General features: G+C 52.5%; 5 protein-coding genes and 1 long non-coding RNA gene across 41 annotated transcripts; 2 read left to right on the forward strand and 4 right to left on the reverse strand.

Moving 5' to 3' along the window:
• Positions 1–3,482: 3,482 nt before the first annotated feature.
• HNRNPM (heterogeneous nuclear ribonucleoprotein M) lies at positions 3,483–58,025 on the forward strand. Of its 12 annotated transcripts, XM_045863171.3 has the most exons (17): positions 3,483–3,641; positions 12,196–12,365; positions 19,887–19,939; positions 20,852–20,859; positions 20,945–21,038; positions 22,119–22,157; positions 22,275–22,310; positions 23,769–23,922; positions 24,732–24,781; positions 25,664–25,724; positions 29,387–29,488; positions 30,772–30,816; positions 31,282–31,359; positions 38,537–38,590; positions 40,610–41,412; positions 42,047–42,098; positions 43,738–44,163. In XM_045863171.3, the coding sequence occupies exons 1-17, from the start codon at positions 3,529–3,531 to the stop codon at positions 43,899–43,901; spliced, it is 2,076 nt and encodes a 691-aa protein (XP_045719127.1). In that variant the 5' UTR covers positions 3,483–3,528; the 3' UTR covers positions 43,902–44,163. The 12 variants fall into 12 exon arrangements, with proteins under 12 accessions (XP_045719127.1, XP_045719122.1, XP_064428228.1 ...); XM_045863166.3 differs by having other exon boundaries at positions 22,119–22,310; XM_054504967.2 differs by lacking the exons at positions 3,483–3,641; positions 12,196–12,365; positions 19,887–19,939 and adding an exon at positions 34,775–34,873 and having other exon boundaries at positions 20,769–21,038.
• PRAM1 (PML-RARA regulated adaptor molecule 1) lies at positions 45,226–55,773 on the reverse strand. Of its 7 annotated transcripts, XM_045863173.3 has the most exons (10): positions 52,101–55,773; positions 49,120–50,269; positions 48,969–49,035; positions 48,822–48,892; positions 46,306–46,360; positions 46,092–46,200; positions 45,793–45,955; positions 45,678–45,711; positions 45,551–45,585; positions 45,226–45,411 (listed from the first exon to the last, which is right to left on the reverse strand). In XM_045863173.3, exons 1-10 carry the CDS (start codon positions 52,101–52,103, stop codon positions 45,374–45,376), a joined length of 1,725 nt encoding a protein of 574 aa, XP_045719129.2. In that variant the 5' UTR covers positions 52,104–55,773; the 3' UTR covers positions 45,226–45,373. The 7 variants fall into 7 exon arrangements, 6 of the variants coding, with proteins under 6 accessions (XP_045719129.2, XP_054360949.2, XP_064428264.1 ...); XM_054504974.2 differs by having other exon boundaries at positions 48,969–50,269; XM_064572194.1 differs by having other exon boundaries at positions 45,513–45,585; positions 48,969–50,269.
• ZNF414 (zinc finger protein 414) lies at positions 55,909–60,593 on the reverse strand. 6 transcript variants are annotated; one of them, XM_064572223.1, is made up of 10 exons: positions 60,466–60,583; positions 59,870–59,993; positions 59,443–59,755; positions 59,021–59,128; positions 58,804–58,909; positions 57,907–58,250; positions 57,776–57,826; positions 57,425–57,472; positions 57,146–57,319; positions 55,909–57,052 (listed from the first exon to the last, which is right to left on the reverse strand). In XM_064572223.1, the coding sequence occupies exons 2-10, from the start codon at positions 59,882–59,884 to the stop codon at positions 56,979–56,981; spliced, it is 1,233 nt and encodes a 410-aa protein (XP_064428293.1). In that variant the 5' UTR covers positions 59,885–59,993; positions 60,466–60,583; the 3' UTR covers positions 55,909–56,978. The 6 variants fall into 6 exon arrangements, with proteins under 6 accessions (XP_064428293.1, XP_054360961.1, XP_064428283.1 ...); XM_054504986.2 differs by lacking the exon at positions 57,425–57,472; XM_064572213.1 differs by having other exon boundaries at positions 55,909–57,319.
• A 2,912-nt stretch (positions 60,594–63,505) lies between these two features.
• Positions 63,506–96,659, reverse strand: MYO1F (myosin IF). Its single transcript, XM_045863163.3, has 28 exons — positions 96,542–96,659; positions 88,328–88,465; positions 87,764–87,853; positions 87,587–87,681; positions 87,090–87,177; positions 86,888–86,977; positions 84,358–84,489; positions 84,065–84,196; positions 83,738–83,870; positions 83,352–83,548; positions 82,350–82,430; positions 82,141–82,227; positions 81,088–81,174; positions 80,497–80,664; positions 79,328–79,413; positions 76,139–76,220; positions 74,628–74,734; positions 74,044–74,142; positions 73,805–73,949; positions 68,032–68,146; positions 67,769–67,938; positions 66,763–66,908; positions 66,272–66,418; positions 66,007–66,155; positions 65,434–65,517; positions 64,713–64,908; positions 64,457–64,626; positions 63,506–63,941 (listed from the first exon to the last, which is right to left on the reverse strand). The coding sequence occupies exons 1-28, from the start codon at positions 96,542–96,544 to the stop codon at positions 63,865–63,867; spliced, it is 3,294 nt and encodes a 1,097-aa protein (XP_045719119.1). The 5' UTR covers positions 96,545–96,659; the 3' UTR covers positions 63,506–63,864.
• Positions 88,497–114,627, forward strand: LOC135361746 (uncharacterized). Its single transcript, XR_010405559.1, has 2 exons — positions 88,497–89,273; positions 114,388–114,627. It is a non-coding gene; the product is annotated as an uncharacterized LOC135361746 (long non-coding RNA).
• On the reverse strand, positions 98,105–117,025 carry ADAMTS10 (ADAM metallopeptidase with thrombospondin type 1 motif 10). 14 transcript variants are annotated; one of them, XM_045863157.3, is made up of 26 exons: positions 116,968–117,025; positions 114,603–114,684; positions 113,190–113,376; positions 112,655–113,001; positions 112,140–112,296; positions 111,046–111,263; positions 109,803–109,886; positions 109,569–109,714; positions 109,108–109,151; positions 108,855–108,960; positions 108,625–108,771; positions 108,282–108,423; positions 105,499–105,606; positions 104,955–105,100; positions 104,792–104,855; positions 103,665–103,767; positions 103,251–103,384; positions 103,026–103,149; positions 102,015–102,095; positions 101,766–101,929; positions 101,545–101,671; positions 101,322–101,451; positions 100,743–100,947; positions 100,287–100,463; positions 100,054–100,213; positions 98,105–98,880 (listed from the first exon to the last, which is right to left on the reverse strand). In XM_045863157.3, exons 3-26 carry the CDS (start codon positions 113,275–113,277, stop codon positions 98,771–98,773), a joined length of 3,312 nt encoding a protein of 1,103 aa, XP_045719113.1. In that variant the 5' UTR covers positions 113,278–113,376; positions 114,603–114,684; positions 116,968–117,025; the 3' UTR covers positions 98,105–98,770. The 14 variants fall into 14 exon arrangements, 11 of the variants coding, with proteins under 11 accessions (XP_045719113.1, XP_045719114.1, XP_064428146.1 ...); XR_010405530.1 differs by having other exon boundaries at positions 98,778–98,880; positions 101,540–101,671; XM_045863158.3 differs by lacking the exon at positions 101,545–101,671 and having other exon boundaries at positions 101,672–101,929.
• Positions 117,026–137,645: the final 20,620 nt, after the last annotated feature.

A 137,645-nucleotide genomic window follows, 5' to 3' on the forward strand; every position in this document is an offset into this window, starting at 1 on the left:
TGCATCTAGAGTGGGCCAGGTATCATGCTGGGCCCTTTATACTCCTAGTCACTATACTTAGCGAGGGTTCCCTGATTCTGAGCCTTCGCAGGTGCCCTCCTTCTGCCCATCCTCAGTGGCAGGAATGGCTGTTACCTCCAATTTACAGAGAAGATTGAGGCTCAGAGCAGGAAAGCCTTTGTCTGAAGCCCCACGGCTCCAGGAGGCAGAGATAGGGTTGACCCCCTGGTCCACATGGCTCCAGTGTGGAGCGTTCTGTGTCCCCTTCCGGGAGGACTCAGGAAACGAAGCAGAATATGGTCATGCTAGTAACAGCATCTACTTCTTGAGCTCTTTCTGAGCTTTGTACATTTGAGGGTTTCCTGCATTGAGCCACATTTATTACTCAGAGCAGATCCAAAAGGTGGGTTCCAGGGTTCTCTTATGAATCCCATTTGCAGATGAGCAAACAGAGGCTCAGAGCACTGAGGTTACTCACCCAAGATTTCACATCCTGGATGGGTCTAGCACAGTGTCTGCCATGTTCTCTTGTTTACCGCATGAATGCGCGTCTGCTGTGTGGCTCACCCAGAGAGGGAGAAAAACCCTTTCTGCCCTAGATGAAGAACATGGGGGAAGCCAGCCCGGCCACAGCAGGGCCGGGGGCGGGGGGGGGGGGGGCGCGGAGAGCAAAGGGCAAAGGCCTGGAGGCTGGAAACTACGTGGCCTGTGGGAGGAGCAGCAGGGCAGCTGAGCCATGCTTGGAACCCTGAGATTCAGGGGCAGAGGGGCAGGAGAGAGGCAGCTGAAGAGATGAGCAGGCGTCTGCAGAACAGGATCATACCCAGTGCCCTAGCTCAGCTGGCACTCAGGGCCCTTCTCATGCTTGTGGCTTTTTACGCTATACAGGCCTGGCACCCACCTCTCCAGGCCAACTTTGGAATATGCTGTCCCTGGAGAGAGTGCAGAGGCCCCAGGATCATGAAAAGAGAAAGCTTTTTCCTTTGCATATCTCTTCTAACACTTTTATTTTATTTATTTATTTTTAAAGATTTTATCTATTTATTTGACAGAGAGAGATACAGCGAGAGAGGGAACACAAGCAGGGGGAGTGGGAGAGGGAGAAGCAGGCTTCCCGCTGAGCAGGGAGCCCGATGTGGGGTTTGATCCCAGCATCCCAGGATCATGACCTGAGCCGAAGGCGGACGCTTTACCACTGAGCCACCCAGGCGCCCCCAACACTTTTATTTTTTAAAGATTTATTTATTTGAGAAAGAATGCATGTGCATGCAAGCTGGGGAGAAGCAGAATGAGGGAATCCTCCTGCAGACTCCCCTCTGAGTGGGGAGCCCTGATGCAGGGCTGGATCCCAGGACCCTGAGATCATGACCTGAGCCAAAACCAAGGGCTGGACACTTAACCACTTAACCGACTGAGCCACACAGGTGCCCCTCTTCTGACACTTTCAATTACAGTGAGGAGAAAATTGTAGGTTGGTGCTAGGCAGTCTTTAATGACCCTTTACCCTAGCAAAAGAGAGAGCAAGTCTTGGGTTCAGAGCTGTTGGCTGTGTACACAACTGAATGGCATCACCCTCATTTTTTACAAGAAACTATTTACAGCAAGTTTTTGATATGTAGTGTTATGTAAGGCAAAATTTAAAAACCTATTTCTTTTTTTTTTTTTTTTTAAAGATCTATTTATTTATTTGAGAGAGTGAGAATGAGAGAGAGTACATGAGAGGGGGGAGGGTCAGAGGGAGAAGCAGGCTCCTCGCTGAGCAGGGAGCCCGATGCGGGACTCGATCCTGGGACTCCAGGATCATGACCTGAGCCGAAGGCAGTTGCTTAACCAACTGAGCCACCCAGGCACCCCTAAAAACCTATTTCTTTAAAGGAAAAAAAAATGTGTGTCAAAGGAGAGTATGAAGAAAATCAGAGTTCAGGAGATGGCAAAACCCAGGAATGTGGGCAGTGTTGGGTTAAGTCAACCAGCCCATAGGAACCTAGCCTGGAAGTTTGTCTCCTCAACCAGGGCCTGGCTTGTTCCTGATTTCCAGTCACACTCACTGCAGGGGAAGGGAGTGGAGAGACAGGTGGCTTCATGTCTCCACTGCTTTGCATTTGGACTCTTTTCCCTCATTCTGACAGACTGTTGTGGCCTCTTCCATCATCTCTGAGCCTTGCTGAGCAAGGGGATTCAGAGGTTTGGTGAGGCTCCTTCTGCCCCAGGGATCCCTCCAGTCTAGGAGAGGTCTAAGGGAGAGGAAAGTAAGCTTAGATACCAGTGCAGCCCCAGGAGAAGAGCTGGTGTGGACAGGGGAGGGGTTGTGGGAGGAGGAGGGCCTTGGAAATGGTTGATAGAAGGAAATTCTATGAGACAGAGGAGTTTGGGGAGTATGTGGGAATGGGGGCCTAGCCCCCGTGTCAGGCTGGGCTACTGGATTTCTTCTCTGGGCCTGGAATTCTCAGCCTGGGTCAGAATCGCCAGGCTGAATTAAGCAGCTAGGACAGTGTGGCAGATGAGATATTCCCCCAGAGCCTGATGATATGCAGCCATTCTGTGGGAGAGGGGGTAAAGAAAACTTTCCCTTTGTAAACCTAGAGGGAGTTCAGTGGTTGGATGGGAACTTCTCCAAGATTCAGTGAAGCCTTTCAAAGTTCCAGAGACACTGGGGAGGGGGGTGCTGTGGGGAAAGGGAGCTGGAGGCCTCTGAAGGCTTTCCTGGGCTCTGGCTTCTTCCCAAGGTCAACCTGGTTGTCCCAGGACGCAACCTGTAACAGCCCTTGAAAACCTGTTTCTGGACAGAGCCAGTTCTTCAGGACAAAGGGATCCAGGGGCAGACAGAAAGGAGCCCCCGTTAAGGTTAATGGGCTCTCTTGGCCTGTGACTCATTTCTTCTATCCTGTTGGGATTATTGCTTGTTCATTCACTCAAGAAACATCCGTGAGCACATACTAAGTCCCCAGCTTCATGTTTCGGTTGTTGGTTAATGGGTTCAGTGAGAGGAACTTGGGCCATGAGCTCTGCACTCAGGAGCTCCCAAACTGGTGGGGAGACAGGCCAGACGGAGCCCAGGTATTCTTGGTGCAGGATGATACTTGCTTAGGGAGACAGCATTTTGTACAGCAGCCCTGTCGAGCCCGGCCAGTGTCCTGCCTTCCTTGTCTAGCTAATTCCTTTATATCCTAGTAAACAAAACTTTCGCAGCCTCTCTGCGCCGGCTCTGAGTACAGGAAGCTGGGAGTGAGTAGGTCCGTGTAGGGAGGTGGGGAGGTGCGTCCCCTCCCCGACTTCGAGAGTGGGTGGAGAATCCAGTAGGTGCCTAACGCAAATTGGTTGCGGTAATGAATGAATAACAGCTGCGGGTCCGCGCTTGCGCGCGACGGGGGCGTGGCCCCGAGCAGGGGCGTGGCCCGTGGCGGGAGGGGACGAGGCGGGAGCGGGCCGCGGCGCGCGCAGGCGTTACTGGTCGCGCCGAGTCACGTGAGCGCGCAGGCGCAGCGGCTCGCATCCCGCTCCCTCACACAAAGCCCAGACGCGGAGAAAATGGCGGCAGGGGTCGAAGCGGCGGCCGAGGTGGCGACGACGGAGACCAAAATGGAGGAGGAGAGCGGCGCGCCCGGCGTGCCAAGCGGCAACGGGGCTCCGGGCCCGAAGGGGTGAGTATTCCACGGCTCCTTGTCCCGGGTCGGGCACCTTCGCGGCGGCCGCCTGCGGCTCCGTTAGGTCTGTTGGCGGCCTCCCACCGGCGCGGCCTCGGCCTGGGCCTTCCCCGCCGGTCCTGCCGAGGGTGGGGGCGGCCGAAGCCGTGAGGAGTGAAGCCGGGTGGCCCCTCGAGCGCCTCAAGGATCGCCGCCTCCTCCCAGGCCGCGGACCTCCGCCCCGCCGGCAGGCCGGGCCCGACGCCGAGGCCTGAGGCCGGGCCCTTGCGCACGGGGATGATGGCGCGGGCCCGGGAGCCGGGGAGTCGTCGAGTCCGCCGCCCGCCAGCCTGCCGGGTGACCTTCGGTTGAGTGGTTTCACAACCCCCCTCCCCTACCGCCCGGGGTCTCAGTTTCGCGATCCGTAAAGTGGGGGGAGGGGAGAGAGTGCGCGCGCAGAGGTTCGCGCGCGGTGAGCCCCGGTAAACGGCAGCCGAGGCAGGCGGGTAGGTTTCGGCGGGGACCGCGAGGCCCGCTCGGGGCGCCTCCTCTTCCTTTTCCCCTTCCCCCGCCTCGCGGGGAGTGCCTCGGTCGGAACCGCCGCTAGCCCTGCGCTCTGGCCCCGGCTCGAGTCCCTCGCGGCGTCCCTCGCTCCTCCCAGGTGCGCAGTACGTAACCGTAGAGAGTTCGGATCTGCTGCTCAGTGTTCACCCTTAGAAACAAGCAAACAAAGAGGGCGGGTGGTGGGGGGAGAAAGCTCCTCTTCCGTGTTCCAGGGGAAGATTTTTCCTTCCTTAGGCGGGCTCGCCGACTTGCGAACTTCGTCACCTATTCTAGTCCAGCCTGGGGCTCTGTCTTGGGGTTCTTGGTTTTTCAAGTTTAAAGCTTTAACGCATCATCTTGTGTCCCCATGAAACCCAGCCATTCTGATAGCAGTCACTTGAAAAAGACGCGGGGAGACGTTGTGTCTACAACCAACAGCTGGGAGGAGAGGGGACTTCTGGGCGCACATTTGATTTCCTACAAATTTTTTAAAAATTGTGGTAACCTACATAACCTACGATTTTACAGTTTTAACCATTTTTGAGTGTGCGATTCAGTGACATTAAGCGCATTCACAGTGTTGTGCTACTACATCCTATGTTCACGTCCAGAACTTTATCACCTTCCCAAACTGGAGCGATTACACAGGAATTTACTCTTAAGCCACATTCCTCAGCTGCTGGTTACCTCTGTTACAGGTTTCTGTCTCTTACGAATTTGCCTTCCCACAAATTTTTTAATATGCATAACTAGAGTTTGTGGAGATTGAAAATGAGTGCAGTTAAATTGGCTTTATGTGAATGAGCATTCAATAAATACTGGCTTTGTTAAACTTTCTCTCCTTAGGTGGGGAGGAACAAAATACCATGGTTACTGGTCCTGAGAAATCAACAGAAAGGCATCCTGGAAGTATTCCCAACACTTTGCTATTGAAAACTGGAAAGAGATGTGCTCATTTGGACTTTTTTCATCATCTTTTGGGGAGCCTCGTAGGATTTCTAAGGGCCATATTTGGGGGCGTTTAAGACACATTTCCTTTTTTCTTTTTTTTTATTTTGAAGCATTTATCACAGGATGAAATGCTGCTAGAACTGTTAGGTGAGAAGTTTGGTTATAGATTATAGCAGCTGGGGTACATTTTTCAAATTTCCCATTTTCCACTGTTCATTTTAAGTAGTAATTTTGTGACTGATTTATTTAACATGTGGACTGTTAGGAAGAACCTGAAGGTTTTAGAGATAAAACAGCCCTTGTTGGAATAAACCCAGAGTCTAGGACTGCTTAATCGTGGATATTTTGGGGAGATAGCAAAAGATCTATTTTGTAGGGCCTGTGGAAATTTTTTTCTTTTCTTTCCTTCATTCCTTTTTTCTTTTCTTTTCTTTCGTATGAGGAAGCTCTTGAAACAGAGCTCTTTAGAATAAAGCCCTTGCCCAGAGGAGGAAGCACTTTACATTTCTGTAGTAGGGTAATTAGGCTGTGTTAGAAGTAAAAGGAGTTACCTGGTGGGGAACTTGCAGGGGCCACCCTCCCTCCAACCTAACCTGCTGGGGGCAGGGAGATGTAGCTTTGGTTGGAGAGGGAAAGATGATGATTGGGGAGAGGCTGAGAGGAGAGTGTCCAAAGACTAGGGATTTGGGTGTATGCTTTGCATATTTGTAAAAAATTGAAGCTGCTGTGGCACTTACTGCTAAAACACTGGGGGCCAGCTGGTGGGGCAATGAATTCCAGGCTAAGGAATCTAGATTTTTATCTTGAAAGCCTTTGAAGGATGGGAATTGAGTGAAACTTCATTCTTCTGACCTGTCTGTACCAGGAGTGGAGTGTGCTGTAAACCAAAAAGGCAATGAGCAAGCAAGCTTGATTGAGGACCCCAGATAGGAAAGCTTATTTTTCAGTTCCTTTTCTTCTGGGTGTGGGAGGAGGATTTGTTTTATTTTGATGCAAAATCTTCCATCTAAAGGCGATCAAGATTCAGAGTTAAGAGTATATTTAGTCAGGGAAGAAGTGTTTATTTTAGAGGACTATATAAGGGTTTAGGTGTGTGTCCGTCCCCCCCCCCCTTAAGTAAAGGTTGTACCATATATTTAAAATCAGTGACTTAACCTATTCCTTTTCTAAATCTTGTGGCTGAATCAGAAAATTGAGAGATGGAGATTATTTAAAAATAAAAAATTATACTTAGTATAGATTGGCAGGGAGGTAAAATAGTGATAACTCTTTTTAGAACTGAGAAAAAAAATTTTTTAAGCAATTGAGGAAACTCCAGTTAAGGAAATTGACCCAGAGACTAGGGATGACCATCTAGACTCCAAGGCCCTATTTGCTTCCACAGTACTACCCTGGTAACCTCTCTAAACACAGTCATTGAAAGTGTTTTATTTAAACCACATTCTCTGGTTTGCAATGATTTGAGTTTTTGCTGTACTTTAAAAAGTGACTGTATACTTGATAAAAAGGATGTTTTGAGGCACATTAGATTGTGAGCTCAACTTTAGAGGGGGTTCTGGATTATTTGAGTGCATGCTGCCAGCTCTTGACTTTCACTTTGCTCTTTGGTTTTATTCATGGCTAGGCAAAGAGATACTAGTCTGCAAAGAATAGGTTGTTTCTTTTTGGGGTTCTCAGATGGACTCTCCCATGATCATGTTTTACAGTCATGGAGTTGAAAGCTGAATCACTCTTTGGGTAGTCTGTAATGAGTACAGTGCCTAGGCATCCTCAGCCACCACCCTGGTGGGCTTGTTTTAATCACTATGTAACGGTAGAAGGCTAGGAGTGAATCAGTCCCTCTCAAGAAAATTATTGGTACAGAAATATATCAGTGCGACAGTTATTGTGTGCCAAATCTTCTTTAAACCTGTAAGTGTGGATGGTAATCTCCTTTTACAAAGGAAGGAGCTGAGGCCTAGCAAAGACCCTGGCGTTGTGGTTCAGACCTAGATGTGTGGTGCTTAGTCACCTGTAGTGCTGCTCCTTTGGATATTGTACTGGACATTTACCAAGCTGCTTTTTGTTAGGTTGTTTGTTGATTCTCACAGCATCCCTGTGGCCTACTCTGGATACAGGTTATGCTGGTTTTGCTGGTAAAGAAACAGAGGTAGAGAGCTTGAGTTGCGAGGATAGTTGACAGGTGGATCTGGAGCTAGAGTAGTGCTATGAGTAGTGCTCTGTGCACTAAATATATTAGAGGAGCTCAGGCCCTGACATAAGGGATGATTCTCAAGGGGCTTGTGGGGGGAGGAGGAGTCTTCTCCCTCAGAGACGTGATCAGGATTTCAGGGTGTTGGAGTTGCCATTTCAAACTACACTCTGAAAAACTGAAAGTAATGAGGGTCTTGAATGCTGTGAAGCGTAAGAGAGGGTAGGGATTCGGCAAATGGAGCAGTTTTTTGTGGAGCAGGCTCTGTCTTCTAGTTGTGGTGTTTAGGTACAGTATAATTCTCATTTGGTGGAGCAGTGACGTGAAAAATGTAATTCTCAAAGAATACAGTGAGTGAAACAGTTCCCAAGCCATATTAGACATACTTCATTTTCATGACTCAGAAGGTACTTAGAGATATTTTAGGCTTGTTTTTTGATGTATCGTGAAGTAGGTTGATAGAATGTTAGAAAAAATTTTTATTTATATTGGGTCTATTTAGACCGTAAGGTGGTTGATTGGGTGCCAGAATAGACAGTGTTCATTGGCAACCTCAGCACTACCTGGGAATTGAGAGCCAGTTAGCAAGGAGAATATTTTTTTTTTTTTAAAGATTTTATTTATTTATTTGACAGAGAGAGACACAGTGAGAGAGGGAACACAAGCAGGGGGAGCGGGAGAGGGAGAAGCAGGCTTCCCGCAGAGCAGGGAGCCCGATGTGGGGCTCGATCCCAGGACCCTGGGATCATGACCTGAGCCGAAGGCAGACGCTTAACAACTGAGCCACCCAGGCGCCCCAGCAAGGAGAATATTAGTAAGACATTTAGCTGGCCTAAGTAGGTCTCTTATTGTGGTTTCCATTTCTTTGAAAGATTCCATATTTGATACTTCATGTTGGAGTTACTAGTAAGTTATGGGAGTTAGATTTGAAATTTAACAAACGTAAGTAGGAACTTAATTATATTGCATTATTGGCACAGTAAGCTGCACATATTAGAAATACGCAGCATAAGTGTCAGTATTATGAATCCCTCACTGAGTCAAGGTAACAAATACGTCCATGACCCCCAGCAATTTTTTTCTCACCTCTGTAATCTTCTAAGTCCTCCCTTTCTCCACCCCCAGGCAACATTTCTGTCCAGGGGACATTTGGAAGTGTCTTGAAGATATTTTTGATTTTTACATTCAAGACTGAGGGATTGGGTTGCTGCTGAGATCTTTTGGGGAGAGGTCAGGGATGCATGTGGAAGCCCCACATAACAGAGCTTTTGTCCCAGAATGTCACTAGTGCTGAGGTTGAGAAACCCTGCTATGGATTAGTTTGCCAGATTAGATTTTCTCAAATATAAAATTTTGTATGATGGAATCATACTGTATTGTAACTCTTTGGTTTCTTCGAGTGTTTCTTGTTGCATGTAGTTCATTACTTTTTGTTGCTGAGTACTATTTCAATTTATGGATCTACTACAGTTTGGTTTTTCATTTACCTGTTAGATAAATTTCCGGTTTTGGGACATTACAAATAGTGTTGCTGTGAACACTTAGGTACAGATTTTTATATGGATATATGCTTTACTTTCTCTTGGAAAAGTATTGGCTGTGGACGATTGGGTCATATGGTAGATGTGTGTTTAACATTTTTAACGTCTATAAATTTGGGGTATTTGGGATTAAGCAGTTTTGTCAGTGTTGTCAAAATACAATCCATTTATAAAAACGTACTTCTAAAAAGTTTTTGAAAGTAAGTGTTTACAAATATCTTAGGGCTAGAGAAGACTACTCCCTTAATTTTATCCTGAAGATAAGTGAAAAAATGGGATTGGACATTTTAAAAATGAACTTTTCAGGATACCACTCTTAAAACTCTCACATTAGCTATACCTGAATATGTACCTTGAGTGAGATTTCTTTGAGGGTGGTCTACAATTCTTTTAAGAGGCGTTGATGGTGTAGAGATTATTTAAGAAAAAATAAAATTTTAGAAGGGGGCCCTGGCTGGCTCAGTCGGTAGAGCATGTGATTCTTGATCTCAGGGTTGTGAGTTCAAGCCCCACGTTGGGCATAGAGATTACTTAAAAAAATAAAAAAAGGGTTGCTGGTGATCATTGGATTTATGAAAATGTCAATTTTTAAAGTGACGAGATCGTTCTAAGTCTATTCACTTAGGATGAAACTTCTCAGAGTGGAAATGATTAGCCAGAGAAGGATTTGGGTAGAGTGTTGTGCTCACATCTTGGACATAATCCATATGAGCTGCTTTCTTGATGGTGAGCCATGTGATGTGGATTAACCCCAAACCAAATACCCGGTAGCTTCTGTGGTTCGACTGGGTAGCTAGCCTATTCTTAGCCATAATCATCTGCAGAATATGGGCTGGACACTTGTTACCTGCTTTGACTGTAATTAGTTATTTATATATCTTGTAACTAATAAGATGAGCTAAGCAGGTCTGTGAAAACACAGACTGGAACTATTACTGTGTCATGGACCTTGTGTCAGAATAATGTTTTTTAATGTAAATTATAGAGTGTGGGTTTCAAAAGAAACCATTTATATTAAAATACGTTTCTTTCCGCAGACCCTGTCTGGAGGTCCATGAATGGTGCCCTACATTTTATGAAGTTTTACTAACATTTGCCTTCTTAACTGCCAGGAGCAAGAGACACGTTGGCAAATACGCTGTTCGGCAGACTGGTGTGGGACTTTCATATGGAGTAGACAGGTGGCCTCTGTGATGGTTGAGGGTTTCCTTTGAGATCTGCTTGTGGTGTGCAGCCAGCTTCTGGAGCATCTGTTATTAACTTGGGGTAGACAGTAGAATTCTAGGAATTTTGCAGATTAGAGTGGCTATACTCCTCCATATCTGCTAGCCTCTGTGAAGGAAGTCTATTTATTGCCTGTTGGTATATGTGAAATCATGGAGGAAACTGCTTTTCTTACTTTTGCCGAGGAGGATACCTTCACTGGGTTACCACTCGGCACCTTGTGTTTGGATAGGAGGGACCAGCAGGGAAAAAAAAGAAACAACTTTGGGGCTTCAAAAAGTTGCTAAAATTTTCCAAGTGGAGTGGCTGGCTGACTCAGTTGGTAGAGCATGTGACTCTTGATCTCAGGGTCGTGGGGTAAAGCCCCACATTAGGTGTACAGCTTGCTTAAAAAAATTATTTTTTAATTCCAAGTAAATATGTTACAAGAACAAAGTCCTGTAGCTGTCATCTGGTATTTGAACCTTACATCTTCCACAGAAGGAAGACCTATCCTAGAATAAATATCAGCCCTTTAATTAAATGTAGGTTTATAAATCATTAATACCATAATCTTGGCTTTTTGTTTTTTCCATTTTTGTCATGGATCACAAAGTCTCTGCTAGACCGTGTGGTTTGGGAGTTGCTGGATTTTCACTGGTGGGAAGCATAGGGCTCGGTAAGCAGAAAGTGCGGGACACAGTACAGGAAGTAGAAGAACTTCTGTCTGCCGGATCCCAGTTGTTCATGGTCACCTCTCTCAGGTGTCTGCCTGTGGTCACAGGGGGCTGATATTTGATATATGAGTGGGCAGCTCATGGAGTAGTTTCACTTGGCCAATGCATGGCGTCCTGGCACACACCGGTCTGTTTCTCTTTGCTGTGGCCAAGGCTTCCAGCCTGATGTCTGGTTCTGTGCTTTTGGAAGTTTGCTTTTCTTCTGAAACTTATGTCATGTCCTAATCTAAGCCGAATTTGTATCTGTAGAGTTTAGAAATGAAGTGTTACAGTGTGGAGATGCCTGACACACAAAGGTAAAGAATATTATAGGAAAAGCCTTCACCCTTTGCTGAAGGTGGGATCTTTTCCTATATTGTCTTTTACCTACCTGGGTTGCTCAGACTTCGGTTTTCCTAGGGTTGTATAGAAAATGGCTTTTTTCCGGTTTAAAAAAAAAAATTTTTTTTTAAATTGTGAAATATATGTAAAATTTGTCATTTTAACCATTTTAAGTGTATAGTTTAGTGGCATTAAGTGCTATGTTGTGCATTATACCACTATCCATTTTCAGAACTTTATCATCCCAAACAGAAACTCGCATCCATGAAACAATAACTCCCCATTGCCACCTCCCCCCAGCTTCTGGTAACCTCTCTTCTGTCTCTATGCCTGGCTTATTTTGCTTAGCATGATGTTTTCAGACTTCATCTGTGTTGCAGCATCTATCAGCATTTCATGCCTTTTATGGCTGAATAATATTCCATTGTATGGCTATACCACATTTTCTGTTGGTGGACACTTGGGTTGTTCTACCTCTTGGTTATTATGAATAATGCTGCTATTTGGTGTACAAGTATCTGCTCCTTCCTTTCACTTCTTTTGGATCTGTACCCAGGAGTGGAATTGTTGGGTCATATGGTAATTACGTGTTTTAACTTTTTGAATGACTACCAAAATTTTCTATAGTGGCTGCACCATTTTATATTCCTACTTAAAAAAATTTTTTTTCCCGCACAACAAAAAGATAGTTTTCTTTATGAAGTTAAAGTTAATTGGGCCTACGTGCACCAGCTCATTTCTGTTCCATGAAGTCTTGCAAATCTTCTCTTTTCCTGTTTCTGGCGAAATTGAAGCACCTTAGGCAGGGAGTTTGGCCTCTTGCTCCCATCTCTGTTAAAGCTCCTAGGAATGTATGAAGGCATAGGAGAGCACAGTTTCTTGGGAATGGCTTCTTGATAGGTGGGTTTAAGGAGGGCACTACTGTACCTTTCTGTTCTACGAGCACTTAAGTTTGAATGTGTCAGATCAAAGTCAGTATTAGTCTTGTGTTAGATGTAACTGTGTGGAATTGTAAACCTGGCAAATCAAATACTGTCTTTCATATTGTGCTAACATATGGACCCTTTTTTTCCCTTCGAATTCAGTGAAGGAGAGCGACCTACTCAGAATGAGAAGAGGAAGGAGAAAAACATAAAAAGAGGAGGCAATCGCTTTGAGCCATATGCCAATCCAACTAAAAGATACAGAGCCTTCATTACAAACATACCTTTTGATGTGAAATGGCAGTCACTTAAAGACCTGGTTAAAGAAAAAGGTAATGGTACTGGTGGTCGAGTAGGGTAAGAAGGTTGATGTGTCATCTTTTCTGTGGCTAATTCCTTGGTTATTTTTTTGTCAGTGGAAGTTGATCTGGGTAGAGCATGTATTCTGTCCAGGCTTGAGAGTTAAGCCGCTTTACCCACCCTACTTTTTTGTGTGGTCATGCACCTGTGTGTCAAACAGGGTGGTTTATATGGTCTTTTGGCCTACAAATGATTTTACTGGCTTAATATGGTTAATAGGGCTTTGATTAAGCTTGAGGGGAGCCTCTTTGTGTTGAGGAAATTTTTTGATTTCTTCATACTAGGTGGGAGAGGTTTTTCCTTTTCTTTAAAAAAAATTTTTCAAGCTTTTTAATTCTGGAGGGAAGGTAGTTTGTTTAAATTTTGTGGATGTCTTCCTGGGATCAAAATTTGGTAGTTGGAACTTGTGCTGCTCAGATTCTAAATTCTAAAACTTTAGCTTGGTTATTTAAACTGTTAGGCTTTTTTCCCCCTGGGAAGAAACCGGGATTAGATTGGCAATCGGAGAGCTCACAATAAGGCATCTGCTACATAATGCTGTGCTTTCAGGCGCCCTTCAGTGGCGCCCAGTGTCCAGATTCTGGCCTAGGGCAGGGGAAGCAACTGAAGCTCTGCTGCCACCAGGAGGTCCTAGGAGGTTGGTTGTCCCCATGGTCCTCTGCCTCACCCCCCTGTGCACACCATATGTATCCTCTTTCTTTCCACATTCTTGTTCTGTGCTTTTGTCTTCCTTTCTTTTCTGATTCTTGGCCCTGCTGGTGGCACTCAGGGCTAAAGAGATTGCTCAGCCCTGGTTTAGACAAAACTACTGATAGAGAACAATGTGTCTGATGCCTTGAGGTCTCCCCCAAGGGAAACCTAGAATCAAATTACCCTTAAATGGAGTCTCTTTGAAGGACTGAAAGGTATTGGTTTTCTGGAGCATTCATAATGAAAAGAGATTCAAGCTTGAATTGTCAAATGATAAACATTTCAGTGGCAGAGATGCCACTTGGGTAGGCCATTTTGGTATGTGTACTGGTGCTCCCAGCATTGGGTTTTGAAATTACGACTGGCCCACTGCCATCATCGTCCCATCACTTAATTTGACCATGACATGCCAGAAGCACTAGGCACCGTGAACTTCTCGGTACATTCATGTAGGCTGCTCCCATGTAGTAGTTCTCCAGATAACATGGATGGAAAAACGTTCGGTGTGAGATTTGTTTTCCTGCCTTGATCAGCCAAATCATTCCTGCCAATGCTCCTAGGGCAAGAGTGAAGTTTCTTCTTTTTGTCTGAAGGGCGTGTCACGTGGCATCCCAGATGCAGTGTTCTTGGTTTTTGGGACTGCTGCTTCCATACAAGCTTAGAATTTCTGTACAGTACAGTTGGGTCTCATTCGAATTAGTTTTTGGAATAACCCCCAAATTTGTGTTCTCGTGATTTGGTTGAACCGCTGAATTGATACTTCCATTGATAATAAGGTATAGTAGTTCCAAGAACCAGGAATGTGGCTTTGAAAACGCAATTGTTAGAATTTTGTAAGAGATTGCAGGCCAAATTATTTTTTTATTTTTAGGAGTGTGTGAACCAGTTTTGGGACATGATGGATAAAGTCGGTGACATTTTTACTGCTTTACCATTCAGTAATTCAGTTTTGGAAGCCTTAAAGCTGGTAGCAGCAGCAGCCATGACGTTTCTGGATGTAGAAGCAGTTCACCTCAATTTACTATTTTGCACTGTATTAAGTGTGGGGCCAGCCTGGTGGTTTATTTGGATACTTCCAAACTGGTTCTCATATTCCCCTGGCATACTGCTACGAATGCCCTGGCTCAGCCCTTTCAGTGTATTTTTTTGGTGGTGTAATTTAGAATTACAGGTGTGCAGTAAATAAGTTATTTTAAACAAATCTTAAAATGTTCTTGTTTAGAGCTCCCCTGTATAGGTTAAATTAATTATTTTTCTGTTTAAATTACTTGTATTGTGGGTGAAAGGGTTTCATAAGAGGAAGGTAATTTTTTTTATGGTAATGCTTCTGTTCAGCATGTGAGGTCTGAAGAAATTTACTGTTCACATATATAGGTCTCAAAAATGTTATTTTTATTATGAGGTTTAAAATTGCGTTTTTATTCATGTCTTGGTATACTGATAATATGTTTAGGTGGTTATTTGAAATCTGAAGTATTGACTTGAAACCTGTTGCGAGTAAGTTTTCGTTTTTTGAAGACTTGTTACTGCAGCTAGGGGCACTTAACACCCTAAAAGCATCAGTCTTGAGGTCACCTCCAGAGTGGGCCAACTGGAGACCTGGCTTATTACAACTCTGCCACTCTTTACTGGTCTGCATTTAAAGAGTTTTGTTGTTTCAGGAAACCAACGGAATAAGCTAGAATTAGTTGTCTTCAACTTAAAGGTCTGGAAAATGTCCTGTCACTGCCACCCTGTCTAACTGCCGCCTCTCAGAAGTGGACTAGTAACTTGGAAGTGGCAAGACAGGAGCTTTTCTAAGGCTAATCATGCGTCCGATGCTTCAGGTACCCCTCCCTAATTCCTGATCTTTCCCCCCCTTCTTGGCCACCAAGTGTATATACTCTGTCTTAAATTTGAGCATTTAGCAGCATTCTAGGAGATCCTGTTAATGATACATATATTATGTGAATTGGTCACTTTGCTTTTTTCCCCTGGATGGGATCCCAAAGCTTGTTTGGTGCCCAGCTGTTTGGTGGCACTATCATGAAATCGGCATTGCTGAATTTAAAGAAAATGTATTGAGAGCTTTGCTTTATTCTGAGCCAGGCTGCCCCCCCCCCCCTTTTTTTTGCTCCCCCCCACCAAGTTTGGGATGTGGATTAAACAGTTTTCACAGCCTGTAGAATCGTCTGGTGAACTTTCCCCTTTCTGCTCTAAGTGTCCTGATGGAACAGAGGAGAGGTTTCTGTTGTCCTTTTGATCATGCTGATTTTTTAACGGCGATAGTACATGGAACAAAATGGCTTCTATGAACACCAAAGAGTTGCTGAATTGGAAAAAAAAAAATTGAGAGCCAGTGTAATAGGAGATCAGAATCGGAGATTATCACATAAGTTCGCAGATGCTTTCACAGTCTCACAACCTACCTGATTTTCATCACTGGGGACAGATTGGGATCACATGAAAAGTGTTTTGACCATAAGGACTGGGTGAAAAAGGTGACCTTGGGAATTTTAAACTTAAATAGCGTTGTGCTACATTACTGTGAAGTCCTGTGTGGATGAAGAAAGCTCGTTATTGGGCTGCTTGTTCTCCTGGCCTAACCAGGGAGTTGGCACCATTGAGGTGGGGCATTTGTAAAGAGACAGGCCTGAGCTGAACCTGCAGTGAGTAAACATGGAGCACAGTTTGAGCAATAAAAGAACGTCAGTGATGGAGTTTACTCTCAATCAATCCCAAGTTTACCAACAGTCAGTTTAATTTGTGTAAGCAAAGATTTCTTTAAGCACTTAATCCTCTGTCTTCATTTAATGGATCGCTTTTTTTTTTTTTTTAAGATATATTTATTTTGAGAGAGTGCGCTCGCTGGGGCAGAGGTAGTGGGAGAGAGAATTTCAAGTGGACTACACATGCTGAGTGTGGAATACTAATGTGGGGCTTGGTCCCACGACCCTGAGATCATGACCTGAGCTAAAATCAAGAGTTGGATAGATACTTAACCGTCTGGAGCCACCCAGGTGCTCCTGATGGATTGTTTTAAGTAAATTTCAAATTCCAGCTGACTGAAAACTGAGGCCCGGAGGGCAAGCGTAGTCCAAAAGAGTCTCCGTTGGCTCTTGAACACAACCTACATTGTGGGTTTTATGGAGCCAAACTTTATTTTCAATTTAAGTAAAAATCCATATCCAGTGTATTTGTTCCTTCGTATTTTCCTTTTTTGGGGAAATTCAGCCTGCTTTTTGTGAAGACCCGTTACGCTAATGCATTTGTGTCTGTGGGCAAATTGGGTTGAACCCTGACAGTGTAGCCTGCTTTCACTTTATGTTTGCCAGTTTTTGGTTCAGTTAGAGAAGGTAGTGATCTCTCGCTCTTTTTTTTTTTTTTTTTTAAGATTTTTTAAATTTATTTGAGAGAGAGAGAGTACAGAGGGAGAGTGTGAGGAAGGAGCAGGCTCCCTGCTGAGCAGAGAGCCCGATGCAGGACTCGATCCCGGGACCCTGGGATCATGACCTGAGCCAAAGGCAGATGCTTACCTGACTGAGCCACCCAGGTTCCCCGAGAAGTAGTGATCTGTTGCTGTGGAAGTAGGAGCAAGAATGGGCTCAATAATTTTCTAACTCGTCCATAAATCAAGTCTTTCTTCTGTAGAATAATTATTTTGCCAGGTTTCAAGTTGTCTGTATATTAAAGGCACAAGCTTTCCAAATTAAAATACGCATCTGTTCTCTGTAAGAGTGGCCACCTGCGGGGTGAGTGTGTTTGATAACGTGCCTGCTCTTTGGAGCCTTCCCCTTCCACCCTCGCCTTTAAATTACAGGCCTTTTCACATATGAATTCTCTTCAGTGAAGCTTTGGCCTCTGTCGTCCCCGCCCCCCCCCCCCCCCTTTTTGGTCCATTTCAAAGTAAATGAGAATACAGACAGAAGTACTGTTTGATAGAAAAAAATACGTGCAGGTGTGCCTGACTTCTTTTTGGGTTGCTTGTTCATTCTGCTTATCCTCTTGATGTGTTTTATGCTTGAGGCAATGTTTATCATGTAAAAGTTGGTTAAAGGTGATTTGTTGAAGCATTTTAAAATAAAGGTAGGTGAAAACGTTGGGCATTAGATGTTTCAGTCTTAGTTTTTTCATTTAGATGTTCTGATATTTAAAGCTGCAGTAGAATTTCCTAGCACCTCCTTTTGGGATTCCATGGATCCCATCCATGTTCAGGAAGGGAGAGGAGCAGCAGTGTTTTCCATCAATAACCTGCGAGTTCCATTTGGGCAAGACTGTTGAAGCTGCCAATTTATTAACTCTGCCTCTCAGTCCTAACTCATCTGCTCTGGTTGATTTGGTCTTTTAAACTTCATTTCTTTGGATGTGACCAGACTATGCATAGGTGGCAAATTTTACCTTCAATGTTTTGTTGCTAGTTGTACTGACTACACTAAACGGATCTTTGTTTTAATATGTAGAACTAAAAGAGAGGTGGTCTACTATTATCTTCCTATAGGGAAGTATGAACTAGCACCTCTTTCAGATCCTGTAATCCTGATTTGCTTACATCTTTGAATTGATGTGGAATCTCAGGGTAGAGGTTGGGAATGTATGAGGGATGTGGTGTATTATTGATGCTCCCTTGGGAACAACACTACTCATGCTAGAGCCACAGCGGCTGCCTAACCTCTGGCTAAACTGATAGGATGGAGGGGTTTTTTAATGTAATTTTTTTGTTTTTACTAAACAACTATACCATTTGGGGAAAAACAAAAAGGGATATTTTAAGCAAAGTTTTGATGCTTAAGGATTGAAGTTGGATGTGTGCCATCACTAGAATGTTTACATGGAAAAAGTCCTAAATTTTAAACCTAGCTTTTTGGGAAAAAAGTTTGGTTTGGACTTGCTTGGTTTCTAGGTTGCAATGACAGCTTTTTGATAAAGTGTCTTTATGGACACAGACTAGAAACTTACTAAATGCAACAGTATTTGAATTCCAACAACATAGTTGCAGTTGTCTTGAGTTAGATATTGTGATTTATTTTTAAGGTTACTAGATGGTAGTTAAAGCTTGTAGAAAATAAATTTGAGGTCTCTTCACTGTCTTGACACTATCTGGCATTTTTATCAAAGTGGAGATAAGGCTGTTGGTCCTCAAATGGCTGCTGCTGTTGAAATGAATGGCTTTTTAAAAACATGGCCTCAGGAATGGCCACACCTTTTTTGGAATTGCTTTACTTTTGTAAGGGTAAAATAAAGCCAAATTGTTTGACTGTACCTTGGCTGTGATCATTTTCAGTTTGCCCCACTGGAGTGCATACTCCAAAAGTTAAATTATACCAGTCCCTATTTCTTCATTTCTTTGCACTGATTCTCTCGCCTTCCTGTTTTGTGCAAAGTGCTGGTTTGGTTCTCTTTAACATTCCAAGAAAAGACAAGGGGAGGTGACTTTGAACACTTGGCCTTCTTGTTGTCAACTGCTATGCAAATACATTACTAATAAGTTTGCCCTTCAAATCGTTAATTTTTATTTTAAAAAGTTACTTTATCTTCTATTTAAATCTTTCTTTGCTATTATTTTAAAATCCTTATAATTTGAATATCCTTTGAGCAAAGGAATTAGCATAGGCAGGACTTGTTGAGGCCAGGAAGAGGTTTACTTTTACCCTTGTACTGTTAAACCAAACTTGATCACAGAATTGGAGAAGGCTTTACTATCATAAAAATAATCCTTTAAAAAAAAAAAAAAGGATATTCCTGAGGACAAAAGCACTTTGACTGGAGAGCCTGCTTAAGAGATTGTTTTCTCCAATTTTAAATTCCTGTTCTCCTTGTGCCATCTTCAAGTTCAGCAGCCATTTTGGTGGTTGTCTTCCTGATGGGTTCTAACATCTGGTCATGGTGGTCATGAATTGGCAATCCAAACCTTGAGGAAAATCTGCGGAATCTTTTGAAATGCTTTGTTTTCTGTCCCCCTTTGTGTAGTTCAGAATCACGTGAGTCTTCTGAGCTTGTTTAGTTGCAAACTGAGCTCTCAGTTTTTCATTTATCTGTGTCTTTCAATGGGAAGGTTGAGAAAGCAGGAAGAATAAAGCTTGGCTTAATTCACTGAAGAGAATCCAGATGCTCTGGTTCATGATGGGATACTCGAACATCCTACTTCTGACAATTCTGGAGCCTAGTGCCATGTGCAGGACCAGCTACAGATTTTGTGGGGCCCCGTGCAAAATGGAAACAGGAGGCCTCTTGTTAAAATATTAAGAATTTCAAGATTAACATCAGAGCATTAAACTAAGCGCGCGGCCCTCCTGAGTGCAGGGCCTTGTGCGATTGCGCAGGTTGCACCTATGTGGCCGGCCACACCGTGTATGTGCCTTTGAGCATATACACACTTGCACGTCCTTGTACTTAGCATTTGAGCTCAGTTCAGTGGCATTGCAGCTTGTGCGCTGTTTACCTGCTTTCACCTGTGAGAGTGTATTATGTAAAACTGTTTGCCTCCCTTCCCCAAAAAAGTGAAGCACGCAGACTTCTTTCCTATAGATTTGGATTGCCTCTAGTCATGAGTGAGTATTCCAGACAGGGAAATTGATATGGAAATCTGTGGAAATAGTTTGTTTGTGGTGGGAGGAAAATCAAGGACATAATTGTTAACGAGTCTCACCTACTTTTACTGCACACCTGTAATGCCTAGTTTTGGTGGTTTAGAGAATATGGAGTGTTTCTGGGCTTTCTTATAAGGCAGAGGCTCCATACAAGGTTGCTGATGATTGTTCTAAATTCCCATTGTTTTCTTGGCTTTTCTCCCTTGGTTTATGTGTCGTCTGGAAACTGATTTGTAGTTGGTGAGGTAACATACGTGGAGCTCTTAATGGACGCTGAAGGAAAGTCAAGGGTAAGTGTCTGAGAGAATTTCTTCTGTGGATTTACTACTTGAAAAATGTAACTGTATGGTGGCGTGGAATCGAATGAAATCAGGAAGGCAGTGAGTGCTCATGTTATAGTAGCTATGTTTGATTTTGCCAAACATTTGAGTGGGGTGGGAGGGGATTTGCAAACGGGAGTCCCGCTTTTCCAAATGGCTGGCCAAAGAGCTTTTTGGTATTCTGTTTGGATGCCCAATTTGGATAACTGGGGACCAATAGCAGCATTGTCTCTTTGTTAACAGAGGAATTGGCTGTGTGTGAATTATGCATGGAATTTTAGCGGTGGTATATTAATGTAAAACGTGTGTTCTTGTCTAGAAAATGTTACTCTTGGTCGTTTGCTGAATTTGAAAGTTGTGTGAACCAAAGATTCCGCAAAGTTGCCTTTGTGCCAGTAAATTGTAAAACAAATATTAAAACCTGAACGTTTAAAATTGGCCTAGTTTAAAGAGAAAATAAATTATTTTGTTGTGCAATAGAATGGCTTAGAATAATCAAAGGATGAGCTTTAATTTATGGAAGGGATGGATTTAGGAGGAGTATGATAAGGAATTGACTTGAGTACAGAGAGAAGCAGATCTAAAGTTTGTGTGATTTCTTGGAGAACCTGAATTTAGGTCTGCTTATTATAACTTCAGTAACTATAGTGCAATGCTGGAAATGCGCAGGCAGAGGAGATAATAAGGAGCCCAGCTTTTAATAAGGAAGGCTAGGCAAGACATTCCTGTGAGCTTCCCCTTAGAAGGGTTAATTTAAAAACTAACTTTGTTACATAAATCATATTTGTAATTTATATAACTGTCATTGATATTTACTATGTTTTTCTTTTCTTTTTTCCCCCTTTCCTTGCTCTTCTGACTGGTCTGTGGCTTCCTTCAAAGGGATGTGCGTAAGTATTGTCTAGTTACTTATTGGCAATTGAGCCTTCTAAATTGTAGGACTGGTTTCACTCATCTCCTTTTGACTCTTCATAGCGTTGTTGAATTCAAGATGGAAGAAAGCATGAAAAAAGCTGCCGAAGTTCTAAACAAGCATAGTCTGAGTGGAAGACCACTGAAAGTCAAAGAAGTAAGCTCTTGAAACAATGTGGATACCATTTATAATTGTCGAGTTGTCCCTGTTTGGAATTAGGAAAAGACAGATATAGTCCTTGGCTACATTTTACGGAGCAGACCAACCTGTTGTTTGGTTGAAGAGGGTCGGTCACAGGCTTCAGTAGTCACTTCTGTAAGAACTTTGGAATAGTGGCTGAGCACATCCTGAGCAACTGCTGACTGCCTTCCTAACATCTGTGATTTGTCTTAGAGCAGCCTGCCTTGTTTTTTTCAGGGGTACTCAGACCGAACCCATGGGGTGTGCGCATGTGTGTTAAGGGAATCCACGCCTACAGTCTTACCCATCCTGAACCCTATTCTTAGCCCACCTTTTTTCTTTTATAAAGTGAATTTATCATTAATCTACTTTCAAATCTAATCCAAACCAGATATCTTTTCTCCCTTGAGGAAGAGGGAAGTTTTTGTTGATTAGACTTCTCCCTGACTTATTTTGACTTCTTAGAGGAAGATCAATATATTCAGAACTCAGGAGAGCATGGTAGGGTTTAAGGTTTCTGTGTGTTGAAGAGACACATGAAAGGGCAAAGAGTTCAAGACTAGTGTCAATGCCAGAGTTTCACAAACCTCTCCAGACCTTAACACGAGTCAAACGCCTGAATAACGTGAAGGACCGGAGTACCTCGGTGATCTAGAACTGCGTTTTCAAACTTTCGGAAAAAATCACTGATGGGGTTATCAGAAATTACAAAACCCCATTGAAAATTAGTGAGATTCAACTATACCAAGCCTGTGAAGATCTTATTTCCGTCTGGAAGTGTTCTATGTTATATCAACTAATTCTGTCATCAACCCCCCCCCTTTTTTTTTTAGTTGAGAGCTAAATTTTACGCTGTTTCTTTCTTCCTCATTCCTTTGGCTGGAATTCTTCCTAGCCTGATGGTTGCGTTCATTTGAATTTCTTGTTATAGATTTCGAGACATGCTTTCCAAACAACCTCTCAATCTCTGGAGTTTTGGGAATATCACTTTTTGTGAGATCATGGTTTTAGTTGTCACTGGGTCAGTTAAATGTAACACTTCTGTGCTTGTTTTAGGATCCTGATGGTGAACATGCCAGGAGAGCAATGCAAAAGGTGATGGCTACGACCGGTGGGATGGGTATGGGACCAGGTGGCCCAGGAATGATTAATATCCCACCCAGTATCCTAAATAATCCTAACATCCCAAATGAGATTATCCATGCATTACAGGCTGGAAGACTTGGAAGCACAGTATTTGTAGCAAATGTAAGTAAGCGGAAACATTGTCTAAAGTAGAAAATCAGAACTTTATGAAATAGTCTTGTTAATATGTCATAAAAGTAATTCTGATGTTTGAGAAGAAAAAATTTTAAAAAGAGGGTTATGCTTGGGGCTCCTGGGTGGTTCAGTTGGTTAAGCATCTGACTTTTGATTTTGGCTCAGGTCATGATCTCCGGGTCCTGGGATCAAGCCCCGTGTCGGGCTCCCTGCTTAGCGGGGAGTCTGCTTTTCCCTCTCCCCCTCTCTCTCCCCCTTTGTGCTCTCCCTCCCCCCCACTCTCTTAAATAAATAAATAAAATAAAATAAAATAAAAGGTTATGTTCTCTTCTTGATCTGTTTAAAAAAATAACTTTGGGCACCTGGGTGGCTCAGATGGTTAAGCGTCTGCTTTCGGCTCAGGTCATGATCCCATGGTCCTGGGACCGAGTCCCACATCAGGCTCCCTGCTCCTTGGGAGCCTGCTTCTCCCTCTGCCTATCTCTCTCTGTCTCTCATGAATAAATAAATAAAATCTTAAAAAAAAAAAAATAAAAAAAAAAATAACTTTGAAGTTGGACTTTGTTCCATGGTGACCACTGCAATGATAAATCATAGGCCTGACCATAGTCTTATGGGGACCACATTTACTGACTTTGCTGGTTACAGAAGTGGCAGCTGAGTCTGCATTCCCTGTGGGTTTATTTAGGTGCAGGTCAAAAAAGTCTATGAACAGGGCTGACATTGCCCTCCATCTTGTTGTGTCTGGGATGAAAGATAATACCCTTGCCATTTGCAAGGGGAGATATTTTTAAAGGAAAGTGAGTTGGGGAGGATGATGGTAAACCAAGGAACAAAAAGTTTTGTTTTTTTTTTTAATGTTCACAAAGAAAGCATTAATTTGAAATGTATGAGGTGACTTAACCTGTTGTTTCAGAGAAAAGAATGAATAGCAGTTAAGGCCAGGCTTTGTAATCCTATCTGAAAAATTCTGCAGGTGATAAATTTTTGTGACATATTTATTTATTTATATTTTATTTATTTGCAAGAGCGTGATTGGGGGAAGGGAGGGACAGAAAGAAGCAGACTCCCCGCTGAGCAGAGAGCCTTACGAGGGCCTTAGATCCCAGGATTCTGAGACCATGACCTGAGTGGAAGGCAGATGCTTAACTGAGCCACTGAGGCACCCCTATTTATTTATTTATATTTATTATATATTATTATTTTTTTAGATTTTTATTTTTATTAACTACACTCTACACCCAGCATGGGGCTTGAACTCACCACCCCAAGATTAAGAGCTGCATGCTCTGTTGACTGAGCCTGCTGGGTGCCTAGTACAATAAAAATAACCTGACGTTATTTTTAAATGTTTGTTTCCAACCAAAGCATATTGCACTCATATAGTGAAAATGTTTTTTATAAAGATGTCTGCATTGAGATTTTTCTCTACTTTCTCTTGATTAGCTGGATTATAAAGTTGGCTGGAAGAAACTGAAGGAAGTTTTTAGTATGGCTGGTGTGGTGGTCCGAGCAGACATTCTTGAGGATAAAGATGGAAAAAGTCGTGGAATAGGCACTGTTACTTTTGAACAGTCCATTGAAGCTGTGCAAGCTATATGTATCCTTTTATCAGAATTCAACTCTTGGTGAACAATTTGGCCTAAATGTTGTATTAATAATACAGGTTTTTTGGGGGAAGTGGTAATTTTGTGTGTTAATATTTCCTAAATGACTGGAGGGAATGTGTTATTGTGGAGTTTAAAAGTTGGTTCTCTGTGATGGAATTGATTCAGTGGCTGCATAGAGAGAGAAGAGGCATACGCCCATGCGTGGTCTTTTCCAGCCTTCTCTCTCAGAGAAGTTTGGTCTGAAGGGAGAAGTCTGTAAAGAATGTGCTTCTGGAGAGAAAATCCATTGTTATTTCATATATAATCTTTGGCCCTATTTCTCCAATGGGTTGACCTCATTCTAGAATAAGCACTTCTCTCTGACCGTAGAGTAGTATCTTTGTAGTCACAGTGGAGAATGCCACACATGAACACGGTGACTAAACTCAGATAAGGCTGTTACTGTGCCTCTTATGCAGAAAACATAGTACTTCAAAAAATGGTGGGATACCTGGCCCAATGGACTCCTACAGAAAACTCATGCCAGTACTTAGGAGGATGGTCTGGTGAGAAGTTAGGGTTATACGAAGCTCTACACCTGAGGAATAAGCTGACATTTACTCCCCTGCCTACCCTTGAGTTCTATTGTTGCTTTTATGCTTATTGTAGAAACAAATATTTTAAAAGTAGAATGAAAAATCAAAATGGTTCATAAGTTCACTAGGGGCCCTGGTAGTAGTTGGAGTATTTTTCTTCTGTATTTCTCTCCTGCTGTGCGTGTTTTTAGAATTGCAAGAAATAACCTTAATTGTAATATCAGCTATGTTTAATGGTCAACTGCTATTTGATAGACCAATGCATGTGAAAATGGTAAGTTAATAGGATCTCTTTCTGCATAATATATTCAAATAAGTCTGGCAAAAACATAGGATTATTAAAAGTATACTTTTAATAGGCACTCTATTATATTTATGGATCAGTCTACATTAAATGGGGTGTAGTATGTTGAGCAAATTTATGACAGAAACAACTTTTTGCTCACATGTGCAGCTCTTCAGATATTTATCCTTTACGCAGTTGCCTCTTTCTGGCATGGTCTGGTGGTCAGTTGAGTATCCTGCTTTAAGCAAATGATCAGTTTCAAAGATGGTTATATACATGGGTTTCCACTTTTCATAGTATTGCATTAGAATGTTTAGCCAGTGTCATATCTGTTGTGAACATGCGAAGTCTGATTCAGACAGCCTTTAAACTTCTTCTGAAGCACTTCAGTGATGAACTTTAGCCCTGCTGTGGCTCTGCCATGGGTAATAATGAATTAATACAAGCATGACTGTAACATGCTGAGGACAATCTAGGTAGGGCTCAGATTCGCAAAGAAAATAAAAGGAACTGTAAAAGGGGGTATCATAGTTACCTTAAACATTCAGTTCGTTTTTTTGAGTAGATAATTGCTTACGTGACTTAAAAGTCAAAAAGCATGAAAAAGATACAGTGTGAGAGTCTTGCCCTTACTTCATATCCAGGTCCCATTCATTCCCCATAGCAACATGGATGTATATTTTTATCCTTCCCTCCTTTACACAAAAGGTGTTTCTCCGTAATTTTTTTTTACACTTGTGTGTTATTCCGTGGCATAGGTGGGTCGTAATTTTCTAGCCAGTCCTCCGTTGGGAGTTGTTTCCATCTTTTGCTGTTGCAAAGCTGCGCTTCAAGGAAAGAATACTGAGATGTAGTCACTTTCTTTTTCAGGATGAAAGGGCCTTACCAAAGGGAGATTTTTTCCCTCCTGAGCGTCCACAGCAACTTCCCCGTGAGTATTCTCAATTTGGCTTAGGTTTTGAATTTGATCAGTACTAACCAGAAAGGGACACCTGGGTGGCTCATTCGCTCGAGCCTTGCTTTTGGCTCAGGTCATGGTCCCAGGGTCCTGGGATCGAGCCCCGCATCCGGCTCCCTGCTCTGCGGGGAGCCTGCTTCTCCCTCTCTTCCCTGCTTGTGCTCTCTTTCGCTCTCTCTCAAATAAATAAAATCTTAAAAAAAAAAAAAAATCTAACCAGAAAACTACACTTACCCTTGAGCTTGTGCTATGTTATTCTGCAGTTCCCTTGATCGTTCTTAAGGGAAAGCTTCAGAAAGGGTTTGGTCTTTGTTTGTTTTTCTATAGATTTTTCAGGGTGAAAAATGAACAGAGATTCACAACTTAGGAGAGGTTGTTAGGATTACTTTGCGGTGAGGCAGACTACATGCTAGAGGATGTAGTTGGGCGTTTTGAAAGTATCCTGTGGAAGGAAGAACCAGAAACTGCAAAGGAAATTAAAACCAGGTTGCACTTGGGTTCAGAAGAGATTGGTTAGTACTGTATGGCCCAACAGTGCCACTCTTAGGTATACCGCAAAGACCTGAAAACAACGTCCACAGAGAAACTTACATACGGATGTTCCTAGTAGCATGATTTCAGTTGATAAATGAATAAATGTGGTAAATTTATAGAATGGGGTATTACTCATATAAAGGGACGAAGTACTGATAATTGCCACAGCATGGATGAACCTTGATTCCATCTGTAGGTAATGTCCAGAGTAGGTGAATCCCGTAGACAGAAAGTAGATTAGTGGTTGCTTGGGGAGAGGGGTAAGTGGAGAATTGTTCTTTTTTTTTTTTTTTTTTTTTTTTAAAGATTTTATTTATTCATTTGACAGACAGAGACACAGCGAGAGAGGGAACACAAGCAGGGGGAGTGGGAGAGGGAGAAGCAGGCTTCCCGCGGAGCAGGGAGCCCGATGCGGGGCTTGATCCCAGGACCCTGGGATCATGACCTGAGCCGAAGGCAGACGCTTAACGGCTGAGCCACCCAGGCGCCCCTGGAGAATTGTTCTTGAGGTGATGACAGTGTTTCGGAATTAGATGGTGGAGATAGTTGTAATGCAACTCAAGCTAAGCTAAAAGTCAGTGAACTATACACTTTGGATGCATCTTATGGTATGTGAAGTACAACAATCCAAATTTTTATATAGGGTCTCTTGAAACATCCAGGTGAAAGTCTGTCCGACAGGGAAGGCTAAGTGACTGGTCACCTCACAGATGGAAATGGTGCATATCAGTGAAGCCCTAGGCACATTTTCCGGCAAGTGCACAGGGCTGAGTGAAGCCTGAGCATAGGCAGCGGTGAGAGTGAGGGCTTCTAGCAGCGGGAGGGCGGGGAGTCAGAAGGAAGACTGGGGGTTGGGTGGCAGGAGAGGAGGGCTTGCTTGTGCTGTGTTGGGAGAACTGCCTACCAGGTGGGGCAGTTGGGGAGGGTCTGTTCGGAGGACCAGGGCCGGTCTCTGCTCTGGAGAGGGACTCAGGCTTAAGGCCCATTAGATTGAATTGAATGGGAGCCTAGACTAGAACAGAAACAGAGATGCCTTTGTGGTTTAATATTACGAACGCATAACGGAGGCAGGTTTTGAGGGGAGGTCAGTGGCTTCAGGAGTAGAAGACGGCTTATCTGTTGAAAATACACGTTTTTAGAGAAGAACCACGTTTCTTTGTCCTAGTCAGTGTGGCCACTTGGCAGCGATCACTCAGGATCAGGGCGATGGCTCTTGTTGACTTCTGTGCCTAGAGGAGGTGGGACGGGGCTGTTTGGGAGCCTTTGCTGGCACACGCTAGGCCCTAGGGATCCCATTATCCATGACTTTGGTCTCCTGGCACATTTCAGAGACTGCTTTGGGGAGTAAGTAACCTTGGTGATCTCTTGCTGCTGTTCCTGTCAATTTAAAACACAGGGCTGTTAAATAGATAAAATATTTGGGAACTGGTATCGGGGGTTGTTGTTGTTGTTGTTGTTGTTGTTGTTGTTTTTAATGAGCTTCGTTCCCATTTAAAAAGGTCTCACCCTCAGACCAGGGTCACTCAGAGCATCACAGGTGTCTTACACTATCAGGTTTTGTTGGCTGTTTTGAGACTAGTCTGTATTCTTACATCCCTGCTTGTTTGTGGAGCATGGAGTTGAGAGTGGACTGGGTATTGATCCACAGGTTAGGAAGATTTCTGGGCAGAAGATACCCTAGGTTCACTGTTAGGAAAATGGCCCACAGTGGAGTCACAGAATAGTGTATGCCCAGTGTGTTAATTGGCTGTTTTATGGCATTGTTTTTTCTTGGGGAAAGTCCTTTGGGCTACCAGGTTGGGAGGTGGAGGTTGGGCATATTTGCGCTGCTGGCCACCCAATGTCCTTCATTGGCTATTTTATATTATTTTATTTTATTTATTTATTTATTTTTAAAATATTTTTTTTTTAATTTTTTTTTTTAAGATTTTATTTATTTATTTGAGACAGAATGAGAGAGCGAGCGAGCACATGAGAGGGGGGAGGGTCAGAGGGAGAAGCAGACTCTCCCTGCCGAGCAGGGAGCCCGATGCGGGACTCGATCCCGGGACTCCAGGATCATGACCTGAACTGAAGGCAGTCGCTTAACTAACTGAGCCACCCAGGCGCCCTAAATAAAATCTTAAAAAAAAAAAAAATTAAAAAAAAAATTTTAGGGCGCCTGGGTGGCTCAGTTAGTTAAGCGACTGCCTTCAGTTCAGGTCATGATCCTGGAGTCCCGGGATCGAGTCCCGCATCGGGCTCCCTGCTCGGCAGGGAGAGTCTGCTTCTTCCTCTTATGCTCTCTGTCTCTCATTCTCAAATAAATAAATAAAATCTTAAAAAAAAAGATTTTATTTATTTATTTGACAGAGAGAGACACAGCGAGAGAGGGAACACAAGCAGGGGGAGTGGGAGAGGGAGAGGGAGAAGCAGGCTTCCCACAGAGTCAGGGAGCCTGATGCGGGGCTCGATCCCAGGATCCTGGGATCATGTCCTGAGCTGAAGGCAGACGCTTAACAACTGAGCCACCCAGGCGCCCCTCTTTTATTTTATTTTATTTTATTTTATTTTATTTTATTTTATTTTTTTAAAGATTTTATTTATTTGTGAGAGTGAGAGAGCCGTGAGCACAAGCAGGGGGAGAAGCAGGCTGTTTACAAAGCAAGGAGCCCGAAACGGGACTCAATCCCAGGACTCTGGGATCATGACCTGAGCCGAAGGCAGACGCTTAACTCACTGAGCCATCCAGGCTCCCCTTAATTGCCTTTTTTAATCAAGCGTTTCTCAATTCGAGATTTAGGGAAACATATCTGTGATTCTTACATGTGAGTTCATAATTCTTCTCTGTAATTTTCAAGTAACTGATTTTCACTTGTGCTTGTTTTATATATACCCCAAACTCCAATCTGTAATTGCATATGAAAAGTTATGCCTTGAAAGGAATAGCTCCCAAATGTACCAGTGTCGAGTTATGAATTAGGCCCTGGGTTTGCCCATGGAGGTGGGTGGATGGGCATGGAGTGTGACTTACAGCACAGTAAACAAAGACTCTTTTTCCCTTGGAAGGTTATGGTTTTCTAAGTGGACTCTACACTTACAACTTTCTCTTTTCTTTTCAGATGGACTTGGTGGTATTGGCATGGGGTTAGGCCCAGGAGGACAGCCTATTGATGCCAATCACCTGAATAAAGGCATTGGCATGGGAAACATAGGACCCGCAGGTGAGAACTACAGTGTACTTTGACTGGAGATGTCTGGGGAAGTTAGTTACTCAAGTGAACTATTGGGATAATTGGACATTGAGTACTTCAAATGGAATAAAGATTTAACGGGGGCAAAATTCCCTCCTTACTCATCTCTGATTCATTTTGATAAAAATAATATTTTGTGTTTTTACTGAATTGAATCCTTTTTTCAAAAATTGTTATACTTTGCATTTTATCCTTTCATGACCTTCCATGTTGAGGTAGTTAAGCTGTTTGATAAAAGGAGGCAAGTCGGAGAGTTGGTCTTGCTCAAGGTCACACTATCAGTTAGTGACAGAGACTATAGGTCTCCTGACCATGGGACCACAGCACTGCCACAGTCTATTACCCAGACACCCGTTGGGCTCTCGCCTGGTGTTGATATGGCGTATAGACTATGGTAGGGGCATTGATGGATACAGAAAGGCATGGAGGGCCTCATTACATGACAACATCGCCATCATGGGCCTCAGAGACACTGTGTTCAGTGTTGTCTTTGTTCAAGAAGATAAGAAATAGCTGCTGAATGAAAGCTTTGTGAAGAATATGTTTTAAACTCTGTTTAGCATTTTCATTCTGTGCGATGAGGCATTTACATACTATTAAGAACTATTTCATTTTTATGACCACAGTCTTAGGTCTCTCTTGAAATCCTTTGAATTGCAGGATGGATGTCCCTTCACCCTGCTACTGTTAGTTCTGCATATCCCTTGTCTCCCTCCCAGATTAAACTCTGGGCTTCATCTCAACGCCCTGGACGATCACCTCACATGGCCCTATCAGTTTGACCGCCACCGCCCCCCCCCCTTGCCCCCCGACTAATGCCTAAGAAGAAAGGGGTGGCGGGGAGGGAAGCCTCAGTGTTTTTAGGAACTGCTATTTAGAGAATTTTATCTTTTTAAACCTGTGTTCCCTGAAATAAGCTTCTAAAAAAGTGAGCTCCAGTTTGTACTGGCTAATTATATATCATGTTTAAAATGGTCTTAGTTATTTATTAAAACTGTATGTGTAAAGAATTTTGAGTCATGTGGTGATTATTTTGTTAAAGACTTGTGAAAGACATAGTTTCCTGGAATGTGATAGTTTGACAGGTGAGATGGTAGAGCCCCCTCTGTCCTCCTTTTCCTTGACAATTAAAATATATTCATAACCAGGGATATTTTTTGTTCATTTGCTGGTTTGGAATTACTTGTGCTTTTTAAGTTCAAACATTACTGCTTTGACATAATTTTAGTTTGCATTGACTTTTTCTTTTTAAGGAATGGGAATGGAAGGCATAGGATTTGGAATAAATAAAATGGGAGGTAAGAGATTTAAAATGAAGTACAAATGTAATCACTTTTAGGTATGGTTTTCTCTCACCTTTCCTCTTTCTTTTCCCTCAAGCCTTGCATGAATTCTCACTTTGGTTTCCAAAAACTCTGAATCTAGAAATTAATTTTTCCCATCAGTCTTTCCAGTGGGTATCTTGGCTTTTGGTTCTGGCTTTCTCACTAACTAGCTCTGTGACCTTGGGCAAATCACTCCATCTCTCTGGGCCTCTCTTTGCTTGTCTGTTAAGGGGGTTGGATCAGATTAGCTTTTTGAAGATGGTGATTTTTACTCGAGGGCACTAGCATTTTTTCCCCAAAAGCCCTTACACTTGGTAAGGAAGTTCTTGGCAGAAAATGCCCAGGGTGAAACTTGTGAAAAAATCTTTCTTTTCCTGATGAGTATAAGCAGTCTCGTTGGAATGATGCTCAAATGGGAATGTCGAATGTCTCTTGCAGGCATGGAGGGACCTTTTGGTGGTGGTATGGAAAACATGGGTCGATTTGGATCTGGGATGAACATGGGCAGAATAAATGGTAAGACTCATGCTTCCTTCCTGCTTCCACCTGCCCCCTGCTAGCTGTTGGCTCTTGGGTGACCTTGAGGCAGCACACCCATTTTTAGTGAATAATTGCCCCTTCCACTTTTCTATTGAATTCGATGTTTTTGAATTGCCTTAAATGTTAGTCAGTCACAAGTTTGTATTCCAGAAGGTAGACTTCCTATTCCTAGTAGGTGTTAATCCTGTTAGTCACTAAACTGTGTGTTGTGTTCTGAATCTCCCTGATAATTACCCAATAAAAATAGTAAAGCTTTTTATTGTCTCCAGCACTAGCAAGCATCCTGTAGATACCTGTGGTTATGCTTTGCTCATTTTAAAATTGTCTTCAAGTGTAAGGGATTAGTTTTAGTTTCTTTGGAGTTTTTGATCAAATTTATATCTTCCCTGGAGTGCTGGAGTGCATCAGTTCTTGATCATCTGCTCTGATAAAACTCTGAGTTGTGAACAGAGACATTGATTTAATTTAGCATTTACATAGTGCAAATTTTGGTGTATTATCACTCGAGGCTTTCATCCCCTTAGTAGAAATATACTATCATAGTAACAGTGTGTTTTTTCGTTTAGTCCTTGCAAGAACCACATGATTTGTAGGTACTTTTATCACCATTTCGTCAGAAACTGAGGCCCAGAGAGTGACTTGCCTAAGGTCACATGGCTAGTAATAATGGGATATATATGGATCCTGGCTATCTGGCTCCAGAGCCTGGCTCTTAGTCACACTGTGATCCTACTTTTCAGAACTGACTCCAGCATGGGCATCATCCCCTTCTCAGTGGGCCTGTAGAGTGTGCTTTGAGAAACCCTGCAGACTGTATTTCTGAAATCCTTTGGGGGTTGGTTGACTCTTTGAACCCCACCTGTGGGGATGTTGCTTCCCTTAAACACATAAACTTTCCTGGGATGGAAAGTCATTAAAGATTTGCATTTAAATGTTTCTTTGCTGACCTGCAGTATCCTTTAACGTGAAGATAGACTAGAGCAAGTGAGTATCTTCCTAGGATAACTGTCAGACTGGAAAGAAAGAAAATTCTGATGAATAAACTGCCCTTCTTCATGGGTTTGCCTTGTTCTAGATGATGATAAAAAGATATAAGGAAGTCCTCACTGTTAGGAATGATGGGACAAAGGTCTGCATTTCCAGTGTACTTTCAGGCTAGCCTGTAGCTCATAATGTGTATAGGAATTCTAATAAAAGGTGAGGAGTCTGGCTTGGTAAAGTGTTTGCTCAAAACAGATGAGTCATTAGGAAATGGGGTTTTTGCTCTGAGGAGTGGAGTGATGTCATTTAGAAGTGGATGGAGAGGGGTGGGGCTGTGCTGAGGAGTGTGAGCAAAGTCCTTGGTAATCTGGCAGGTGGAATGCCGCAGTCACAGTTCTGGGCCTGGTGATCAAAGGTTCGCAGTGCTGATTCTCCTGGAGAGCAACAGTGGGAGGATGTGTTCTGATGGAGTGTTCTTAGATGTTCTGAGATAAAGGTACTTCAGGTCCTCCCTCATCATCCTCTGCAGTAGACAACAGAGAATGCTTTACTTCCACTTGAGCTGTGTTCTGAGCTTTGAGTGCAGTCAACTTTATCAGGGGAAAAGTTGATAAAGATGTTTTGGATTTAATTTAATGTTTAGTTGGTGACCGTAATGCATCTACCAAGGTCGTGGGTGCTGACATCAGACTGAGAAGTCAGTCTCATCCAGTCAGTCAGCAATACAGGTCAAGTCCTGATAGAGTGGGTATTAAAAATTACAAATTAAAAAATCATCAAATGCCAAACAATGATATGGTACAATATTTGGCAAGGAAAACTCTTTGGGTAGTTCATTGGAATTCACAGAGGGTGTCCTGAACTGTAGAGCCTGTTGACAGTTGGGAAGATGAGTTCTGTTTGGTTTTCTTTTTGTTTTTGTTTGGGAAGATGAGTTCTGAGGCCTTTGCTGACAAATTAATACCTACATATGACTTCCTTATCTCAAGGGGGCACAGTGCTGCCTTTTTTATGCCTTTATGATAGGGATTAAAGGAGTACAGCAGAGCATTGTCCATTACAGTGCCGCTCTGGGATTTCCCTTCTGCCTACCACATGCAAGCTTGCGCAAGTTAGTTATATTTTCAGCAGATGGCATGCCACCAACCTATGAGATTCAGTTGGGTCGATTCAAACTATGAATAGCAAGTTCACCATTGCTAAAATCTGTTTTCTTTTTTTTTTTTTTAATTAGAGTGAGCGTGAAGGGGGTTGGTGCAGAGGCAGACAGGGAGAAACAGATTACCCGCTGAGCAGGGAGCCTGATCTGATGTAGGGCTTGATCCCCCGGACCCCGAGATCATGACCTGAGCCGAAGGCAGACACTTAAGAAACTGAACCACCAGGGCGCCCCTCTGCTGCATTTTCTAATTAATTCATAATGGCTAGCCTGCTTCCATCCCTTTGGTAGGCTTGTTCACTTCATTGAAAGTATAGGGACTTGAGCTGCATATAACTATTTTCGGTAGTTATGCGATAAAAGGTGATCACTATATAGCACCTGATTTTTAAGGAGCAACATTAACTAGATTTTTCAAGGACCTCTCAGTATGGGAGGGAGACACAGTGTGATACACATCTTACGTCTTGCTTTAGAGGAAAGAAGTAGCCAATGATGGGATCATCAAAGGCTTTCTCCAGCAGTTGACAGCTGTGGTAAGGCTTTCCCCAAAGAAGCTAAGACCTTTGTTTTTAAAAGATTGTTGCAAAACATAAGTCTTGGCTGTCAGCATAGAAAAAAATAATGAAGTTACCAACATCCTTGTGTAGATGAAACTACCTGTGTTAGTAGAGACGTCCCGTTACATACAGGCATGTTCCTATATTGTGTGTAGATGTGCTTTTGTTAGTAGAGCATGGATTTTTGCATCGGGTTTAGGTTCCAGCCTTTGCTCACCCCTTAACTGGGCATGTGACCTTGGTCAAGTTACTAAGGCATTGGAGCCTCTTTCTTGGTAAAGGGGCAGTGATGTTGCAGGCTGTTGTGAGGATTCCATGAGCTGCCAGCACACGTAGAGCCCGGGGTGGGGCGGGGCACGTGGGAAGTACCCGGCAGGTGGTAGCTGCTGCCGCAGGCTCCTTTGGCTCAGCGAGTGCCCACGCCGGTTGCTGTAGGAGCAGGTGCTTGGTGTACCTTACGGGGGGCTTTACTGAAAGTTGTCAATTAGTCCTTAATGGATTAAAGGTAGGTAGTTTTTACGGTTTCACTTGAGGTGACTTTTTTAAGGAAAAAAGGACTAATGATGGTTTCTCTGTAGAAAGAGTGGACATGCTGACTTGGTGGCGGCTGTTGTGTGCCTGTAGTGAATTTGTCATGTCTAAAACACAGTGGTATTCCTGGAAAGGCCTAGGGTAATATTTTTCTCCACAGAGATGGAGCGTGGCATGGGTGGAGGATTTGAGAGAGACTTTGCCAGAAACAAGATGGGAATGTCTCGAAGCTTTGGCGAGCCCCTTGGCAGAGGAATGGGTAAGAAGGCCCCACATGGGCGGGGGCTCACCCCCTGGGGTGCAGGCTCATCCTCAGGTCCGAGGTTCTTTCTTAGGCAAAGTCAGCTGTTTTCCCATAGTCTTAAAAAACTGAACATTTTCTAGACCTAGGTAAAAACTTTCGGTCCTTGAATTTTTTATTGGTATCAATAGAACCATCTTTCTTTAGTCTTTTCAGGTGGCTTCTTTGGTTGCACTGGTATAAGATGTTGGCTTGCTGTGGCAGTTAGAACTGCTGCGTTACCGAGCACTGGCTCTCTGGAGTGGTAGAGGTTTCAGAGACCCTGCTGAGAGAGGTGTGAGTTCCCTTGTCCAGGGCGCTGTGGTGGTCTAGTTAACGGATGGCAGGGTGTGCTTGCTGGTACCTTTAAAAGAGGCCTCAGGACCTGGAGTTTTCTGATGCTGGAAGGCCTGGCTTATTGGGCCGAAGTGCAGAGAAACGCTTGTTTCAGTTTTGGTTAGATTGCAAACAAAGTTTCTTTACTTCTCGGTGAGTGTTTCTCCCCTCTCCCGTTTTCAGTTTAGATGTTTCTGAGAATCCACCAGCTTAATTCTTCATTAGTATGGTGCAAAAGAGATTGTCCAGTTTGGGGCTCTTAAGTTTGTGTCTGTCAAAGGTGATTTGGAGCGTGGATCTGTACTCTCCCCGCATCTTCACCTGCTTCTCATTCTGTGCAGATGTGAGGCTTCTAGGTGACCGCCTCAGAGTGCTCAGCATCTGTCTTTGGGGGACCCATTGAGTTAGGTGTGAGGATTTTAAGCCCTTTTGTGTAAGTTTGTATTAGATACGTTCTTAGAATTTATGAAGGTCCTAGAAAGATTCATCATCCAGCTCATCAGTGAGACCAGATTCTTCTGCAGATTATTTCTAGGACTCCCATCCTCTTCGTGTTGTGTCCTCCATGAAAACCAGGAACTATTAGAAACTGTTTCCCTCAGAGTGGAGGGAAACAGTTGTTTGGTGGAGACTTGTTTCTCTTTTTCCCTACTGGCAGTTAAGTAGCTGGAAGGACTTTCTTGTGTCTTACTAGGCTGGTAGTGAAGATAGTGAAGATTTCATTTTTTTTTTCCCTTGTACTTGTCTGATATGACTGTAGTAGTTTTATTGTAGTTAATTCCAAAGCTTTAGGATTTTGGGGATGAGTTCATAATCTTTATGTGACTAGGTTAGCTAAAAGTTTCTCATTATCTATGACTGATTGTGTTTTTGTGTCCTGGAACAGCAGGATTTTTTTTTTTTTTTAAAGATTTTTTATTTTTTTATTAGAGAGTACAAGCAGGGGGAGCGTCAGGCAGAGGGAGAGGGAGAAGCAGGCTTCCCGCTCAGCAGGGAGCTCTATGTGGGGCTCGATCCCAGGACCCTGGAATCATGACCTGGGTCGAAGGCAGACGCTTAACCGACTGAGCCACCCAGGCACCGCAGCAGCAGGATATTTTTTTAAATACTTAAAAACTTTTCATTTGGTTGCAAACAGCAATTTGAGGGTGAGAAGAGAACAAGATGGCACATGACTTCGCTTCCATAGGCTCTTCTTCCTGCCTTAGGCCTTTAATTCTTTGCTACACTGTGGTGCCTCTCAACCTCTGTGATGAGGCTGGTGGCCTTGTCCTGGTTCGTGGAGAAGGGGTAGAGCTAGTGAGGTCATTATTTTTCATGGCAACAGGAAACTCCTCCAGTCCCGACCTGAATAGAAATGTCATCTAACTCCTGCTGCTTTGCCACCTTCTCTCTGATTGAGACTCTCTTGTCTCTTTGTCCTGAGACCTCCCAGAGTGACATGAGCAAGAGCAAAGGGCTTTGTTCTGGAATTCCCTGCTGCTACTTGTGATCAGACCCAATTTAGTAAAAGGTGTCTAAGTTTAAGTTGGGATTTCAGACTAGTTGGCCTGGGTGGGTTTTTTGTTTTGTTCTGTTTATTCAGTTCTTGATTTCTCTCTCCTTTCTGGTTTTCACTTGGAAGTTGAATTGTTTTCGGTGCTACTTTCTGTTGTATCTCCCCATTCAGTGTCCCTTCTCTACTATCAAGGCAGTAGATCTTTGCCCTTGTTTCTGCAAACCACTGTACTTGGTGGTGCAGGGATGTAGACATGTGGTCCTTGATCTTGAAGGAGGTGGTGCAGCTGAGGAGACGATGCGCAGTGACTCAGGGCAGCACCAGAGGTCCGTACATAGAAGTGGCCTAGTGAGGGTGCCAGTGAAGATCTTGGTTCCTAGGCCCTTGGCAGATGGGTGAGCAACACACAAAAGTGATCATTTCCTACGTGGCTGATAGAAGTTTCCTGCTGAGAGCACTGGATCTGAGCAGAAGTGCAAGACTGTGCAGGAGATGCAGTTTAAGCTGGAGGGGCTGGGTGTCTGAGAGAGTTCAGTGTAACTAGAGGGCGTACTGGCAGGATAGAGAGGGCTGACAGCATCAGGTGCAGAGGCTTGGAGGTGAGGGTCTACCTGGGGTCGGAAGAACAGATTCAAGTTCAGAGTTAGAGCAGGGAGGTCTGTGAATGCCCATGAAAAGAATTTTTCCTTTTTCTTCAAATCAGTGGTGTGCCGATTGTGAAGCTTTTGCAAGGAATATTTTGATCTAAGTGCCGATTTAGGAAAGTGAAGCTAGGCCTGTGTATGCTGAGTAGGATCGCAGGTGTCACGGAATAAGTAAGCCCTACTTGTTTGCAGGCTGGATGTCTGTTGTTTCTTGGTATGCTTTCCCACGTCCTTCCTGTAGCAGGTAGTTATAGTACCAGAAACAGCTGTGTGGTTAGGGATAATCTCTGTGGTCTCAGTCATAAAATGAGATATGCTCTGTGGCTATTGGTCCACATTGCTGAGCACACTTTGTGACCAGAGAAGGGGGGTGGGTACAAATCTCTTTACAGGGTGAAGAGCTGAGAAGAAACTTTTAAAAGCTAGTACTAACCCTGTAGCATTAGACAAACTTTAAAGAGGTTTGGATGAATCGTTGGCAAACAAGCAGCAGTGTTTTCTGTTTTCGACAGGGTGTTGGATGTGGTTTGGATGTGTTGGGGTTTTTATTTTCCTGAATCTTTGTCTGTCACTTAATCATCATCACACCCAGCTCCTTCCAGGTGGGGCTGGTGGGCTTAGCTTGCTGGAGTCTTTCCATGCACGACTTGTTAATGAGGTCATACTTCAGCACGGCATGCCGTTGCTGCTGGTTTTCAGGGTTTTGGCAGTAAGTATAGCCACAGCTTTAGTTTGCTAAAGGATAACTGTGAGGTGTTGATTGGATCTGGTGGGTGAGTGCAGGCTTCAGCCAGAGTGCTGAGGCTCTGGACCAGCTTTAGGAAACTGTGCCACTGGCCCCGTTCTTGCTCTGATTTTCTAAGTTCACTTCATTGGTGCACACTGGCTCTTACTTAGCTCTGCTGGGCACATTCCCAGATGGTCTTGCCAACTGGGCTCAGACTCTGGAGCTACATGGGATCCTAGTATCATGACCCATCATCAAGGACTCTTACAGTTTTCTAGTAAAATGATCCTGTCTGTGTGTGTATTTCTTAACCCCTCCCCCCCTTTCCTTGTTTTATTTTTAAATTAGTAATATTCTTATTCTGGAATCTGTAATAAACAAATTTCTGTTATCATAGAGAAATTTGGCTAATTTTTTTTTCTTCCTGATTTCCTTAGAAATCCTAAGTAATGCACTGAAGAGAGGAGAGATCATTGCAAAGCAGGGAGGAGGTAGGAAACGCTTAGTTTTGATGTTTTGATTTTTAGAATAGGCTGTTATTACTGGGGATAGTAGAGTGTAGTGGTGGAAAGTATGGGCTCTAAAATAGACTGCCTGGGTGGGAACCAGCTCTGTCTCTTCCTAGCTGTGTGACATTTGGCAAGTTACTGAACCTCTCTGTTTTCCATACTATAAATGGGGATATAATGGTATCTACCTCATAGGGTTGTTGTGCAGAGTACCTGAGTTAATGCATAGAAGAGAATACATACGTAAGTGCTATGTAAGCGTTAGCCATTGTCATTATTATAATATCCATGTAATTTGGGGACTTTGTTGTTTTAAATACCATAAAATTGTGAATTCCTGAAAGTAAATAACCTGATTATAAAAGTATACTAGCTCCATTCCTAACAAATGCTTACTCAACTGTACATTTGTACTGATAAATATTCAGAAAATTATTTTTAAAAAAATTAAATATCTGCAATCTCACTGCCCAGTGATGAGTGCTGTAAACATTTTGGACTATATCCTTCCATTAATATACACTTTTTTTTATGGGTACTTAAAACTAAATGAACTTCTTTTGTCAGCTTGATCTCCCCTCCGTGCCCAATGGCTCTGAGTGCCTTGGCATTTCCTTGGTAACTCCACTTGCTGATTATTTCTGTGGTGCGCTGATTCTAAAACTCCACATGGGCACCGTTTTTCCCTTGTTCTCTGCTGCTTTTGGCATCTGGGGGGTCAGCCTGATTTCTGATGTTCTTGAGCTTGCTACCTGCCCTTTTCTATTTATCTTGCTTTTTTTTTTTTTTTTTTTTTTAAGTAGTTTCTGAGAAATTTCTGCTCTCAGAGCAGAACTTGTGTTTCTTAAATTGTGTTTATATTTTGCCACTTGGTGTGCTATTACTCAGCATGACTAAGGAAATAGTCCTGGAGAAGTGGAGTGATATGTGAGGTCAGAGACTCACAGAAACTTCTGAGTCTCCTTTTCTTGAATTTACATCTTGGACTGGGCCTCTTGGGTCAGGAATGGGCTGGCTGTGGGCTCAGCTGACCTTTTTCAGAGGCAGGTGGTGGCGGTGGTGGTGGTGAAGCTTAAGTGAGAGGGACCTTGATGCTCTGCATGGTGGAAAAGTGGTGGGCGGTGGCCTTGCAGGTGGAGCCAGACCCTTCTTGTCCAGAGTTACCAGGTTCACAGGGTCCCTGCATTGCTGACATGCCAGCATGTGTTGAGAACTGATCTGAGACCTCTTCTAGGATCTACTCTGCAAGTGCCATCGACTTCTTTTCCTCCAAAGCCAGCAGAGTTATGCACAGCTCATTTGGGGGTTTTCCTCACAGAGTAAGGCTCCCTGGAAGTAGCTGTCTATCTAGATATAGAGGATCTATATTGGTGTTTGTTTTCTTTATCTCCTCTTAATTGCGTGGCTGTATACTAGCTGCTTTTTGCCTGGGGTGCTAAGGAAATGCAGCCATACTGGCCGTCAGCAGGGCATCTGAGAGGGACAAGCTGAGAGAAGGGTAAAGGTTGTGAGTGATTGGAATTGCCACATATAATCCATGTAATCCATCACACAGACTGACCAACTGAGGGTGGGGTTTCCGAGCTTCCTTCATTGAAAGCATTTCTCAGTTAAATTTGGTGGGGAGACCTCAGAGTTCTCAGGAACTGACAACCATGGCTCACAAAGCTAGTTACAAGTACTAGCGCTTCTGAAATAACATGGAGAACATTGCTGACACAAGTCCTCCAGGGTGGATTTTCTCCCTTTTAAAATTTTACTATGGAAATTTTAGCTGTTGCACAGATATAGGAAGAATGATGTCCTCACTACCCCGCCTTAACAATTGTCTGTCGACATTTGAGGGATGTCTAATGATAAATTGTTGTGGGATTTAATTCCTGAACTGGGGTTGAGCTTGTGAAGTGCCCAAGCCTCTGCACCCAGGTCACCCTCTGGCATGGTGTGCACACAGGTGTGCAAGTCCCTGATATCTGCCTGTGTTTTGTGTCCCTGTTCCAGGTGGAGGTGGAGGCAGTGTCCCTGGGATCGAGAGGATGGGCCCTGGCATTGACCGCATTGGGGGTGCCGGCATGGAGCGCATGGGCGCAGGCCTGGGCCATGGCATGGATCGTGTGGGCTCCGAGATTGAGCGCATGGGCCTGGTCATGGACCGCATGGGCTCAGTTGAGCGCATGGGCTCCGGCATCGAGCGCATGGGCCCACTGGGCCTCGACCACATGGCCTCCAGCATCGAGCGAATGGGCCAGACCATGGAGCGCATCGGCTCTGGCGTGGAGCGCATGGGTGCCGGCATGGGCTTTGGCCTTGAGCGCATGGCCGCGCCCATCGACCGCGTAGGCCAGACCATTGAGCGTATGGGCTCTGGTGTGGAGCGAATGGGCCCTGCCATCGAGCGCATGGGCCTGAGCATGGAGCGCATGGTGCCCGCAGGCATGGGGGCTGGCCTGGAGCGCATGGGCCCCGTGATGGATCGCATGGCCACCGGCCTGGAGCGCATGGGCGCCAACAACCTGGAGCGCATGGGCCTGGAGCGAATGGGCGCCAACAGTCTCGAGCGCATGGGCCTGGAGCGCATGGGCGCCAACAGCCTGGAGCGCATGGGTCCTGCCATGGGTCCAGCCCTAGGCGCCGGCATTGAGCGCATGGGCCTGGCCATGGGTGGCGGTGGCGGTGCCAGCTTTGACCGCGCCATCGAGATGGAGCGTGGCAACTTTGGAGGAAGCTTCGCAGGTTCCTTTGGCGGAGCTGGAGGCCATGCTCCTGGGGTGGCCAGGAAGGCCTGCCAGATATTTGTGAGAAATGTAAGTGGTTCTTCAGCAACTTGGTGGTGGTGGTGGTAGGCACAAAGGGAGGAGGGGGCAGGTTGGCGTCAGAGTTGGTGCCCTCAGTAGGGAGGCAGAGTAGCAGCACTTAAGGCCACCTTGCTACTGTCCCCAAAGTCTGGTGCTGTTAGGATAAGGAGGGAATGGGAGAGCAAAACGAACTCTGTGCAACAGGAGCCCCAGGTTTTTGTACTGCTAGGCGGAAACCAACACTGAGCTCAGGAACCCAGCTTCTTGATTCCCTTGGCTTGAAGAACCACTACACTTGGGCATGACAGAGACAAAGGGCTATATCTGCCTTATCTTTATACCAAGTTGACCACCTTCAGTTACTGTTGAATGGTCTGTGGGCTGCTTACCATAGGCTATTGTCGTCTGCATGATTCTCCCTTAGACAGTTAATGCCACAAAGGGAGTGCGCTTGGTGTGCCGTTTTCGAACCTCATTCCAGGCCGGTGTGTTTTGTTCTCTGCTGGTATCTCAGTTTGAAGGGTACCCTATTTCTCAGTGTACAAGAAGTCCTGAAAGTTCCTCTCAGAGAGACCCTGGTGTTTATGCATTAGGACATTAGGATTTGGCTGTATCACTCATCAGTTTCTCCTTTTCCATTTAGCTCCCATTTGATTTTACATGGAAGATGCTAAAAGACAAATTCAACGAATGTGGTAAGTGTTTGGGAAAGGCTTTCTAGGTGCTTCCATGTGTTGTGGCTTCAGAAGTCTTAGCTTGTTAGTGATGCATTTGAGGGGTGCAGTGAAGCTCCCATCCTGGTCTTCACAGCCACTTGCCGTGACTCGAGGACCAATGGGACTTGCCATTTTTCTGCCTGTGCAAGTATTCAAGCCAGTTGTTGAGTTTCCTCTTATGTGTCAGACACTTCTCACCTGTGTTCTCATTTCAACCCCATCCTTCTCCTTTTACGGTTTTTGAAAGGAGGTGATGTCCCCATTTTGCAGATGAGTCCGGCAAAGTCACGTTGCCAAGGTCACATGGCTTCTACGTGACAAAGCTGAATAAAAACATCTGCGATGAGGTTGCTTTCTACCACCGCACTGTTGGTTCATGCCTCAGAGAGCACTTTCTCGGAAGTTCCCAGGGGTGAGCTTCTATGTGAATGAGGCTGAGCGGCTCTGGTTGTGGTGGTTTCCTGGCACACCAGGCCACCTTTCTGAAAGGCTCATTGTGTGGCTGAAAGGAAGTGAAGTTGTCCCTGGGTGAATCCCTGCCCCTCACTCCCACCACCTCTGTTCTTTTAACCATGTCAAGTGGGAGCCCGGGACCTAAGCCAGAAGTCTGGGTGGCTTGCTGGGTCAAGGCCTCCTCACTGTTTCTCATTTCCTGTTTCACTGGTAGTTCAGATTGCGCCACTTTGCTGCTTCTCCTGGTTCTTCTCTTGGGGCAGCTGTTGAGCCATAGTGTGCCTTCTTGCCCTCGCCCCACTCCTTAGTTTCCACATTGTAGTAGGTATTCTGAAAAGTCAAGTTGGATCAGGCTGCTCCCCTGCCTCAGGTGCCTGGAGGTGCCCCTCTGCCAACAAGAGAAACTCACTAGCCCCTTTGTAACTTAGTCCCTCCTCTTTCATCTCCCTCCTGTCCCTGAATCCTGAGTTGCAAGTGTCATTCTCCAGAAGTGCTTTATTTCATGTTATTATCGTAAGAGTTTACCTTCTGGTGGACTTTTATTTCAGAACTGTCCCATGAGAAGCCCTCTAGATGTTGCCCTTCCCTTGGGCTGAGTTAATGGCTTTAGAAACGAGGGCCCCTTAGCATAGGCTACACGGTCATGTCCTTAGCTCTTCCCCTATAGACTTGTTTCATGGTGGTGCTTGACACATACCTGGATGCTTAACCAGTACTTGAATGAATATGTGAAACCCACTTGTGAGATAGGACGCAGCCTGTGTGTGGACAGTACAGAAGTGTCCATTATATCACGATGGCCTCGTAAATGCTGTGGTGTGGGGTCTGGAAGATGAAGCCTCTGCACAACTCACCTATAAGGTTGGCTTCACACAGTCCCCTGTATAACTTTCTTGAGTGTATGAGTGTGCATTTGAAACTGCCAGGAAGGCTTATCATGGGTCGATTGTTGTCCTCTTGGCAGAAGAATGGCAACATGGCTGAGGGCCATAGTCGCTGGATTCCGGCTGTTGTGTTCTGAGCATTCGTGTGCCAGGGCCGCTCTCCCTTTTGACTCTGTCCACCGAAATCCAACAGGTGATCTGGACTGAGTGGAGCCCAGACTGAGGCTGAGCTCTGGGTTTGCCTGATGAGTTGTGGTCTCTTCTTCCCTCCCTGTGCCCAGGCCACGTGCTGTATGCCGACATCAAGATGGAGAACGGGAAGTCCAAGGGGTGCGGTGTGGTTAAGTTTGAGTCGCCAGAGGTGGCTGAGAGAGCCTGCCGGATGATGAATGGGATGAAGCTGAGTGGCCGAGAGATTGATGTTCGAATCGATAGAAATGCTTAAGCAGTTGCCTTTTTTAAACATCGATACCAGACCTCTGAATTTGTATTTTTTCTTGTTAACCATTTTAATTTGTTGGCTGGATGTATAAAGATGTTTAAAAAATTCAGTTGCTTTTTGGGGTAATTTGAATTACTTTTTTAATGACTGGGGTTCCATTTGACTGTTTGCATTGAGATTGCAATGTGCGCAATTTTTTTTGTAGTTGTGGCATCTTGTTGACATCGAATATGACTTTGATAATAAATACCAGTTCCTGAAAAGATGCTTGCTTTTTGCCTGTGTGTTGTGGGGCACCCACCTCCGGTTTGGGGAGCTAGAGCCAGTTTTCTTTCTCCCCTTGGAGCTGTGACCACTGGAGGTCTCATCCCTATTCTTGCTTTGTCTGTGGACCCCGAGGGTGGAGGGCATGGACCCTGGCCACTTCAGGAGAACTCTTTATGGAAACTGAGTCCTGAGTGGACTTGAATTCTCCAGTGCTGGTGATAAAGCACTTGGATATTAGCGGTCCTGAGAGCCGTTCTCTCTCCCTCCTGTGCTGTTGCTCTTCGGGGCACAGACATTGTGTCAGGCTCATTTCCAGTTTGGCTTTTGTCATAGTCCACTTTGGCTGCTATAACAAAATACCATAAGCTGGGCAGCTTATAAACAACAGACATGTATTTCTCACGGTTTTGGAGGCTGGGACGTCCAAGATCAAAACACTGGCTGATTCCATGTCTGGTGAGGGAACCTGATCTTGGTTTATAGATGGTACTTCCTAGCTGTGATCTCACATGGTGGGAGTGGCAGGGGAACTTTCTTGGGCCTCTTTTTTTATAAAGGCAGTAATCACCCCCCAGACAGCATCACATTGGGCGTTAGGCTTTCAACAGAGGAATTGTGTGTGCTTGTGGGGGGTGGGGGGCATATACTTTCAGTCCATAGCAGCTTTTCTTTGCTACAGTAACAGACTGAGGAGGGTGCGAGTTTCTGAGCATATTTAGAACTCTAGCGGTTTAGGCTGACCGTGCGTGATACCTGGGCTCTGTCAGAACTGGGTCACCCCTCCCTTTTCTCTCCCAAGATGTGATCTCATTCATACGTAGGTCCGCTTGGGCTACACAGCTATTTGCAGCTTGTGCGGAGCTGCCGCCACTGCTTGTCACGTTTGGTTGTGGGGTCCTAGCCTTGCCACCTTCTCCCTGCCACACTTTCCTCCTCCTCGTGTTTCTCCCTGAGGGGTGAGACCGTGGAGGGATGGGGTCGACCTCGCAGACCCCCAAGTGTTTGATCATGACTCCACTGTGTGCCAATCAGGAGGGAGAGAAAAGACAAGAAGCAGGAATCACTTTCAGTAGGAGCTTTATGTGGTTCATGTATGTAGGCAGGCATGAGCCTGGGTGGTTCTGTGACTGCCAATCTGGGATCCAAGACTCCTGGATTAGTGGGTGGCTGGGCTGGCCGGTTGTCCTGGGTACCCACACCTGTGGGCCTTACCGTTCCCGGGGGGATGGTCGGCTCTCCAGAGGGTCTGCCGAGGAAGGGTGATTTGCAGTGACTCCTCTCCCCGTAAGCGGATAATGAGCAGCCCTCAGGGAAACGGGGTGAGGGGTTTACCTCCTTCCAGCCTACCTCTGGTCCCTTCCAGCCTACCCAGAGCATCTACATACCCCAGAAGCCAACATCGTCATACACCTCCGTTTCCCTGGCAGAGAGCACAGTTGGGTCAGTAAGAGTCACCTTGGCCCACTGACCACCCCGCCCTCCCCATCACCCCTAGTCAGGGCCAGCACTCACAGGGGCAGTAGAGCTGTTCTGGGCACGTAGCCATCTGCAAAGAAAGTAGGATAGGTAAGCTCCCAGCCTTGGTGGTAGCCTGTTTCCCTAGGACTTCCTGGTTTGTCTGACTTACATTTGCCCTTGGTGTCCCGGCACAGCATCTCATCCTTGTTGGTGAACTCGATCACCTCCAGGATCTCCCCACGCCGGATCCCCAGGTGCTTGCCACCCCCACGACGTGTCTTGGCGTTGGGATCGATCATCATCCTTGTCTGAATCACTATCTCCCCCTCAAACTGGGGAGGGATATGTTAGAGCTTTTGTTTTGTGCTTTCACCCCAGGAACCCCGTCTTTCTGAGGATTGAATTTGGTCAGTTGGGGCTGTGCCCAAAACTCCAGGGCTCTTGTTTCAAGGATTCTGGTGTTCACACCTTGAACTTTTTCCGGAACTCCCTCTCGGCCTTCTCTGCCTTCCGGATCTGCTTCAGGGTCTTTGGGTCTGCGGGTGGCAACTGCTGTGGCTGGGGGGCCTTCTCCTTCCTGAGGAATTGGATGCTCCTGAGGAAGATGTGCTCCTCAGGGGCCCCCTCCGTGTCCTCCCAGAGCTCAGCCCCTCTGTGTTACATGCCCTTTGCCCTGTGGTACCTGAGTTCTGGATCTTGTGGTGGCCTGGGGGGTTGCTGGGTAGATGGCACGTCATCTGGGAGCAGTCAGAGCGCTGAGTTAGGGCAGGGACCGTTGGCTCAGCCTCCCTCTCGACACTGGTGGCTTGATCTTGAATGAGCTTTCCCTGGGTCAGTTCTCAGGACATCCACCCCCTCCCAAACCCCACCCTGCCCACCTGCCCATCTTCTCCCTAGGCCTTTCTCTTGGGTTGTGAGTTCTAGTGGATTGGCTCTTGTTTTCGTAACTCCTACTGCATGGCAGGCATGGCAGAAACTGTTTACTAGAGTAACTCATTTCAGCCCTCACAGCAACCTTATTACTTAGGGTAGTAGGCAATACTGTCATTCCCAGCTCATTGATGAGGGAAATAAAGGCTCTGGGTGGTAAAGCAATCCTGCTCCAAGGTCATCTGGCTGGAAATGATACAGGCGGCTTTATTTGCAGGATTTTGAGGCCATTTCATGTCTGTCTCCTAGAGTAGGTTGGCTTCTGGGAATTGTCATGGGTTCTGGGTCAAAAATAAGGCAAAAACATTTCTTAGAGCAGATGAAATGGGTGTCTGAGTAGGGGCTGGTGGGGTGGGGTGGGGTTCCTGGACTGGCCTGGCTGGTGCTGAGACCAAATTGTGAGGGGTCTGCCTGGTGAGGGCTGACTTCCTGGCAAACTGCCAGCCTTCCAGGGAGGATTCTGCTGGCCAGGGTTTGGCTTACGGCGAGAGCCTCGTGAATACCAGTTGAGTGAAGGATCCAGAACATGAAGCCCCCAACTTTTTGCACCAGACTCCAGCCTCGGCCTGGTGCTCAGATGTGACGGTGCCATCTACAGTCTCACCCAGGACATTTCCCTCTGGCTGCTTCCCCTTCTCCCAGAGGCACCCTAGGGCCCCTGCAAACCCAGCACAGTGTAGAGCACGCCCCCGGGCGCCATGGTGCAGGGCAGACTTGGCATACCTGCGGCCCGGATTTCTGGCATTGTGACCCTAATCAGGCCACGCAGGTAAGGCAGGCTCTGAGGGGGACCTGTTGAAATCCTGGGTAAGAGCTAGGTCTGGTGGCCTTAGCCCTTTCCAGGGGAGCCCCCAGCGGTGCAAAGAACCTCTGGAGTGGGGCCGAGTGGGCGGTTAGACTTGGGCAAACTTTGGGACAATCCATACTACCAGTGAGGGCCCACATAGTGTTTCAAGAAGGGAGAGATTTGAGAAGTGCATTTGATTAGAGTCTTGCAGAATGACTGGCATGGAACGGGGAGACGACTGTCCATGGGCAGGGACAGTGAGCAGAGGTGGGGATGTTCCTGGTCTGTTTGGGATTGGGGAAGGGGTGGGCCAGTTACTGCCTTTCTCCATGTCCGTGGCCCCAAGAGTGGCCCCCAGACCCCGCCACAAGAGCCTCACCAGAGCGGAAGCAGGAGGAGCCCTGTCAGGAAGCTCTGCTAACAGAGGGTGTTGCAAGCAGCCCCTGAGGAAAGCCCAGGAGAAGCAGAAGGGGCTCAGGAAGAGTAGTAGAGGCAGCAGATCTGGTGCAGGGGCGGGGGGTGGGTGGTTGGGGGGGGGAAGCGGGAGCATCCCAAAGGCACCCTTAATAAAAGGTTCCCCTGTAGGAAGCCCTTCCAGAGATGGGGCCAGGAAACAGTCTGGGAGCACAGGGCTTGGGCAAGTTGCTTCTCGGGTCCTCAGGCTTCCACCTGAAGCCTGTCGGGGACAAGGGGTCAGCTGTTGCCGTGGGGGCGGGGGCAGTTGTGCATGTTCAGTGATGGTCACGTACAGGGCTTGCATAAAAGTCACTTTTTTTTTTTTTCCCCACTCAAAATTGGTAAAGGCATTAACCCTGCAGCTGGGCTGGAGACATGTCTGCTTTGCCACTGCCCTGCTCTCCAGGAGCAGATGCTTGGAAGAAGAGAGGAAGAAAAGGGTCCTTAGGAACCCCAGAGCACAGAGTGTCTAGGACTACAGGCTCAGGGGTCTTTGTCTCCACCCCATGCCTGAGTTCAGGCCCCAGTCCGACCTGGACATCCAGCAAGCACCTCCAACACAACAGGTCTGCTGTGGAAGCTGAAACCTTGTCCCCGACTCAGGGATACCTCCAGTCTGCGCCCAGGCGTTAGGCTTGAAACTTGGGCCTCATCCATGTCATGAGCTGGCTTGCTCCCGCTCACCCCTGCATCACATGCCACCAAGTCCACTTCCTGATCCTTCCACTGCTCTTTCACACCTTCTCCCACCACCCTTCCCCCTCCCCCTGCCTAGGCCACACCATGCTCACTGGCTGTTGGCCTTTAGGGTGCCCTACCTCCTCCTGTTCTGCCCATCAGGAACTGGTAGGACTTTTCTGAAAGGCCCTTCCTGCCCTCTACTTTCTCCTCTGGCACTGCCAGGGAGATGGATTGTCCCTTGGCTTCACACCAGCAGCATGGCAGAATATGCCCTTGCAATGAATGGTCCCGAGGGGCCTGGGCAGGATGGTCTGACTGAGAGCTCAGCCCCACCACCAACAAACCTCTGCCGTTGGGGCTGGGGCTGTCCATGGGCTCCACGTCGTCATACAGCTCGTAGGCCTCGTCCTGGTCCCTGCGGGAATACCCGAGATAGGGGCCTCTTCCAAGCCTTCGACCTGCGCCAGGGCCCGCTTACTCCCCACACTCACTGCGGGATGTCTTCAGTCTGTCGGGCCTGGGAGTGGATCCCAGCAGAAGAACGGGTCCTCCTCAGAGCTGTGGAGGGATGAGAGCAGGAGGGAGGCAGGCCCTGCCAGGGAGCCTCTTCCCCAGCTTTCTGCCTGGGTTGCCCTGACCCACCTGCGGCTGTGGCTCTCCGGAAGTTCTGGACATCCCTGGGGCCAGGAGGCAGCGGCGGCTTGGCTGGAGGGGGTCCCAGGCTGCTGACTGGGGGCAGAGGCCTCCGCCGGGGTGGGTAGCTGGGTTTGAGGCCCAGCCTCGACCCTCCACTGTGAACGGGAACTCCTGACCTCTGCTGCCTGGCTCCAAAGCCAGGGCTGAGTGGGAGCCTGGGGCGGGAGGCAGTGACAGCAGCGGGAAGTGAGCTCTCTGAAACAGAGCCAGGAAGGGGGGGCTTTTTAGGGAGATCACCAAAGAACTCCGCGTGCAGGTGCTTCTTGGGCAGAGCACTGGACTCGGGCTGCAGAAACTTCTTGGGGAGCAGGCCAAACTCGGGCTCCGAGGACACTCTGGGGAGGCTCCCCAGCTCAGGCTGCAGGGGCTTCTTGGAGGGTGCTTTGAATTCAGACTGCCGTGGCCGCTTGGGAAACACACGGACTTCAGGCTCTGAGGACCTCCTGGTGAGGTCACCAAAATCAGGGTGCAGGAGCTTCTTGGGGAGGTCATTCAGCTGAGGGGCTGAGATCTTTTTGGGAAATGCATTGAAATTGGGCTGTGAGGAGTGGGGGTGGGGCTCACTGGACTCAGGCTTCCAGGGGGGTGTCTGAGGGACCTCACTAAACTCAGGCTGTGGCAGAGATTTTTTAGGGAGGCCACCAGCCTGAGGCTGCGGGGGTTTTCTGGGATGCACAGTGAACTCGGGCTGCGGGGGCTTCTTGGGAAAGGTGCCGAAGTCAGGCTGGGAGGGGTTTGGGGTGGCCTCATTGGGCTCAGGCTGCTGGCGCTTCTTGGGGAAGGCGCTGGATTGGGGCTCTGGCGGGGGCTTGGCAGGGTGGCCGGCCACAGGCTCAGGCTGCAAAGCTTTCTGAGGGGCCTGGAGCTGTGGGAACTTCTTGGAGGGTTCACTTGGCTCAGGTTTGGGGGGCTTCTTGGGCAGATCAGTGCAGCTGGGCTGCAGGGGCTTCCTGGGGTGCTCGCTTAGCTCAGGTGGTGGAAACTTCTTTAGAAGTTTGTTGAACTCAGGCTTCGGGGGTTTTTTGGGGTGTTCGCTGGTCTCAAGCTGAGAGGCCTGGAACTTTGCTTGAAGGCTCCGGAAGTCCTGATGGCTCCCCTAAGGGACATGGAGCCAGTCAGGCAGAGACTCACATAAGGGTTCTCCTAGCTCCTCTTTGCCACCCTTTGTCATTGGCTCCCTCTCCTGTTGGCTGGGCCTTCCACCTTTGTCTCCAGGCTCCCTGGAGTCCTGACCTCTCCACTTAGGCACTGCGTATGCCCCCAACCTCACCCCCATCAGGACCCAGGCTCCCAATACTCCCCCATAGCCTCTGCTTCCACAGTTGATGGTGCCTTCTAAGTGTCCTTGAGATACCCTGTGCTTTCATGCTCCACATCCCTAGTGCCTTCTGTTCTGATTTCAAAATACATCCAGAATCCAGCTACTTCTCACTGCCTGTACCACTGTCATGCTGGCTGGAGGAACCCAGGCTCCTCCCCGGTCTCCTGCCCCCCCGTCTTCTGCCTCCCCCTCTGCCCCCTGCACCCCCGTTCTGGCCAGGACCCTCCCCCACAGCAGCTGCAGGAAGCCCCTCTGCTCAAAATGTGGCAATGCTTCATTTCCCCATGGTAAAAGCTAAAGATCTCATGAAAGCCTTAAACCATCAATCTGCCTCCCTTACCCAGTTACCTGGGCCTGGCCTCCGCCTCTCCCCTGCTCTCCCCCCGCCCCCAACCCCTCTTTCTTGGGCCTTTGTCCGGCCCTTGCCTCTTCCACCTCCAGGTCTCTGCTGATACTTTATTAGAGAGGCCTTCCTCCCAGACCACCCTCATTTAAAAAAAATTGATTTCCCCTTTGCAGAACTCTCCAATCTCCCCAACCTACTTTTTTTCTCTCAGTACCTGCCACTATGTATCATACAGTTTATTTTATACGGTTTCACAAATGTGCCGTGGCTTGTTTGTTCTCTCTGCCCCCCTATCCCCTGTGGAAGGTCAGCGACTTGGCTCACTCATTGCTGTCCTCCCAGTGCATGGCACACTGTTGGTGCTCAGTAGATACTTGCTGAAATATATAGGATACAAAGGTGTATACTCAGCCACGTCCAGTCTGATTGTCACAGACTCATGTAGAAAGACGTGGAGAGACACAGACCTGGAGGCAGATGTGGGCTCAGAGTCTCATGGTCCCAGACACCCTTGTTGACGGTCAGGGCACTCACAGTCGAGAACACCCAGGAGAAGCGGCAAGCCGGCCCAAGCAGCGGCCCGGTCAGGCCTGTGCACCGTCTGTGGCGCACCTAGTCCGTCCCAGGTACCATCTCGACCGGCCCCATGCTCTCCGTAACAGACACGGGCGGGTGCACAAGTAGGCCAGGCCTGCTCTGACCAGGGGGCCCCACTGCAGGCCCCCAAGCCTGGCTTCACCTGGACCCTAGGAGACTGGGGAGGGGGAAAGGGCAGAACCGTGGAGACTGTGCTCCTGTCTGTGCCCCACCCAGAGAACGAGGAAAGGTAGTGATCCCCGCCTGGGGCCTGAAATGCCTCTATTAAAGCCCCGCTCCAGGTGGGTTGGGGGAAGGATTCCGGGGTCACCCACAGGACCAGAGAAATCAGGGTCAGCAGGTCATGTCTTGGGTGACTACTGGGGTGGGGGGTGGGTGGCGGGTACATGACCCACTTTGTCACCCGCAGGAAGCCCCTGTGTTCACCCTGGCCTCCTGTCCCCAGGTTGCTGCTCTTCATGGCTGACCTGGGAGGAGAGTAGTCTGGGCCATCTGCCTGTTCCCCCTATTAAAGTCCCAGCCCCAGCCTGGGCCACAGGCCCTTTGGGGCCCCAGCTGTCCCAGTGATGCATCCTGGCTGCTTCCCACCTCTGGGCCTTTGTGATGGTCCTTGCCATTTCCCGGGGGATGAGGGGGCTCTCCTAGGGTTGGGGGTTCACTCACCATGCTTGCAGGCGGGTGATGGGCCACAGGGCAAGTGGGACCTGAGCTGGGCCGGTGCCTTCAGGAAGTGACTGTGGCTTCTGCTCCCCGGGCCCCACGGGGGTGGGGGATGCTGGCGGGGTGGGGAGGACACAGGAGGAAGAAAAGGAGGCGGAGACAGCCCCTGCCTGTCCCCAGATCCTGCCTGGCACTTGAGTTCCTGTCCTGCCTGCTACTGTCTCCATGGTCTCCATGCTTCGTGCATCGGCTGTGAGCACATGCCCAATGTGGCCACCAGTTGTTTGTGTTTCTGGGGGCTGGCTGACTTCTGGTCTCCAGGGAGGACTCCGTGCCAGGCCCGGAGGGCCTCCTTGGGAGGGGGAGTTCTCTGGGGGTAAGGGGCATGGTCAGCTCTGGGCCAGGAGACTCAGGAGTTCGGAGAGCGTGATGGGTGAGGCCCTTCTGCCGGCTCGTTTCCTCATCTGCCTGCCTCATTTCCACACTTCCCCACTGTCAGATTCTCAGCTCTGAGCAGGACTTCCCTATTATAGGGGCAGATGTCACATGGGTCGTGGACAGCTGTGGGGGGCAGAGGGCCTAGCTGGGATGGCAGATTTGGGGGTGGGTGGGTTGGGTGGGTAGTAGCTAAGGCCTTGCCCTCCCCCACCCTGGGGAGGGAGGGAGTCTGAGGGCCAGGAGAGAAAATGGAGACAGCAGGGAGAGCAGTGAAGAGGGGGCGAAGGGGGTGGGCCGAACTAGCGCTGTGGGGGTGTGAGGCCCAGCCAGATAGAGGCGAGCCCTAACCACAGGACTTGGTCTGTAGGAGGTCAGTGACTTTGGACACAAAGGGAGAGTGCAGAGCCCTGACAAGTTTTAGCTATACATGGAAATAGCTTTAGGAGTTTACGAAAAGATGGAAGGAAGCTCCTGGAGATTCTGACTTAATTGGCCCTAGCCTGGGGATTTTTCTTTTTTTTTTTTAGTGACCTCTACACCCAACTCGGGGCTTGAACTCACAACCCCGAGATCAAGACTCCTACTCCTCTGAGCCAGCCAGGTGCCCTGAGCCTGGGGATTTCTTAAACACTCTGAGGGTGATTCTCATGTGCCCACGAGTCACCCTGAGACCCCATTAAAGTGCAGGTTCTGCCTCAGGTCTGTGGTGGAGCCTCAGATTTCTAAAGATCCCAGGTGATGCCCTGGAGTAGCGAGGGTGTAGAAGGATCCAGTCTGTCTTGAGGACACTGCATTCCCAGCTGGAGCTGTTCATTACCACCCTGCCATGAAGGCCACAGACCGCACAGTCGGAAAGGACTCTGCCTGTTTGTGTCCACTTTTAAGAGGCACAGCTTGAGGATTCTGGAGCCTCTGTGCCTGCCCATCCCCATCCCTGCACTATCAGGCATGCACCCTGGGTCACATTCCCAGATGTGGGTTCCCCTTGGAACAGGAGTCCTGGGAGACCAGGGATGGTGAGAGTGGGTCCTCCCTGGGTCTTTGGGACCAGCCAGCACAGGCTGGTCACAGGCTGACTGACCCAGTGTTTGGTGAATGAGGGAAATGAATGAATGAAACAAGTGATTATTGGCCAAGAGCATACAGTAGGTGCCCAATCAAAGTAAGCTAAAGGACTGAACGCTGGTGACAAGCTGGTGACTTCCCAGGCTCCAAGGCCAGCCACCCCATGTGAACCACCTCCCCATGGCCTGGAACTCGCAGTTTGGAGGGTCCCATCCTGGCAAGCCCTATTCCCCCACGGTCCCCAGGAGGTGTTCCCTCCCGCCCCCCCCTCCACTCCCCTTTGTGTTTAGAGCCTTCCGGGTGGCTCTGGGCTGGACTGCAAAGTGTGGCCATGAACTTGGGCAGGAGGTTCCATAGATGGAGTTGAGGAACCTGAAGCCTGAAGTGAGCCCGGGCCAGGGTCTGCCTTGGGGTTTCAGTGGGGGTGGGGGTGGGGAGTGTGGGGAGGTGTTCGCTTCAGGAGCCTGTGGAACAATGGGCTAAGGAGGGGTCCCGGGGTTCTGAGCACATGGGGGGCTGGTGAGCCAGAGCAGGCGCAAGAGCAGGGGCATGCACCTGGTTGCCCTGGTCATGGTTGGGGGACAGACACGGTGGTGGTCTCCACGCTCAGCCACATATGGTCCAAGTGCACGCAGTCGAGGACTGAGCACGTGGGCAGCCAATCCTAGGGGTCAAGGGGCGCACAGAGGAGCTGGGGTCCTGGGATGGGGGTGCTCACGTCCAGGTCAAAGGCAGGGCTCTGGGACGTGCACCCAGGAGCCTTATTTTCCCTCTCCCAGTCTGGTGGTGATGGGGCTGGTGCTGGACAACTGCCGGACGGGTACATGGCCGGACTCAGCTGACGTAAGCTGCCTGGAGAGGCTCGGCCTCTTCAGCGCAAACCTGCAGTCTCTTATCAACCAGCCCCCCATTGGGCCAGCTGGGCAAAGTGGATGACTGCCCTGATCCGCTGGCTGGTCCTTCCATCTCCCTTCAAGACTTGACACTCCTGGGCGCCCTCTGCTGGGCGGAGCTGAGGCCGAAAGGAGACTTGGCGGTCAGGCTTTTTGCAGTCAGGGGAAGGGGGGCCCTCTGAGGGATCACTTTGGCCAGAGGGAGGGCAGGGGCTGCGGAAGCCCGGGAGAGACACTGGGAGCAGATTTCCCAGTTAAGCTGAAAAAGTTGGACATGAGTTGGGAGGGGGCAAGGGTAGGAAGTTGCTTTTGGAGTGAGCAGGGTGCCTAGGCCAGGTCATGATCCAGCTCCTTAGGCCTCTGGGCAGTTTCAGGTGCTGGGCCGGGGGAGGGCAGGGGACACGGTCTCCTTGGTAGAAGCTGTTGCATGGGTGATGGGGTGGGGTGGGGTACCTGGGCCAAGATCCTGGCTCTGGGACTCTCTGGAAAGGTCCTGACAGACTGGGAAGTGGCATTGCCTGGATTTGGGGGTGGCTGAATGAGGGGGCCTGATGGGGGAAGGGCCTCTGACACCTTGGAGACAGGTTGGGGTCCTGGGGGAGAGGGAACCCTGAACCCTGTCCCTGGAGATGTGGGAAAAGGGGAGGTGCCATTTGGGCCTCACTGCCTGGGTTTTCTTACAGATGGGAACCTTTCCCAGCTTCTAGGGTGGTACAGAATCAGTGAGGGGACTGGAGCTGGGCTTGGCTCAGTCATCCTACCCTCCTAGCCTCACCTTTAGCTGTAAAATGGGCCCCTTGATCCCACCCCACTTCCTTCCTGAGTTCCTTGTTGGGGGGTGTTCCAGGCAGCCATGGGCTTGGTAGCCAGGGGGATGTGAATCACCACAAACATTTCTCAGGCCCCCATCCTCTCTCCCCAGTCCCTGTTTGAATCTTCACAAGGACTCCAGAGGGTAAGCATCCTGACACCCATCTTAAGGACTAGCAAAGTGAGATGCAGGGAGGTTGAGTCTTCTCCAGGGTCACAAAGTCCTAGCTCCAAGGCTCCTGGCTGGGAAGAGGAAAGCTCAGGGGGCCTGAAGCCCCAAGGTCCCCTGATGGCCCTGTTGGCCCGACAGTGGGTGCTGAGCAATACCTGCCTCAGCACGGGCCCGGAGGTGCTGGCAGAACAGACCCCTGGCCTGAGCCAGCTGAGTCTCAGCTTCAACTCGGCAATGACTGCAGTCCTGAAGCCCCGCGGGTGGGCCCCTGGGTGCAGGTGGGCCGGTCCTAAGGGCACTCAGATCAGCGCTCCCCTTTCAGGAAAAGCAGAAGGGCCCCTGGAGCTTGGAGCTGTTCAACTGCAAGGAGGCTGGGGAGTTCTTGCTCATAGACGGTCTGTGTTCCCCAGGAAGAGGAGGATGATGAGAGGGATGAGGGAGGGGGTGGGGACGTTCAAGATGGAGCCCTGTAGGTTATTAGAACAAGGTCTCCACTACCAGGCAGTAATGGGAACAGACCCATTTTCTGTGGTGGTCAAACTGGGGGGAAGGGCAGGAAGGGTTGCTTCAGGTACCTGAGGAGGGGGAAGAGGGTCAGGGGCCTAGGCTAGGGGACCCTGGGGCTGGAAGGGAGCAAGATGCAGGAGGTAAAACTAGCTTCCGAGGGGTGGCTGCCAACAGCATGCGTCGACTTCCACGTTCAGGAGGCTTGGCCCACCGGGTTTGGTGACAACAGGGCTGAGACAGCAGTGTGGCCCCAAATTTTGAACCCTGACCCAGGACCGATTTCCCATGACAGAAGGGAAAAGGAGATCCTCATGGCTGGAGGACAGAGAGGGGAGGGGTGAGGAGGGAGGGAGCCCAGGCTCCCTAGGGCTGGCTTTGACCCACCCTCCTCCTCAGAGCCCACATCGGGACAGAAGTGAAAGCAGGCAGCCAAGGATGAAGGTCTGGAAGACAGTGACGAAGACAAAACCAGAGCCCCTGGGGGCCCTGGCACCAGCACCTCAACCCTGCCACCTGCGAGTCTGCACTGGCTTCAGGATTACGGAGGGGGGGCGCCTCCAGCAGGGTCAGCCCCAGCACTTTCTCAGGACCCCCTGTCTTACTGACTCCTGGACTCCTTAAATAAAAGCGATGTTTCCATCCCATCTGGTTTCTGGAAATGGGACAAGAGGCACTGGCAGCCCCAACTACAGCTGGATAGGGTAGCACTGGGCTGGAGACCTGGGTCCCAGTTGTTAAAGTGACAGGGGAGTAGTGAGGTTGAGGGGAGGCTTGTCCCCTCTCAGGGTGTGAGCACCCCAGGACTGCTAGACCGGCCGGCTGTGCATCGGAGGGGCAAGGGACCCAGACACAGCACGGGCTGGCTCATCGCGCCTGCTTTATTGCCTCCCCACCCCCTCCATCTTAAGTCCCATTAAAATTACAAAACTACCCGCATCCTACAGTCCAGTCCCCCCCTTCCTCCCCCCGCCCCCCCCCCCCCCCCCGCGGCGGGATTCAGAACGGCGAGAAAACCGGACACTCCCCCTCTGACAGCAGCGGAGACACCTTGGGTGCAAGCGGGACCGGGTCTGGGTGGGGCAGAGGAGGGGGCGCCTGAGCCTCGGCCCCGCCCCTCGCCTCGGGGCCCCCGCCCTCCCCCCCGGAGCGCTCCTCCGCCTTACCCGCCGGCGCGTCGGGGCGCGGCTGCCCGGGCCCCGGGGCCGCGGGGGCGATGGGCCGGTGGTCCTCCAGATGCAGTGTCATGGCGGGCCGCGAGGCCGTGGAGAAGGCGCACTGCATGCACGAGTAGCGGCCGCGCGTGTGCTCCCACACGATGCGGCTCGGGGCCGCGTGCCCTGCGGGCAGGCGGGACCCCGTCAGTCCCGGCCACTCCCAGGGACGGTGGACGTGGACGAGTGCGGGTCAGACCTTTCCCCGCCTCCCCATCAGCTCCCGAGCACCTGGCTGGTCTGGCCTGGCTGATCCATTGCTCCCGAGCGTGTTCCCTCCTGTAATTGGGGGGGGGGGGGGGGCACTAAACTTGACTTATCCGAATCCCCCACTCCTATCCCTGGAACCACCGCAGGGGGAAAGGACTTGTGAAGCGGGCGCGGGTTTTACACGGAAACGCCGGCGCAGATGAAGGCTCAGGGGCCAACAATTTTTAAGGCAAAAATCGTGTATTTCGGGGGTGGCAGCTCTGGCCACCTGGGAAGGGGCGGGCAACGCTGCCTCCCAGCATCCCCTGGGCCCAGCAGGGCGCAGGACAGAAAAATCCCCTCCACCCCTCCCTGGTGGTCACCTGCACGCACCTGAGGGCGCGTCGGAGCCGCCCTGGGGTCTTCGCGGGCTGCCGCCGGCACCTGAGATAAACGGGCGGGTGAAGGTCAGAAGTCTGGGTGAGCCCAGCTCACCCTTCGGGCGGCCCTGCTCCCACACTCACCTTGGCTCTTTTTCCAGATTGCGGCGCTGGAGGCGGGCGGCCCGGGCGCCGCGGCCAGGAAGGGGCGCAGGCGTGGGGGACTTAGGCCAAAGGGCGCGGGGTTCAAGTAGGGCAGAAAGGGCCCGGTGGGGGCAGGGGCGGGGGTCGTGAAGGGCTCGAGCAGCGGGAACGGCAGGCCCGGCGCCGACACAGTGTCGGACTCCGGGGGACGCTCGGGCGCCGGTGGCTCCTTGTCTAGGGCTGGGGGTGGCGGCGCGGCTGGGCTCTGCGCATGCTCGGCGCAAACATGCAGATGCTTGAAGAGCGAGCGGTGCGTGCGGAAGCGCAGGAGGCAGTTCTCACACCTGGGGGCAGGCACAGGGCTGGGCTGGGTCTCTTGGGGGACGAGGGTAGGGCCTATCCGATGCTACCTGGGGAGGCGCGGCGCGAGGGTGGTAAGTAAGGGAGCCTAAGGCCCAAATCACAGATTCCCCACTTGCGGGGCGGGGGGAAGCTTGCTCTAAGCGCCCCCAAATGTGGCAGCGACCCTTCCGGACCCCTCCGGGTCCTTGCCCTGGGAAAACGAGGAAGGAAGTCTCAATTTTGACTTAGACGGCCAGTTTTCTTCTAGGGAGGTCAGGAGGGACTGGGCGGAGACGCACCACGTATGCCCCGCCCTTTCCGAGCTCCGCCCTCCGGGTCTCTGGGACTCGTTCCAGTAACCAGTCTCTCTTTTTGGGCAGGTAAGGGCAGGGCTTGCCCGAGGCCACGCCCACTGCCAGACTCACCACCTCCCCCCCCCCCCCCCCCCGACCAGGAAGGACCCCCCAGATAGTGGCAATCAAATCAGGGGTGGAAGGAGCTGCCAGAGGCCTGATCACGGAGCACCAGTGGAAGTCGGGATAGTAAGGGTCTCACTTGAAGTAGCGGTTGGGTTTGTAGTGCAGCTTGCCATGTGCCACCAGTTCCTGCATGCTGGGGAAGGTCTCGGTGCAGCTTAGGGCGGAACAGTGGAAGAGCTTGCCTGGCAGGGCAGGGATGAAGGACAGAGTGGAGAGGGGTGGCCAAGGCCGGCCTGGAGGCTCTGCCTGCCTCCCACCCCAAACTGCCTCCGCACCACCTACTCTGGCCCTACCTTCCAGGGACTGTGTGGGTGGGCAGTGGGTACGCAGATGCTGTGCCAGATCACGAACACTGGGGAAACTGAGACAGCAGCCAGGGCTGGAGCAGGGTATCTGCTTCCCTGCAGGATGCACAGAAAGGGGGGTGTCACCCACTCTTCCCCCATCCACGCTGTCCAGAGTTCTGCCCCAGAAAGGCATATATGAGGCTGGAATTACTCTACTGGTTTCTTACCAGGGCCTTTACCATCTTCTTCCCCCACCAGACAGCGCTGCCAGAGGACAGGCTCATCACTGTAGCCACAGCCTGGCATACACTTGGTGCTCAGTAAATGGTGATTCCCTCTTGATGGGGCCCAAGTTTGGAGATACTCTGTACTCCTCTCAATTGTTCCAAGGCCTGTGACCACCCCCAGAAGGCTCCATCACATATCACCTGGTTGTTGGCGTCGTCTGGGAGGCCTCAGGTCCTCGCTGGTCCCAGAGACTGTGCTGGTGGGGCCAAGGCTGGATCCGGGACCAGGCTGAACACTGTCTGGGGCAGAGGGGGCACCCTGCTGGGTCCCTCCAGGCCCTCCTCGGTCCCACGATGGGGGTGTGGCTGCCCGTTCAGGGCCTGGCTCCTCCCCCATGGAAGAGGAGGTGGCTGCTGCGGCCACAACTGGGGACACCACCTCCTTATCAGTCTCACTGAAGCTGGGCTCTGCAGCCGCCGGCATGTCCGGGCTGGGCCCCGAGGGTTCCTCCTCCTAGTGGAAGGAAAAGGCAGGGAGAACCCCTCTGGGCCAGCCAGGGGAACCCCTCCCACCCCGCCAAGACCTTTGGACATTCCTGAAGCAGCGAATGCCTTTGAGAGAAATCACCTGGTCAGCCCCCATCCTAAGGAGTCACCATCAGGGGAGGGCAGGGGATAAGGGTGGATTGAGCCTCCTGTGTTCCAATCTCCGGGAGGGAGCCGGGGGGTGTCCCAATTGCAGAAGGGGGTATCTGTCAGGAATTACTCCTATGAAAGTAGCAGTCCTTCGTCCCTAACTTGGGACAGTGGGACGCCCCTTACACGGCAGGGGCGTGGCCTAAGGGGTGTGGGCGGGACGAAGGTTACAAAGACGGGGCTCCGAACAGGGCGCCGCTGGGAACATGCTGGAGGGGCCAGAGGGATCAAGTGGACTGTTTGCGGACGGAAATACATACACGGCCCGGCTCGAGCTGTGCGGTCGAACCCGGAGGGCCTAGGGGCCCCGATGTGTAAGGAACAGGGGCGGAGCCCGAGTCCTGTAGGCGTGGCCCAGTCGAAGCTGGGCCAGGAAGCCGGGGGTGGGGTGTTCCCCAAGTGACAGCCAGCGACGGGAGAGTGCCCGGATGTGGGGGCGGGGGCGGCCGGAGGGTGCGCGTGCGACAGGGCCGCGCCCCGCCAGTACCCGCTGGTTCGCCGCGCCCGCATCCCCGACGCCGCGCTCACCATCCTCGACCCGGCTCAGCCTCTTATTCCTGCGGCTGCGGCGGCTCCGGCTGAGACTGCGGCGACTCCCTGGGCGGCCGCGGGCTCGCGCTCACGTCGACGCCATTTTCCGCCTCCCAGATCTCGCGAGAGCGCGGGCAGGGCCTGCGCACAGCGCCCCTCGAGGGGGCGGGGCCTGAGTCTGGGTCCTCCAGGAGGAGAGCTCTGTAGGCGGTGCTGCAGGTTTGCAATCCCAGACCTATCAAAGAGTGCACCTTTAAAGACCCTGTGCTCAGAGATCCTGGCGAAAAATCCTTCGGGGCCTCTGTTCTCGTCTGCTAAATGGGTATCTTTATGCCCTCCCGTCCCATCACCAGCTCTCAGCCGCTCTCTTTTTTGAAGAGGTGATGTTGATTGGCCCGCCTTTTTGGAGAGAAATTGGCAGTGATCGTCAACATTGTCAATGCACGGAGTTCTGAAGTTGGAATAGGCTCCCTGTGATAGCCAGGGGCAGGAAGCAAGCTGTCTGTCCTCCGGACAGGTGCAGCCTAAGGATGGAGACCCCTGGCTGGACCCGCGTGGAATAAGTCACCTATCCATCCGACATTCCTTGAGCGCCTACTGTGTGCGAGGCGTTGGGGACCCAGAGGGGAACAGGACAAACATCCTTGCCCTCAGGGGCCTGCTCACATTTTAAAACGGGGGAAACAGACAATGAGTCAACACATGCAGAAAACCACCTTAGGGATATTAAGTGCTACAAAGGAAAACACACACAGAAGGCAGAGAAGTCTCTCTTGAGTTGACTTTTGAACTGTTACCTGATGGTCAGGAAGGAGTGAGCAAATGGAAGGTCAGGGGACTCTGGAAAGTGGATAGCTGTGCAAATGTCCTGAGGTGGGGAGGGACAAGCTTCTCAAGGACCAGTAAGGAGATCAGCTCACTGCTGGAACAGAGTGGAGGCAGAGTGTGGAGGTCAGTAAGTGAACTTGGTGCAGGGAAGGTCACACAGGACCTCATGAACCATAGAGAGGAGTGCGGTTTCTATTCACATCATTGATGTATTTTTAGCAGGGGTAGGTCCACCATCTGATTCTTGGCTGTTGTTTGGAGGATGGGCAGTTGGGGGGATGGTAAAGTGGATCTTTGATCTCAGGTCTCTATAATACATTATTTAACATTCAAGAGGTGTCTGTTGAGTTCTGAGTAAGTATAGACTTTATGTGCAGTGTATTTCCATCTGTGTACATAAGATATACCTATGTGCCTTTATATGCGGAGAATACCATTAGAAGGAGACATTTAAAAAGTGGGGAGGGGAACAGAGATTTTCAAGTGAGGGAGAGACTGTCTTTTCATACTTTGTGCTGTTTGAATTTAAAAAAACGTGGTTTTGATTATCATTAATACAGTTAAAAACTCATTAATCTAAAAAAAAAAAAAACCGGATCGTTTGACGCAGGGTGGAGGTGTGTTTGTGTGTGGAGGGGAGGTTGGTGCAACCTGGGGAAGGGTGGGGTGAGGCCTCAGAAGGACATGGACCCAAGGAAGGGAGAGGAGGGGCCAGGCTTAAGAAATTCTATAAGTCAACAGGATGTGGGGCTGTGGAGTAGGCAGGGCCAAGGTGATTCTGAGGTTTGCAGTCTGAAGATGCTGTAACCTAGATGTGAGGCCCAGAAAGCCCTACTTCCTGTAAATGGGGTGACTGCCATGGCAGTGGGGCCCTGGGACTGTACCCCAAAATGTCAGGGGGCAGGCAGCGTGCATGGTGAGTTCAAGGAGAGAGGAAGGAGGTGGAAGCCCCAATTCCTCTTCAGCACCAGGAAACGCCCAGTTGATGAGATTGGTGGCTCATGCACTTCTTCCCCAGCCTGTCCTAATGTCTAAGTGTTGCAGAGAGAGACATGCACAGTGGTGGTTGGGCAGTGGAGGGGCGAAAATCAGAGATGGAGGAAACCAGGGACATTCAAGGGACTGGTTAAATGCTTTTGTGTAATGATTGGCTAATAAAAGAGTTGTTGAGACCCAGTTGCAACCTTGGGATTTTTTTTGGCCACGCTCAGCTTCCCAAAGCAGGGACAGAAGAGAGAGGGTTCAGATCCTGCAGAAGGTGCTGCTGGCCAGTCTTTCTCTGATACCTCATCTCCCATCCTCCAGTTGGGTAGGTGACCTCTGCTTGGAGTTCTCCTGTCACAGCGTGGATCGCTGTATGTGGTGTTTGCCGAGTCAGGATCTGCTGACCCCAAATCCTTTTCTTCCTTCTTGGCTCCTCCAGCAATGCCCACTCTCTCTCTGCATCCCCTTCCCCTGCCCCAGCCCCTGTCCCTTCTCTGGCCCAGTCCTGACCCCACCAATTTGGCTGTGTCTCTCCCAGACTGGCTGCTCTTTGAGGGTCTGAGCCCAGAGTGAGTGTCTGTTTGGAAAGTTGGAATACTTAGGCTCAGACCATGGCGGGATCCGCAGCAGTTCCAGCTGCATCTGCAGGGAGTTCTGAAAGGCTCAGGCTCCATCACTGGCTTGGAAACATCTGGGGAGTCCAGTGGCCAGGCTGACCCCCTAAATCCATGACAATAGATGCAGAAAGCCAGGGCCCTTACATATCAGAACTGGTTCTGACCCCAGGTGAGTGAGGGCTAAGAAAGCACAGACATGGGGGTGGTGGTGCAGGGGCCAAGGGTGGCCCAGGCTGGATTGTGAAGGACCATGTGGGACCTGCCTCCTTCCTCAGGGTCCAGTCAGGTCCTGGATGGGTTTGGGGGCTGCAGATTCAAAGCTAACAGGACCCACCAGACTATTTTCTGCAGGAAGGCCAGGATGCAAATGGCCAAGAGTGGGTGAGTGGGCAAGTGGGACAAACACCAGCTTTGGGAGATGTGGGGTGGGGGTATATACGAGTTCAAGGCTTGGCTCTGTGGGATCTTGGGCAAGTGACAAAACTTCTCCCGGCCCCCAGTTTTGCACCTGCAATGGGGTATTTGTGGCTTCTCCCTCAGTGTTTGGTTAGCGCTCAGTAAATTTAATTCACACTTTCACCTGGCAAATGTTTATTGCCTCAGTGATGACAGAAGAAGGGGAGTCTCACTTGTCAAGGTGCCCCCAACTGTGCTTGGCACTTTGCCGACAGGACACAACTCATTTATACTCACAAGGCAGCTGGGAGGTAGATTCTGCTGTTAGCCCTGTTTGACACAGGAGGTGTGTGACATGGGGGATGCCAGGGCCCTGGGGTGGCTGCAGTGGTGACCCCCAGACCCAGACCCAGGGCCTGGGCTGGGCTGGGCTGGGCTGGAGGCCCCAGGACTGGACCTTCTGGCTAATGTGGCCAAGGAAAACCAGGCCCTGGCCGGCAGGGCCTGGCTCCCTGGCAGGCAGGGCCTGGCTCCCTGGCAGGCAGGCAGGAGGCCGAATCCAGGCCCCCTCTCAGATCTTCTCCACGTAGTTTCCTGGGAAGAGGCCCTCCTGGCCATGCAGCCGGCCTTTCCACCAGCCCGAGGAATCTGTGGGTGAGAGGGGAGTGTGAGGCGGTGTGCGGCCCACCCAGGAGGAAGCCTTCATGTGGCTCCCTGCCTGTTTTATTCATCGCCACGCCATGACCCCTCTGGGACTCCCCACTTACCCGCAGAGGATGCTGCTGAGTCCCAAGCCCCTCTGGGGTGGGCGGGCAGCCCAGGGGACTAAGGTAGGAAGGTGGCCTGGGCCATCCAGACACGACTGACCCATTTTTACTCATAAGGGGTCTCTTTGAGGTGGGTTCTGCTATTAGCCCTGGGCTTGACAGGAGAGAAAAATGAGGCCCAGGGGACTGGGCATGCTGCTGTGAGGCCAGGCCCCCAGAGAGCCTTAGGAGGGAACCTCCAGACCCAAGGCCTTCTAGCTTATGCAGCCACTGGCCCGGAAGAGAGTATCTCTGGTGGGGGCTGGTTGCTTCTGTTCTCTTCCGGAAGGGTGTGCAGGAATGGGGGGCTGCCCAGCAGGGTTCTGACTCCTCCCCCCTCTGCCCTGGGACACACACCTTCCATGAGGATCTCAATGACCTCGTTCACGTTGAAGCTCAGCTCGTCCACATCTTGGCCCACATACTGGTACAGTGCCCGGCACCGCGGGCCATGCGTCCGAGGCTGGGGCTTGGGTCGGCCCACGCCCGGCACAGGTCGCTGCCCCACACTGCGCTTCCTCTGCATGCTGTGGGTACAGGGAGCGCTCGTCAAGGCCCAGACACTCCCCTGCCCCCTGTCCACCTCCTGGGGCTGCCCTCTTTCATCACTTACCCTGCCACACCCTGGTCAGGTACGTTAAGGAATTCTGTGTTGTGCTCCGAGGGGGGCCGTGCCCGGGGGCGCCTGCTGGCCCTCAGGGCTGAGGATGGAGGGCCCCGGAGAGGCTGCTGGAAGCCCCCTCCAGATGTGATCTCCAGGGGCAGGGGCCCCCTTCTGGCAGAAGGAGTCACTCCATTGTGGTCCAGGCCTGTGGCAGGAGCGAGAGTTGGGGCATTTATCAGGGTGATGGTAGGAGGATTTGGGGAGGACTTAGCTCCAAGATCCCAGTCTGAGGGGGGAGGCAGCCAGTCACATGCTCAACCCAGCATGGTAGGGACTGGCCCAGAGGGAGTCTCTGCAGGGGTAAGATTTCCACCATCCTCTTCTGTAGGAGGGCTTTTGTTGGTGGGTCTTGGAGGATGAATGGGAGCTCAAGCTAAGTGGGAATTTGGGAGACAAGAGGAGCAAACAGCCCAAGCAAAGGCTTGGAGATATGAACAAATTTGTTAAGTTGGCAGAATAAGATCTAGCTTGTGTGACAGGAGTATAAGATGGAAGAAGAGAAGAGGTTGGTGGTTAGCTGGGTTTGGCTTCTGAAGGGCTTTGAATATCAAACTAAGCTTAGTCTGTATTCTGTGGAAGAGGGGGAGCTGTGCAGAGTTCTATCTGTTGACAGCAGGCATGGCTTGGGTCATGGAGCACACACGAGGCAAGGGAAGACACATCTCCTCACCTCTGGGAGGCCCAGGGGCTGCCCGGGTAGGGGCCTGGACTGGCCTTCGAGGTTTTCCCCGGGCCATTCCCTTCCGTGTAGGCTCTGAAAGGGGAAAGGACATGGGAATTTGAGCAGTGACCAGACCACAGCAGGCTCTTGGCCCCGCCCACAAGTCCAGGCCTCTCTGTGGCCCCGCCCCAGACTCCGCCCCCTGGCTCCCTGGCTGTCCCATCGGCACCGCCCCGTAGTTACTGGAACAGTGGCTCTGCCCAGTAACTGGCCCAGCCCCCCAGGGCCCACTTCTCATTGGCGCGGCTCTCTAGGCCCGCCCACTACTGGGGGGGTTATTTCCCTGGCCACGCCCCCTCCACATTTCTCTCCCATTCATTGGTTACCTCGCTGACCCTGCCCTCTCCGTGGCCGCGTCCTTTCCATTACAGCTCTCTCGACCCACCCCTCCACGGCCCTCACCCGCTCCGGGCCAGCCTCACTGGCTCCGCCCCCACAGCCTTGATTAGTCCCCCCCCCCGCTGGCCCCGCCTCCATAGGACCCGCCTCTTTGGCTCCGCCCCCAGCTCTGCGCAGACTCACTGGAGCTTTTGGGCAGCCCGTCGCCCACGCTGACTGTGAGGGACCGGCCGCTAGCCTTGAGCACGGCCACCTCGCCGGAGCCACGGGAGAAAGTGACGTTGCGGGTGCCACCTCCGCCCCAGCCCTCCTTCTTCACTCGGAACTGTAGTCTGTGGGGAGAGGAGGAAGCTGCGGGGACGCCCACTCCCCAAGCGGGCCGGGGCCGCGGGGCGCGAGAGGGGGCGCTGTGCCCAGCCCAGCCCGGGGACGGTGGCGGGGGGCGTACGTGTCGCTGAAGGTGAGGGGCAGGGCCCTCCGCGCCGCCTCCTCGAAGCGCTTGCTCAGGAGGCTGACGAACTCGGTCTTGAAGATGCTCTCCAGGAAGCTGTCGGCGGCGTCTTCTTGGAGGATGAAGAAGTCGTCCTGCCTTGTGCTGGGGGAGGGGTAGGAGGAAAGGCAGGTGAGGGTGGCAGGACTGACATGTGAGATGCGACGGGGAGGGTCGGGTGAAGGGAAGTGAGGGGTGATGAGAGAGGGGGCAAGGAGCTGGGGAAGGTGGTCATAGAGAAGCGTCAGGTGAGGGGACAGGTGCTCTTGGCACATAAGGATCATGAGTGTGGGGGCAGGGGAAGGTGACACGGAGGGCCAAGAGAGGGTTACAAGGTATAGCGTAGGTTAGATGGTCAGAGTGACGGATGGGGTGAGAAGTGTGAGGGCAGCTGAGGATGACAAGAGGGCAGATGAGGGGGACTGGGGCAGGGGAGGGCCTGGCCTCACCTAAGGGAAACTCCTCGGAGGGCCTGGATCTCCAGCTTCTTCTTCAGGACCTCACACACCTGGCCCTTCTCTGGTCCCTTCTTCACCTTCTCCCGTCCGATTATATACACACACTTGGGCGTCAGGATCAAGTCCCTTTTGATGGGCTGTGAGGATGCAGGAGCAGAGCTGGTGGCTGGAGCCCTGGGCATGGGCTGCCTGGCTCCACAAGATCAACCTCAGGCAGGGGAGTGGTGCTGGCAGGTGAAGGACAGGTCAGCTGAGTGTTTCCCTCCATGTGAAGGTATATGAGCAGTTACATTATATAAGAAATAGGAGGTTAAGGTATATTGGCTAGAGAGGGGTTTCGGGGCCAGTGAACAGGTACAGGAGAGGTGGCGCCCCCGGGCACGGCCCCCCTCAGAGCACAACACAGAATTCCTTAACGTACCTGACCAGGGTGTGGCAGGGTAAGTGATGAAAGAGGGCAGCCCCAGGAGGTGGACAGGGGGCAGGGGAGTGTCTGGGCCTTGACGAGCGCTCCCTGTACCCACAGCATGCAGAGGAAGTGCAGTGTGGGGCAGCGACCTGTGCCGGGCGTGGGCCGACCCAAGCCCCAGGTGTGTCTGGGCCAGACGAAGATACGTCTAAGTGACAGCTCTATCTAGACTGGCTGAGGGTATACCTAATGGATAGGTGTGTCCAGGGTAAGTGGGGGTGGCCCTATGGTCAGGGCTTCTGGGTGAGGGAAGTGTGTAATTGTGGAAAGCTGTGTCTGGCCAGACGAAGATGTATGTGACGGACAGGTGGGTCTGGGCTACATGAGGGCATATTTAATGGCCAGACGTATCTACACTAGTTGAGTGTACAGGTGTGTCTGGCCCAGTTGAGGGTGTACCTGTGATGGGGCAGGTGTATCTAGGCTAGGTGAATATATACCTGTGGACAGGTGTATCTGGGCCAGGTAAGGGTGTACCTCTGGTGGGGGTGCCAGGATCCCAGACGTGCCCACCTGCTAGTGCCTCACCTTGAAGCGGCGGTCGTACTTGGTGACCGAGTCAGCGAAGTCCACGCGTTCCCTCTTGCCCAGGAACTGGCGCAGCTCCGGCCGCTCCTCTAGCCCCAGGTAGTCCCCGACGAAGTTCCGGTTGATACTGTTCCGTCTCCGCTCCTTCTTGTTCAGCAGGATGTTGGAAGCTGTGGGGACACCGGGTCGGGGGCAGAGGTTGTGGCCTGGCTCTTCCAAGTCCATCTGTCCCCACCCTGAGCCTCCCATCTGCAGCCTCTCACCTTCCTCCCGCATCTCCTCGTACTTCCGGACTGCCACATGGCGCCTCCAGGCCTTCTGGATGGTGCGGGCAAAGCCATCGAACTTGCGCTCTCGCATCTCCTCCAGAAGGAAAAGCTGGGCGAGAGGGAGGGGTGGTGGGTCTTTCTCTGATCCCACCCTACCCACTTGCTCTTGCTTACAGGCACCTGCACGCATGCTCATACACTATGGTCAAAAAAATTTTTTTCTTCCTCCAAATGACTGGACCCAGGGTTCCCTCCCAATATGGGGCACAAACCCCTGCATTAAATGAAACTGTGCGCTGGTCTTGCAGGGTTCGAATCCCAGCTCTGCCTCTTCTAGCTGTGCTGTCTTGCCAGAAATAGTGTAACATCACAGTTTCTCACACTGCTAGTTAAGTTATGGCACGTCACCCACCTGAGGTGCACCCCAATTTCAGAGATGTTAGAAATGTGAACCAATGTGCATCTTAGAAAACCAACAAAATACTGTAAATGTGAAAATCTGGTGTATAGGACTGTGATGTACCTGGAGACCAGGTAGTTGTATAGTGTACAACCTGCCCAGCTGTACATGCCCGCCCTGGAAAAGAAGTTTTTACAGAGAGCAGACTTTTGAGTTTTAAGAGTCTCAGTCCAGAGGGGACTTAAGGTATAAACTATATTAGAGCAAGTCAGAGTTGCAATGCCATGAAGGATGTCCCTTCACTTAGAATAATAACAGTGAACATATCAAGGAGAGGAGCCCACTGGATATGAAAAGTTATAAATCTCAGTAATAAGAACAATGGGGTGCTGATCGAAGAATAGAACAACCTAGTGGGATAGGACAGATGACTGGGGAGCGTTGTAATTCAAACAAATTATTTATTTAAAGATTTCATTTATTTATTTGACAGAGAGAGAGACACTGAGAGAAGGAACACAAGCAGGGGCAGAGGAAGAGGAGAAGCAGGCCTCCCGCAGAGCAGGGAGCCCAATGCGGGGCTCGATCCCAGGACCCCGGGATCATGACCTGAGCCGAAGGCAGACGCTTAATGACTGAGCTACCCAGGCGCCCCTAATTCAAACAAATTTAGTGATAAAAGGGACAGCATTGTCAATCAGGGAAATACCGAAATGGGAAATAATGTAAATAAAATGGGGCTTTATTTAGAAAAATAATTAGCACTTTACCCAGACGGATTTGTCAAATACACAAATACTACATCACTGCTAAGGCTTGCTTTGCTGAGCAAGGTGGTTGATGTTTCCCAGAAACCCCAGGGTTCGCCGCAAGGACCAAAGTAAGTCTGTCGATACTTGGTTCAAATGCACTTTAAAAAAGTATATCTTGGAGGGATACCTGGGTGACTCGGTTGAGCATCCGACTTTTGATTTTGGCTTGGGTCATGATCTCAGGGTTGTGAGATCGAGCCCCAGTGGGGCTCCGTTCTTAGGGGGGAGTCTGCTTCTCTCTCTTTCTCCCTCCCTCTCCTTCCGCCCCTCCCCGCCCCCCACTCATTTTCTCTCTAAAATAAGTAAATCTTTATATATCTTTGAGAACTTTTAAAGCTGTGAGTGTTTGTAAGTATTCATGAAAGGTGGGGATCTTTTCACCAGGAAGGAATCCTAACCCCACCAAGGCTATAGTTTCACAGCCTGCAGGGAATCGAGTGGAGTTTCCATACTCCTTTGTTTCTCAGACCGGTATTATATGGGTCAGTGGGTCTGTGTGCAAAGCATGCCCAAGTAATGCCTCGTATAGGGTGTCTGGATGGCACGGAAGTACATTCTGCAGTTTGCTGAGAGGACATCAGGTATGAATAAAGAGCTTGCAGAACTGGGGGTGGGCCAGTCAACCAGGAGTCCTCTCTGCCTTAGCTGTTTAGGGCAGATGGGACGAGTGTCCTGCAACCTCGTTATTTCTGCTCAGGGAAGGGAATTCGTTTTCAATTTGGGAAAGGAATCTTCCTGTCTACAGAGTTTAAAATTCATCTCCTTCGGGGCGCCTGGGTGGCTCAGTCGGTTGAACGACTGATCCTGAGGTCCTGGGATCGAGCCCCACATTGGGTTCCCTGCTCAGCGGGGAGTCTGCTTGTCCCTCTGCCTGCCCCCACCCCCGCTTGTACATGCGCGCACGCACGCCCTCTCAAATAAATAAATAAATAAATAAATAAATAAAATCTTTAAGAAAATAAAATTCATCTCCTTCAGGGTGCCTGGGTGGCTCAGTTAAGCGTCTACCTTTAGCTCACGTCGTGAACCTAGGGGCCTGGGATGGAGCCTCGAGTTGGGCTCCCAGCTCAGCAGGGAGAGTCTGCTTGTCTCTCTCCCTTTGCCCCTCTTCCCACTTGTGTTCTCTCTTTCTAATAAATAAAACCTTTTTTTTAAAGATTTTATTTATTTATTCATGAGAGACAGAGAGAGAAGCAGAGGCAGAGGGAGAAGCAGGCTCCCCGCAGAGCAGGGAGCCCGATGCGGGGCTTGATCTCAGGACCCTGGGATCATGACCTGAGTCGAAGGCAGGCGCTTAACTGACTGAGCCACCCAGGTGTCCCAAATAAAACCTTTTTAAAAATAAAATTCAGGGGCGCCTGGGTGGCTCAGTTGGTTTAGCGACTGCCTTCGGCTCAGGTCATGATCCTGGAGTCCCTGGATCGAGTCCCGCATCGGGCTCCCTGCTCGGCGGGGAGTCTGCTTCTCCCTCTGACCCTCCTCCCTCTCATGCTCTCTGTCTCTCTCATTCTCTCTGTCTCAGATAAATAAATAAAATCTTTAAAAAAAAAATAAAATTCATCTCCTTCATGTGCAGAGGGCAGAGCTGCATGTGCTTGAGGTGGGTAGACAAGCCCCAAATCTGAGCTTATCCTAGTGTACTGGCTTGAATAGTGTTCCCCCTCCAAATTCATGTCCACCCGGAACCTGTGAATGTGACCTTCCCTGGAGAGAGGGTCTTTGCAGATGTAATCAAGTTAAAATTAGGTCATACTGGAGTAGGATGGGCCCTCAATCCAATATGACTGGTGTCCTTCTAAGAAGAGGGACATTGGGACCCAGACACAGAGGAGAAGGCCATGTGATGACAGAGGCAGAGACTGGGGTGATTAGGAGTGGCAAGGATGCCTGGGGATCACCAGACGTTAGGGAGAGTCAAGGAAGGATCTTCCCTGGAGCCTTTAGAGGGAGCATGGCCATGCTGACACCTGATTTTGGATTTCTAGCCTTCAGAAACATGAGAAAATTAATTTCTGTTGACTTAAGCCCATCCAGTTTGTGGTACTTTGTTAGAGCTGCCCAGCATGACCCGCAGTGAAGGCCAGCAGGTATGTAAAACACCGAGGATATTTTGAGTCCATGTTTACAAGACACAGAATCCAAGTCAGAATCATCCCAGCGTAAGTGCATTTATGGTCGAGAAAGTCCCCAACTCCATTAGTTCTTTGATCAATTTTGATACCACACAGTTATGAAGTCATAAAACTGTTCCCATGTTTGTTTCCTTCTTCTGTTTTCATTTTACTAAAATGTTTCTCATCGGGATCAGTTTTGTCCCGTGCAAATTTTCAGTCTTTCTTTTTTCCTTACAGAATGTTTCCATGAAATGTTTCCCTTTGTGAATTTCATTATTTCCAGCCAGTTCATCTTCCCCACCTCAAAATGTGCAGACTGCATTTTTTGTCAGAATTTTTTTGTCAGAATTTGATTGTACCTTATATAGTCTTAGCCAGTGCTAGCTTTGTTTGTCTATTTGTTTTCTTCAGTGTCAATTTTTAAAATTAAAAAAAAGATTTATTTATTTGAGAGAGAGAGAGAGAGAGAGCGGCGGGGGGAGGGGCAGAGGGAAGAGGAAGAGATAGTCTTCAGCAGACTCCGTGCTGAGTATAGAGTCCGACACGGGGCTCCATCTCACGACCCTGAGATCATGACCTAAGCCAAAACTAAGATTTGGATGCTTAACCGACTCTCCACCCAGGTGCCCCAAAGACTGTTCTTATTTCTTGGGGCAAATGCATCTATAGGGAGAAGCTCTAGATATAGGTACAGACAAGTTTGGGGGACCAAGAGCCCAACCTCCCAAGACAATTTTCTTCTTTCTCTCCTTTCCTTTTCCTTTTCCTCTCCTCTCCTCTCCTCTCCTTTCCTCTCCTCTCCTCTCCTCCCTTTCCTTTCCTTGCCTTTCCTTCCCCCACCCTTCCTCCCTCCCTCCCTTCCTCTCTCTTTCGCTCTCTCCTTCTCTCCTCTCTTTCTCTTTCTTTTCTTTCTTTCCTCTATACCCAATGTGGGGTTTGAACACATGACCCCAGATTAAGAGTCGCATGCTCTACTAACTGAGCCAACCAGGAGCCCCGACAGACTATTTTGTAGTCATAAAATCTCCAGAATCTCCACCCCAGTGTTATGTGTTTGGTTTGATGAGAGAACAGTTACTTGTAAGTTACAGTCACATCAAGGGAATCATCTGGACAATTTCCCAGTTGTCTTCAAGTCCCTAAGGTGCTAGCGGAGCAGGTGGTCTGATCATGCAGGTGGTGAGGCACCTAGCGAGGCCTGGGCAGGCAGCAGCCCTTTCCCCAGTGCTGGAGCGTGGCCCAGGCTGGGGGACGTAAGACTTGCGTGGGACTGTGGTGAGCTAGCACAGTTCATCCAGACGGCCGGCTCCCGGTTTGCTGTCCAATCCTCGCGTAGAAGCAGGTGGCCAGGCAGGCCCCCCCCAAGGGGATTCCTTGCCCTGCCTTTTAATTAATTAATTAAGATTTTATTTTTCAGTAATCTCTACACTCAACATGGGGGCTCAAACTTCCAACCCGGAGACCAAGAGTTGCGTGCTCTGCGGACAGCCAGCTGGGCGCCCCCTCCCCCACTTGGCCCTGCTTTTATGTTCTCTTTGTCATTGTTGCTTTTTAAAAAACTCCCCCCACCCAGGTTTATTGAGATATAACTGACATATAGCATTGTGTAAATTTAAGGTGCACATGAGTTGATGCGATATATGTATATATTGCAGAACTGTTAACTAGCACCTACGGTTACCATTTCTTTTTTGTGGTGAGAACATGGGAGATCTACTCTCAGCAAATTGCAAGTATACAACACAGCATTGGTAACTATAGTCGCCATGCTTACAGTAGGTCCCCAGAACAGATTTGTCATTGTGACTTCGTTTTTTCCATGCAAGCGGAGGCAGCATGGAGTTGGTGGGGCTCCCAGCCTTTCGCTAAAAGGCTAAGAGCTGATAACGACGTGCTGGAGGGATCATTTGTGCATGGAGGATGCGGAATGAGGTTTGTCTGTGGTAGATCAGGGCCTGGGGCAGGTCTTGGGATCAACCAACCACCACTTGGACAGGGACTCAGTGTGTTCATGAAGGAAGGAAGGAGGGAAGAGGTAAGAAAACGTAGGAAAGGAGAAAGCACAGAAGGAAGTTAGTAAAAAAGGAAGAAAGCGGAAAGAGAAGGACAGAGAGAAGGAAACAAGGGACAAGAGACGTTCTGGAGAGCTGTGAGTTCTTACCCCTCATTGGCTCTGTGTTTCTCCACCTGCCGCCTGGCCACCAGGGACTATCCGGCTAATTCAGGTTTTTCTGAGCACTCGCTCACACTGCGTAGCGGACTTCCTGTTTTGTCTGAGCCTCACCCCAATCCTGCAGGGGGGCTACCACTCTCCCCACTTTCCAAAAGGAGAAACGGAGGCTCCGAGGGGTAAGGCAACATGCCTGAGGCCTAAAGTGGCCTGAAGAGCAGGACCTGCCCCCGTGCGGTGATGCACGTATCTCCCTCTCTCTCACACTCACCGACTCAGGGTTCTTGACAAAGACCTTGGTGCTCCCCATCTGGTACTGGTCTGGCTCCATGTTGACCGCCCGGAGCAGGTGCTGGACGCCCTGACGTTCATCCCCACGCCACCGGGGCCACGTCTCAGGGGTCAGAATGGCGTACCTGGAGGCAGAGGGTGTGGGAGGGTTTGGGGTCCCTGCTGGCAGTCCCTCTGCGGGGTGGTGGGGAGGGCCTGGGGCAGGTGGGGGAGCCTCACCTCTGCAGGAACTTGGAGAACTGGCGGCGGTAGGCGAAGCCAGCCCGGCGCACCCTGATGTTCTCCTTCAGGCCCAGGTACTCCACCTGGTGCTTGACCCTAAGGGGGAAGGCACTGTGAGTCCCCTGGGGGATACTCCCTGGTCCTGGGTGTGAGTGGGTGCTGCTGAGCAGGGCTGGAGAGGGCAGATGTGAGACCAGGGGGGTCTGGATTCGTGCTGGGGGCAGTTTGGGGGGGTGACTTCAGTGTCTGGGAGTCAGTTCTGTGGAGTGGGGGCCTAGCTTCTGGGGGGAGGGGTCTGTGTGAGTTCTGTGGTCAGTTCCAGGGTTAATTCTAGGGGTGCGTCCTAGGGTCTGGGGACAGAGGGGACTGTGCTAATCCCTGGGTCACCCGACGCTCAGTTCCACTCATCCCTGCAGTCCGGAGGGTCTTGGTCAGTGCTGGGTAGAACCCCAGGACCCTGAGAGGTTTTGCGCTGGTCCTAGGGGTCATCCTCGGGATGGGTCGCATGACTCTGGGTGGGCTCTCGAGGGAGGGTCAGTCTGGGGGGACAGGCTGTGTGCATTGGTCCAGCTGGTAGTCACCTGCTCTCCTCCCAGTCACGGGGCTTCTTGGTCTCGTTGGGTTTGATGCAGCGAATATAGTGGGGTGTACATCTCTTCAGGGTGGTCACCAGGTCATTCGCTTGTTTCTGAGGTGGGGGAGAAGGCGGGGGTGGTGCACAGACGGGGCCCTTGGACCCTCTCTCCTCCCACCCTGGGTACAGGGTCAGGGGACAGAGAGACCCTGAGTGGGGGGCTGGCTCGCAGTGAGCCAAGGGGTCCGGTGTCCCTGGTCTGTGCATTCTTCCATTAGCACACACCATGGGGCTTGATATTGTGTGTGTACCTGATCCTTGAACCTCAGACTAGGAGCTCTCCTGTCTGCAGCACTCACTGCTTAATCTGGCGCGTAGTAAGTGCTCAGCAAATGTTTGTTGATGGAGTAACTGAGCACTCAAGACAACATGTTGCATAGAACATTTCTGCCTGTCCTTCGAGGGGGACCACTGCTTTGGGAGTAGGGAATCATGTGTGTGTCCCTTGAGTTGTGCATTTTAGTCCCTTGGAGGAGACTAGAAAGGACATTGTTCCAGGCGGGGGGATTGGAGAGAGGGGCACGGGAGACCTCGATGTGGGGTGTGCTCTGCTGTGTGGTCCGGGCCGGTGACTGCTGCCGTGAGCCTTGGTCTCCCCATCCACCGGGTGGGACTAGTCCCATGTGTGTAAAGGGTCCCGCGTTTGCAGCCAGCCCTGGCAAGGGCTCAATGAGCGGTTATGAAGAGATTTCTTTAGACTGGGACACCCAGCTGATAGCAGCACCATTCATAATAGGTTAAAGTGAAAACAACCTAAGTGTCCATCCACAGAGGAATGGGTAGGAAAATGTGGCCCATTCATACGCTAGAAGATTTTTCAGCCTTAAAAAGGAAGGACATCCTGACACCTGCTACAACATGGACGAACTTTGAGGACATTATGCTGAGTGAGGTAAGCCAGACCTGGAAGGACACATCCCACAGGACCCCACTCCCAGGAGGTCCCCAGAGGAGTCCCGTGCACAGAGACAGAGAGGACAGGGTGGGAGCCAGGGCTGGAGCAGGGGGTGGGGAGTCCGTGCTTCATGGGGACAGAGTCTCCGTGTGGGGAGATGGAAAGTTCTGGAGAAAGTTCTGGAGACAGTCTGGGGAGATGGAAAGTTTGGAGACAGATAGTGGGGGGGGGGTGGCACAATGGGAATGTGCTTCATGCCACTAAGCTGTGCACTTAACAATGGTTAAAATGGTACGTTTTATGTATATTTTACCACAATTCAAATTAAAGCGGTAAGTAACCAGAAGACCAAAAAAATTATTGAGATGATGGTTCACTTTTGGATTTAGAGAGTTAGGGGGGACTTCAGGGCAACTGGTCCAACCTCCCCACTAGCTCCAGAGCTGGAAGAAGACCCTGCAGCACAGAGGGTGCCAGAGAGAGGAGCGGAAGCTCCAGGACGAGAGAGAGACAGACCCCAGCCCTCCCTATGCCCAGCTTCTCCTCTCCGGCCCCAGGCCCACCTTGATCTTGGAGCCAGCCGTGCTGGGGCGGCCCTTCTTGTCTACATCCAGCTTCTCAGGGAAGAGCATCCGGAGGAAGGCCCTAGGCAGCGGGGACAGGGGGAGTCAGAGGTGCAGCTGAACCTTGGGTGCTAGCATAGTTCTCCCTGAGTGTGGCGGGTGTAATGGTGAGAACCGCACAGTTCGTTTTGTCCTTTTGGTTCCTTGATCTATTCGTGCTGTTCCTTCTGCCGCTACGACCATGCACGACTTGGGTAGCAAGTAAAGTAGAACAAAGTTCAGTTCAGTAGGAACGTCTCTCTAGGGCTGCAACATGTCAGCATCTCGGGCTTTAGGGGCAGGTCCCCTTGTAGGAGCACACGCAGGCTCACATGAGTGAGCGAAGAGATGCAAGCGTGCTGGCTGCCTGTGGTAGTCCTAGATCGGCCCAGTCTGATTGTCCATCAGCAGGGGATTGCTTCGACATTCTTTGCTCCAGTCACAATCCCCTCCCTCATCTCCTCAGTGAGGTCTTCCCCGACCGCCATAACACAGAACGAGTGCACTGCTCATCCATACATATTCGGGAGGATGAAAGAGTTCTGGGGGGCACCCGGGTGGCTCAGTCGGTTAAGCGGCTGCCTTCGGCTCAGGTCACGATCCCAGCGTCCTGGGATCGAGCCCCGCATCGGGCTCCCTGCTCAGCGGGGAGCCTGCTTCTCCCTCTCCCTCTGCCTGCCGCTCTGCCTACTTGTGCTCTCTCTATGTCAAATAAATAAATTAAAAAAAAAAAAAAAAGGAAGAGTTCTGGAATGAGGGAGTGGGGATGGTTGCGTTGTGAATGTGCTTCATGTTACTGAGCTGTACAATGCAAAATGGTGAAGAAGGTGAACTTTATAGTGTATTTTATCACACTTAAAAGAAAGTAAAGAAAAAAAAGAGTGAATGATGCCCACCACACGCTCTAGCCCTTTATCAACGTAGTTTTTCTATCCAGTGCTTGCCCCAGTGGACACCAGAATCACCAGGAGAGCTTGTGAAAACACGGCTGGCTGGGCCCCCACCCGGTTCCTCTCGAGTTTCTCATTCACATATCTGGGCTGGGGCTCAGTAATTTCTAATGAGTTCCCAGGTGGTACTGCTACCGCTGGTTCAGGAACCCTACTTTGAGGACCACGGCTCTGTGCTTTCCAATATGGCGGCCCCTGGTCACTGGTTATTGAGGCCCTTGAGACTTGGCCTGTCTGAATCATGATGCGCTGGGAGTGTTAAAGTGCATACCAGATTTCAATGAGTACCGCAGTATGGGGCAAGAGAGTGTAGTTCATTCATTCTTAATTGATTCATATTCATTCATTATTAATTTTTATATGGATTGCATGTCGAAATGATATTTTGGGTATATTGGGTATACGAAAACATTTTTAAATGTCATCTATTCACCTTTTTACTTTTTTTTTTTTTTAAAGATTTTATCTATTTATTTGAGACAGAACGAGAGAGAGAGAGCACATGAGAGGGCGGAGGGTCAGAGGGAGAAGCAGGTTCCCTGCTGAGCAGGGAGCCCGATGCGGGACTCGATCCAGGGACTCCAGGATCATGACCTGAGCCGAAGGCAGTTGCCCAACCAACTGAGCCACCCAGGCGCCCCTACTTTTTTTTTATATATATTTTATTTATTTGACAGAGAGAGACACAGCGAGAGAGGGAACACAAGCAGGGGGAGTGGGAGAGGGAGAAGCAGGCTCCCCGCCGAGCAGGGAGCCCGATGTGGGGCTCGATCCCAGGACCCTGGGATCATAACCTGAGCCGAAGGCAGACGCTTAACGACTGAGCCACCCAGGCGCCCCCATCTTTTTACTTTTTTTAAAGTTTATTTATTTAAGTCATCACTACCCCCCAAGGTGGGGCTCGAACTCATGACCCCAAGATGAAGAGTTGCGTGCTCTTCTGACTGAGCCAGCCAGGTGCCTCTCACCTTTTTACTTTTTAACTGTGCTTATTAGAAAATTTAAAATTACATGCTGGGACGCCTGGGGGGGCTCAGTGGGTTAAGCGTCTGCCTTCAGCTTAGGTCATGATCCCAGGGTCCTGGGATCGGGTCCCGCATCGGGCTCCCTGCTCAGTGGGGAGACTGCTTCCCCCTCTGCCTGCCCTTCCCCCTGCTTGTGCTGTCTCTCTGACAAATAAATAAATAAAATCTTTTTTAAAAAAAGAAAAATTTTAAATTACACATGTAATGGGTAGAGGGATCGACTGCCATTTAGCACGAGGGATCTTTTGGGTGTGATGCAAATGTTCCCAATTGGATAGTAGTCATGGTTGCACAGCTCTATACATTTCCAAAGAATCACTTCTGAAGTTGGGCACGTTTCATGGCATGCAAATTGTACATGAGGGCGGTTGTTTTAAAGTCATGATGTACGTAGCCCGGATTCTACATGGATGTGGAATGTAACAGACAGCGAGGCTCTAGATCGCTGAATCTCAAACTCAAATGTGCACATGGTTCTGGAGGAGGCACCAGGGGCATCTTGTTACAGTGCAGATCCTGATGTCGTAGGTCTGGGGCGGAGCCTGAAAGTCTGCATTTGTACCCAGCTCAGAGGATGCTCCTGTTGTTGGTCCAGGAGCCGTAATTTCCGCCTCTTACTGACCACTATCTTATGCCTTTCACGCGTTGCTGTATTCTATTTGCCTTTTTTTCTTCCAGTTCCATGCCTGCCTCCCCACTTGGCTCTCCACTCAGTGAGAGCAGCCGTGTCCTCTGACCTCTCCAGTGTCCTTCCCCACAGGTTCCAATAAATGGTGCTTGGCACATGGCAGAGCTTGAGTAAAGTTTGGAGGTTAAAAAGGCAAAAAATGGAACCTGGTATGCAGCTGTGGTCAGGGAGATGGATCCATATGTGTTAATGCAGAGAAATGCAGGGTGCGATGTGTTTTCATGGTGTACCACGGAACACCGTCTACACCGTGCATGGACTGGGCTTGCATGGGGGAGGACTGGATGGGCCATAAGGAACCGCCCCTAATGCTGTCCTTACTTCTTCCTGTGGACCTCGGGCTCCTGTTTAGTCAGACCCGGTCACTAGAAACACTGTCCCTGCAGACAGCCACCCCCCACAAGGCATGATGGGAACTCCCAGGAAGATGGAGAGCTTCCTGGCCTCCCCCCATCCCTAAGCGGATTTGTGCCCGGAGGCCACTCACTGCTCACTGGTCTGCATCAGCTCTATGAGGTCAGAGAAGAGAACATCCCGGTTCCTCTCACAGAAACCGTTAACATCGTAGGAGACCTGGAGAGAGACAGTGTTGGGGGAATGACGGGCTGAGACCTGGGGGGTGCTTACAGCCCAGGTGGTCAGGGGTCCTGTGGGGACCTGCCCTGGGGGACAAGATGGAGTGGTACCTATAGTTCACAATAAGGGGCAGGAGGCTGCAGCATGGGCTTGGGGTCCCTGGAGGTCTGATGTTCAAGTGCAGATTGGAGGGCTAGGGCTGCAGCCTGGGCCAGAGGCAGGGGGAGGCAGCAGTTCTAGCCCAGAGTTGGGGATGAGGTGCTGCAGCCTGGACAGAGGGTCCCTGGGGGTCTGCTGTTTAATTTGAAGTCAGGAGGTCAGATTGAGTATCTGTGTTGTGGTCAATTGAGGGGCTGGGATTGGTGTCAGGAGGGTTCGAGCACTGGCTGGGGATCCATGGGGGGCTTCAGTCTGGCTTGTAGGCTGGGTCTGCCATCCAAGGTGGGGGGCTCTCCATAGTCCTGGTTGCTGCTATTCCCTGGCTGAAGGAACATAGGAGCTCTAGCCCACTTTGGGGACTGGGGTGCTGCAGGATGGCCAGGAGACCCTTGGGGCTGTCTGCTGCCCACTTGAGGTCAATGGGAGCGTCTATAGTCCTGTCAGTTGGGGAGGAGGACTGTGGCCAGGGTAAGAGGCCGGCGGATTTCTATAGTCTTGGGTAGGGGTCTGTAGGGGGTTCCAGCCCATTTTGGAGGGCGGTGGCTTACAGCTTGGGCCTGGGGTCTTTGAGTTTGGGTCAGAAGGCTGTGTCCTGGGTCAGGGGGTTAGTGGGGTTTTCAGCTCAGATCGGGGTGTGGGAGTCTGCTGCCTAATGTGGGGTCAATGGGAGGGAGTTTCTGTCCTGTTAGGTGGAGCTGTCCTATTAGTAAAGAGAGCTTGACCTTGGTCGGGGGCGGGTGGGGGTTTCTGCAGCCCTAGCTGAAGGAACAGGGTGCGGGGCCAGGCCAGTTCCTGGGGGGTCAATGGGAGGGATGGAGAAAGGGGTCGTGGAGTTCGGCAGCTCTGGCTGGGAGGTCCCTGAGGGCTGCTGGGGAGGCGGCAGCCAGGTGGGACGGGCGGGGGGCGGGGCACACCGCGCACCTTGCCGGCGTAGTGGTGGATGACGAAGCCCGAGCTCCAGCTGTTGAAGTGCTCGTGGGTGCCCACCGCTGCCTGCAGCTTCTGCAGCAGGGTTTGGTCAGCGCCGCCGCCCGTGGCGTGCATGGTGGCGCACACGTCGTCCAGGACGCTCATGATGCCCGGGGGGTTCTGTGGGTGGGGGAGGCGGGCAGCGGCTCAGCCTGGCCTGGCCCTGCCCCCATCCCGTTCCCAGAATGGGGAGGGAGTGGAGGAGGCGGGGGGTGGGGGGCAAAGGGGGTGGTGATGGTGTGCGGGACTGCTGTGGAAGCTAGTTGGGGTGAGGAGCCCCATAAAGGATCCATGCTCCTTTCCCTTCCCCAGACTGGGATGGCCTGGCGGGGGACCTGTCAGGGTTGACCCCTCTGTCCCTGAGCAGGCGGCCCTGGGGAAGGTTCGTTGAGTGAGTGGATGAGGCGGCTGGTGGGATATTTCGGTGTGCTCTGTCTGCCCTCAGAGGGGAGCAGGGGTAGAGAAGGGGCCCTAACCCACCCCCTCCTCTCCCGGGCCCAGCTCCAGACCCAGCAAGATGCACAGAGCTGGCCCAGTCCTCACCAGCTTGTTTTCAATGAGGTCGCAGACGACTTTGTTGTTGAAATACTGGATGGGGGTCCAGCGGATGCCCTCCTGTACGTATTCCTCCTGGGGAGCAGCAAAGGGGGCAGGGATGGGGGTGGGTGTCTGGGCAAGGATGTGCATGTTCCTAGAATGCGTGCTTCACAGGGGTGGGTGAAGGAGGTGTGGTGGGTGTCTCCCTATATCTCCCCATCTCATCACTCAGGACCATCTCCAGTAACAAAGCCTGTTGCCCTGTGTGGGGCAGGCTGGGACCGCCACCCCAGACCGCCCTTGACCACCGACAGACAGGAGCTGGTGGATAAATATTCTGGCTCCGTTGCTTTTGGGCTGGGTCAACTCGGGTCTGTGCTACAAAGCGTCCCTCCAGGGCTCAGCAAAAATTGGCCCCAATTGCCTGCAGTGTAACCTGCTCACCAATACACCCTATTCTGGCTTTTTTTTTTTTTTAAGATTTATTTATTTATTTGTTTTTTTTAAGATTTATTTATTTGTTTGTGGGGGGGCAGGGGCAGAGGGAGAGGGAGAGAGAGAATCCCAAGCAGACTCCCCACATGGAGCCCGACCTAGGGCTCGATCCTAGGACCCTGAGATCCTGACTTGACTGAAATCAAGAGTTGGATGCTTAACAGACTGAGCCACCCAGGCGTTTCCCCCCCAACAACTGTTTTTTTTTTTAAATATGTCTCCCATTTCCTCACTCCTCTCCTGATATTTGCCCTGAATCCTTGTCTCAGGCTCTGCTTCTCTTGCATGGCAGTCTCCCCAGCACTGCAAACTGCCTGGCACACAGCAGGTGCTCAATAAATAACCATTGGAGGAATGACCAAAGAGGCTATGCCCCAGCCCTTGTCAAAGTCTTAGAGGCAGAGAACTGCTTCCACAGGAAATGTCATGACGGGGCCTGGACAGGTCAGCAGAGAGAGGTGGGAATGGGAAGCTGGAGGGGGGTGGTTCCCCTGGTTGCTCAGCAACCTTCATGGTCCTGCCCCCACCCTCCGTGTCCCCTGGCTCCTGGCTGCCCCTGCCCACCTGCTCAGCTTTCAGGGTGAGTTCGATAAAGATCTGCTGCAGCTTCTCGTTGACAAAGTTGATGCAGAACTGCTCAAAGCCGTTTTTCTGCCAAGGGAGGCCAAGGGTGCTGCCATCAGTGGGCTGATGCTGGAGCCTGCTGGGGCCACTGGGCTACCGCAGGAGGCTCAGGGAGGCACAGGGTGCGGGCTGGGGAGCAGAGGCCATACCTGGAAGATCTCAAAGCCATAGATGTCAAGCACACCAATGCTGTACTCCTCCTGGGGCTTCTGCATAGCCTGGTTGATGGCCTGCAATGTGGGTGGGGAGAGTAGGGGAGTGCCAGCTTGTCACCCTCTGCGTGGGCTCGGAACCACGTTCGTGGGCTGTGTCCTCTCTTGTCAGCTCCTCTCCTGCCTTCTCCAGCTCTCTGTCCCCCGCCCCCAGACACCGCACAAGAAACCCAGGTGTTAGAAATCCGGGTTCCTACCTTGGGAGCTCGCTTTGCCTCTTAACCATTCTGCACTTCTATTTTCCCATCTTTAAAATGGGGGTAATGGGCGCCTGGGTGGCTCAGTTGGTTGGGCGACTGCCTTCGGCTCAGGTCATGATCCCGGAGTCCCTGGATCGAGTCCCGCATCGGGCTCCCTGCTCGGCGGGGAGTCTGCTTCTCCCTCTGACCCTCCCCCCTCTCATGTGCTCTCTCTCATTCTCTCTCTCACAAATAAATAAATAAAATCTTTAAAAAAATAAAAATAAAAATAAAATGGGGGTAATAACGGCAGCCACTCTGGAGGGCTTTATAAAGGCATTAAACTGACGCATGTAAAAACACTTGGAACGGTAGCTGGCGGAGGCTAAGCGTTCTGTAATGTTGGCTCCTAGAGCATTGTCATCATGTTTGGCCTTGACACGTCCAGTGCATCCCTCTGTCCTCCTGACAGCCCCCTTGTGGCTCTGAAATGCACCCATCTGTCTCCGTCCCCACAGCCCCAACCCCAGTCCAGGCCTGGATGGTTCCAGCAGCCCCCTCCCTCCCGGGCTCTGTGCCACAGCCAGATGGAGCCTCCTCCTAAATCTTCCACCTGATCCCCTCCCGCCTCTGCTTGATGCCTCCCATTGCCAGGAATTGGTCAGGTGGCTGCCAAGCCTGCCTTCCACACTTGGCTGGTCCAAGCCCAGGGCGCTGTGGGGCAGGGCCTCTCCCACTCCCTGGCCCCGGCCTCTCTCACCTCCACAAGAAAGTCGAAGAGACGGGCGTAGAGCCCCTTGGCCAGGGCATCGCGGGTGTAGGCCGCCTGCTCCACGTTGAGGGTCACGTCGATGGACTCGCTGCGTCCGCCCCAGCGGCTGTCCATCTTGCGGCTGGTGAGCTTCTCCTGTAGCCGCCTGCTGTCGATGCCCAGCAGGTAGGCAGGAAAGGCCAGAACTGCCAGGGTTGGGGGGAAAGAGAGCAGCCAGTTAGGCTCTGGGGCCTCCTGTGGTACTTCCGTCGCCCTCCTTTGTGCCCAGTGACACAGATATTGTCCTCATGGTTCTTACCGTCCTGGGACCCTTCCTAGGAGGAAGCAGTTGGGACACACACATCCACCCCGCCCTCCCCAGCACCCACACTCACGGTCCACACTCTCCACCCGGGCGTAGTTCCCATCTTCACAGAAGTTGATGTTTCCCAAGTGCAGGATTCCCGCCACCAGCTGCAGGACCAGCTGCTGGATGTTGGGCGGGATCCCGATGACCTGCATGGCATTCTGCAGGCACACAGGGGCAGGAACTGTACCACGATTGCCCTCCCGGGTTAGGCTTCTGGGGCCACAGCATGGATGCAGGGAGGCAGGACACCTGGATCCCTGTCTTGCTTATTTCACCCACTCGCTGTGTGGCCTGAGGCAAGTCCCTGCCCCTCTCTGGGCCTCGGCTTTCTAGAGTGGTGGTCACTGCTCACCAAAGTCTCACTGAAGTCGCTCCGGTCATCGGTGCCATCCACCTTGTAGGTGTCCGATTGGAGGTAGTAATAATAGTCGGGGGTCATGAGCCCCAGGTTCTGCCGCTGCTCCTGGGAGGCTCCTTCCAGCAGCTGGAGGGCGAGCAACGCTCATGCATCTGGCATTGGACTGGCACAGCCCTTGTGATGCCCCGGTCCTCACTGCCCTGGGCTCCGGGACACTAACCCTCCCATGTCTCCCCTTGGGCTCTCCCTCTGCCCCAGCCTCACCCTCACGGCCCCTTTCCTTGCACCTGATAGTAGATGTGGAAGTTCCTCTCGTTTTCGTTCTGCATGACCACACGGGATTTCTCTAGCAGGAAGTTGGAGATCTTGCCCCCGTCCGGCTCCCCGCCTCGGCTGAACTGGATCTCAAAGTATTTGCCCTGAAGCCGAGAGAGCCAGATGAGGCGCCCAAGGTTCCCCGAGGGTGCAGGTAGGGGAGGAATTGAGGATGGGTCTTAGGAGCCCGGCCTCTTTCCCACGTGATCTCAACTCTCCTCTCTCCACCTCCCACTTACGGACTGGTTGCTCTCTGCATCAGCTCCTTCCCTCCAGTCTCTGTTTAAGCTGCTCCTTCTCTAGTAACTTCCCCTCATCAGGGCATCCAGCCCTGTGCCTGGCACATAGAAGTACCCCATTTTATTGACCACTGTCCTGGTCCTTCGACCCCAACACAGAGGCCTCCGTGTCTCTTCGGGCTGCTGCTGGTTTCAGTGATCCTGGCTGTCCCTCACAGGTTGTCCCTGAGCCCAGAGCGAGGGTCCTACAAGCCCCTTCTTTGGTCTCTGACAATATCTGGGTTCTACTCTGGCCAGAAGTTGGAGGGCAGAGAAGCCCCCTTACTTTTTCCTTTCTGCCACCGTGATGCAATGACAATACCCATTACATCATCCCACTACACAGACACCTGTAATACAAGACATATGCCTATTCTCTTGTACAATAAAATAATATAAAACATAACTATGTGTTGGAGGTTCATCCATGTTGTGTGTATCAATAGTTTGAAAATATATACTGTTTGATTCCATTTGTATAAAGTTCTAGAACAGCTGAAAAATGGTGGGAAAAAAAAAAAGGGCCCAGAGGAGTGGTTGCTTCTGGGATGAGGTGGGAATAAAGGTTGACTGAAGAGGGAGGGAACTTTCTGGAGTGACGGTGATGTTCTGTGTGTTGATAAGGCTTTGGTTGCACAGATGTATGCATTTTTCTAAACTCGGTGAATGGTCCACTTTAGATTTATGTGTTTTGCTATATGCAAATTTTACTTTAAAAGAAATGAAAGAGCACTGCAAATTTATATTGGACTATAATTAATGATCTACATGCTGACGTGTTGGCAGGGCAGAAAGTATGGTGTCTGCTGTCTTACTTTTTAGTGCATCCAAAAAAAAAAAGATGAATAGGAGCGCCTGGCTGGCTCAGTCAGTGGAGAGCGTGACTCTTAAACTCAGGGTTGTGAGTTCAAGCCCCACATTGGGTGTGGAGCTTACTTTAAAAAAAAAAAAAATGAACAGATGGAGATATGATAAAGTGAGTGTAGCAAAATGTTAATGATAGAATCTCGGAGATGGGCATCAGGTGTTCACTATACCATTCTCCCAATTTTTCTGTTTTATTTTATTTTTTTAAAGTAGGCTACACGTCCAGTATGGAGCCCCATGCGGGGCCCGAACTCATGACCTTGAAACCAAGAGTTGGATGCTCAACTGACTGGGCCACCCAGGTGCCCCATTAAAAATTTTAATAATAAGGGGCGCCTGGGTGGCTCAGTTGGTTAAGCGACTGCCTTCTGCTCAGGTCATGATCCTGGAGTCCCTGGATCGAGTCCCGCATTGGGCTCCCTGCTCGGCAGGGAGTCTGCTTCTCCCTCTGACCCTCCCCCCTCTCATGTGCTCTCTCTCATTCTCTCTCTTTCAAATAAATAAATAAAATCTTAAAAAAAATTTTAATAATAAAATGTTGAGGAAAATACTTAAAATATAATTACATGATGAATATGTTAGACATAAAAATATAATTAATAATATTTAGGGGAATAAAAATCTTTTTTTTAAAAGATTTTATTTATTTATTCATGAGAGAGAGAGAGAGGCAGAGGGAGGAGCAGGCTCCCAAGGAGCAGGGAGCCCGATGCGGGACTCGATCCCAGGACCCTGAGATCATGACCTGAGCCGAAGGCAGACGCTTAACCATCTGAGCCACCCAGGCGCCCGGGAATAAAAATCTTATTAGTGTATGGAATTTATTAAATCATTTCATGTGTAGGTATTGGACTGGAATTATTGAGGTCTGTGAGATGGGTATTAACATCATCCCCATTTTATGGATGAGAAAACAGGAGCCTCAGGAGGTTTAAGCTACTGAAACATTATTTTTGTTTTCCAAGCCACAAATCTAAATAGTGACAGAATCAGGCCATAAATCCAGATCTGTTGGCCTATTCTATCTTCCATTAGGCTCAGCACTAACACCTGACACAAAGAAGGAGCCCAAGAACAATTTGTTGAAAGAAAGAATGAATGAGAGAATTGGGAACTGAACTGTGAATAGGAACGGATGTAGCATGGTCACAGCCAGGGAAATATTTAAGAATGTTACAAGTCAAGGCTTCTACAGTTCAGCTGATGGGGGAGTCTTTTCAGGACTATAAGCAGGAAGTGAGTCTCTCATCCAGGAGCAGGGAGTTCCTATGTTATTGAGAACACAGGTGTGTGTGTGTGTGTGTGTGTGTGTGTGTATGGAGGGAGCACTTGCTCCAAAACGGGGCTGCAGACTCACAAAGCGGCTGGAATTGTTGTTGCGCATGGTCTTGGCATTGCCGAAGGCCTCCAGCAGTGGGTTTGATTGCAGGATGATATCCTTCACGTGCTGGGGGCAGAGGCAGGTGGAGGTGGGAAGAGGTCAGGACGAGGTAGGTTGTCGTGGGGTTAATTACTGTGCTTCTGGGGAGACCCAGCCCGTCCTTCTGTTCTCCCCTCACCTGGACCTTCTCACCCCCGCCAGACACCTTGGAGATGTAGCCCATGATGTATTTGGCTGCCACGGTCTTCCCAGCTCCACTCTCTCCACTGGGGGTGGGTGCGGGAAAGAATGATCAACAGCCATTGGGGAGGGAAGGTTGGGGGGGATAAGCGCCCTTTCTAGTGCCTGATCATTCATTCATTCGTTCATTCATTCATTCCCTACTGTGTGCCAGGCACTATACCAGATTCTTGGGAAACAGTAGTGAACAAGACAGACAAAAATCCCTGCTGTCTCAGAGCTGACATTTCGAATGGACAGATGGACAATAACAGAATGAATGAATAAATATATCATGGGTCAGGGGGTGACAAGGAAAGTAAAGCAGGGCCAGGGGCAGAGAGGGACAGTAAGGTTCTGTTTGGATCAGGAGTTCTGAGCAAAGTTCCCTAGGGTGCTGAGGCTGTTGTGGGGCCTGGGCAGGAGGGTGTGGAGACCACCCCCCCCACTCTGTACCTGATGATGACACACTGGTTCTCATAGTCAATGAGCATGTTGCGATACATGTTGTCCGTGAGGGCATAGATGTGTGGGGGATTCTCGTACTGAGCCTGATGGGGAAGGTCAGGTCTTAGCCCAGGGCTAGAGGCTGGGGGTCCCGGGGCTATGCCTCCCACCTGGCCCCGGTCTTACCGCGCCCTGGTAGAGGTCGATCTCGCGGTCAGTGAAGTAAGGCATCTGCTTGAAGGGGTTTACGGAGATGAGCACCGAGCCAATATAGGTCTGGGGTGCTGTTAAGGGCTGTGCGGTGTTCTGGCTGGCTTTGTTCCTTATGGGCCCCTGTCCCCTAAATCCTAATCCCCTGGGGCCTCCAGAGCCCCGCTGCTCAGAGCGAGAGATGGAGATACTCAGATGTGCTCTGGGTCTCTTCGGGAAAACACAGAGCTGGGTCCAGAAAGGAGAGATGGAATGTACTGTGGCTGAGCTACCCAGGGCGGAGGGAGCAGTGAGGACCCCAGCCGCCCCCAAGCAGAGCCCTGCTGTCACTGCCATCTGTCCCCTCCTCCCACCCGATGCTCTCACTGCCCATCCCTCCTTCTGCTCATTTGCTCAGGCATCTGTCCATCCCTTCCGTGCTGCACCCTCTCTGCCGCCCTTCCCTGCGTTCATCCACATGCCATCCCTCCCTCCACTGGTCAGTCACCCTCCTGTCCCTGTCTCCATCATCTGCCCACCCCCGCCCACGGCCCAGGGTACAAAGATGTAGTCGTCCATGAAGCGCTTGCGGAGGTTGCCCACGATGGCGTCCTCGGTGATCTGGGGCAGCAACACCATGTCATCCACGCCGCTCTGCTTCACATTGTGGCTCTGCCAGTGGAAGCGCTCCTTGCTGCCCTGGGGTGGGGGTAGCCAGATGGGAGTGAGCCCCTGCCAGGGGTGGGGGTGGGGTGGGGGGGAGGGCGCGGCGGGGGTGGTCCTGATGTCTCAGCGCCCCCACCTGGCTCACCTCCATCACCTCCTTCTGATTCCGCCTCACCTCAGCCACCGGCCAGCCTCCTTCCCCAATTCGGGGACACCCGGAGAGGTGGGCGAGGTGGAGTCCGAGCTCCCTGTCCCAGAGGAGGGGGCTCTGTCCTCCCATCCCTCCACCTAGTGTCCCACTATCATGGATGCCAGGCCCCGGGGGGGGGGGTAGAGTGTGCTTGGGGCTCCGGCGGCTGTGGGAGGGGAAAAGGGCACCGGGGGAGGCTTGTTTGTGGGGGTTGACTCACCCTCCTTCTCACTTCTCTGTGGCATTTGACCTGCTGCCCACCCTTCCACCTCTAGATGGCCTCCTTCCTCCTCCTCTCCTCCTCCCTCATGGTCACGCATCCTAGCCTGTCCCGGCTGTGACCTCTGTCCTCTGTGCCCCACTGGCTGGCCGTGACCCTGCTCCTCGGCCCCCACAGCTTTCCCTTCTCATTTCCCCCCTCAGTTTTTTTTTTTTTTTTTTTAAATCAGGTGAGACTTTCCTTAGGCCCCTGGGAGGAGACTCAGACACAGGCTCTCCCCCAACAGACCCCTCCTCCAGGAAGCCTGCCTGGAATGTTTTCTCTTTTCAGCCCGACTGAGCTCATCCAGCGCCTCGGACACTTAAACATACTGGCTGTCTCAGGTGCGCTCTGTTCACTATACCCCTGCCATGGAGGAGTCTGGCAAACAGGTGAGTGATGGCGGCCCGGAGCTTCCCTGGCAGGCGTGCTCATGCCTACATGAGATGGCCCCCCTCCAGGAAGCCCCTCATTCTCAGACCAGGAGCTCTTGGAGGGCAGGGACTGGGACTGAGTCCTCTCTCAGCTCTAGAAGGGATGACCTGACGGATGAACAGGGAACAGTGGCAAAGAAAGAAACCCAGCTTCAGAGGAACACCCCAAGAGCAAAGGATGCTGGGAATCAGAGGCAAGTCCTCAAAGCTGAGCAGTGTTTGCCACACAGATTCTGGGGAAGAGAGATGGTGCGTGGGGTGGAGAGGATGCAGGCGGGCGTGGAGGACAGAGGTGGAGGAGGGGCCAGTCTCTCTTGGGGACTCTGGGGAATTCCTGAGCAGGGGAGGTACAAGGTCACATTCTGGACATGCTGACAGCCAGAGCAGGGTTCATTGAGGAATGCCCACAGACATTAAATGAGGCCAGTTTTTGGTGGGGGGTAGATCTGGGTTCCAATCCAGGTGGGGTGATCCAACACCACTCTGAGCCTCAGTGGCCTCATCTGTACAATGGGAGAAGCAGCCTCACTTTCCAGGGCTAACGGGAGGGAGTAAACTGCTCTGGGGTACAAAATCCAAAATGGGGTGAGGGGCTGGCACTTCTCTCCAGCCCAAGGAATGGTGAGGACGGGCCCCTGGCGAGGGGCACTGGACGGAATTAACATTCACCAAGCGCCTATGACATGCTTGATGCAGGGGGGCCGGCGGTGAAGCCAATATTATGAGCAGTCCTCACGGCAGCTCAGGGGAGTCTAGGTGCAGAAACTGAGGCTCGAGAAGTATTTGACACTTGACTACGGACCCAGCTCAGTTGTCTCCAAGGGTGTGGGACTGGAGTCTGGATCCATCTGACAGCAAAGGCCAGGCTCTTGCGTCTACACCCACAAGTGGCTGGGGCCCACGGGGTGTTTGGGCTGGGCCTCGAAAGTCAAGAAGGGCTTTGGTCAAGAGCTGGGAGGAAAGGTGTGCCAGGCAGTGTGCGGGTGCAGAAGCAGGAGCCGAGAGCAGAGGAGGGAGCCTATGTGGGGGCTTGGGGCTCGAACCCCTTCAAACTGCTTCCAGCCTGAGCTGTCAGACTGAGTTTTTCATATGGCAAACCTGGTCTCCTCGCTCCGGGGCTGAGAACCCATCTGTGGCTTCCCATCACGCTCCCAGCCATCCCACAAAAGATTCTGGGGCGCTTACTCTGTGCTGGTAACTTCGGCCCCCAGGGAAACACTCTTTTAGGCCCTGACCTGGGCGCCTCCGAGCTTTGCTGATGCTCAGGCCTCTGCTCAGAACACCCTGTCTGGCCTTCACACTTGGCTCAGGTGACATATCCTGTAAGAAGCCCTCCCCAACCCCAGGCCAGGTGGAGGTTCCCTCTGGACCCCCACAGCCTCCGGGGCCCCTCACCGCAGCCCTGGCCACATGCTGGACACCCTGTACGTTGGCTGCATCTTGTGGTGTGCAAGCTCCCGAGGGCGGGGGCTCGGGCAATGCCCGGCTGCACGTGGCGTCAGGGCTTATTTGAATGAGCGAGTCGAAGAGTGCAATAGCCTGTGAATGAATGGAAGGGAGGTCAACCAGGGCCAGGTCCCGAAGGGCCTTGAATGCGGAGCAAAGGAACTCAGCCTTGATTGTCCGCAGCTTGGAGAATTCTCGGCAGGGCTCCTGGGGACGCTGTAAGAATTGTGAGAGCATTTTCATCGTCCCGGGAATGGGGACGACTGGTTGGCATTTGGGCTGCAGGTGCCAAATTGGCCCACAAATTATTGCCTTGACCGCAGCCCCCACTCCACCCTACCAGCTGCTCATGTAAGTGACAAAACTGTTTATAATCACTGGAATCTAGGATCAAATGCTATTTTATGTGTACACAGAAAAGCTAGGTATGTTTTGCATGGCTGCCACCCACTCCATCTTCCAGACTACCTGTATCAAGGGAGATTTGAGTGTTGCTCAGATTGCACTAAGACCTGTTCGGCATTTTGGAAGCTCAAGCTGCTCATCGTGTTAACGTGGCTGACGCGTCACTTGGCATCAGCTCATTTAGATGCTCCTGTGTCCCCACGTGAGCACCTGGGGGCTCCAGTGGGCATTCGTGGGCCACTGGCCTGAGCATCTTCATCTTTATGTGCATATTTTCTTCCAAGTGACTTTCTCCTCTCAATTACAGGAGATCACATTGTTTTTGAAAGGATGGGAGTCGGTGTGTTTCACTGTCTGTGAATTTCAATGCAGGGTTTCAAGGGGGCCTGCCAAGGGGTCTGTTATAAGAAGGGGGTGCTGGGCGTGATGCACCAAGGACCCCGGGGTGCAGTGGGAAGGGCGGTGGGGAGGACAAAGCTGTGGGAGCGGCATTGTGCAGGGGTTGGAGAGGATGCCTACGACAGAGGCTGAGCAGGGCGTCAGCTGGGAGGTTGGAGGCATCCGGGACCGGTGAGACCTGGAGAGGACAAGGGCCAGCTGGGAGAAGCAGGGAGCCATCGACCAGACCCCCGAGCTACTGAAGAGTGTCCAGCTCACCGGAGGCTCAGAGGGGCCCCCGTGGAGAGCACTGGCCACCTCATTCAGAAGCCAGATGGGGAGGTCAGGAGGTGTAGACAGGGAGTGAGGATGGCTTTCAGACAGTCTGGCTGAGAAGGGGAAGAGGGGAAGATGGTGTGGGAAGAGGAGGGGTCAGGGAGCAGGTTTCCTGTTTTCAAGATGGGGAGACCAGAGCATGTTGGTGAGAAGGGAGGATGAAATCTGGGAGCAAAGTGGTATCCTCTGTGGGCTGCTGTCATCCAGGGGCTGCAGGCGGGGGTCTGCTCTTTCTCTGAGCCAAGGTCGGTGGGGAAGTGGGTGGGTGGGGCGCTGATGGGGGGGACAGGAAGTGGATCCTCTCTCTGAAGACCTGAGGGGTGGGGCTTCGGGTGGTAACTATGGTAACCAACAGCCATCATCAGGATAGTTAACAGCCCACTGGCACTTTCTGTGTGCTACACCGCGGTCTGGGCTTCTTCCGCGAATGACCTCATTTATCATGCTGACGTCAGTACTGTGACCAGGTCCACTTTGTGGAAGAGAAAACTACAGCACAGAGAGGTTCCTTGTCCTCTCCAAGGTCACACAGCAGGAAGGGAGGATGGCCGCCCTTAGCCCCGTCTGCAGGTCAGAGGTGGCTGGGGTTGGTGCTTCAGATCAGATGAAGATGGGGCGGAGACAAGATTGGTCCTGTCCAGAGGTTCCTCTGGGGGGTCAGTCTGGTCTCTACCCTCCTGGGGCCCTCAGGCTGGGCCGAGGTTCAAGGCCACTTCCTTTCTCTGATGCTGGCTGTGTCTGGCTGGTTCTCTTGACACCAAGGACTTGGTTCCTCTTCCTGTCCCTTCCTTCTTCCCCCAGCCAGCTGAGTGGCCCTCTGCCTCTTGCAGCCCCTGCCATTCTGTCTCTCTGTGGCCTGCCCCTGGGGAACCTGGAGCCTCCAGATCCACTCCCAGCCCCCTGTGAGGACAAAAACCATGGGTTGTTGGTGGTAGAGGGAGAGAGGGTGTTGCTCAAGTGAGTGCAGTGTGTGGAAGGACAGTCAAGAATTTTGGCATGGGACCAGTTGGGTGTGAGGCCTGGCTTGATATTGACTGACTATGTGACCCCGGGGAGGCTGCTTCACTTCTCCAAGCCTCGGTTTTCCCATCTGTAGAATGGATTCCATAATAAACCTCCTCCACTGGTTCTCTCACTGAGAGGAGTCAGTGAGCCCATGCAGAGAGGAGGTGCACTGGATGCCTCAGGGAATGGCAGCTGGTGACCCCAAGAGCATTTAGTGGAGGTGATCAGTGTTTGACAGAAGACATAGGAGCTGGTGGATAGATGCTTGTTGAGGGAGTGAAGGAATGAATGAGGTACCGTTGGGACGAGACTGCCGCCTCCTGCCCTGTGTCATGAGTACCCATCTCCCTGTGGCTCCCAAGTCTCCTAGATCAAGTTGAAACTGAATTTCTGAGTCCCTTCCTTGGGGGTGGGGGTGCAACGAAGATGTTGTGGTCACAGTTGACCACAAGCCAAGTATGACTCAACCTGATGGGGCTCTTGTGAAAGAGAGTCAGGGCTGGGGTGGGAGGTGGGAGGTAACTTCTAACTTTGGCTCTTCGGAGAGACTCCCCCCCCAGTCTAAGACAGAGGCCATGTGGAGTGGGGCTTCTGGTTTCTCTGGAGTGGAGATTCCAGGTCAAAATGAGGCTGGAGGGTTGGGCAGCTTGGGGCATGTCAGTACCCCCAAGTCCCCACGGCCCCTCATCTTGTAGGGAGGAGCAGGACGTTGCAGGTCAAGGTGGCTGTTAAAAGCATGACCTTAGGAGTCACTGAGTTGACATCCTCTGCCACTTTTGGGTTGTCCAGCAGCTCACCTAACCTCCCTGGAAGGGAAGGTTATTTCCTCATCTGGAAACAGTGATGGCTATTTCCTTATCGGGAAAATGGGAACACTGAGGGCTGTAGGCCTCTTGGGGGCGGCTAGCCGTGCAGGTTCAATGAGGTCAGGCTTGGGAAGCGGAAACACTAGCTGTCCTCACCATGCCCAGCGGCAGCAGCCTGAAGCTGGCCGGTCCCACAGGCTCAGGGTGCAAGGCCAGGAGGAGACGCTGGACGTGGGAGCTTTTGCAATTTGCCCTAACTGCTCTGGCCTCCCAGCTCCTGGGTGCTGATGAGAAGAGCCCCAGATGGAGAGACTAACGAAACAGCCACTTCCTTCCTCGTTGGGGTCCTGCGAGCTGTGGTCGCAAGCAGGGAAGAGATGTGAAGCTGCCATGGCAGCCGCTGCTGGGACCAGCCCCCAGCTCCTGTCCCCCACCCCCCACCCCGGCGTGTCACTGCAGCCTTGGTCCTGTCCTCCCCCGACTCAGTGGGGTTCTGGGGCCACACCCTGCATCCCTGCACTGTGCAAACAGCATCCTCGCCTCCAAAGGCTCTTGAGGTCCCCCCTCCCTTGGGGGGGGAAGGCTCTCAGGTTCCTTTTGGCCTAACTGGAGGGGACAGGTGGCGACCCTTGTCCTTCTAGAGTCCTCCACCCCAACTCTCTCTTGGCCAGCAGCCTTCTCTGTGCATCCCCACGGCTGCTGCCTGTGGACCAAGCAGCCACATCACTGGTCTCCCTGCTTTGTGTCTGTACTTTACAATCATCCTTACCCTCACCCCACCACCACCACCACCACCAACTGGGGACAGTCAGTTGTTGCCTTCACCCACCTTGCCATCAAAGTCAAACAAAAACTGCTGAACCTCAGTACCAGCACCAGCAGTCAACATCAAACAGGAAAACAATGACGAATCGCACCACCAATTTCCCTAGCATCACCCACCGCCATGACACCCACGCTCACAATACCAGCCATCAATAACCACACATGGCCAGCTACCATGGAAACAGCCATCCCGAAACCAACATGACCAACCAACAGCAAAAGGATGCTATACCATCCCCACCCAACTCCGAAGGACAGGGACCACCGACTGCCATTGTTCCATGGGTCAACCCTGACAACGACCCACCACCAACTGCAAACATTCCACACTAGCTGGCACCAAAAGCGACCATCACCACCACCAGCACACCCACGAGAACTACAGTCACCGCCAACTTGCAACAACAGACAGCAATGAGCACCATCACCGCCAATGGTACCAACAACCCAAGAACCATCGTTCAACAGCGACTGAGAAGGAGTCACCTCCACCCACCACCATCACTAACTCCAGCAATGAACGAGCATCACCCACAGTGATGGTTACTATATAGAGTGCATAGGAGGTGCTCTGTAAAGCTTTATGGACATTGTTTCATTGAATCTTTCAACACTCTTCCTGGCACTTGTCATCATCCCTCCAGGAAGCAATCAGCACCCCTCGATAGAAGTATTAGCCTCGTGGATGGGGTCTGCTCTTTTTCTTTTCCCTCCGTGGTCCTCTTGGGGGAGCTTCTCCCCTCTCACAGCCCGTCGGCGTAGCAAACCATTGACTAAGCATTTCATATGGCTTCCTTGGGAGGGGTTGCTTTTCTTTCAAGTAGCAAATCATTTCCTGTGTTCTTTTGATCAAAGTCTGTCCATCTGATCTCCTGAGCCCTCCTGGCTTGGCTCCTTCTTTGAAGAATTTCCATCCCAAGCCCAGAGCTCTAGCTGATGGTTTGGTTTGTGAGTTACCCAGAGGGGTCCTTGGCCAGTGATGCCCAATGTATCCTCGGCTTTCTGAAGTCAGGAGAGGTTCTCTCTCAGACTAACACAATCCGGGCCGCTTGGTCTACCACCCAGCCTCCTCCACCTTGGTCAGCTGCCGGCTGCAGCTGCCAGGAAGACTGCAGTTGTCACCACTGGCTCTGTGACTGTCCCTGCCACATGCTGTCATTGACAGACTGACAAAAAATGAAAGCTGAAGTGGCTTGAAGGAGCGGTGGGGGCAAATTTTCTAGCAGCCCGGGCTCTCTCTTCACGTGTGCCATGATGCTGCTGGGTCTAGACCTGTGTGAGTGACAGTCTCCTGAACCCTGTCACCTAATCATCACCAGATCTCAACCTCACCCGGGTGGTGACACCTCTGGCCGCAGAGTATCCCCTGCCATACATGCTCGGAAGGGTACCAGTGGTGGTATGGCCAGGCCGGGTCTCCCCGTCTTCTGTTTCTGGGATTGCTACGACCAGACCACCCCTACACAGGCAGGATGTCACCACACCATCGCTGCCCCCCATTGCCCATTCGACTCAGCTTCTGCTCCCAGCTGTGGACTCAGAGCGGTGGAACCCATAGACTTTCTGAAGTTCTGAGAGTTTCCCCGACCACCTTCTACATCTCAGCTGACTTCCAAATATGACATATGTGGGAACCGAGGCCCAGAGAGGGGAAGTGACTTGCCCAAGGCCACACGGGAAGATGAGTGACCCAGCTGGGCTGGAAACTGGTTCCCGAAGCCCCGAGAAAGGGGTCTGTCCTTGTCCCTGCAGATACCGTGTGATTCCACGGGGTCATCTTCTGTCCTTCAGTTACTGGTCCATCCTTGGTCCCCCATCACCATTCTGGCATCCTGGCACCACCAGATGTGAGCTTGGTCCCTGGTGAAGGATGCTGGGGGCACCTGAGCTACAGTGAGGGACCCCCAAAGGGTCTGCTGTGCCCATCCCCACAGCCCCACCTTCTGACTGGTGGCATCCAGGGCACCTCCACCCGGCTGGTGCCCCCCACCCCTGCACTTCAGGGCCCGCCCTTGAAGGACTTACCATGGTCGGAGGTTGTATCGGGCCTCTGGGGAGCACCTGGATAGGTCGTGGCAGGGGTAGAGGCTCAGGGTGTTCTGGGGGGTGGCTCGGGCATGGCCTTGCTCCTGCTCCTGCACCAGACTCCCAGCCCTAGTTCCTCTTAGAACAGCCCCCCTCCCACTTCCTTTAGCGGGAGGGGCCACTGCTACAGGGGAGGGAAGCTGGGCTAAGGGCGGGGAGAGAGCTCCCGCTGCAGCCCTGGGGCTGAGGATGCTGGCCGTCTGGGGCTCTGAGCCTGAAGGGAGAGGTCGAGGATCGATGGCAGCGGCTGCCAGGCTCCGGAAAGGCCCTTTCTCCAACTCCGCGGACAGAGGCTGCAGCAAATAGCACGCAGGTCAGCTGGCTGCAGGACTGACTGCTCGTTCAGAGCAACCTCGGGAAGCACTTGGGCTGCTCAGGTCTCTTCAAAACCACTTCAGATGTGCGACTGTTCCGGCGTCCCTAAGCAAACTCCCTCTTCCAGAGCCGCCTCTGCGGGTCTTTTCCCCAGAAAGGCCAGTGGGGAGCCATGCGGGTCGGGGTCGGGGTCGGGGGGGGGGTGGGGGGGAAGGACGACACACATCATGAGTGGAAGTTATCAGGAACCAGGGGGCAGCTGTTAGATCCCAGACTTGGGGTGTCAGCTCTGGATTTAATACCCCCCGGCCCTGCTACTTCCGGGGCCCCCCACTTTCTGATAAAACGGGGGTGCAGGCCCTCGCCGCAGTGCCCGGCACACATAGGATTCATCAAGTGTTGGCCCATGTCCCGATCTTGGGAGAGCAGCGGGCCACGTCCCGGTCTCCTCTTGACATTTAGGAAGTGGCATTTCGGACAGGTTGTCACCTCCCGTGCCACACAGCGGGGAGGAGGCGTACGCCGACCCTGGGAGCCTGGCAGGGAGGCGAGGACCCGGGCATCCCTGCGCTCCGGGCGGTACACAGCGTCGCGCCGGGACGTTGGCAAGGCGCGGCGCCCCCTAGTGGGCCACATCGGGGGAGGAGCGCGTCTCTCCCGGAATCTCCCGCACGAGGTTGCTCGAGGGCTTGGCGCCTGCCCACCGCCCCAATGCCTCCAGGCCCCGGCGAATGAGCAGGCAGGGACACCTTCTCCTTGTTGGAGGCTTCCGCGGGGGCTTCTGCACGGAGGGGACGCTGAGGCTGCAGGGTGAGCTGGCGTTAACCAGGTGAAAAGGGGAGGGGAGGGTACACCTGGCAGAGGAAGCAGCTCCAGCAAAGGCCCCCCGAGATGGGAAGATGGCGGGAGGCTGAGGAACTTCCGCGAGGCCCGGGAGCCCCGTGCGGCTGGAGCCTGCCGAGGGCCTGGGGATGGGGTGGCCGGGGACGGCGGGTGTCAGACCGGCTAGCTTTGAGTCCCTCCTTGAGAAGCTGTAAAATCACTGGGCTGTCGTCTGTGCTGGTGACAGGCCCCTTTGGACTGATGGGGACCCCCTGCGGGAGGGGGGCACGGCCGCTTCCATTCGGTGGTGGGGACTGCGTGTGACTCAGACACACTGAAACGCACACAAACCAACACTCGGAAATCTACACAAGACAGAACTTTATTGATGGAGGGCTTCCTGGCGAGGGGTGTGTGGGCCCCAGGGCAGGGCCTGTAGCACCATGATGGGGGCGCCTGGATGTCGGGGTCCCCCTGGGGCAGGCAGGGCAGAGGTTGGGGCGGATCTTGCCAACTCTGCCTCAGCCCGTAGCTAGTCTGGTCAGGGGGAGGGTGTCAGGGGGGTGGTGCTAATCCCCCTCCCCATAGCGGACATAGACCCTCCCCCTCCCCCCCTCCCCCCCAGCTCAGAGTGGAGGGATAGGGCAGTGCTGGGGGCAGGACGCAGGCAGACCCCCTCCCCACCCCCACTCTTCACAGTACATATTCCGGTCAAAGGGGGGGCAGTATTGGGGGCTCCCTAGGAGTGGGTGAAAAGGGCGCTAGGGCGAACAGTTGTTCCCTCCTCAAACCCACCCTGGAGGGGGTCTCACTATGAACTGGGAGAGGAGATGAGGAGGGGGCCCTGGGGTGGCCAGCCCCTCTCCATCCCCCAGCCAGGGGCCCTGCAGGGGTTCCCAATAAATAACTTCCGGCTTCGTCTCACCCTTTACTCCCAGCTCCCGCCCCCTCGGGCTCCTTCAGGCTGGCCAGCTGCGGGCCGGGTCCCTTCCAGCCAGCGCCCAGCTGTATAGCTCCGGGGCCGCGCGCCCCCTAGCGGCCCTGGCAGGTTTTGCAGCACATCTGGCGGAAGTAGGCTCTGCTGCAGAACTGAAATTTGAGCACCAGGGGGCAGTAGGCGACCTTGTTCACATCCTTGCATTCTGGAGTGGGGCGGGAGAACGGGGTGGGGGGGGGGAGGGAGTGATCAGATCTCAGAGCCCCTTCCCTCAGGGGCGCGTCTGCAGCCTGCACTGAGCTTCCTAGCTTTTCTGTCTCAGTTTCCTCGCTTCTCAAAGGGAGCTTATAACTAACTCAAAGGGGGGGGGGACTTGTAAATCGGTCATTAGGCTGTTGGAGGACTTTGAGAGAGAGACAGTGCTGGGTCTGGGACTCAGACCCAGCATTAAATCACGAGAAAAGTATTCCCTTTCAGTTATCCTTTTGATCCATTTGGGGCTGTAATCCTTGCTCGTTATCCTTTGTAATAGACGGAGGACCCTGAGCTCCAGAGAAGTCGCTCCTTTTTAGGGTATTTGAGTATTTTGTGTTCACGGTAATCGACCATCTGTTTGCGACAATGATGCGGGCTCCCACTTGGCCAGTGATGTAGGACAGGGCCTGGTGCCTAATAAAGGGTTTCACGTGGATTGTTTTATTCCATCTCCCTCATGCGGCACCCCCCTCAAGTGAGTGTATTATTTATCCCCCTTGACAGATTAGAAGGCACAGAGGAGGGAGCCCAATCCGGGCAGTTTGGTTCCAGTGCCCGGAGTAAGCGATCTATTGCCCTGTATGGAAAATAAATTTACTTAGGTAGGAAAAAAAAAAAAAAAAGGACATATTTAAAGCAGCAGTTCTCAAAGGAATACGATTTTGTTCCCCAGGAGACATTTGGCCGGATCTGGAGACATTTCTGCTTGTCACCACTGGGGGCGGACACAAGTCAGGAACGCTACTGAATATCCTACAGGGCATAGGGCAGCCCCACTCCCCCAAGAATTATCTGGCTCAAAACATCAATAGTGCCCAAGGTTGAGAAACTCTGAATTAAAGAAAAAAAATTCGGCAGTTGATGGTACAGGTGGAGATGAACAGGATGAGGGTCATGGAGGTGGCTGCGGGAAAGACCTGAGTTTGGGTGCCCAGAAGGATCAGGTGCCTAAAGAGCTTGGCATGCAGTAGCACTTAATACATGTCTGCAGGGAGAGGGTGAAGAGCCTGGAGGGGACAGAGAAAGGCACTGCGGTGGTTGGAGGTGCTCCAGGCCAATGGTCAGGACTCCCACGCTCTGGACAAGGCCCTCTGGGTGCCCCTTGGCCTCCCGTCCCGCATACCTTCGGGGCCGTCCCCAGGGGGCGCGCTGTCGCACTTGGCTTCGCACTGCTGCGTGGCCGGGGGCCGCAGAGCCTCTGCGCACTCGCGCGACGGCTGGCCCGTGTGGCTGGAGCAGCGCACCGCGCGCTGTTGCTGCCCGATCCCGCACTGTGCGGAGCACTGCGGGGAGTCGCTGCTGAGCCTCGGCTGGGCCGCCGCGGCCCCCGCCCCCGCCCCCAGGGCGCCGGCCTACCTCGCCCCACTCGCCGGTCACCCAGCGAGCCGGGGGACAGCGGCGCAAGTTGCAACGCATGGTGGCTGGCGGCTTGGCTGCGGGCGGGCATTGCGCAGGGGGCAGCGTGGCGCGGTGGTCAGAGCTCTTGCACAGGACGACGCGGTGGCGGAGGCCTGGCCCGCAGCTGGGGGTGCACTGCAGTCGGAGAAGGGGTTTCATGCTCTTGGGCGTTCCAGTCCCCTCACGCACGGGGGTGGGGGGGAGGATGGTGGTCCAGAGGGAGGCGAGGAGGGGTCAGCTAACCTTGGACCGGTCGCGCGCGCCCCCGCGCGCGGGGGCGGGGGCACTAGGTCTAGCAGGAGGGGCTTGTGATTGCGGAGAGGTGCCTCGGTGGGCACCCACTATGGGCATCCCGGTCCCTACCCGCCGCTGCACAGAGAGCGGGTTGTGCGGGGGCGGGAAGGGGCGGCTGACCTCGGACCAGTCCAGGGCGGCCCACTCGGGCGGGCAAGCGGGGCCTTGGCAGGCCTCCAGAACTGGCGGGCGCGGCTGCGGGCACGCGCTGTCGTCCAGCGCCTTCTCCTCGGCGGCTGACACTCGGCGCTGGCACACGACCGAGCGGCTGCGCACCCCCGCGTCACAGCTGCGGCTGCAGCGCGACCAGTTCCCTACGACCCAGCTGTGGGGAGGGGGCGGGCCTGAGAGAGTATGCAGGGAGGGCACCCCGAGTCCGGGGTGCTGGCATAGCCTCCTCCTCCTCCCCAGTAGCCAGCATCTTTACGGAACCGGGCACAGGCATGCCTGCCGCTTCTGCAGGGAGCACCCCCAGTGCGCACGTGGAGTGTCATCACCCTGCACCTGCACTGGGGGTGGGGAGGTGCATCACACCGCTGGAGACGGGATTTCCCCCGACTAGGCTAAGGAGCGTCATGGTTCTGACTCCCCCTCCAGGAGAGCCCTGACCCCACCCTGGGGAGCACTGTCACCCTAATCCTGGGAGCACTGCCACTCCTGCTCTGTCTCCCTAACCCTGCAACCCCCGCGGGCACTCACTCTGGCGGGCAGGGCTCCGTGTTGCAGGCTCGCTGCCTCTTGGGCAGTTTGCTGTGGGCGCTGCAATGGTGGGGGGCCACGGCCGAGCTGTCCAGCTGATTGCGGCACTCCACGGCCTGCACCTGGCTGCCTGGGGGTGGCCAAGAGACCCGCTCAGCCCTGCTGGGACCAGCAGGTGAGCCCAGGGGACGGGTGCCCGTCCCTGACCCCACCCCGACCTCACCGCCGGCACACTGGGCTGAGCACTTGGTCCAGGGCACATAGTGCCAGGAGTAGGGGGGCAGTGCATCTCGGGCAATGGGCGCATTGAAGCGGTAGCGGAGGGCTGCCAGCTCTGTCCGGGCCAGTACCTGAGGTGGGGGAGGGGGCCATCAAGTGGAAGCCAAGCTCCGGTCCCCACAAGGATGCTAATATCTTCCGGCACCTTGCTCCCACTATCGTTACCATGACGATGAGAGATGCATTTATGGGTCCCAGGGCTTCTAGGCTCTGCGTCTGATCTGGCCCCTGTCGCAGCTGAAAGGTGGTCCCAGCCAGGGGCAGGCGGTGGGGCTGGGGGTTCCCGGGCAGCCCCTCCAGCAGCAGGGACTCCTGGTCTCCCTTCAGGGCTGGGGGTACAGCATCGGGGTCAGAACCCCAGCCATGCTGACCCCCTGCTGACCCCCAGTCCTCATCCCTCCACCTCCAGCTCACCCAGGTGACTGAGGGAGAGGTTCAGGTCCTGGATGAAGATGTGGACGGAGCCTTTGGGGATCCAGACGACTTCCTCATACCCTGGACGGTGGAGCTCAGATGTCGCCCACTTGACCCTTCCCCCACACCTTCCTACCTCCCCCATTCCTGGCCCTTGATGATAACAGCTAACCATTACTGCACTAAGTGCTTCCTGGGACATCGCACTGCGTCCCCAGCTCTGGCTCTGTGATGCAGATGTGTCATCACGCCCATTTTACAGACGACAAGACTGAAGCTCAGAGAAGCTAAGCAACTCGCCCAGGTTTGACAGCTAGGAAGTGGCTGGGCTGGGGTTTGAACCCAAACTTTTTCTGCCTCTCTGACCACCACAATGGTCTGATCCACTCCCTATCCCCCAGCGTAGAGGGACGGGGGTGCTGTGGAGGCCCCAACCCACAAGGTGACATGTGGGGTTGACATTAGCAGGGTGGCATTAGCACAGTTAGGTTTGCAGTGGGCTCCACCACTTCGACCTGGGTCCCCTCCCATCCCCTGAGCCCCACACTGGGGCCTCACTGTGTGTGTTTGCTCCCAGGAGCCCCCCTCACCCCCTCCCTGGGGTCTCTCTCCTTCAGCCCAAGGTTGGAAAGCATGCTCAAGTTCACCACAGCCTGCAGATATCCCTCCCCTAGTTACCCTTTTCCTCCAGCACAGAGCCCCTCAAGCCCCTGGCTCAGACCACGGAGAGCGGTCAACCCCTCTCTGCCTCCAGCCCAGCACCAGGCTCCCAGGATGGGGGAGGGGAAAGGTTTAGGTCACTGCCCTCTTGGCCTGTTAATTGCCAAGGTTTAGGCACCAGAGCCCAAGCTAGTCCCTGACCCTGATCTGGGGCATTGCTGTGCCCCTGGGACTTTCTGGGGTCCCCACTGGGCCCCTGGGTCTGAGTAGCTGATGTTGGCTACTGTGATGGGGCCAGTCCTGCCCCCAGTCACCAAGTGGGCAGAGGGAGAGGGAATGGGGATCTCTCACCGGCTGCAGGCGAGGCTGGGCTGAAGACCCCCTCAATGGTTTCACAGGCACTGCCGTCACCACCGCAAACCCGGCACTTGTCCTCCCTCAGGTCGGAGCCCAGGACCCGGTCACAGCCCACGTGCTGGGGAAGTAGGGGGGGTGGGGGGGCGGAGTGTCAGTGAGCCCCCCCTTCCCTGCCTTCACTCCCCCATCCCCTGCCCTCTCTCTGGGAGCCCCCTCCACCTTGCACTCGCCGCTGACGCAAATGTCCACCGTGTCGGGGCGGCAGGGCGTCCCATCCACCACGGCCGCCGCTCTCTCCGTGTAGAAATTGAAGCCTTCGGCCAGGCATGTGAGTGAGCAGGCCTTCACGCCCCCTGGGGGGCACAGCCCCGTCAGACCGAGGGCCAGGCCACCTGGGACTCCCTGCTCGCTCCCCGGGGGAGGTGAGGCAAAGAGGGACAGACTCCAGACCCAACAAGGTTGGGCAGGTTGGGCAGAGGGCGTCTGGGTTCCCAGCGTCCAGTCAAGGAACTGTTGAGCCACATCCTGGGCTCTTCGGCCCCTTGGGTGAGGGGGCGCTCAGGGCAGACCCCACGATGCTGTATCCAGCTGCTGCCCTCCACTGCCCCATGGCCTCCTGGGTCCCTCACTCACCTCCTCGGTATGTCTTCCACGTGTAGAATTTTCCACGGAAGGGAACGCTGTCAAATTCGGAGCACTGCATTTCCCTGAAGTCCTGGGAGCCCGGGGGACAGTCCTGGGGGCAAGAGAGGGGAGCGGGATGGAGGCCAGTTGTGGGGGATGGAATTAGGGCACAGCCCCGAGGATGGAGGACGGATGCTCCGAGTAGGGATGGCTTGGAGGGGTGAAGCTGAAGGCAGAGAGGCCAGGGAGGAGGCTGTGGAGGGCCAGGTGAGACTGGTTGGTGGCCCGGGCTAGGTCCAGGCAGTGGGGCTGGAGGGACAAATACATCTGAGATGGAGCAGATGACTCATTAGAGTTTGGGGCAAGCTGGGGATGATGGCTGGGTTTCTGGTTTCAGACCACGAGGCCTTTCTTGAGAGCAGGCCTAGAAAGGAGCCAAGGACACTCATTATGGGGGGGGGGGGGGATGGGTGGCGCACGCGTGTGGACTCCCTGGAGACACGAGCCCCTCCAGGTGGGGCTCGGAAGACCACTCACCCCCCACTCCAAAGCTCTCCCTGCCCTCTGAGCACCCCCTGCTGCAGTAAGCCTTGTGCTTATTAGGTGTGCACACAGAAGACTCGCTCCCAGTCAGAAACCACAACCAGCCATGGGGAACCCCAGCATTTAAATACGGGACAGCAGTGGAGAAGAGGAGACAGAAGGTGTAGCAGGAGGAGCATGAGCACTGGGCCCGGTGATGGCAGCAAGGGGGGCGGGGGTGGGGTGGGGAGTTCTGGACAGAGGCCGTGCTTCCTAGTCGGAAGGCAGTGCGGTAGTGGACCCAAACGTGACCCCTGGGTTTGGTGACAGCGAGCTCAGCGACGGCTTTGGGGCAGGGCTGTGGGGGGGAAGTTTGGGGAAACTGGGCTTTGAAGGGAGGGGGTGGGGCGCGCTATAGCTGGAGGAGGTTGTGGAGGTCAAGCAAGTTCAAGGTGGGAGAGTCATCTGAGAATTGGAAGGAGCCAGCCGCTTGCAGGGGAGCCAGGTCCTGTCGGCGCCAGGGCCCAGGGGCCGGTGTCGGGAGGGCAGGGCAGGGCAGGGGTGAAGTGTAAGAGGGGCCGAGGATCCCGGCCTGGGGTCCTGGGGGAACTCACGTCGGTGTTGCAGGAGCGGTGCCGCCGTCTCTCACCAAGGCAGTACCTGCCCCCGATTGTTGGCCTGGAAGGGGTGGGGGTGGGGGGACAGAAGAGATGTGGGGCCGGGGGGAGACAGAGGGGGGCCGCCCCGCTCTCTTTACAAAGGGGTCTGAGGGCTGACCTGGGGCTGTCGCAGTGACGGCTGGAGGAGGACACGCCGCCGCCGCACGTCCGGCTGCAGTCGCCCCACGGGGTCCACGGGCCCCAGGCCCCGTCCACGCCCTCCGGCCGCGACCCGAAAGGGACGCACACGCGCTTGTAGCACCACTACCGGAGGTCGGGGGGGGGCGGGGAGAGGGAGGGGGTGAGTCCGGCTCCGTAGACTCCGGGATCTCGGCGCCCCTTCCTGCCCCGCCCCTCCTCCCAGCCCGAGGTCTCAGCACCCATGGGATGGGACGGAAGGGGCGAGGGTGGAGGTGGGGTCTGGGCACTCGGACCCTGGCAATACAGGGGCGTGGCCTAAGCCTACGGTCGCCGCCTGGAGGTGAAACTCGCGCGGGGACCAGCGCGGCTGGAGTGGGGGCGGGGGGGTGGCCTCAGGCCATGGGCGGGACCTGCGGGCAGTAGGCGTGGCCAGAGCCGCGGGAGAACCCCAGCGGCGGCGCGGTGGGCGTGGCTCAAGGGCAGGGGGCGGGGCCCGGCTGGCGGCCTTGGCCGGCGCTCACCCCCTTGTCGATGGTGTGCGTCTGGCACAGCGTGCCCTCGGCGGCTGGAATGCTGTTGGTGATGCACCGGTTGCTCTTGCTCAGACACCACAGCTCGCTGCAGACCTCCTGCGGGCCAAGGCGTCCGCTCAGGCTCGCCCCCCGCCCTCCTCCCTCCGGCAGCCCGCCCGCCGGGCGGCGACCCGCTCACTGCCGCTTCGCAGTGGGGCCCCGGCGCTCCTCTGCTGGGTCTCCAGGAGCCTTCTTGAATCCTCCTGTGGGGCATGGCCTGAGACCTCCCCTCTGCCTTATGGGCTGCACTTATCCAACGTCCGTGTGTGCCGTAAGCTCCCTTAGGCATTACTACCCCCATTTCACGGTCAGAAAACCAAGGCTCAGACAGAAAAAGTCACTTGCGAGGGGCCACGCAGCTTTGAGGGGCGGCCCGGGTTCTAACCCGGGCCTTTAATGGACCGCTCTGTGATCTCATCACTCTGGTACCTTCTGAGTCTCCAGACCTGCTGAGGAATGGAGACGATTCTGCATTCCTTGTTGGGATGGGTGCAGGGGCCCCTGGGAGAACAGGAATTCTGAAAACTCGGGCCTGGAAGATGGCTCAGGTCAAAGGCCTCATCTCTAATTTTTTCCAGCTGGTGGTCCTCCTTGTTGCCACCCCCCCCCCTCCGCCCCCCAAACTGAGGAAGCTCCTGGAGCTTTTACTCTATGGAAGGCTGGGCAGGAACAAGGTCAGGCTGGATCTGGGTGGGACATTTCTTCTACTTCTCCCACTGAAAAATCTGCCCACCTTCCTGTCCAAATCCTTCTTGGGCTGGACCAGTCCCAGAAAGTCACTCTTGACCCTTTAGGTGAATGTCCCTGGACCAACCCCACTGGGTTCAGGTGTGGCCAAATCTCTGACCCTCTAGCCTACATCCTGCCCCACCTCCCAGGGTCTCCGCCCCCCGCCCCCCCCCCCCTCAGTGGAGAGCCTTCATTCTCCTTTTTATAACCATGTGCCATTTCCTCTTTGAACCTAATCCTTTCAAGTTTTGACGATCTGGGCTTGGGCCAATCAATGGCTGTAGGAAGGGCCAGCCTCTGAAAGACGTGCACACACATGAGAAGTTCGGGAAGTTTTTCTCAAGTCCTCTCCCTCAACCGTCCTCCAGAGTCCCTGCCTTCTGCTCCTTCAGAGGACATGTCTCAGCTAAAAACTCCAGCCTGCTTTTCTGGCTTCTCTTGGCTTGTGTCCTCCCGGCCATTTGTAAAAATATCACGGGCCCCCTCATCCCACTTCGGACCCCTCTTAAAGAGAACCGGCTATTCCAGTGCTGCTTTTCCTCCTCTCCACAAGGAGGCGCTGTGGTGCATATGAACGGGCTCTGGGCCGCTCTGGGAGACTTCAGCTCCGCTGGGGAATTGCGACAGGGACCCCTCGCTCTATTTTCTCATCTGGGAGATGGGCCTTGCCTACATAAAAGTCTGAGAGGCATGCGAAAGAGATTGCATAAACTCCCTGTTATTGTGTAACAGTGACCACAGCTATCTCTGGACTAGGCACTAGGCCCAGCTCTTGACACACGTTAGCCAAGTTATATGTAGTCAATAATTTCCCCCTTTGCCAGGGGCGCCGGGAAGATGTTCCTTGGAGAAATAAAAGAAAGAATCAATTCAACATACAGCCAGCACTGGTCCATGCTCCATATTCTGACACTTTCTCCCCTCCCCCACCTCATTATAAAATTTGGAGTCCCAGAGAGACCTGGATTTGAGTCCCAGCTCTGACATGTTCTTGAACTGTGACCTTGGGCAAGGCACCCTCCCTATGCCTCGGTCCGTTTATCTGTAATGTGGGAGTAGCAGGATGGTCAAGAGTTTAAATGAGATGATATGTATCACATGCTTAGCACATAGTGGGTGCTCAGTAAATGTCAGCCATTGTCATCGTTGTTAGGATACCTGGGATACAGCAGATGCTCAATGGTGGCTTCCAGATTCTTTGGAAATTCGTTAAGGGTGCTGCAGTTAGTTACCAGCCAAGTTGGGGGAGGGTGGGCAAGAGTAAATAGAAATGATTCCAGGGTTTGTCTCCTTGTCTTGCCCTGGGATGAAGTGAGGGCATTTCAACAGTTGCCTTTTCCTGTGTTGCGTGAACATGGCCTTAGCTTGGACATGGCCGTCCAGACTCTGATCTTTGCAGTCTTGAGGAAGCCAGCAGGCCTCCAGCTTCCTGTGGGCGGCTGGGAGTGGGACCCCCAGCTTGCTTCTCTACAAAAGGACGGGGCTTTGGGAAGTCAATCTAAACCTCACAAAGAGTGAGGGGTGGTCCGGAGGCTCAGAGCTTGTCTAGCCAAGCATCAGGGCCAGGCGATCTTGGTGAACCAGTTGGTGGGGGATGTGGGGAATGAAGACAGGGTGTCCTTGGAAGGCTCTGCCCAGTTCTTTGCCAAGTGGGAAAGATGGTCCGTCCCCAGGGAACTATTTCCACCCCATTTGGAATGTTTGGTGAAAAACTGCCCAATTAGGGGGCTTGGGACTTCAGTCCTGCTGCAGCCCACAGGTGGCCTGATAGGCTGGACAGAAGGTGGTACCCAAGGTCTCCCCAGCCCGGCCCCCAAAATCAGGGGTCTGGAGGACCAGGAGAGCCCATTCTTCATCCCCGTCACTGTCTGAGTGCACGGGACATTTGTACACCCGTGCACCTCTTTCCCCCTGGCCCCTGCGGGGGCTCACCCCCTTCCCGGCTCTCCCACACCCTGCGGCCCCTCCCCTCCCAGGAAGGAAAGCAGGAAGGCTCTCTCTACCCCGTATTTACACTGACGCGATTTGACTCCATGTTGGAAGCGGCACTGTTCGTCTGCGTCGTAGGCCTGGCCAGGTGCCACCGTGGGGTACACGAAGTCCTGTCTGGGGGGCCGGTTGTTCAGGCACAGCCCCAGGCCTGAGCTGTGGCGAGAAGAAAGGAGCTGTTATGTTAGGGGGCTGCAGGCGAAGAGCTCAGGGGCCCCGGTGGGGTGCGGGTCCTAGGGCGCAGCCCTGCAGGGAACAGGACCCCTCTCAGAGGCAGCTCTGGTTTCCAGACCCTCCCCCCTCCCCGCCCAGCCAAGGTGAGTGGGCGTGTGGGCGGGCACGCGGGCACGTCCTCACTCCAGAAAGCTGGTGATGTAGTCGCGGCTGCAGGACGACCACACAAAGGGGTTGGTCTTCATGGTGATGTGGGCGGCCATGAGCTTGGCCGGGTCCTGGCCACGGGCCCCACAGCTGTTCCCCACCCCGTCGTGGTTCATGCCAAACCTGGGCAGAGCAGCCTGGTCAGCTCCACCACCAGGGCTGAGGAACCTGCCCCCCGCCCCACCCTGCGGTGTCCCCGGCCTCACGTATGTCCAATCTCATGGGCGATGGTGAAGGCAGTGGCCAGGCCAATATCCTCGTTGATGCTGCAACTTCTCTCCCGCTCGCACATGCCGCCCACGGGGGCCAGGCCTGGGGAACGGGCGCGTGGGGTGAGACTGGGCTCAGGCTGTGCTGGCCGGCCCGGCCACCCTGCCAGGTCCCCACCCTGCCAGGGCCGGGCCGGGGGCACCCATCCACTGCCTTCACGGGTGCCTGAAACCTACAGGGGTGAAGTACCTAGTGTGCCGCAGGGTTTGTTCCTATAGATGCAGATGTCATAGCTGTGGAAGGAGAGGGGGGCGGTCAGGGGCTGGGCTACCTCCCTAAGCCCTGCTGGTGACACCATGACCAGCTCCGGAGGCTCCCCTCTGCCTGGGAGGCACTACCTGCCTCTCGCCTGGAGCCCCGCGCTCTGCCCCCAGCGGACCTCGGGGATGCTGGGGTGCGCATGTGACTGACCGACTGCATCAATGAGACGGTGAGTGAACGAGTGTGTCTGTGTCCAAGCGGTGGCCCAACTGTCCCTGCCTCCCCTCGCCCCCCGCACCGCGGCTCTCAGGCTCCCAGCAGCCCCTCCCCACCCCTGGCTCCCCAGCCTCTCCCATCTCCCAGCAGAAGTGACCCCTGCCTGGACCTGGATGGTCCCTGGGACCACTCGTTCCCCCGGCCCACGTCCTGGAGGCCTCCCCGCCCCTCACCGCGTGATGAGCACCGCTGTGTCATGGTTGGCCACACCGTTCTCCGGAATGGCGTTGCCATGGCCGCTGCGGTTCACGATGGATTTCTGCCACTTACAGAAGCTGTCCAGGGACTTCCCGGCATGGTGGGTGATCTCCAGGGTGGGCTGCAGACAGACAGAGGGGCATGGGCGCCAGCCACCCCGGGGGGCACGTGCAGGGGCAGGGGCAGGTGGGGGGGGGGGGCCCTCGCACCTGGTCCTCCGTGAGCAGGATGAGGCGTGTCACCAGGATATTAACGATGTTTCCCAGACTCGAGTCCTGGAAAAGTTTGGCAACCTGACCTCCAAGAAACAAGAGAGACCGAGTCTTAAGAGGGGCCCAGAGGAGGAGACAAAAAGCGAAACAGTGGCAATAGCTCTCTTTCACCAAGTATCTCCTGTGTGCGGGGCCTCGGACTAAGCCTGCTGTGCAGATCTTCGCACGAGTAGGTCCAATTATCATTCCCGTTTTACAGAGGGGCAGACCGACACACAGAGAGGTTAGGACACACAGCGGGTAAGGTGCCACAAGTGGGCTTCGTGTCTGGGTAAGGCTGCCTACAAAGCGCGGGTTGCTTACCAGTACATTTCTTTCTGACTCACCCCCATTCAGCTTGTCGATTTGTCCTCCATCCCTACCCACCCCTGCAGCAGCCTCAAGCGTCTCTGCCCAGAGGCGGCCTGAGAGAGTGCACATTTGGTCTCATTCCGTGGCTGTCTGAAGGTATCAGTTTGGGGGCGCCTGGGTGGCTCAGTCGGTTCAGCATCTGCCTTCAGCTCAGGTCAGGATCCCGGGGTCCTGGGATCGAGCCCCGTGTCCCCGCGTTGGGCTCCCTGCTCGGCGGGGAGTCTGCTTCTCCTTCTCCCTCTGCCCCTCCCCTCTGCTTGTGTGCTCTCTCTTTCTCTCTCAAATCAATGAACAGAATCTTAAAAAATATATAAAGGTACCAATTTGAGCATCACCAGAAGAAGGTGGAAGTGTGAGGGGCAGCGAGCTCTGGAGACAGTGCTGAGGGAGAAGAAGGAAGTGCCCAGGGGAGAGGGGGGCCACAGTGTGCAGCGATCTTGGAGCCTGGGGCATCACTGTCCCACGCGGAAACCCACAGAAACCCTGGAAGGTTCCAGACAACTTTGAAAGCCCAGGGGAGGGAAGCAGGGCTAGGGCGGAACACAGCACTGCCACACAATGTTATGTCAGCACATCGGGCCACCGAGGCACAGAGGGGCAGTGACTGGTCCAAGGGCGCACGGCTAAAAAGCAGCAGAACCGAGATTTCGGCCGGGCCCCGCAGGCTGCTGAGTCCACGCTCCTGGCCGCCCAGCGAGGCTGCTTCTCCTCACTCCTTGCCAGACCCCGGCCACCCTTCTCACCCCACCCCCTCCATTCGGGTTCCCTGACCTCAGGAGGCCGGCTCCAGGTCCCGGGGCTCCGTGGCCAGGGAGGGGGAGGCACTTACAATGTTCATGATGGCCAGCACGTACTGTTCCACGTCTCGGCGCCCATGGTAGGCCACCATCATCTTGTCAGCCACCACCAGGGTCTCCACGTAGCGCTCCCGGCTGACCGAGCGCTTCAGGCCTGGCTGGCCACGCTCAGTCTCATTCCCCAGGGGCCTGGCAGGTGGCGGCTTCAGCGTGCGCAGCCACCACGGCCGCCCCTTCCACGGCTTCTCGTCTGGATGGACAATTTCTGGTCATTCTGCTGCCTACTCTTATGTCCACGACCAACCCCGTCTGACGGCGCATCTGCCTCCTAGGCCGTCACACCACTCATGCTTCGGCTACTGGGGGTCCTGGTTGTGCAACATCTGGCTCTACAACAGCCCGCTACCCAGACGACGGGCTCCACGCCGTCACACGGGTCGGTGGCACGGCCGCCCCGGGCCCCACGACAACCAGCAAGACCGTGCCACTTCCTGAAAGTTCCATTGCCCAACCGTAGGCGTGGAGCCGCCCGCCTCAGCACGGGAGCTGTGTGCTGGTGGGACTCTGTGGCCTTCCGTGCCACGTTCTCGTCAACGCGCTGCCCAGCTGTGCAGCTGGGGGACACCCCACTGCTGGAGGGTCTGACCGCCCAACCGGTCTCACTGGCCGTCCGACTGTGCAACGACCCACCCTTCCGTTCGTACAACCGACTGTGGTTGTAGGTCCGACACGGGGTCCCACTCCCAGACGGTCGGACTGCGCACCTCATGTCACGTCCGAGGGCTCCGAACTTGTCCCTGCAGCTGGACGATGGCCCTTATAAATATCTATCTCATCCAGCTTTCTTATTCCCCCGCCCCCTGCACGTCTGATCAGACCCCTGTCCTCCTGCAAGTCTGGTTGTAAATCGGACCTTCTGAACAGGGTTTGCACTGTGCAGTGGCTCGACTCTCTGCCACTCCTCGGTCACTTAGCTGTCTGATCACACTGTCATCCTGGAGACGGAGGGTTTTACACCTGAGCAACCTGTCTCACTCACTGCTGGGCCATCAGACACCGCTGCCTGCCTCGGCCTCAAGGCAAAGATGTGCAGCCCCTCTGCCCATCCCCAGGAAGACAGAGGTACCTCTCACTCCACAGGCTGTGTCCAGGTGGGGGTGACGCAGAGAGGAGCGCTTGTATACCACATGGGGGCCACTCTCCTCTGGGCCCTGGGCCCCTCTGGGCCCACCTTGCAGGGGCTCGATCAAATATTCTTCTTCATCTGCCACAATCAGGCCATGCTGGGGGTTGGGGAGTGGGTGGAGGGCTTGGATCAGATTTTGGTTCCCGGGACCCACGGGACCCTATCTCTGTCTTTACGATTTCATTCTTTCCGTCTTACTGGGTTTATGTTGCTTCTCCTTTTTTACCTTCCTGAGGTGCAATTTGGGTTCATTCATTTACAGCCTGACCGACGGCTACGCATTGTCCTCAAAGTTCTGCTTTAGCTACATCCTAAAATAACTGATCCTTGTGATTAGCTCAAAATGTTTTAAAAATATCCACCAGGATTCCTTCTCTGACCTATATTTAGAAGTATTTTTCTTAACTCCCAAACTGGTGGGCATTTCCCCCTGCTTCCCAGAACCCTCCGCTCACCAGGCCCCCACAGGTGCTGATGGCCACATGGGAGCTGTCGGCCTGGCCCTGCAGGTGGCCGGCGTAGAGGCAGTGGGGCTGGGCAGCCCTCTGCCAGGCCAGGCCCTCCCGTGTCCAGTACTCCACGGAGACGTGCCCCGCTAGAAGGCGGGGGCTGCGGGTCAGGTTCAGCAGGAAGTGGGTGCTGGGTGCAGCCACCTTGTAGTAGAGGCGAGACTCTGGGGCTGGCCCTGTGCCCCGACGCTGCCTCCGGGAAGCCGGGGGCGAGAAGGCCAGCAGGGCCCCATTTTGGTCCACTCGAGTGGGGAAGGCGATCTCATAGCTCTCCAGACTGGACAGGAACTCATCTGTGGGCGAGGGTCAGAGGCTTGGGGCGAGCCCTGGGAATGATCCGTGTCTTTGCTGCTGGGCTACAGGGCAAATGATGTTGGCCTCGCTGACCCCAGGGCCCTCCCCCAAGTGACTGCCATCCCAGCCCCACTGACCCTTCCTCGGCTCCTTGTTCTCTCCCCATGCTGCCCCTGAACACCCCTACCTTGAGACTGGAAGGCGTGTATGACTTCGAATGTGAGGCCCAGCCCCAGGGTGAGGGCCCAGTGGAGGATCTGGCAGGCGGGAGCCATAGAGACCACGTGTCCACATGTCTCTCTCCAGCCCCGGCTGCCGGCAGCCCCCACAGCACCGCCTCCCCTGTTCACAGCCTGGGCAGCATCACCGGGCTCCTGGGAGAGAGGAGTTGGGTTGGGGGGGCAGGTGCCTGGTCCTGCTGCCCAGTGTGGCCAGTGCCAAAGCCCCTCACTCCCAGCCTCAGGGATGCCCGTTGCATTTCCTCATGCAGAAGTCCCCCGTCCCCCTGTCCCCACCCCCCTCATCCTCACTATACTCTGAGGATACACAGGGATCTTGACTCTGTGGGCATCTACTACGCGTGCCAGCTACTGGCCTGAGCGTTTTCACACCATTTCACTTCATTTCCACGATAATCCCGAGGATTCGTTCCCTGCTAATGATATGCATGGTATAGATGCCGTCCCTGCCCACCAAGGGGCTGTCTCCTGGGAGTGACCGAACAAGAGGAGTTCAGATAGTGACAAGTTCTTCAGAAATAACGGGGAGGCTCAGAAGCAGGGGTGCGGAGGATGAGAAGAAACTCATCACGTGGAGACAGGAGAAGGTGCCCAGGGTGAGGAGCGGCAGGGCCAAAGGCCCAGAGGCAGGGAGGAGCTTGACCCAGGACCACAAGGGCCAGTGTGGCTGGGCAGAGTGCCTGAGAGGAGCATGCAGGAGGGCAGCAAGGGGAGGCTGGCCTGGGATACGCTTGAAGGCTGTGTTGGTCAGGGGGCATTTTCAGCCCAGATTAAACCAGAAGCCAGTGCTTGGCTCCTCCCACTAACCCCATCTGACTTAGGCCCTGCCACTGGATCCCCCGCCACGGGGTAGCATTATTCACCCCTACAGGTGGCGTCTGTCCCCGTGACCTCTCCTCCACCCTCTGTTTCCAGCCTTGCTTCTGGTTCGGCTCCTTCTCCTTTCAGATTCTTTCTGGAAGCTCTAGGCCTGCCCGGCAGGTCTCAGTTTCTCTGGCATCTGCCCCAGGCCAGCCTGCTGCGCACAGAAACCACTTTGGGCCACTACCCTGTGCCAAACCCTCCTCCCCACTCCTGTCTCCACCCTCCTCCTCCTCCTCTGTGCTGTTTCCCCCTTAATCACACACTGTCTTGTTTTCTTTGCAGCCTGGCCAAGTCTGAGAGTCGATCTCCAAACAGGGCAGTTCAGCACATGAGGGAGGGAGCCAGGTTTTCAACAAGATGCAGACTTAGAAGTTGAAATTACCCGCTTCTGCTTGGACCCCTCCAGCAATGGGGAGCTCACTCCAAGACACTCTGCGACCCTACGGCTCCCTTCAGCTGGGCTAATGATTACCCCTTGTTTTTCTGTTTGTTTTTACCTTTTGGGGGCTTCAGTTGACGGCCTGGCGTTGGACACCTGTGTGAGAGCCCCTCTGGCCCTCAGTGCCTCTTCTTCAGCGCCTGGACGGGGAGGGGGCAGTGAGGAGGAGCTGGGCTGGGTCTGGAGTTCCAGGGTGGCTGAGAACACTCTGTCCTTCTCCCTGACCCTGGTGAACCTCCTCTTGGATTTCATCCTCCCTCAGTTCCTAGTCCCCCACCAAAGCTCCCTCATGCCCTACTCGGCCTCCCCCTGCCCCCATCTCCTCTTGCCTCCTCTCCCCTATTCCATCCTGGAGACCTTGACCAGCTCTGATTAAACCCCTTCCTGGTCAGTTTCCCCGGCCCTCCTCTTGCCTTAACCCCCCTCCCCTCCCATGCCTCATTGCAGCGTGAGGCTGGAGCCCCCTTCCCCCAATCCTGTCCCTCTCCTTCTTTCCTACACTGCCAGGCCTGGTGCAGAATCTTCCTCCCCCAGTGGCTCTGTGGCTCTGGTCCTGGCTGCAGTGTCTTTGAGCCTCTCCTGCTCCCCACCCCTGAGGTCCTCACCCCTGTCCTCCAGGGCTGGGGCCCTTCTCCCAATGACCTCACAGCTTCCCTTGTGCTTCTGGCTCAGGTGAGGTGTGGGGGGAGGGTGTGGAAGGACCTGGCATAGGTGGGTGGGGATGGGGAGGGGGGGATCTGGAGGGGGAGGGCACACAGGTGTCCCACCAGGGCGAGGTGGGAAAGAGGATCTGGGTCAGTGGCCCCGCCTGCAGGGTGGTGGTGAGGTGTGACCTGCCCAGGGCACTGGGGCTACTGGGAACAGGTCAGTGGGTCTGGGGAGAAAATGATACTGATGGCAGGGAGGTTAGGGGGTTCCCGGCCAGAGCCTGGCTGGGGGCAACAGCAGGGGACCTACACCGGGGTGTGTGCATGACTCTGTGTGTGTGTGTGTGTAACCGTGTAAGTATGTATGTAGGTGACTTTTTGTGTGGTGTGTGTGCCCATGTGACCCCGTGTGTGGCCATGCGTGTGCCCGTGTGGCTGTGTGCGCGCGCACACGCACGCACGCGCGCGCGCGTGCCCAGGCTTGGCCATTCCTCCCAGCCCCTCCTCCCAGAAGGCAGGAGGGAGGCGGCCAGCACGGGGACGGTGCCAGCGCTGGAGGAGGAAATGCCGCGCGGAAGCGGCCCGGAAACAGCGGAGGCTCCATCCCATCCCGGTGATCCGGGAAGGACCCGCCGCTCCACACCCAGACCTCCTGGGCCGTGCCGGGGAGACCTGGCCACTCTGTGGAGGCCACGGCCGAGGCCGCCCGGGCAGAGGCCTCCTCCAGGCGCTGCACATCTGGCTGGGCGGGAGGCAGACCCTGCCGGGAGAGCAGACAAAGGCCCGCCCGCGGCCCGCGGGAGGAGGGGGCCGGCGCCCCGGCGGGTCCCCCTCAACTAGCCACTAATTAAAGGCCCTGAGCCCGACGGGCTGGAGACCCTCGGAGACAGACGGCTGTGGCCTGGGTGACCCACTCAAGGGAAGCGGGAGATGCCACTCCCACACCCAGACACACAAACACACACTGGTAGCGACGCACACCCTCGAGGGTGACCACACCTGCGCAGCCGGGGACCGACACCCGGACACCGCAGACCCACAAAGGGCTCCCGGCCCAACACACCCACCCGCTCAGAACACACACATCCAGAGGCGAACGCACACGACACACAACCACACACTCCCCAGACCTACACACGTACACACTCATTCACAGAAGACAACCCAGAGACACACACACACTTGGGCCTACACGCACAGACACGTACACACTCGTTCACACACACCAGACAACAGACAAACTCAGAGTCCCACAGAACTTGACATACACACCAGATGCACCCACATACGGGCATTTACACACTTGTTACACTCAGACACACTCGCAGCACCGAGACACTCACACTCACCTAGACATTTACACACCCAGCAGACACTGGCTTACACTCACACCTCTGCACCCACACAGCACCCCATATGATCGCACACAAATTCCAACACACCCAGACACGCAGGGACATTTCACGCGGACACACACATGCCGACTCACAACACTCACACGTACGTGGATGCGCACACGCACCCCGACACACATACCCACACGCAGCAAACACACCCAGACAGCCGCCCACATGACCTCAGTGTCGCACACACTTAGGGACATCACACACCGACACAAGCCCCGAGGCTGGACGGCCCAACAGACCGGGGCCCGCGGCCGTGCCCGCCCGACGCAGACACCCAAGGTCACCCCCGGGCACCCCGCGCCGGCCCCCTCCCCTGGGCGCCCGCCGGCCCCGCCGAGCCCGCTCCCTGCCGAGCCGCCCGCGCCTCTACCTGCGGCCGGCCGCCCGCCCGCCCGGGCCTCCGTCCGCCGTCTCCGCCGCCGTCTCGCCGCCCTGCGCAGGAAGGGAGGGAGCGAGCGCGGCGGCGTGGCCGGGGGAGGGGGCGCGGGGAAGGCACTTCCTGAGCCGCCTGCCAGGGTTATAAAAAACCCCCAAACCGCGCGCGGCCAGAACCCCGCCCGCCGCCGCCGCCGCCCGGCCTGGGCCGCGAGCTGGACCCGAGCCAGGGACCCGGGAGCCCGGGCGGCCCCGCCCGGACCGGCCCCGCCGTGGGGGCTGGGTGCGGGGGGAGAGTAAGGTGGCAGGTGGGGGAGGGGCGACAGGCGGGGTGGGGGGAGGGGAGGGAGGAAGAATTGGGTAGGGGTAAGGGGAAAAGGAGGGAGAGGCGTAGGGCTGGTGGGGGAGGGGAGATTGAATGGAAAGAGGCGGGAGGAGGTGGGGGATGGAGAAGGAGGCACCGTCGCGTGGGGGGCAAGGGGAAGGAATGGGGCGCGGAGGGGAGAGGGGAGCGGGTGGAGGGTGGGGGAGGGGAGAGCCCCTTCCCTCGCCGGCATCGGCCGCTCCGCCGGCATCGACAACAGCTGTTACTTACTGAGGGCTAGTCCTGCTCAAACAAGCCTGTATTGGGCGCCACCCGTGTGCCAGGCACCGTGCCCAGGGCGGCTGAATAAATCTCAGCCCGCCCCTGGCCTCCCAGAGCTCCCCTCTGGGGGGTTGACCTGCCGTGGGCCTGGCTGGTTCCATTTCACAGAAGAGAAAACTGAGGCTAGAGACGGGGAGAGTGACAGTTTCATGAGAGCAGGGGCCCAGTGGGTTTTATTCACCCTTGGGTGGGTTCTCAATAGATGTGGAGCTAACACATGGATGGGGCTGACCTGCACAGTCAGGGCAGGAGTGAAAATCCAACCCAAGGTGGCCCCACAGGCCTCTAGGTGCCTGGCCCTCCCGCTGGTGCTCCAGGAGCTTTCAGGGCGGTGACCCCCCAACCTCAGAGCCTGGCCTGGCCTCACCCTTGGTCTTCCTGAATCTCCCTGCAGGCTGGGTAATAACAACCTTACAGGCCGCTGGGAGAGGGGTTCATTCAACAGCAAACATTTGTTTCTTTTGTCCTGAATTTGGAAGGTTAGGTCAGCGCTCAGGCATACAGCAGGTACTCCATAAATACCAGACTGCTCCTGGAGCTCCTACCAGATTGCAGCTCTGCTTCCATACCATCCCCACCCCAGACCAGACCTGAGGGACGGCCTGCCGGTGGGTTTGCTAGCCACACCCCCCCGTAGCCTCTTGAGCCCCCATTTGAGGAACAAGTCCAAGTAAGCCAGCTCTGGCCTCTGCCAGCAGCCCCTCCATTTCATGAGGGCCCCCGGGAGCCCACCCTGAGCTGCCTTCAATTTACCTCTTTCTCTAAAGAGCTGGCTGCCTTGGCATTCTCAATTTCCCTAATGCTGAACGCTCCCACCTTTAGCCCAGTGGCTCCTGGTGGCCACCAGACAGTGCTGGAAATTTCAGGGCTGCTTTGAGCCAGGAGCTCCCAGGCTGTCATTTACTAGCTTACTAAACCTCTTATAATTATTCTGGGAAACTGGCTCTTTGCATCCATTTCTCCTTCCTACCACCCTGCAACCCCAGATGTCCCATGGGGTCTCCCTCTCCCCTCGGAGTGTGGTCTGGATAGGGCATGTGACTCAGCCCCAAGCCACTCCCACATCCCCATCTCCAGGCCTCAGGGGTTGATTGGGGGATGGGCATGTCCAGACTTTTGCAGGGAATTCTGGGAACTTTGGAGGCTTGAGTAGCATTGGGAGCCGAGTCCCCATCTTAGACAACAGGGAGAGGCTTCTTGTAAGAACAAAGCCACCGGGTGGAGGAGGGTTATGGCCCCAGAGCCATCATTTCAGCCTTGAGCAAGCTGTTCCTGAAGCCCACAACTGGGCTTTCATTTATTGAGTACCATTATGTGCCAGGTGCTGGTCCAGGTACTGGGGACACAGTCAGCAACAACACCACGGCAACCCCATTGAGGTCACCATCCTGCCTCTCCCCCCTGATATTGCCATGGCCACTCACGTTGTTCTTCAAGTTTCATCTCACACATCAACCCCCCCCACCCCGCCCGCCCAGAGGCCCGCCCCTCCCCCCACTTCCAGATTACATCCACACACCTTCTCTCCCATTTCCTGGTTTATTTTACTCTTAGCACGAGTCACCACCTGACACTGTGGAATACTTATTTTTGTTGGTTCTTTCTCCCTCAATGCAATGCCAGCTCTGAGGGAAGAGGTTTTCACCTGTGTGGTCCACAGCAGCATCCCTAGCGCCTAGAACAGGGCCTGGCACACAGGTGATGCTCAGTCCTGAGTAACTAGGGAGCCACCTAAAGGCTCCCCAGGGGAGGTGACATTGACATTTGAATGTTAAGAGGGAGGCTGAGGGGGTGAGGGCATTCTAGGGGGAAAGCACAGCAAATACAAAGGCTGCTATGGCCAGCACATTCTCTTTTGACTTAAACAAGCTTGGACTGACTTAAAAAGTGTTTTGTTTGTTTTTTGGTGACTTAGAACCTTTAGAATCCAGGTGATGTAGAGCGCGCCTGGAGGGATGCAGTACTCAGTGCAGCCACAGGAGGCCCCCCGCAATCCCGTTGCTGCCCAGGGGGCTGTCCGAACTCGGGAGGTCAGAGAGTCAATGATAAGCGTGTGACCCAATGATAGAGCACTTGCTTTGAGGCGAGTGCTCATGAGGTAGGCACCGTTATTGTACCCATTTCCCAAATGAGAAAACTGAGGCACCCAGAGAGGCTGAGTAACTTGCTCAAGGTTGCTCAGCTACAGGTGGCGGAATCAGAAAAGAACAACCAAGGTAAACCACTCAGGGGGAAGGCAGGTGAGCTTGAGGGTAAAGACCTGGGATCATCGCTCTGAGACCGGGGGGACCCCTTTCTCAGGGGCTGGAGGCCCCACCTCTAGCCCTCCTGCTAGGTGTTTTCCCCTTAAATATTGAGATGAATCTTGCCTGCCCCAGGCCAGGTGAAATTGACACCCCCACCTCTCCCAATTAGGGGGTCAGGGAGGGCTTCTCCCAGGAAGGCACGTTTAATAGCAGATCTGATGGGCGAGTAGGAATGGGGCAGCGCGAGAGGTGAGGAAGGGTTTCAGGGCACAGCATGGGCAAAGGCCACGCCGAGTTTCCCCAGGATCCCTCCCGTGTCTGGAGTGAATAGATGCTCAGACTCCGCCAGGCAGGGCGGAGGGGTAAAGACAAACACTGTGTCATGTCACTTATATGTGGCATCTAAAAGAGCCAAACTCGTAGAAACAGACACTAGAATGGTGGTTACCAGGGGCTGTGGGGTGGGGGCGATGGGGAGATGTTGGTCAGAGGGTACCAACTTCCAGCTACAAAGTGAGTTCTGCGGGTCCACTGGACAGCCAACAGCGTGGTGAGTATAGTTAACAATGCTGTCTTATATACTTGGAAGCTGCTAAGGGAGGAGATCTTCAGTGTTCTCAGCACAGAAATGACAGGGTAACTTGTCGGGTGAGGTGGGTTGCTCGCTAACGGGACTGTGGTTAACATTTCGCCATATGTAAGTGCACCAAGCCCGTGTTTTGCATGCCTTAAATTTACACGGTGCTGTGCGTCAATTCTAGTTCAATGAAGCTGGGGATCAAAGGTAAAACAAAAAAACAAACCCTGCCCGGCAAATGCAACACAATCCTCTCACCTTCCCCTCTTTCCAGAGCCCTGAAGATTCCTGCCTCCCACAGCCAGCCCCCTGGCCCCCATTCTGGCCCAGAAGGGTCTCCTGTCTCTCCTCTCCGGCTTTGGGGCCTGCTGTTGGAAACATTACACTTGATCTCGGAGTGATGATGTGAGGGCTGGCCTCAAGGTTTCTCCCCTGTTGCTAGGGCAGACTCGTGACTCAGCTGTCCCCCTCTGCCACTCCCCGAGCATGGGGCCAGCCATCTTCCTCCAGCCCAGCACTTTGTGATGTAGATTTCAGATGTGGCACCTTTCTTGTCCTGCCCCAGCTAGATCTCTGGGCTGCCCTGGGCACGTCCAGGTGAGTGGCCGTCCTCAAGCCTTCTGTTCTTGTTCAGTCGCGCTTGGCAGAGGATGAATACAATCCCCCCTCACCTTTCAGTAAGAGACCCCAGGGGGTTGTGACCTCCTTACATCTTGCCCATGTGTGTGTGGTGGGGGTGGTGAGTGAGCGGGGGTGGGGTGCTCTCAGGCTGGGGATGGGGCTTCAGCAAAGCCCAAGTTGGCTTCTTCCTCCAGAACAAGCTCTTAGCATTGGGGATCATTTCCCATCCTCGGCGTGGGAGGAAGTCATGCCCAGATGGAGCAGCACCCCCACCCCCTTCTCCAGGGTGGCCCAGGTCCAGCAGAGGGAGGCCAGAGTGTTAACTGGGAGTCAGGAGGCTGCTGGGGAGAACAAGATGGGATGAGGGGGCCTGGGATGGGTGGGGTCCAGCTGGAGAAAGAAGCAGATGCAGTGGACATCCTGAGGGATAAGGGATGCAGTTTCCACTCCAGAGGATGCGCCGAGGGGTGACATCCAGGGGACATCTGGTTCCTGGGCTTCTGCTGGGCCCCATCAGGGCTGCATCCTCAGCCCTAGGGAGCAGAGAGACCTCTAGAGAAAGCAAATGCGTGCTCTGGTTCTTAGACACTGCAAATACCAAGATGCTTCAACAGGACTGTGGATCCAAAGAACGAAATGCTGATGATCCCCAGGAGGGGCCCCTGGGTGGGGGGCTCTGAAGGTTAATGGGAGACTGGAGAGATGGAGCAGGGAGCCTCTTGACTCCTGCTTAACTGCTGTGTGTCCCTGGCAAGTTGCTTGGGCTCTCTGTGCATCTGTTAAATATGAATGCAAATATTGGCGTTCAGTAGGTGCTTAGCTCCTGGCTGTTGGATGAGAGGCTGGGAGAGGTATTGCAGGTAGAGTCTTGGCAGGAAGGTGAACAGCTCAAGACTAGTTTTGCTGCTCTTTTCTTGTCCAGAACATGCAGCACACTGTAAGTGCCTAAGAAAACCTTGCCAAGCTATTTGGGTCCAAGACTCCTGGGAGAGAGCGTCCTTAGGTGCCACCTGCAAACCTAGAGCTTCTTTTTCTTTCTCTAACTTGTCCTCCAGCCTCACCCGGGCAGCCATGGCAGGACCACTGGGCAAGCAGGCAGACGTGGTGTTTAAGTGTAGATTCTGAAGCCTGGGTTCGAATTCTAACTCTGCTGCTTACCAGCTGTGTGACCTTGGGCAAGTCAGTCCACCTCTTCGTATTTCTGGTTCTGCCTTGCAGAGAGGTTTAATCACAGTCCTCTCATCACGGGGTCTTTCTGAGGATTAAATGAAAGAATAGACCTAGAGCATGTGGCACATAGTAGGTGCCGTAGGACCACATTGCCATAACAGTGATTTTTCTTTTTTAAAGATTTTATTTATTTATCTGGGGGAGAGAGAGTATGGGGGAAGGGACAGAGGGAGAGGGAGAAAGAGTCTTAAGCAGACTCCACACTGAGTGTGGAGCCCAAAGCAGGGCTGAGATCCTGAAATCACGACCTGAGCCAAAACCAAGAGCCCGATGCTCAACCGACCGTGCCACCCAGGCACCCCCATAACACTGATGATTATTGCTAGCTTGGGTTTCAGGCTCTAGACTCTTCTGGGGGGCTTCAGCAAGCAGACCTTTTCATGCTGATCAACCCCTGCCCCATCCCAAATTGTAGGGTCAAGGCAGTGGTTTCAACCAGGGGCAGTTCTGCCCCCCAGGGGACATCTGGCAATGTCTGGGGACATTTTTGGTGGTCATGCCTGAGGAAGGTGCTACTGGCAGCTGGTGGGTAGAAGCCAGGGGTCCTGCTAAACACCCTACAGTGCCCAGGACCTTCCCCATCACCGAGATGATCGCGACCCAAATGCAAACAGTATGGAGGTGGAAAAACTCTGGGTTAAGAGCAGGCGCTCAGAGTCACACCTCCTACAGCCTGGCCCAGGGCAGGTGGCTTTCCCCTCTGAACTCGCTTCCCTGTCTGTAAAATGGGGATGATAGGTAGTAGTGCTTACAAGGGACTCTTGGGATCAGGAAGTGGGTTCAGAATGGAGGGGGTTTAGGACCTGACCTGGCTCCCAGCAAGTGCTCGGTGTGGGACAGTTGTTATCGATGAGTTATTATTAGTGACAGCGAGGACGATGGTGGTGGTGTTGTCTGTTGCTCTGGCATCTGATTTCTGAACTCCCTCCTGGAATAACCAGCCCTTGTTTGCCAGACCCCAGTGGCCCCACAGCCAAGTGGGTTTACTTCTGATACCAGAACAGGCAGAGTTGCGCTTACCACCACTGGAGAAAATGTCCGTAAGCACCTCTGCTCAGGGAGGCATGTGGATCCGAGCGTTGGAGAAAGAGAATTTGATATTTTATAACCCATTTTAACCAACCTTTATTTTGAGCCCTCGTCCAGCTATGGTGGCGGGGGGGCGGGGAGAAACTGTGATCTGAATGGATTCAGGCTCCCCTCTCCCACCCAGGGTGGGGGTGAGTTAAGAGAAGGATCAGGGTTGGAATCTGGCTTTGCTATTTACTAGCTGTGTGACTTTGGGACAGTTACTTAACCTCTCTGAACACAGGGACAGTAATAGTACCCACCTTATAAAGAGGTCATTATGAGAATAAAATGGTCAATGTGTATAAAGCACTGAGAATAGAACTTGGGACCCTGTAAGTGCACACTGAAGCTAATCAATATGATGATGATGATGATCCCCAGTGGATTGTGGGTGACTGATCCAGGGTCTCTCCCCCTTAACACTACTGACATTTTGCGCTGGAGAGGTATTGGTTCTAGGGGGCTGTCCTATGCAGCATAGGGTGTTTAGCAGCATCTCTGGTCTCTCCCCACCAGATGCTAGGAGCACCCCCAACTCTGACAACCAAAACCATCTCCAGACATTGCCCAATGTCTCCTGGGGGGGGGGGGCAGAATTGGTTGGGTGACAGCGACTGGCCTGATCCTCGGCTGTCTTCTGTCCCCACTGGCATCCATTGGCATGAGCCGGGTCCTTCCCAGCCCACCACTGTTCCCCGACTTGCAAAAGCCTTCCCCCACCAAAAAAACAGCGTCTCTCTAAGACAGTGGAATTTAACTCACTGTCCTGGGAACGCACAACTGCTTCGTGGTGACCCCACCTGTCTGCCCCCCTTGTGTCAGAAATAACACACGAGAGTGTCCATCACTGTCCATGCAGCGTCGTGTCCACTAAAGGCTACTTCCAGTCTTTCTAATGTCATCACATAGTGGGCTGACAGCGCCCATGATGTCTCCACGATAACTCTGTTGATGGGCAGAGTGGCCCCCCCATGGCCAGGGGGAAGGAGCAGGAGACATGGCTGGGGGGAGGGGGGAGGAATTTGAGGTCCTGGGTGGAGGACTGGGGGTTTGGTCAGAGAGCCAGGAGCGGGAGCAAAGAGCAAGGTGGCACCAGGGAAGGCTGAATCCCCTTCTAGGCTCTTGGGGACATTTCTGGTCTCTGACTGAGGGTGGCATGCAAGATCCCCAGGCCCGGCTTGTGTCCCCCTTGTCTCCTCCCTCCCTCCGGTCAAACTGACTCACTCCCTCTGCAGCTTGACCGCCCCCATCGCCCTTCTGGGCTCTCACAGTGGGCATTTAATTAGGGCCTTGGATGCTCAGAGAACGTTCCATGGAACCGTGGCCAAACCAGGGATTAAGCAAAGCTCAATGGGGTTGTTCCGTGCAGGTCTTCTCAGATGTTTTCATATGCTCATATGTTTTGCAAAATTTTCCAGAACGTATCTGCCCCCTTGACATTTCTGGCCCTCTGAAGCACTTTCGGGGTGCTCAGGGTTCCTGGAACAGATAAAGGAAACACTGCTTTAGCCCAAAGGGGAAACTGGAGTGGCAGAATTTCAGGCTGAGGCTCCTGGCCAAGCATCAAAGTTTTCCTCCTCCTCCTCTTCCCAGGACCTGGGCACTGAGAACAAGGCTGGTGTCCCACGGTTCTCTCTGGGGTGGCCCAGTGGGGTTGCAAACACTGGGCAGCCAAATTAGGAGCTCAGGATGAGGCTGGATGGGGTCAGCCCAGGCAGGACTGGGGGCTGGGCTGGTGGGATGAACGGGCTCTGTGGGGGATGGAGAGGCAGGATTCCTGGGCTGGATAGCGTCCCTGGATCTCCAGGGGTTCTCGAGGGGGGGGGCGTGTCTTCTGGGAAGGCTTGTGGAGTCCCCTGGGATGAAGCCCAGAGTTTAGCTCAGGAGAGAAACATCTGATCACTCCTGGGGCCCAAGTCCAGGGTCACAGCGGGAAGCTGAAGATTGGCCCTGCTCTTCCGACAGTAAACATGGGCTGCTGGCCTGGCTTCCCCTTGGTCTAGCTGCCCGGCCCTGGCCCAGCCCCCCTCCTGCCGTGGCTCGCTGATCTTTCATCTTCCACCTCCTCTGTCCACCCTCTTCAGCCTCTCTGGTTGTGGGGACGCCGGGGACTTGGTCACTCCAGGCCTCGGCCCCTGTGTGTTCCTGATGGGTACAGGCTGTTAAGGCCCAGGGGGGCGGAGGCAGATGAGGGCTGGCTGCCCCTGGGCCGGCCTGTCCTGCAGTGTGGCTGTTACTATGACCGCTGTCCTTGGCATTGCCAGCGAGAGAGGGAAACTGGGACAAAACTGAGAAAGCAGAGGAAATGCATGGTCTCCAGGACACCTTGACCTCGGGCGCTTGACAGGGCTCCCAGGCTCGGCCCCCTGCCATTCTCTCTTCTCACCCACCTCTGGCTGTTCCTGCTGCACCTGCTGGCACCACAGGAAAGAGCTCTCCGCCCTGCAGCGACTCCCGTCCCCTCTCTGGTCCTGGGACCAGCCCCCACCGCGCTGCCTTGCCCCGGATCTCTGTGGGGAGCGGCTCTACCTGAGTGCAAGGCAGGGCTGGTGGATTTGGGAGGGTGGAGAGGAGTGGCGATGGTGCGCCCAGGGGAGGGCGCAGCATGACATAAGGATGGAGGTATGCCAGGAGGAAGGTGCAGAGGCCAGGCTGGCCGGAGCAGAGGGCTGAGGAGTGTAGTAGCTTCAGTGAGGTCGGCAAGAGGGAGCCACGGCAGGTTCTTGCTTTGTTGTCAATTGTGGTAAAATTATGTAACAAAGATACCAATGTAGGGATCCGAAGGGGTACGGGCACCCCGATGTTTATAGCAGCAATGTCCACAATAGCCAAACTGTGGAAAGAGCCAAGATGTCCATCGACAGATGAATGGATAGAGAATATGTGGTTTATATATACAATGGAATATTATGCAGCCATCAAAAGGAATGCGATCTTGCCATTTGCAACAACGTGGATGGAACTGGAGGGTATTATGCTGAGCGAAATAAGTCAATCAGAGAAAGACATGTATCATATGACCTCACTGATATGAGGAATTCTTAATCTCAGGAAACAAACTGAGGGTTGCTGGAGTGGTGGGGGGTGGGAGGGATGGGGTGGCTGGGTGATAGACACTGGGGAGGGTATGTGCTATGGTGAGCGCTGTGAATTGTGCAAGACTGTTGAATCACAGACCTGTACCTCTGAAACAAATAATACATTATATGTTAAAAAAAAAAAAAAGAAGAAGATAGCAGGAGGGGAAGAATGAAGGGGGGGAAATCGGAGGGTGAGACAAACCATGAGAGACGATGGACTCTGAAAAACAAACTGAGGGTTCTAGAGGGGAAGGGGGTGGGGGGATGGGTTAGCCTGGTGATGGGTATTAAGGAGGGAATGTTCTGCATGGAGCACTGGGTGTTATACGCAAACAATGAATCATAGAACACTACATCAAAACCTAATGATGTAATGTATGGTGATTAACATAATAAAAAAGTTACATAACATAAAATTTACCATTTTAACCATTCTTAAGCGCACGGCTCTTAAGTGGCATGAAGTAATTCACAATGTTGCGCAACCATCCCCACCCTCCGTCTCCAGAACTTTCCATCTCCCCACACGGAGACTCTGTCCCCAAGAAGCACAGACTCCCTACCCCCTTCCCCAGCCCTGGCTCCCACCCTCTCCTCTCTGTCTCTGTGGGTGGGACTCCTCTGGGGACGTCTTGGGACTGGGGTGCTGTGGGATGTGTCCTTTTGGAATCTGTGTGGCTGCTTCTTCTTCTGTTTTTTTAAGATTTTTATTTATTTATTTGACAGAGAGAGAGAGAGAACACAAGCAGGGGGAGTGGGAGAGGGAGAAGCAGGCTCCCCGCAGAGCAGAGAGCCTGACTTGGGCCTCGATTCCAGGACCCTGGGATCATGACCTGAGCTGAAGGAAGATGCTTAACCGACTGAGCCACCCAGGTGCCCCTGGCTTCCTTTCACTTTACGTGTTTTCAAGGTTCATCCACATTGTAACATGCACCAGAGCATCACTCTTTTTAAGGCTGGATAACAAACATTCCCTTGTACGGACAGATCCGATTTTGTTTATCTGTTCATCCATCAATGGACACAGAGTTATTTCAACCTTCTGGCCGTTGTGAAGAACGCTGCTGTGAACAACTGTGTGCAGATATATTTGATTACCTATTGTGTACAAAACTCCCCTTTGGGTAGATACCCGGGAGTGGAGTTGCTGGGTCACATGGTAGCTTCCAGTGTAGTTTTTTGCGGAACTGCCAAACTGTTCTCCACAGTAGCTTTTCTCCTTCACTTTCCCACCAGCTGTGCACAGGGCTCCAGTTTCTCCACATCCTCACCAACACCTGCTATGGTCCTTTTTTTTTTTTTAATAGCCCTCATAGTAGGTGTAAAGTGGTTTAGGTTTGTATTTCCTTAATGACTTACAACGTTGTGCATCTTTTCACATGCTCATCGGCCATTCGCACATCTTCTTTGCACAAATAAATGTCTGTTCAAGTCTCTGGACGAGTTTTGGATCGATTTTGTTGCTGTTGAATTGTAGCTTATTATATATTCTGGATATTAATCCTTTATGAGATATATGATTTGCAAATATTTTCTCCCATTCTGTAGGTTGTCTTTTTGCTTTCTTTTCTTTCTTTCTTCTAGATTTAACTTATTTACTTGTCAGAGAGAGAGAGAGAGAGAGAGAGCACAAGCAGGGGGAGCGGCAGGCAGAGGGAGAGGGAGAAGCAGGCTCCTCGCTGAGCAGGGAGCCTGATGCCGGACTCCATCCCAGGACTCTGGGATCACGACCTGAGCTGAAGGAAGACGCCTAACCGACTGAGCCACCCAGGCACCCCTGATTAATTTTTTTTTTAAGATTTTATTTATTCATTTATTTGAGAGAGAGAGAGAGAGCACATGAGAGGGGGGAAGGTCAGAGGGAGAAGCATACTCCCTGCTGAGCAGGGAGCCCGACGCGGGACTCGATCCCGGGACTCCAGGATCATAACCTGAGCCGAAGGCAGTCGCTTAACCAACTGAGCCACCCAGGCGCCCACCCCTGATTAATTTATTTTAAGTAAGCTCTATGCAGGGCTTGAACTCACCACCTGAGATCACGAGTCTCATGCTCTACTGACTGAGTCAGCCGGGTGCCTCTCTCTTTGCTTTCTTTCTTTCCTTTTTTTTTTTTTAAATATTTATTTATCTTTAGCGAGGGAGAGTGAGAGTGAGAGAGAGTGTGAGTGTGTGAGTGGGGAGATGGGCGGAGGGGGAGGGAGAGAAAGAGTCTCAGGGGGACTCTCAGCTGAGGGCAGAGCCCCAGGCAGGGCTTGATCCCATGACTGGGAGGGAGTTCATGACCTGAGCTGAAACCAAGAGTCAGTTGCTTAACTGACTGAACCACCCAGGCACCCCTCTCTTTGCTTTCTTAATAGTGTCTTTTTTTAAAATTGAAGATTTCATTTATTTATTTATTTATTTATTTATTTATTTATTTATTTATTTGGAGAGGGATGCTGGGGGAGGGGCAGAGGAGGAGGGAGAGGGACAAGCAGACTGTGTGCTGAATGCAGAGCCCATCGTGGGGCTCAATCTCAGTACCCTGAGATCATGACCTGAGCTGAAACAGAGTCGGTCACTTAATGGACTGAGCCACCAGGCGCCCCTTTAATAGTGTCTTTTTGATGCGAAAAGTTCTTAACCTGATGAAGTCCATTTTATCTATTTTGTCTTTTACTGCCTGTGCTTTTGATGTTATATGCATGAAGTTCTTGCCAAGTTCAACGTCATGAAGATTTTCCCTAATGTTTTCTTTTAAGAGTCTTATTGTTTTAGAGCTTACAGTTAGGTCTTTAATCCCACGGTGGGTTCTTGAGCAAGGAACATCCCAGGGAGGACTTGCCAGGCAGTACCTTGAGACCCCAGAGCACAGGTCATGCGGGAAAAAGACTGGGGGTTCAGCCAACCACAGGAACAGTAAGAGCCAGATCTGGATCCAGGTCATATTATTAAGAATAGCTTGTGGAGATCCAAGGAGGTGAGTCAGCACAAACTGACCACTAGAAAGAGAACTGGGTGGGTGGGTAGAAATGGGTGTGGTTCCAATAGCCAAACTGTGGAAAGAGCCAAGATGTCCATTGACAGATGAATGGATAAAGAAGAAGTGGCATATATTTACAATGGAATATTATGCAGCCATCAAAAGGAATGAGATCTTGCCATTTGCAACGACGTGGATGGAACTGGAGGGTATTATGTTGAGTGAAATAAGTCAAACAGAGAAAGACATGTATCATATGATCTCACTGATATGAGGAATTCTTAATCGCAGGAAACAAACTGAGTGTTGTTGGAGTGGGGGGTGGGGTGGGAGGGATGGGGTGACTGGGGGATAGACATTGGGGAGGGTATGTGCTCTGGTAAGCGCTGTGAATTGTGCAAGACTGTTGAATCTCAGATCTGTACCTCTGAAACAAATAATGCAATATATGTTAAGAAAAAAAAAAGAAGAAGAAGAAGGTAGCGGGAGGGGAAGAATGAAGCGGGGGAAATCGGAGGGGTAGACGAACCATGAGAGACGATGGACTCTGAAAAACAAACTGAGGGTTCTAGAGGGGAGGGGGGTGGGAGGATGGGTTAGCCTGGTGGTGGGTATTGAGGAGGGCACATTCTGCATGGAGCACTGGGTGTTATGCACAATGAATCATGGAACACTTCATCTAAAACTAATGATGTAATGTATGGGGATTAACATAAGAATAAAAAAAAAAGAAATGGGTGTGGTTCACATGCTGGCAGCCGGTGAGGCCACGGACAGGAGGATAGCCCATGCAGGACGATGAAAATTTGGGAAGGGGACAGAGCTGAGTCATCACAGATGCAGGGCCAAGCTGGGGATGTGGCATAAGGACCCAAGAGAGAGCTGTTGAGTCTCAAGCAGGAAAGAGTATTCACCAGCACCCACTGCTCATGGGACTTAGCCACAAGGAGGGTAAGGGGGATGAACGGGGCAAGGGGGTTCCTTAGCCATCTGCCTCAGGGAGCAGGGTCTTTTTTTTAAAAATTTTTTTTATTCTTATGCTAATCCCCATACATTACATCATTAGTTTTAGATGTAGTGTTCCATGATTCATTGTTTGTGCATAACACCCAGTGCTCCATGCCGAACGTGCCCTCCTCAATACCCATCACCAGGCTAACCCATCCTCCCACCCCCCTCCCCTCTAGAACCCTCAGTTTGTTTTTCAGAGTCCATCGTCTCTCATGGTTCGTCTACCCCTCCGATTTCCCCCCCTTCATTCTTCCCCTCCTGCTACCTTCTTCTTCTTCTTCTTCTTCTTTTTTTTTTTCCTTAGGAGCAGGGTCTTTAAGGCTGGATGAGAGGACAGGGGGAAGGAAGCAGATCTGGGGAGCATGGGCAGCCCTTCTTTTTCAGCTATGAATTTTTACTGCATGGTGTGTCTTTTCATTCCAGATCTTTTGCTTTCATTAAAAAAAATTAAGAAATGGGACACCTGGGTGACTCAGTTGTTAAGCGTCCACCTCTTGGTCTCAGCTCAGGTCTTGACCTCAGGGTTGTGAGTTCAAGCCCCGTGTTGGGCTCCATGCTGAGCGTGGTGCCTACTTAAAAAAAAAATTAAGGTATAATTCACATACAGTAAAATCTACCCAGTTTAGGGTACAACTCTATGATATTTGACAAATGCTTACCACCATACAGCCACAACCTCAATCAAGATAAGAGTATGCCCCCTTCTCCAGCCTCTGGCAACCACTGATGGGTTCTCTATCATTATAATTTGTCTTTTCCAGAATATAGTGTAAGTGGAATCATACCATAAGCAGATTTTTTAAATTTATTTTTTTATTTTTTAAAGATTTTATTTATTTATTTGAAGAGAGAGACACACCGAGAGAGGGAACACAAGCAGGGGGAGTGGGAGAGGGAGAAGCAGGCTTCCCGCGGAGCAGGGAGTCCGATGCGGGGCTCGATCCCAGGACCCCGGGATCATGACCTGAGCCGAAGGCAGACGCCTAATGACTGAGCCACCCAGGGGCCCCCATAAGCAGATTTTTAAGTGTGGCTACTTTCCTTCAGCAGAATGCACTGCAGATTCACCCCTGATGTGGGTGTATCAGTATTTTATTATTCCTTTTTATTGTTGAGGAGTATTCTGTGGTGTGGATATACACCTCTTACCAGTTCATTTGTTGAGGGACACTTGAGTTCTTTCCAAAATTTGGAATTATCAATACAGCTGCTGTAAACATCTGTGTGCAGGTTTTTGTATGAGCATAAAGTTTTCATTTCTTTTGGATGAATACCTAGGAGTCCTGACTCTCCTCCCCTGCCCCTCCCCCCCACCCCCCCACCCCCCCAGCTTTGGGATATAGTTCACACATCATGCAATTCACCCATTTAAAGCGCACAATTCACACAGCTATGCAACCATTCCCACTATCTAATTTTAGAGCATTTTCATCTCCATAAAGAGAAACCCTATGCTTACTAGTAATCACCTTCTATTCCCTGCCCCCTAGCCCTAGGCTTTCCATCTCTATAGATCTGCCTATTCTGGATATTTCATATAAATGGAATCATAGGACATGTGATCTTCTGTGACAGGCTTCTTTGACCAAGCATAACATTTTGACGTTTATCCGTATGTAGTGTGTATCAGTACCTTCTTTTCATGGTTGGATAATATTCCATTGTATGTATGTAGCACACTTTGTTTGTCCATTCATCCATTGATGATCATTGGCTTGTTTCTACCTTTGGCTACTGTGAATAGTGCTGCTATGAACATTTCTGTGCAAGTATTTTTTTTAAATACTTGTTTTCAGTTCTTTTTGATAGATACCCAGGAGTGGAATTTCCAGGTCATATGGAAACTCTATGTTGAGCATTTTGAGGCATTGCCAAACAGGTATGGGGCACCTGCAGGCAGCTCACCACTTTGCATGCCCACCAGCAGTTAGCAGAGTTATGATTTCTCCATATCCTTGCCAACACCTGTTATCTGACTTTGGGACTCTCGCCATCCTAGGGGGCATAAAGTGCTATCCCCCATTGCGGTTTTGATTTGCACTCTAATGACTAGTGATGTTGAGTACCTTTTCATGATGGCTGCTTGTAGATCTTTGGAGAAGTGTCTGTTCAGATCCTTTGCCCATTTTTTTTTTTAATTGGTGGATCTGGTTAGAATGAAGATTCTGGCTCCTCTTTTAGCCAATCTGACCCAGACCTCATCTAATTCAAATTCCTTCTCTTTCCCGTGGCCCCAGCCCCACCCCTGCATGTCCCCTGGCATCCAGGGGACCAGCAGCCCACCTCAATCTATGAAAGCTTCCTCATACTCCTATTGCACATCTATGATAAACCCCGAAGGACCCTTTCTCAACACAGATTTGCACCAGGGGGACCCCGCTGGGTTCACCCTAGTAGAGAAATGACTGGTGGCTGGGGTGGGGAAACAAATGTTCTCAACATTACAAAAACTTTCAAACATACAGGGGAATGGAAAGAATTGTACACTGGCCCACCCACCCTTAGATTCTACAATGAACATGTTGCTGTGTTCACTTTATCACGTATCTCTCCAGCCATCCCTCCCTCCCCCTCTCCTTCCACTTGCCAGTTAATGGTGTTTTTCATCAGTATCAGTATCAGTCACCCCCAAACACTTCAGTATGCACCCTGCTACCTAGAGTTCATTATTTTCTGTTTCTTTGTTATTGGGGAGGGGGTGAAATTTCCCTGCTAGAAACAGACACGTCTTCAGTGCACGTTCCCTGTATTTTGAGAAATGCAGACACCCATGTAACTCAACCTAGGTCAAGACAGAGAACATCAACAGCATCCGCAGAGAGTGGGATGTAGACAATTTTCCCTTATCTGCCTTGCTAGATATTTATTTAGATGTCCAAGTGTGTGTGATCACTTCGCCCTCAAACAGGATCATACAAACGTCCTGTTGTTCTCCAAGAGTAGATGTGGACCTGTTTCCATTCCAGTCCTCAATCCCACGTCTCACTCCATCAAACCCGCTGTGGATGGATATTCAGGTTAGCTCATGCTTTCTAGAACCTCGGCCATCATGGGGGAGGAGTGGGGCAAGGAAGAGGTTTTCAGGATGATAGGGGATTTCTAAGGCTGAGGGGGAAGATCAGTGGAGAGAAAGAAAGCAAGGCTGTGGAGCAAAGCCCACTGGTGGGCAAAGACTGCTCCCCGCCTGGTCTGCTCTCCCCTGGCTGTGTGAACGGCTCTTCCGTCCTTCAGATCTGAGCGCACATGCCACCTCCTCAGAGAAGGTAACCGTCCCAGCCACAGGCGCCTGTCTTCTCTCTCACTAGTCCCTGTTTACCTCCTTTACAGCACTTACCTCCATCCGTCAGTATTATTTTTTGGCTCTAACTTGTTCATCGCACTCTGTTCTCCCACCTGAGGTATGGCTTCAAGAGGGCAGAGGTTATATGATTCCCTTACCCCCCCTCCCCCCACCTCCAATACCAGGTCTAAAACACAGTAAGAGTTCAGCACGTGTCTGTGCAGGGAACAGACGGTTCCAGGTGCTGGGGGATGGGGACCAGTGGGGGTGTCTGGGAGCTCCGGACAAGCTCTCCGAAGAGTCAGAGGTGGGCTTGCGGGTCCGGAATCGAGCCCAGCAGACTGGGGCTCCTCTCCAAACCCACTCCGGCTTAAAGCAGGCTCCCTACCATCAGCTCGTTCAGCTCTGCTACTTCTGCCCCCGATGGACAGGGAATAGAGGGCTTCACGTACCCCCAAACCTCCTCTGTCCCTTCAGGGTCCAGTGAGGCTCAGGGGGAGCGTACTGGGCGCAGGGAGGTGGCTGGGACGCGGGGCTCGCACCTGCTCTTCTTCCTCCGCGGCATTTCGCGCGCTTGGAGGCCCAGAAGCACCTGAGCTGGCAGGTAAGACCGGCCAGGGTTGGGGGTCCTCTCCCACAGCCTGGGCGATGCCTTGGTGCTGACTTGGTGCACCCGCCCGGGAAGCTGAGGGTGCGCCCGAGGCCGGGAGGGGGCGGGGCTCGGGCTGAGGGAGGAGCCTGAGGACTCCCTGAGCTCATGGGGGGTGGGAGGCAAAGGACGGGAGGGCGGTGAGGGGCGGCTGAGCTCTTCAGCAGCCTGAGCCGTGCCACCGTGCGCGGCCACCTGTATCAGACCTGGAAGCTGGAGAAGCGCGGGGCGGGGCTGGGGTGCAGGCCTGGGGGGGGGGGGGGAAGGGTCACGGAGACGGCGGGGACTGTCCAGGACAGCCTGCACCATGCACCCTAGGGGACGCTGCCCATGGAGAGGGCCCGGGTGATGGGGAGGGGCTTCGCGTCGTTGTGCCCTTGGCCACGCCAGCCCAGCGACTCTCCCCGCCTTCCTTCCCCAGGGACGCGAGAGGAGGATGCGCTCCCATTACCCCAGGATGCAGACCAAGGCCTGCCTGGGGTCTGGGGCCTGGGGGAGGTGAGGGCTGGGGCGAGGAGCCTGGGGGCTCAGTGTGGGGCAGAGGGACGGTATGTGCCTGTGGTAAGTCCGTGGGGCTGCTCCTGGCTGCAGGGGGTTGCACGCATTTATGAGTGTGGGCGTGTGTACCGTGGCTAGCTAGGCTTTGTGTGCATTTGTGGGACGTGTCCACGGATGTGTTCAGGGGAAAGGAGCACTGTGGTTAGAAAGCCTGCGGAGTCAGACTGCCTGGGCTGGAATCTGGCTTCTGCCCTTAAGACCGTGGGCCTTGGATAAGTTGCCCAGTTTCTTCCTGCTTTGGTGTCCTTTTTCCTTGTGGATTCATTCATCCACCAAATATTTACCGAGCACCTACGGAGTGCTAGGCACTACTCCAGGCCCTGGAGGTCGCAGCAGTGAGCAAAACAGTCACAGATCCCTGCTCTGGTGGGCCCAGCCAACAACAGAGGAAGAATTAAGTACACAGTATGCCAGATGGTGGTAAGTGTGGTGCGTGTGTACACGGGGAGAGGGTTGCCGTTTTAGCCTGAGAGGCCTTCCTGAGAAGGTGACATTTGGATACAGTCCTATGAGGTGAGGAGTGAGCTCTGTAGTGCTTCAGTGGAAGAAGAGCATCAGCCCATGCAAAGGTCCTGGGGCAGGATTGGGCCTGGCATGTTGGAGAAACGGGGAGGAGGCCTGAGGAGGCCTGTGGGGCTGGAGCAGAATGAGTTAGGGGGAGAGACGGAGGTGAGGGCAGGGAGGTGACAGGGGCAGGGTCTGCAGGGCCTTGTGGGCTGTGGGGAGGGGCTTGGCTCTCTCCCTGCCACCCCGCCCCCCACTGTGGAAGGGCGCAGAAGCAGCTCCCTCTAGCTTCCATGGGGATGATAATAGCATTTACCCCAAGGATTTGTTATAGGAATTATATGAATTAATCCATGTAAAGTGATAGTACAGTGTCTGGGGCTTACTAAACATACATTATGTAGTAAGTTATTATTATGTGTGGTGGACATGTGGGTCTTGAAGTGTGTCCGAACCACAGCTGAGCGGGGTGGCTGGGCTAGCGAGTTTGTTGCTGTGAAGGAATCTCTCCAAAGCTATTTAAAAAAACTCTGCTGGGTGTTTGAAAGCCCTGCTGGGGTTACTGCTTTCTGGCTTCGACGGGCTCTTTTGTATAACAGATGTTATCCAGATGTCAGCTGGGGTCACTCGGGCCTTGGAGATTTGGCGCCTGCCTCTCTCCCACGACCTGCGGGAAGCCCAGTGCCCTCCCTGAGATGTCTGCAAATTCCCAGGGCCTCTGTTCCCATGGTTCCTTCTTGGCCTGAGCTGCTGCCCGCTGAACCCTTGCTCTCACTCACCTAGCTGGGGCCTGCCCTGCGGAGAAACAGTCCCGTATTCCTGATTTCTCCACACCACCCCATGTGGTCCTTGCATATGTACCCCGTTGCCTGCAGGTCCTGTGCAAGATGCTACGCCCTCCCCAGGATCCCACTGTCCTGACGGTTTTAACGTTGTCTGAGCTTCCGCGACAAGCTTCTGTTAAAACGTTGCTTGAAAAAATTCCACTACCCAAAGGAAAAGTTTGCATGCCTCTTGTCTGACCCAGCCAAGTTTATGACCAGCTTAAAGTGAACTGGGTTGTCATGTGAAGAAGAGCCTCACTTTGGACACCCAGGGCCATGCCCGGGAGCAGCTGTAGGTGCTTTTGACGTCAAGTTGGTTTGAAGACTTGGAGGCAGGTAGGAGGACCAGGGTTGGCTGCGGGAAGTCGAGGCGGGGGGAGAGAGGAGCTGGTACAGAGCCAACAGTGGGGTGCTGGTGGTGAGCAAGTTGTGAAAGACAGTGATGCCCGCCCCCTCCCGGGAAACATCGAGACCAGAAACAGTTATGATGATGAGCCAGATTCAGCCAGACTCCTGAACAATTAGGCAGAGGTTGCTCCAGACAGAATCTCCTGTAGATTCTTCTGGAAGTTCCTGTAATAACCACTGACTGCTTTTTCAGGGTGTGGCTAGTCAGGGCTCAGGGGTCAAAGCTGAAGCAGCAGAACCTCTCACGGGGCAGGGGTGAGAGGAACCTCCCCGGGCAGGTCATGACATGCTGGGAAAAGCCCAGAACTGGTCTGGTTCCAAGACCAGGGCACAGGGTGTGTCAGAAAGATGCATTCTGCTCGAGCCTGGAATTGAAACCAGGGTCATGTTTAACCTTGACCACAATTCAGTGCAGCTGTGACGTGGACTGAATGGGACTGAATTGTACCCAGGACTATTCTCTGTGAGGCTCGCTTGGCTTCTGCATAACTGTAATCGTTGCATTTGGTGTCAACTTGACCCTTGGAATGGGCCTTCCGCCCATTGTCTGGTATGTCTTAACCTTTCCTGGATTACAGACTCATTTGGGAATCTAACCAAATCTACAGACCACCTCTGACTCAGTGCCTGCTGCACGCCCCCCACCCCAAAGTGTATTTACCCAGATGATTTTTTGGGCAGTGGTACGGTCCCATGGTTGTCCAGATTGAGCACCTCTGATTTTACTTTGGTTCTCTAATTTGATGTGCCTAGCTAGGCGTCAGTCCCACATAGCAACTGACCATGGAGTTAGAACTGGATGCAAACCCTGGCTCTACCCCTTACCAGCAAGAGATGTAATCCACCTGTGCCTCAGTTTCTCTATCTGCCAAACCAAGATAATAATATATTTTTTAAAGATTTATTTATTTATTTTAGAGAGAAAGAGACAATGGGGGCAGGGGGCGGAGGGGGAGGGGGGAGAGAGAGAACCCCAAGCAGACCCTGCATTGAGTGCGGAGCCCGA

This window comes from Mirounga angustirostris, unplaced genomic scaffold, assembly GCF_029215605.1.
Source record: "Mirounga angustirostris isolate CCGP_5_RB_7025 unplaced genomic scaffold, mMirAng1.0.hap1 SCAF_1, whole genome shotgun sequence".
In the NCBI taxonomy this organism is placed as follows: domain Eukaryota; kingdom Metazoa; phylum Chordata; class Mammalia; order Carnivora; family Phocidae; genus Mirounga; species Mirounga angustirostris.

Coding starts and splice junctions, on each gene's coding strand:
- PRAM1 (XM_054504974.2), bottom strand. Junction 48,893..48,968: donor CAGACTGAAGACATCCCGCA/GTGAGTGTGGGG, acceptor GTATTCCCGCAG/GGACCAGGACGAGGCCTACG. Junction 46,201..46,305: donor CCACAAGATCCAGAACTCAG/GTACCACAGGGC, acceptor CCAATTCCTCAG/GAAGGAGAAGGCCCCCCAGC.
- ADAMTS10 (XM_064572076.1), bottom strand. CDS start 113,277: ATGGCTCCCGCCTGCCAGATCCTCCACTGGGCCCTCACCCTGGGGCTG. Junction 100,948..101,321: donor ACGGAGCCCTGCCCGCCAGA/GTGAGTGCCCGC, acceptor CCCTCCCCACAG/CTGGGTCGTAGGGAACTGGT. Junction 98,881..100,053: donor CCCTGGGGACGGCCCCGAAG/GTATGCGGGACG, acceptor GCCCCACTCCAG/AATGCAAGGATGTGAACAAG.
- MYO1F (XM_045863163.3), bottom strand. Junction 87,178..87,586: donor AACCAGTGTGTCATCATCAG/GTACAGAGTGGG, acceptor ACCCACCCCCAG/TGGAGAGAGTGGAGCTGGGA. Junction 63,942..64,456: donor CATTGAGATCCTCATGGAAG/GTGTGTGTCCCA, acceptor TCTCACCCACAG/ATTCCTCGGGCTGGTGGAAA.
- HNRNPM (XM_045863166.3), top strand. CDS start 3,529: ATGGCGGCAGGGGTCGAAGCGGCGGCCGAGGTGGCGACGACGGAGACC. Junction 3,642..12,195: donor GGGGCTCCGGGCCCGAAGGG/GTGAGTATTCCA, acceptor CTTCGAATTCAG/TGAAGGAGAGCGACCTACTC. Junction 22,311..23,768: donor GCACAGTATTTGTAGCAAAT/GTAAGTAAGCGG, acceptor TCTCTTGATTAG/CTGGATTATAAAGTTGGCTG.
- ZNF414 (XM_064572213.1), bottom strand. Junction 59,129..59,442: donor CAGACGACGCCAACAACCAG/GTGATATGTGAT, acceptor TGCATCCTGCAG/GGAAGCAGATACCCTGCTCC. Junction 58,910..59,020: donor ACCCACACAGTCCCTGGAAG/GTAGGGCCAGAG, acceptor CTGCCCTGCCAG/GCAAGCTCTTCCACTGTTCC.